Raw genomic sequence first — 137,067 nt, 5'->3', positions numbered from 1 at the left:
GAAGGAAGGAAGGAAGGAAGGAAGGAAGGAAGGAAGGAAGGAAGGAAGGAAGGAAGGAAGGAAGGAAGGAAGGAAGGAAGGAAGGAAGGAAGGAAGGAAGGAAAGATTCAGATTTTCTCCTGGTCACTTAAGATATCCCTTAACTCTCAGGGGGACATGTAAGGCTGCCAGGAGTCTTCAAAAGCCAGCTTTACTGCTCTTTATGGAAGAATGGACTGTTCCCCTCCCAAATCCATGTCCCCAGGCACAAGAAAGCTATAAACAAGGTCTGACCTTTGAGATTTTCTCCAACCTCGAAGATGACCTTGGGGATCATCTCTGAAAGCCCAGATTAGAATTGCCTTCTTGAATAGAAGGAGGGAGGTTGAGGGAAATGATCTGCCTTTCTAATTAGATTGGGGAGTGGGGTGGGGAGGAGGAAAGGGGTGGTAGAGTCAACCAGAGGAGTAAGTGGCCTCTGTGAGGGAACATCTGTAGGAAATTAGGAATTAGGCCTAGTTTCATATGGGACCTATTAGGAAGGAGGACTGAGTCCTCCCAGCTGTAGCTGCCTCTGGGAGTTTCATTCGGTCTGGGCCTCCTGGACAAGTGATTCAGCCAGAGAGGAGGGGAGGGGGAGAAGGGGGGAAGAGTTATTCCAGGGAATAAGTTTAAGGACTAATATATACATTGCCATTTGTCATCTCCTGCTGCTGGACCACATTTCAAGAGGGAGCCCTGGGTGCTCAGGCCTTCTTGGCAGCCCCGAGGCTCTCCCCCACAGTATTTCAGAGCCGACTGGTGACAGGGGGCTGTATTTTACCCATCTCCTGTTTAATTTAGTAAGCCCAGGTATGATGATGGGAATTAATTAGGGGAGGGGTGGAAGTGCAGTGAGTAATACACTTTTGATATTCACTTTCAAGGTACATTTATATCTATTGATCTATAAATACTTGCGGTAGATTTATGCAAATGTGATATACTGGCAAGGTAAGGCATTACAGACAATTTGCAAGGGTGTTATGGCGTAAATCTCCATTTAAGGCATCCAGCAGCAGCAGGAGTGAGTTAGAGCTCAGTGCTCAAATCTCTGGGCAGAAAAGCAAAGGCAAAAGCTGCGCTTGAAGGAGCAGGAGGCAGGAAGCCTGGGATCCCAGCATTTCAGGACTTCAGCACTGCCCCTGTTCAGTGGTTACATCCAACCTCCTCTTGAAGCTTTCCAGTGATGGAGAGCTCATTACCTCCTCTGAGGTAGCCTGTAACACCTGGAGATGGCTCTATTAAGAAACTTTTACTTAGATACCAAGCCAGAATAGACACAATTTTAATCCATTGCTCCTAGTTTTATCTTCTGAGACTAAGCAAAATATTTCTAATTCCCTCCTTTTCCTCCTCTGCCTTTTTTCTCTGCCTCCTCTCCATCCCCTATCCTGTGAAAAGAGTGCATGTTGAGGTAGATCTGGGAACCTAAAGTCTTGCCCTCTGCCACTTACTCTCTTCGTGACCTTTTATCTAATACCTTGTATCATCTGCAGCTTCAGAGATGTCATCTTAGAGTTAGAAGATATAGACAAATTGTAGTTTAAAAGGATTTTAATGATAACTGAGCACATGAATATACACTCTGCCCTCATTTTTACAGATAAAGAAACTGGAAGGAAAGGTGGGGTAAGAATTGTCTAAGATCATTTATATGAGCATCTAGCAAGCAAATAAAAAGCCCTCCGATAGACTATCTCAGTAGACTTGGACTAGAGATGGACACTTTGAACAACACTTTAAAATACTTGGAGATTTTAAGACAAAGTGATTCTGGGCGTAAATAATCCAGAAAACCAATTCTAAGTGTAGAATTACGTAAGGATAAAACATTTTACAGGATCAGAGACAGACTCAACATGGCAAAATGATAATGCAACTCCACCCCAAACTCCTCCAAACAAATCTAAAACATGCATCAGCCCGATGGAATTGAAGGGACTCCAAATTATCCAGTCCAATGCCAGTCATTTGTCCTAGATCAGGGCTTCTCAAGCTGTGATCTACAGACTTCTTCCTCTTCCTCCTCCTTCTCTTTCTCCTTTTCATCCTCTTCTTCCTCATCATCGAAAGGACTAGCCTTACTAATTCTAAAGAAGCTCATTATTTATAGCCTGTCCTGATCACCAGGCCATTTTACATATGAGGAAACTGAGGCAGATGGAGGTGAAATGACTTGCCCTGGCTGCCTCTCTCTCCCACATAGAACACAGCTCCTTCCTCTTACCTTAGTAGATACATCCTTAGTAGTAAGACTAATGTCAGAATCTCCCATGTTGAAAATATGGGGGAAAGAAGCTGCTCTTGGTTGAAAAGAGACGGATGAAAGGGAAACAGAAAGCCACATAGAAAGGAAGTATAGGATCAAGGATTTGGAGCTGGAAGGATCTTGGTGGTTATTTAGTCCAATCCACTCATTTTATTAATGAGGAATTCAAGATCCAAAGAAATTAAACAGCTTACTCAAGGTCATATAGTAAATATATGGCAAAGCTAAGAGTCCAACCCAGGTCCCCAATTCTGAATCCAGTGTCCATTCCATGGTGCCCTCCTGGATGAGTCCAAGCTCCAGAGATGACTGCTAATTCCATCTACCTTGGACCTTCACTAGAATCTCTTCTTTTGCTGTGTTTATTTACTTTATGTGACTTCACCACTTCAAGGATCAATGATATTATCTGACTTACTCCAGAAGAAGATGACCCTTAGAAGATGGTTCTTTAGTAATATCTGTAGCCAAAAATAAATCTATTGCCTAGTGACCAAGACCAGCAATGGATGATGAGCCTCTAGGCTGATCTTACAAATAAAGATGATGATGATGATGATGATGATGATGATGATGATGATGATGATCTTATGTTTCTATAGTTCTTTACTATTTAGAAAAGGTCTTCCTTGAAACAACCTAGTGAGGGTAGGCAGTCCAAGCATCATTCTCCCAGCTTTACTGATGAGTAAATTGAGGCTCTAAGAATTGAAGTGTCATGCCCATAATGACATAGTCAATGGGGACACAGTTCCTTACTTGCCTTGTAGTCAAAGCTACTCCAACATGGTAGGATCCACTAGCTTGTATTCCTCTGTGGAGGCTTTGAGAATCCAGGACTATCTCTATGTCATGCTGAAACCCTGAGGGAAACTATCATTAGGGGCTCATAGAATAAAACAGAAGAGAATATGCATTTATTAGACACCAACTATGTGCTAGCATATGGTAAGCACCTTATAAATATTATTTCACTTGATACTTATCCTATATTAATGCCTTGATTGTTAGTGACCTAGTCTCTAGGAGGAGACTAGGTCACCTTTCTTATACACATTTGCAGAGTGTTTCATATTTTAGGCTTCTTAATGGATAGACTATTAGAAGATCTGAGCTCTTCTACCAACTTCTTCCACCAACACTTATTAGTTGTGTGACCTTAATCAAGTCACTTGAACTCTTTCAGTTTCAATTTTATCTGCTGTTTTGAAAGTCAGATGATATAATAATACAGGTCATCTCCAGTTGTCCTGATCTATATCTTGCTACTGGACCCAGATGGCTCTGGAGAAGAAAGTAAAGGTGGTAACTACGCACAGCCCTCCCTTACTTAAATTCAATTTATTTGCATGTCATGACATCACCTCTCTGAGATCATAGTCTCTTTCCATAACAAAGGACAAACAACATATATGTAATATACTTTGCAAACCTTAAAATACTATATCAAATGCTAGCCATTATTATGTCATTTTATTCTCACATTAGCCCTGTTCCCTCTCCTAATCCACCTTCTGATCTTCTTTCCCTCCTCAAATTATCTTGTTTAGTTTCAAATGCTATATTCTCACAAAAGAATATAAGTTCCTGACTCTAATTTATAAGAAATCAAGCCATTCTCCAATTGATAAATGGTCAAAGGATATGAATAGACAATTTTCAGATGATGAAATTGAAACTATATCCACTCATATGAAAAAGTGTGCCAAATCACTACTGATCAGAGAAATGCAAATTAAGATAACTCTGAGATACCACTACACACCTGTCAGATTGGCTAAGATGATAGGAACAAATAATGATGAATGTTGGAGGGGATGTGGGAAAGCTGGGACACTGATACATTGCTGGTGGAGTTGTGAAAGAATCCAGCCATTCTGGAGAGCAATTTGGAACTATGCCCAAAAAGTTATCAAACTGTGCATACCCTTTGATCCAGCATTGCTGCTACTGGGATTATATCCCAAAGAAATACTGAGGAGGGGAAAGGGACCTGTATGTGCCAAAATGTTTGTGGCAGCTTTTTTTGTTATGGCTAGAAATTGGAAAGTGAATGGATGTCCATCAATTGGAGAATGGTTAGGTAAATTTTGGTATATGAAGGTTATAGAATATTATTGTTCTGTAAGAAATGACCAGCAGGAGGAATACAGAGAGGCTTGGAGAGACTTACATCAACTGATGCTGAGTGAAACGAGCAGGACTAGGGCATCATTATACATTTCAGCAACAATACTGTATGAGGACGTATTCTGATGGAAGTGGATATTTTCAACATAGAGAAGAGCTAATTCAGTTCCAATTGATACATGATGGACAGAAACAGCTACACCCAGAGAAGGAACACTGGGAAATGAGTGTAAACTGTTTGCATTTTTGTTTTTCTCCCCAGGTTATTTTTACTTTCTGAATCCAATTCTTTCTGGGCAACAAGAAATCCGGTTCTACACACATATGTTGTATCTAGGATATACTATAACACATTTAACATGTATGGGAATGCCTGCCATCGAGGGAAGGGGCTGGAGGGAAGGAGGGAAAATTCGGAACAGAAGTGAGTGCAAGGGATAATGTTGTAAAAAATTACCCATGCAATGTACTGTCAAAAAAAGTTATAATTATAAAATTAATTAAAAAATAAAGTATAAAAAAAACAGAATATAAGTTCCTTGAGGAAAATGGCTTTTTTCATTTCATCTTTGTTTCCCTGTTACCTTGCACATGGTACAAACTTGAAATAGCCAGAGTTATTGATATTTGAAAGATGAGGAAACTTTATAAGTAAAGTCTTATGCTACCTCATTGAAATATAAACTCCTAAAAAGGGTGATGGGTGCTCTCTTGCTTAAGAATCTTCAATACTTCCTTTTTGCCTCTACCCACTCCTTAGCCTGACATTTAAGGCCTTTTCCAGTTTAACATCAGCCTACATTTCCAGACTCATTTTGCATTACTTTACCAAAATCCCTGGCACTGTCAAACAATTCTACATATGATTTTATCAAAGGAAATGATATGAGAGAAAAGGTATTTCTATCTGTTCTGCTGCTGCACCCTAAGGACCATAGTAACTTTCTATCTGACTTGCTTCTGAAACTTTCTACATGTATTGTCTCCCACATTAGAATTCGAGTTCTTTGAGAGCAGAGAGTATTACTTTTCCATTTATATTCTCAGCTCTTAGCAGGGTGTTTTGTAAATAGTAAGTGCTTAATTAATGCTTATTCATTCATTCAGGATTTATTGATTTTGTTATGGATTGTAACTGGCCTATTTGCCTGCACCTTAATCCAGGTATTCAATCTCCTGTCTCCCTTACTTTTGCATAAACTATTCCTATGCCCAGGATTCTTTGGAGAGGGCAATCTCAAATTGCCTCAATTCTTACCTAATCTTGAACCCCTGAATGGGTGTTGCTTCAGACAAATGGAAATGTTCAGCTTAAAAAGGCCAATGTCTCCCACTGCATCTGGGCACATCCCACCCCATGTCTTGTTCCTGAACTCTGAGAGGCTCTAGAAAAGGAAGCAAAGCTGGTGACTTTGCACTCTCCTGCCTCACTTAAATCCAATTCACTTGAAAGTTAAGACCTCACCTTCCTAATGTCATTGGTCCTTTTCAAGAACAAAGGACAAACAACAATCTGCCTAGAATACTTATCATCCTGAACTCGGTCTCTTAAAGCCTTTAGTTTCCTGTTAGTGAATTATACAACCATGTTTATTTAGCTGCTTAGATGTTTATTTAATCAAGGAGATTATGGGGGCTGATAGAGAAGGGCTTGTAGAAAAGAAGGTTTCTGAGATTTACTTAACAAATATTATTTAATAAACTAGTATGGGCTCAGAGCTATCTTATTAATTAATTAAAGTTGCTTTGATTTTAATCACTTGTGAGGAAACATCAGAACATATCCTTCGCTTACTTTAGAATTGGGGAAGAGAAAAAAATATAATAAAAAATTGTCAACTGGATCAGGAAGGCCCTCCATCCTGTGGGTGGCTGGAATTAAATGAACTGAACAAAGGAAGTCAAAATCAGGAGAATTGGGACATAAATAAAAGTTTAATTTCAGAGTGGGAAAATAACATTTGCAAACAGAAGGTGCCCACCCCCAAGAAGGAAGGATTAAAATGTTGGGGTTACTTATTGTACGTAAAAGGGGTTGGCCCACAACACAATCATTCTTAGATCTTGAGATACTTCTCCTAGTCACCATTTATTGAGATAATACAGATGGTTTTTAGTCCCATGGGAACAATCTTAAGTTTTGTGGGGTTATGGCCACTTTGCAGGACACAGAAGCAGACTTCTGGGATAGGAAAAGAAGTGCAGTACAAGGAAAGGGGATAGTGAAGTGTGATGGATAGCCCTGGGAAATAAGGGGAACTAAATCCCTCAGTGCTAGTCCAAGCAAAACACTTTGCCAGAGAGTGATATTATTCTGAACGCAAAGGATTATTGTTATGCCACGCTCAGGACACAACCTGCTTGCTGGGCCTTAGCTCTGGGAAACCGGGTGTCTCCAAATATTTTGACAGAATCAAGAAGGGCTGGGGGTATTGATTGGGTTTGGCTAGTACATGTACTTAACTGTTACATAATCTATATATGGGGTGATAGCTCCAAACCTCTGTAATTTCCAGGGATTTCTAGAAAAAAAAAAGAAATTTTAATTTGGAATACAAGGTTTTTACAAGGGTGAATGTTGGAAATTATCTATGCGTATGTTTTTTTAAAAAGAATTTTTAGCTTCCTTCAAGGTTCAGTTTTGATGTCACCCACTACAGGCAACCTCTCCTGATCTTTCTTTTTTTAATGAAAGCTTTTTATTTTCAAAATATATACATGAATAATTTTCAACTTCACCTTTACAAAACCTCACGTTCTAATTTTTCCTTCCCTTTCCCCCATCCTCTCCCTTGGATGACAAATAATCCCATATATGCTAAACATGCAATTCTTCTATATATGTTTCCACAAATATCTTGCTGCACAAGAAAAGCAGATCAAAAGATGAAAAAATGAGAAAGAAAACAAAATTCAAACAAACAATAAAAAGAGTAAAAATACTATGTTATGATTCACACTCAGTTCTCACAGTCCCCTCTCTGGATGCAGATGGCTCTCTTCACTACAAGACCATTGAAACTGGCCTGAATCATCAAATTGTTGAAGAGAGTCATGTCCACAGAATTCTATTGCCATGTATAATGATCTCCTGGTTCTCCTCATTTCACTCAGCATCAGTTCATGCGAGTCTCTCCAGGCCCTTTCTGAAATCATCCTGCTGCCTGATCTCTCTTCTGATTTACCTCCCTATCTTTTTTCCTTCTCAAATTATCTTGCACTTATTTAGTTTACATACTATATTCTCACAAGAGAATATAAGAATAAAAATTTCATTTTATCTTTGTTTCCCTATTACCTTGCACAATTCCTTGCACATGATACATACTTGAAAAATGCTTATTGAATTGAACTGGATTTTCTTAGCATGTTTCTTGGTTCTAACACACTGTGGATGTTTTTTAAATCTCTGGGGACTGACTATGAATGAAGGATGAATGAATGAATGCTCCTGAAAAGGCCCGGTTTTCTATGTCCCCAGGCACCACACCCTGGACCAGCTTCCTACACAGATGAAACCAAGGGAGTAGTGGGGTGAACATTTTGCCTTTGACTGCAGGCAATGTCCAGCGAACTAGCATCCAGGCATGTACCAAGAGGTAGTCAACATGATCTATGGAAAGAGCCCTTCAATTAAAGCCACTGGAGACACCTAAAAGTGATTTTTTGCCTTTTCCAATGTGGAGGTTCAAACTATCTATTGTACCTCCCACTTGTGACCTATTGGTAGAGCTAGCAAGATGAACACTGCCTTAGTCTTGTTATAACAGCTGCTGAGGCTATTTTCCTTTTCTATAGTTATTCCCAGGGAAAGGGAATACCTTGGTAACAGCAGTACTTCTGGGGAGCAATTGAGATTGTCCAGCAATTCTTTTATCTATAGTATTTTCTTCAGTAATAGGACTGCCCCTGCCTTTGCTCTTCTACACCCACATCCCCAAACAGATCTGGCTAGTGAAACTTCCAGGGTCCTTTCTCCCAAAGAAAAACAGAGTAAGATAATAATGGAGATGATGGCTGATAGTTTAGAGGGCTTTAAGGTTTACAGAGTGGTTTACATATAAGGGTATACTCCATGGATAACTGACCAAGCCCCAGAAAGAAAAAAAATCACTGAATGAGATAGAATATAGGCTTCCCTGCTATATCCATAAACTAAATCAGCATAATGTATGTGAAGACCGAGTTAGCACCCTGGATACCTTAGAATCAGCTGGAGTCAGTATAAGCAAAAGTCCTTAGTCTTGGTCTTTAGAGGTAGAAGTGAAGGGAATGGACACAGGATCTCTTCCACCTTCCTTTTCCTCCTCTACTGCCAAAGTGAGTCTGGCTTGTCTTACTCCACCCCCTAATCCTTCCCACAATGCTCTGTATACATTAAAAGATTGAACCAGCACAGAATAGTGGGAAGGGCCATTTTCTAAGCATATGCTAATAGAGTATTGTCCAATTGGTAATTAGCCTTAAATGCTCAGTTGTCCAACCTCAGTGCATCAACTCAGAGTTTCAGCCCTTTACAAATGTATATATAACAACTTCCAATTCTAGTTCCCACATAAGTTGATATGGCTTCATATCTTCTGTCTCAGTGGAATTACAGTTGATCAGACCACAATAAGTGGATTTCATGTTGGGATGGAATTTTCTAAAAGTATTCTCCACCTTTGCATAGTATCCCGTGGTATTTCTTACCTATACTTGGTAGGTAGACTCTGGATCCTTGAAAGTATTCAATCAAAGCCCATCTTACAGTTCTTATACACAATCATCTTTCATAGATACCAATAATATACAATTTCCATTAACACAAAAAAGATCATTTTATCACCTGTAGCCTCAGAGCATCACAGAGCACAGGGATACCAGTGGCAAGGTCTTTAGAATTGTTCCTGATGAAGGGGAACAAAGTGAGCCAAGGTATTGAAAGAAAATGGGATGAGGCTGGGATTCTCATCCTGGGAGAATTTTTGGAATTGGGGAAGGGGTGAAATAATAGTCTGTGTTGTCTGAACCCTTCCCATGAGAATCCCTAAATAGGATTCCCCTCCCATGTTAAAAGTTGAAAAAGATTTTCCCAGTATCCCATTAGGATAGGAAGTGTCCCCCATGGGATTACTTTAAATTGCATAGATGAACCTCTCACCTAAGTGTCATGTGTGAGAGAAGAAAAAATCTCCTGAAGCTTTTGCACCAATCACATAAGATAAGAGAAGAGAGAGGGCTCAGGTTTTAAGGTAAAGGGTGCAACTCCAGATTAAACAAGTCACCTTGTTAGGGAAAGACCAGGACAATAACAGACTGAGAAAAGGTTTAGGAGTTAGTAGAAGAGAGAGTCCCCTTAGAGACAAACAAGAAACTGTTCCTCCAATTCCTTCTCTGATAATTTAGGGAGCCAAGTGAGTGGCATCTGTGAGGCTCCTTAGATGATGAAGAGGGAGATGAAGAAAGGAATGGAGAAAATAGAAAGAAAGAGTAAGAACAGGAGAGGCTGGGGGTACAGGGAGAAGAAAGACAAATGACAGAAAGGCTCATACTGGGCAAGACACTTCCTCTGAGTATCCTCATTTATAAAGTGGGAATCATGGTAGAATATAATCTTGGTGTTTGTGCATGGAGTGTCTAGAAGGGTTTCTGACACATAGTATGTCATACTAACAGACAAATGTTTGTTGATTGACTAGGTGATTCATAATCACTGCATCAACTCCCCTACAAATTTATTGTGAGGAGAGTGCTTTGCAAACAGAAATCTGAGCAATTCGGTGTGTATGTGAGTGTGAGTGTGAGAGTGAGTGTGTGGTGTGTGTGTGTGTGTGTGTGTATGTGTGTGTGTGTGTAAATAATAGTTATCAAAAGTTACCTTTATTGATCACATCTAATAAGGACCATCAACTCTTGAGAAAAGCAATATAAGTATCATCATCATCATTTTACAAACATGTTAACTGAATCCCTCAGAAGAGAGGGTGATTGATTTTCTTTAGGGTCACAGTTTAGAAGTTTTCCTTTGCCATCTAGATTTTTTTTGAACAATAAAGAAATTAAGGCTCAGAGAAGAGAAGTAACACACCCAGTCACAGAGAAAGTTAGTGGCAGAGCTTGAACTAGCACCCAGGGTTTCTAACTCTGGACTTCTTTCCCTAATTCAAACATTTCCCATAAAGAAAAGCATTATGTTTGTCAGAACTCTCCTTTACTTCTCCATACTCCTTATGGTCTAGTGACACCAAGTACTGGCAAGTTTTATCTTGGGTCCCCAGAACCAAGAAGTCAGGATTCTGGTAATCCAAGATGGAATGTTTGCAGAAATTCTTCAGATTTGGAGGTTCTAGCAGATGTTTTACTCACCTAAAAGCCCAACTGATGGTCAGGAAGGAAGCTAAGGCTTCTGAGAAGCCTTAAAGGATCTCATAGTTTGGACATTACATTTTGTTTTAAACAAATAAAGTTCACTTGAACCCTTTCTCTGAGACCACCAATTCTTCCTTTACACATTGTTCTAACAAGCTAGGTTATCTAAGTAGCTCACAGGAGATTAGAAGAGTTGAGACACAAGAATACCAATAGCAGAGAAGTGAAAGCTAACAGTCTAACAGCACTTAGGAAAAAAAACAGAAAGACCATGAAAAACAGGCACAAGAACATGAAAAGCATGGCAACTTGGAGTCATTTAGTGAATAGAAAGATAGCTTTATTCACCTCAACAGCACTCCAACCCATCACTGTATCACAACCCAATATAAAAAGCTCTTAGATTTGTATTTTCAGTACCTAGGACAGTGCCTGTGAGTTAATGGCATTATCAGTCATTATAAGTTAACAACATAACATTTATCAAGCACTTAGTTACTATGTGCCAGGCACTGTGTTAATTCTGGGAATATAATAAAGCAGTAAGAAAGAAAGGCTTTGCCATGAAGAAGAAGGGAGGAGGGGGAGGAGGAGAAGGAGGAGGAGGAGGAGGAGGAGGAGGAGGGGGGGGGGAGGAAGGAGGAGGGGGAGGAGGAGGAGGAGGAGTAGGGGGAAGAAAGAAGAAGAAGAAGAAGAAGAAGAAGAAGAAGAAGAAGAAGAAGAAGAAGAAGAAGAAGAAGAAGAAGAAGAAGAAGAAGAAGAAGAAGAAGAAGAAGAAGAAGAAGAAGAAGAAGAAGAAGAAGAAGAAGAAGAAGAAGAAGAAGAAGAAGAAGAAGAAGAAAAAGAAGAAGAAGAAGAAAAAGAAGAAGAAGAAGAAGAAAAAGAAGAAGAAGAAGAAGAAGAAAGAAGAAGAAGAAGAAAGAAGAAGAAGAAAAAGAAGAAGAAGAAGAAGAAGAAGAAGAAAGAAGAAGAAGAAGAAGAAGAAGAAGAAGAAGAAGAAGAAAGAAGAAGAAGAAGAAGAAGAAGAAGAAGAAGAAGAAGAAGAAGAAGAAGAAGAAGAAGAAGAAGAAGAAGAAGAAGAAGAAGAAGAAGAAGAAGAAGAAGAAGAAGAAGAAGAAAAGAAGAAGAAGCTTACACTCAAGGGGAAAGACAGACATAAAAGAAAACTGAAAGGGGAGAAAACAAAGGTATCTAGTTCACCACATGGTAGAGAAAGCCTTGAGAATCAGGAGACCCAGCTGGCCTGAAAACCTTCCTTAACTGGAGGCTCTGAGAGGAGCCTAGGGTAGTTCCAATGTATGAATTCCATGCTGGAAGGCGGCTTCAGGATGAAGAATGGGAACATGGTAGAGGAAGTCCAGAAGTACAATCTGGAAAGGAATGAAACATGGCTAGCCTTAATAAATTCTTAGTGATTGACTGGTTGACTGATTGATAAGCATAGCTGGTTGCTCATAACTATTGACCCTGGACCATCAAGAGATTAATTTATATTCAGTCTGCCTTGTTGACAGAGGAAATCTATGATAATATCAAAAAAATGTTTTTAAAGATGATTTGGAGCTTAAGGAGAATGTGGGGGGAGAGATAATCTTCAGTTATTAGGAAAACTAATCTCCTGTGTTCTAGATAGTTGAAATGCCCTCAAAATTAGTCATTTTAGATCACTTATGTTTATATAAGAATCTAGAGGTAGATGGAGGATAAGGTAAAGCTTGATAACAAATAGAACTATTCTCAACATGGGAAGTAGTAAAATTTATATTAGGATTTTCAAGTCAAGATTGGGTAGCTACTTTTAGGGATGTTGCAGAGTGGGGTGTTGCAGAGTGGGGTTCTAGTTTAATTCTGGGTTAGATCAGAAGGCTTATGGGTTCTTTTCTGACTCTTACTGGTTCTGCAATCTTACTCATTTTAGAGATTGTCTTTCCAATTCCATTCTATGGAGGAGGAAATAGGCCGAGAGTTGGAAGAAGCAATATCAGATCTGACTTTCTTGATTTCATTTTACTTGTTTCTACTATAATCCTACATCATCTCTTCTCTCCCCAGGTAACTTCCATGGGCCACACAATGAGTCTTTGCTTTTAGAATGATTGATTCTTTGCTGTATTCTAGTTTCTGTGCCTGCCAAGGACTTTCTGAAACTTGGTTTAAATAAAATAAATTCTTCCAACACATCTTCCATTCCGCCTCCCATTTCCTTCCATCTACCTTACAGATAGACCATTTCATGATGAAATAATAGTTATTGAATGTAACCTGAATTCTAATCCTGGGTCTATAAGACAAGTACTACCTCATCATCTTAGGTCATTAAACCTTATAGGATCTCTGTCTAATTTGACCTAGTTGATATTGAAAGACTAGATATATAATTGTCTACACAAAAGTTCAACCTTGTAAGCTTTCTCCCGAAGGCAATCGATATATCTTATTATCTCTATATTCACTCTCCCTCCTTCCACCATCCCATCTTGCCCCTAGTAGAAATATGACAAACATTTGTCATTGGTACGGATGAACAAGTAAAGTAGCTTTACTGTGACTAGACAAATTCAAACTCCAGGACCTTTAATTTGAGGGAGGAAGGCCAGAGTCAATGTCCTTGTCTGATATGGAACCATTTGATTGTTAGGCATTGGATAGTTCCAGGAACAAGAAGAAACAAACCGCCCTGCCCTCTAAAGACTTACAATCTTCGAAGTCTGATGAACCAGCTAGATTCTCGCTCCAGACCTTTCACTAAACTTTCTGTGTGACCTCTGAGCTTCAAGTTGACTCCCTAAATGGGAGGAGGGGAGTATATTAAAACAGTTATTCTTAACCATTTTGTGGTAGGGACCCCGTTGGCAGGCTGGGAAAGTCTACAGACCCTTCTCAAAACAATGTGGTTTAAAGAGAATAATCGAAGGAATCACCAAAATTTCAGTTAGACTTTAATGAAAATAAAGATGTATTTTCCCCCATCTTAGTTCATGAACCCCCTGAAATCTAACCTAAGGAATAAGGAAGGATAAAGGGTTGTCAAAGAGCCTCAGCCGCTGGGACACCTTAGCATCAGAACACAACACAAATTCAATAAATAAGTAACCTCAAGTTGTCACCATTGACAACTTCTGTCTGGACTTCTCACGTATTCTCCATATTCATTTTCCTCCTGGTCCTCTTCATGCGCTAGAAAACATCTCTTCTCTTTCTTTCTTATTTATAAGAGGGGGTGGGGGACGGAGAAGAGGTAACTGGTGGGCCCCTCTCCCCCTCCCAATTAAATAAAGCCTGTATGAACAGAGCTAATATTAGTTTCCTGATTTATAAAAGCCAAATGGATTAATGGATCAGCTCATTCATTGCCTGGGGGAACAAAAAGAAAATCTTCAATACCTCTGTGCACATTGAGAAGAGGAACAATGAGGGTCTTTAGAAAGCTGAAACCTAATTTGGGGGAATCAATTACTCTCTCGGTCTCTGCGTCTCTGCCTCTACGTCTCTGCTCGCCTCCTTCTGCCTCTAGCTCTGTCTCTGACTTTTGGTTCTGGCCGTTTTAAAAGAGATTGGGCGGGAGGGGGGGGCGCTAAAATTTGGAAAAGTCTGTCAGCTCACGCTAGCTCGTCCCTGTTCCACAAACTCCAAGCTGTGTTCGTGTTCGGTGCTGACAGGAGTGGAGGGGCTGGGGGGAGGGTGTAGTGGGTAGGTGCTCTTGGCTTTGGTTGGGGGGGGTTGTTAGTGGAACTATGGACTGTGCGTTAGGGGAAGGAAGAAAAGGCAACTTGTTCTGCCTTCTCAGTCTCGCCTGATTAGGACGTTGAAAACAAGACGCTTGTGTGAATTTGGGGGTATTTGGGAGTGGGTGGTAGGACCAAACTAGTGGCAGAGGCTGAAGGGAAGGACTCTCGCTCGAGACCAAACCAGGGAAGAGCAGCCCCAAAGGCGAGGTGGCGCTGTCCCCCCACACCGCGGGAGGTCTCGAAAGCCCCTCTGCTTGGGGAGGCCTGGCTCCCTCCCGTACTTCACGAATTGTTCCAAGTAGTTCTCCGCTCCCTCCCTCCCCCACCCCCGCAGCTTCCCCACTATGGCCGGCCACTGGGGTCCGAGCAGGGGGATTTTCAGGAGAGTGGTTGGGGCTTATTTCCTGAAGCACGTGTGTGTGTCAGGCGCTCCTCTCCTCCCCGCCCGCGCAGACGGCTCTGCGCTCACGCACACACACACACACACACACACACACACACACACACACACACACACACACACTCACTCTCACTGCTCTCTCTCTCTCTCTCTCTCACACACACACACACACACACACACACACACACACACACATTCTCACTCACTCACTCACTCACACACTCCGCTCCGCTTTTGTGTTTTGTCAGAATTAATGAGAAAAGTTCCCTTGCCCTAGGGGTAATTAGTGTCCTTGGAGTTAAATAAGCTAATACTTAGGCACCTCTGGCACAGGCAATTATGTTTGTGTATTGAATAATTGATTCAAAGAGGGGGGGGAAGGGCCGCTAATCAGATCTGAGCATAATGAATTGATTTAATTAACAGGGGAATCTGAGGGTCCCTGGGAAATGCGGGCGTTTATTCAGCAGCCGGAGAGGGCAGAGGCACATAAATTGCGAGCGGGCGGCGGCGGCGGCTCCGGCTCGGGCTCCGGCTCCTCCTCGATCGCTTGCTCGCTCGCTGTTCCCGGCTGCAGCCTCGCCCGGCCGCCCGCCGCCGAGTAACTGCTGCCGCCCGAAGCGAGCCGGGCTCCGGGCTCCGGGCTCCGAGCAGGCTCGCGCTCCCTTGCGTTCCCTGCCCGGCTCCCAGGCTCCCAGGCTCCCCGGCTCCCAGGCGCACGGCCCGCCCCGCGCTCTCGCCAGGCTGCCCTTTCACAAATTCATTATTAATCTCTCCCCTGCGCGCCCGCCTCCCGCTGCACAGCAGGGGCCCGGACTGGGGAGCCGGAGCCCGAGCCGAGGCAGGGGCCAGATCCAGATCGGAGAAGCAGCGCCGGCCGGGTCTAGCCCGGGCCGGGCAGAGGACGCGCTCGGAGCCGGCCGGCTCACGGCCGGCGGCCGCCTCCTCCCCAGCCGCGTACCCCGGTCCCCGTCCCCTCTGAGGCGCCCGAGAGACCGGGAAGCGGCGGCGTCTTGCCCACGCTCCCCGGGCGGACGGCGGCAGCTGCCGCGGGTGGAGGAAGAGCCGCGGCGGCGGCGGCGGCGGCGCGGGCGCAGCGCCCCGGCAGCCAGGACAATGGTGCTGGATAAGGAGGACGGTAGGTGCCCCACAGGGCCGCCCGGCCCGTGCGCCCCAGGCCTGGGAAGAGGAGGGGGGCCTGGGGCCCGGAAAGGGGGAGGGGGGCAGGTTGCGCGCGCCACCTTCCAAGTCCGTGCCCGGCAGCCCCGGGAGGTAGAAAGTGGATTTGTTGTGGTTTGGATCGGGGCCGGGATGGGGGGGGGGGAGGAGGGAGGAGGGTGCTCAGTACGCATGAACGCCGGGCCGGCCTCCCGGACCGAGCTCAGCCACAGATCCGCCGCGGTGGAAAGGCCAGACTTTTTCAAGCTAGGACTACCCCCACCCCCCAACTCTGTCCTGGGGCCCGAGGGGAGGGGAAGAGGGGAGGTGTGGTGTGCGGCGGGGCGGGACACGCTGGCTTCTCCCCTGGGATCCCGCCCCCTGACCGCTTTGCCCAAACTGACAAAGGGCGGGGGGCGGAGATTTACTTTTTAAAGGAGTTACGGACGGGAGGCCGGAGTTGACCCCAACACCCCTGCTCCTAATTCGGGGACTCTGGATCTAGAGGAAGCCAGTGGGGGAGGGTCGGGGCAGGCAGTGGTCCGGGGAGGACTAGACCTGCCCCTAGGATCTGTCCGGGAAAGAACCCGGTGGCCGCCCCCTTAAAGAGACCTGTCTACTACTAAGGGATGCTGATGAAGAGACTCCTTTCCCCCCACTTCTCCCTCTGCTCTTTTCTCCCCTTCCTCCCCGCCCCCCACCCTTCCAGGAGGCGGCGTGACTGCTCACCAACAGCTTCAGCAGTCCCAGGCAGCAACTCTTTCATGTCTCCCCCGCTCCCTGCCTCTCCACACCCCTTCCCCAAATACAGGGCCTTCAAGTGACCTTCCCACGTCGGTAGGCAGGTTTCTTTCTAGAAAAGAGGCACAGAGCTCCAGGTGCAGCTTCTAAAAACCTTCGGGCTTCGAAGTCTTTAAGACGCAGGATGAGAGGGAGCCCGGAGGAGAGGCAGGGAGAAGCCCTCAGACTCGATTCTAGTCTTTGGCCTTAGTGGTGCGGTGAGGTTCCTGCTTTCTCATGCTCCGGCCCATTAAATTGCCTTTGTTTTCCCAGACTTCCCTTGGCTAGAGCTCTTAACACGGATGGATATTCTTCCTTCTTCTATCCCAGCAGATGCCTCCTCCCCTTCCAGAACAAGTAGTCTTAAAATCCAGGAACTGATACTAGTCACTCCAGGGCTTGGTGGTGAACTTCAGAAGAAAAGTACCCGCATTTTCAATGACCCCTTTCCATCTGGGTCCAGCTTCCTGTTATATTTTGGGACTGCTGATTTCATAGAGGGATGCATGGCTGGAGAAGTCTGTGGAAATGGGCAAGTCACTGGGCCAGGAAATGGAAGGGAGCTCCTTTATTATTATTATTATTTTTACTCCTCCCCATCCTGGGGAGTCCTAAAGCATCCCAAGTGGCATCCTTCACTGTGACTTTTTGGTGGCCAGAACTGTTATATGTTTGAGGGGACATGAGGAATGTCTTGACTGCTAAGAGCCTGGGGCACTAACTAGTTGAATTGAATCACAGAGTCAGGAAATATTGTAAAATATTATGCTTTTAGGACTTGCCCTGAGGCTATGCCCTGTTGGACCTACCAAGCATAGGACTTCTTCCATGGAAGTAGGAGTAGATGCTGTTTTTCTTACTTCTGATAGTAGGGACACAGACAGACACAGTTAAGTGGTTCAAAAATTAAGGACTGTTAAATTCTATTATCCTGTTCAGGTCTGCTGACCTGTGGCTGTGAGACTAGATTAGGGTCAACACTGGGAGGGGAATGGGGCAAATAGCCAAAGGAGGGCTACTTATTGATTCTCTCAGCAGTGCAGATGTGGTCATTAAACACTAGGCCTTGCAACTAGTGTGATGGAAAGAAGATTAATTCGAAACCCCCTCCCCACCATCACCACTTTTCCTCAGTCTCAAGTAAGCTGACTGCCTGCTTGTTTGAAAGGAACAGGAGCAGTAGATGGGTGGTTCTCATCCTAGTTCCTTAGGGCCATGTTCCCTTTTGCCCTCCTGGAGGCAGCCAGGGTCAGATTGTTTTTTTGTTTTTTTGTTTTTTGTTTTTTTTTTAGTCTTGTTTTCTTGCCTCATCTGCTTTCCACATAGGACTCAAGAAACCTGAAAAGATTCTTTGTATGCTTTGACTTTCAGCTAGTTTTAAGGATCCAAATCTACTTGATTTTCCTGAAATTGAAGGAAAACAGAGTTTGGAGCATGAGAATTTCTTAGTTTTTGTCTATGTGACTCTGTGTGTGTGTGTGTGTGTGTGTGTGTGTGTGTGTGTGTGTGTGTGTGTGTGTGTGTGTACAACCAAATGTTTGCCTAATTCCACAGGGAGGTAGCCTGGCCCCTCACTCAATGACTTTACCCTGATTCATAATGGGATATGAGGTTTGAGAACAGGCATTCTGGGTGCTCCCTGTGGAACACTGAGCCTCACTGGCCCAGAACTCCTGGAATTATTTAGATTATTCACACTGTTCTCAGACTCAGGAGGACAGTTTGGGGTTGCTGACCCCAGACCATATTAATTTCCATATCATTTGATGCCAGATTATAGAATCCTAAAGGTAGAAGCAATTGAGGACTTAAAGAAATGACTTGTCTGAGATCACAAGGCAGCAAGACTTTCAACTTAAATTGCCTGATTGTATTTTCTATGTCCTTTCCACTATACCAAACTGCCTGCTTGTTCCTGAGTTACAGAATCCTGGCATCTAAGGTACTATTCTTCAGCCTCTGCCTCAGTACAGAAATCTCTGCCATAGGATCTGACAGGTGTTCATTGAGTCTATGCTTGAATGCGTCCACTGACAGGGAGCTTACCACCTCATAAGGTATCCTACACTAATCCCTTTCTTGCCTTCTTCTAAAGGCCTAGTCCATCTGCACCAAGACATGGGGGCAGAGTCCTCTATCAATGTAGTTGATCTTCAGCGCTGGATTCAAAAGTCTCCTACAAGGAACAGATTCCTCCAGATAGCAACTTGAGCATTTCACTACATTAGTGCCAGCCCACTATGGTGAACACCTCTGAACAATCTACCTTTCCTGTCCCAATCTGACAGGATTTGATATGATTTTTCTGCCTTAATAAGGAATCTGAGACGGTTGAGACCACTGCATAGTAGGCTGCTGAGATAGACACCTAAAAAGTCTGCAGGATATGTGATTTGTATGTTGTGAAATCATGTCAGGTTATATCAGCAGTGCAGGATCTTTTTGTGTCTTTGGGGATACTCAAGAGCCTTCTCTCTGCTGGAACCTGATGTGATAGCTCAAATGCAATTCCAGATCAGCAACACCAAAGCACCCACAGATACATAAACTTGGGGAAGCAAAACTGATAGTTTGTATTCCCAACTATACATCTTCATAGGACCTGAGAGGGAAGAGTTCTAGCTTTTAAAAGACAGATGAAGTTATCTAGCTTAACCCTCTCAATTTTCAAAAGAGAAACTGGGTGTCAGCAGAGTGAAGCGATTTGATCAAGGTCACATAAATGGTAGAATCATGATTTTAACCTAGGTCTTCTGATGGCACAGGGCAGACCTTCCCAATGAAGGAGGTTGATAATCTAGGTCTAGTCCCTTATGTCCTGCAGTCTCTGGGCACTGCTGCCAGTCGATAGCTCTTCCTTCCCTCCTTTCCCCAAATCCCAGCAAGTGGGATTTCAGCTCACACAGCTCCTGCCCCGGTAGCATTTAGATATTTTGTCCAGTTCTCATGGATTAATTATTGGAATTCTAGCTGTTTGACTGCTAATTAGGTGTCTTTCTTGGAGACATTAAGGAGAAATGTGATGTTGAAAATGAACTTCTTGAGTATATGTGGGAAGGTGTGAAATAAAAGAAAATAAAGAAGGCAAACAACATACCCACATACATACAAGCAAACAGAAAATCCCAGCCCAATGCTGTGGTGGGAGGGATATTCCTTCTTTACATCCTATGCACAAGGACAATGATCTTGCTGAAATGAGATGGTTTTGAGTGAATGTCTCAGATGGTGATAATGTGGGACTCTAGGCTGAATATCTGAGGGAAATAAAATAACATTCCACTCTTGATTGATCAGAGTGCCAAAACTTCTGGCCTCAGAAATGATGGGTGATTATTGATATGATCCAGGAATGTGCTTTGGTTTGGGGAGAGGGAGCTTAATGCTTAAGATTTTTTGTGATAGGAGAGACCTGGATATGTGATTCCAGCCTCTGGATTATTGTAATGCCATAGTTTTTGTTTGTTTGGGGGAGATATAAATACTGAATGGGAACTTTTTTTAATATGTGATTTGGAAGCTCCTTTTAATGGGTGAGAATCAAGTACCTCCATTTTTAAGTGTATCAATGTATCAGGGACCTTGCTCATCTCTCCAAATTGTCACCAATGGCAGGGAAAGAGTCCTGGATAAAAGCTATTCTGTGCAAAATGAGCTACTTAGCTTCAAATATATCCAAGGACTCTTTGGATTAAGCATTCAAAACGAGGGGGATGAGGGGAAAGCATCTGAGCTGTGGCTAAGGAAGCTAATTAAAAGCAGGTTGTGGAGATGCATTGGCTGAGCTTCCTATTCTTGCTTTTGAAAAGTCTCACTTCTCTGTTTGGAAAAAAGAGGGCAGGGTCCCTGAAACGGAGTTAGATGTTGTCTGAGGGGTTTTAGGGGGTGCATATGGTTTAGTGAAAAGTCCACTGATTTTGGAGTCAGAATATCTGAGTTCCGAGGACTGGCATCACTAGTTATGTGACCCTGGGTGAGACATTTCCTCTGACAGAGGCTCAGCTTCCATTTCTATCATATTGGGGATAATAATCATTGCATTGCCTGTATCAGTCTTATGAAGAAGTTTGTTAACCATATTATTAAGAGGAAGATCTACAGTTCTAGCTTTTCTTTGTGACTAAAAGAAATTCCTTCACTTGAATAGTGTTCTGTAGTTCACAAAGTGTTTTCATAACTGTATATGATTATGCACATGACCCTCATGACGACCTTATGGTGAAGACAAAACAGATATTATCCTTGCTTTACAGACAAACCCCAAAGCACTCAAGGTTTCCTTACTTCTATACCTGGGACCTTCCACTCATAACAGAAAATTTTAATATCCATTTCTCTATCAAGATGTACTCATAAAAAATGCCATCTTGGTGTGCTTGACTAAGTTGTGGGTTTAATATCATTCAAAACTGGCTTGAAGCCAATTTGGCAACAGAGGATAGGGGGCAGAGTGGTGTTCTCCCCAAAAGGTAAAAGGATAAGGAGAGAGTGGTGTTCCCCCCAAAAGGCAACAGGATATGGGTAGAGTGGTGTTCCCCCCAAAGGCAACAGGATATGGGTAGAGTGGTGTTCCCCCAAAAGGCAGAAGGGTGTTCCCCCAAAAAAGCAACAGAAGATGGGGTGGAGTAGTGTTCTCCCCAAAAGGCAAAAGGATAAGAGTAGAATGGTGTTCCCCCCAAAAGGCAACAGAGGATAGGGGTAGAGTGATGTTCCCCCCAAAAGAATAAGGGTAGAAGGGTGTTCCCCCCAAAAGGCAACAGAGGATAGGGGTAGAGTGGTATTCCCCCCAAAAGAATAAGGGTAAAGGGTGTTCTCCCCAAAAGGCTACAGAGGATGGGGTAGAGTGGTGTTCTCCCCAAAAGGCAAAAGGTTAAGTGTAGAATGGTGTTCCCCCAAAAGGCAACAGAGGATAGGGGTGGAGTGGTGTTCCCCTCAAAAGGATAAGGGTAGAAGGGTGTTTCCCCAAAAAGACAACAGAGGATAGGGAGGGGTAAAGTGGTGTACCCCCCAAATAGAAGAAGGTAGAGGAGATTTAAACCCATTTCAGAACTTTACATGGCCCACTTGGGAAAGCATAATAAGATTCGACAAACCCTAGAACCACAGAATAGCCCAAGAGAGCTGGCATCTTTCAAGCTAGAAAGGTGACCTTCAGAGCCCCGGGGAACGGCCGGCCAGCCACTGAGAGTCCAGTATTAGAAACGAGGAGAGGAGCACAGGAGAGACCACGGACCGCTCCGACCTCCAGTTGCTACTTTCTAGTTGAAAGTCAGACACCAAATCTGAAGACTTGGCACGGTGTGTTGGAAAGAGCCCCGACCCAGAAGCTGAAAGTACCAGGTTTGAACCTCAGTTCACCCGGCCTGACTGTGCGCTTGGCGGAGTCATTGTCCCCTTCAGGTCGCTTCCCTCCCCGTGTCAAACGAGAGCGGGGCATTCCCTCAGGCCCGTGTGACCAGAGAGAACGAGCTCCTGAGGCCGGCAGAAAAGACGGCCCCGTGACCCCCAGCGCACCCACGGAGCGGAGCGGGCGGGAAAGGGGCCGCAGGCTGGGCGCCCCTCTTCTTGCTGAGGGCCGCGGTGCACCTCTGCCCCTGCAACATCTGCAGAAATGATCTCGGGGAGTGAGAGAGAGGGAGAGACCTGTAGGTGGTGCTGGAGAACCAGGCAGCCTTCCACTCCCCATTAAACTCTTGGGGAGGGGGGGCAGTGTGGGAGGAGGGGGGCTGTCTCTGGGAAATGTGCGCATTTATTCAGTAGCAAGAGTGCAGACCTCATAAATTGAGAGAGAAAGGCAGCGGTAGCCAGCCTCCGATATTTCCCCTCCCATCTCTTTGAATATAATTTTAGATTTAGATTCAGATTAAATCTAAGGGGAAAGCACTTTATAAGACAGAGCTGGGTAGTTGCGAGAGCCAGGGTTATGAGCTATCAAATGCAGTTACATTAAGACAGATTATACTGGGCAAATTGAGCCATTTAGAAGGTGAGAATCAAAGAAAAACTCCGCTCCTCTTCCCTCCTACTCTCTCCCGTCTCTCCCTCTCTCTTTGGAAATTGCAGCCCCCCGGTCTCTGGCAATTCCGAGGCACAAAAAAGTAGGTGAGACCGCTTTTGTATCTGCAAAGTGCTTCACTTGTGAATGTAATTCTAGCTGAGTGCAATCTAGGTTAAGAGCTGGACAAGCGGGTAATTAGAGCTCCGCGGCTGCCAAAGGGCCGTCCGCCGCGCTAGCTCGTCCCGCTTCCCGGAGCCGAGACCTCTCCTCCCGAGCGGAGGCTGCAGCGGCCGGAGACGCAGCGCCCGCCTTCGGACACTTCTCCGTCCGCGAGATGATGGTGTTGGACAAGGAGGACGGTAGGTCGGCCGAGGGGGGCTCCGTCCCCCGCGGGCAGCCTCTTCTCGCGCCTCCCCTATCCCGCGCCGGCCGAGCCGGCCCTGCCCGGGCACGAGCGGGCACGCGAGCGTGCTCGGGGCCGGGGGCCGACCCGCCGCCTTCGCCCTTCTCCCCGGCGTTAGTGAAAAGTAGCCTAGCCCAGAAGGCGTCACTCCGCGCTCTGCTTGTCGAAGGTTGGACAGTAGGAACCATTTCTGCCCGTTTGAATCATCCAGGCTAAGGACCCAGTGACTCATTGGTCCGGGCTTTCGAGGGCTTCTTTATATAGTTAGGGTGGGCGGGAGGGTGTGGTGTGTGTGTGTGTGTGTGTGTGTGTGTGTGTGTGTGTGTGTGTGTGTGTGTGTGTGTGTGTTGGGGGTGCATTTCTCCTCAGGAACCAAAGGGCAGGCACTAAGGGGCCCCTCGGCTGCCCGGTTGCCATAATCATTTTTCCTAGTCAGTATTTTGTCTTTGCGGCTTCCCTGCCCACCACGGCCATAAACCCGGCAGCCCTAAGCTAATCTTCTCCCGAAGCACTGGGAGCAAATCGCCACCTTCCCGGAGAGGAGGGAGGAGGGACCAGTAAAAGTGCAGCCCTGAAGTGGAAAGGACTGCCCGAGGCTGCTCCCGGGCTCACCTCTGAACTTTAGCGGCCGCAGCCGGCTACAGAGGTGAAGGATGTCACCCCAGCCCAGAACTGAGAAGCAGGCTTCCCAAAGGCCGCAAGTGTGGAAGAAAACGGCTCTACTGACTTTCCCCTGGGGAAAGTCTAGGAGGCGGGCCCCCCCCTTCCATGCTCCCTTTGCCAACCTTGGTTTTTGGACTGCTTGGACGGGCTTTGCCGTGCCCTTTTCTCTGGGATATCTAGGAAGGGTGAGGGAAGTTGAGGCTGGGAGTTTTGTAATGGCATATAATCATTGCTGTGGTTTCCAAGAAGGACCTAACTGGCCCAACTCTTCTGGAAATCCCCCCTGACCCCTGACCCTGGCCAAGTGGGATTCATCCAGAAAGTTGGTGGACTTTGGAGCAAAGAGCTGGCTGGGCTTATTCAACAGAGTGGAAGCTCCTGGAGTTGGAGTCCAAAATGGAACAGAAGAATTATTAGAGATGGTTACATAGGGCCCTCTCCACTGGTTAAGGAAATTTCCTGTGTCCGACTATATAGGGAGACAGCTGTCAGAGGCAGGGATCATCCTGGCTAGGTGTGTGTTTGGGGGAGAGAACTAGAGATGCAACAAGAGGATTATGAGTGGAGAAAACAGGAGCAATGTCATGAGTGGGCAAAGCTGGGACTCCCAGTCAAGTCTTCCCAAGACTTTCATATACCCGAGAGGTACTAAGGTGCAGTGGGACATACAAGTGCTAATCTGACCACGTCCAACTCTTGCTTCTTCCCTTGCCAAAACAGCCATTTGGGAATCTCCCCCAGATAAGTCTCTGAAGTGGAGCCGAAATGGGCCACCTCCGCACAATTGTGACAGCTTTAGTGGGAGAACCCCCCCAATCCCATCTCTTACCTTCTGTAACTAGGATCCCTTCTTAACCCCTCTCCATGAGCTAGCAGACAAGAGAAGTCCTCAGTTAGGCAGCCTCTGTGGGCCCAGTTGCAAAAAAGGGGGGTTATTTCCTCTGAGAGTTCTAAATGTGGAATCAGAAAACCTGCATGTAGGTTCGGCTACTTAATATTTGCAGATCTTGAACAAGTTTTCTCTTTTCAGATCTCCAAATCTTCATCTATAAAATACAAGGTTGGACTAGGTGGGGTCTAAGGTCCCTGCCAGCTCTGAATCCCATGAAGTGGGAAGGCTAAAACATCTCAGTCATAACCATTCCCAAAGCTAAGGTAGTCAGGCCCAGGACAACTGCATACCTGTATGTTTGAACCCCTACATCAACAGTGTAAGTGATGTCTTTTAATGGCATTTTGTCCCTCTTGCAGACTGTAGCAATGATTATATGTCATTACAAAACTCCCAGCCTCATTCTGTTTCCTCATCTGTAAAATGATATTATAGATGAGTCCAGCAGAAGTTAATTTATTTGTCCAGCTAGTAAATGTCTTGAGACGACAAATTCAGATTTTCTTGACTCCACGTCCAACATTCTATCCACTGTACCACCTTAAAAGTCAGAGTATCCAGGTGGGCTTCTGCCTGCCAGTCACAGACTTCTTCTCACCTTGAGATGAGGTCCTGGGTCCTCAGGCTACTTGGCCCAGGGGCTTGCCAGCAAACCCACTGTAAGCCATCCAAGCTTAGTTCTATGGCTTTCTAGGAACTGTGCTTCCTCCACCCTGAGCTTGAACCCTGTCTTTCTTGTCCAACCCACTCCCATATCCATCATCACCACAGGATCAGTTTTAACTCAGCCAGGATGCTTCATCTCCTGCCTTGAGCATCAGTGAAGGACCGTATTCTGAACTATATCCCTGGATACTATGGAGATTTGTGTTCTATGAGTCCCGTGGGTGACAGTGACAGTGGGTGAACACAGAATTTCAGGGACTTGCCCCATGGCACACATCAAGCCAGGGATGGAACTGGGAACTGGGCTCTCTCTCAGCTTGAAGGAAAACAGGGGCCTGTCTCTTCATTTCCATATGATATCCCAATGTCACTCTTCTTGCATGCTCTAGTCAATTCAATTTAAATAGGATAGGAGCAGCAATTGGACCCATGGTTTCATTGGTGTAGGGAACTATCCCTATCGATGCAGATCCACACCTTATCTACAAATGAAAGTCTTAGAGGGCTGCTTTGATCAAAATTTGTGTCAAATTCAAATAGAAACTGATCCCAGTAGGGCTATATTGACATAGACAAACAAAAATTAACATTACTTATGTTATATTATATTTTAATTATTACTTTTGGTTATATTTTTGTTAAAAATTTCCCAATGACATTTTCATTTCATTTGGGCTGTATTACATGTGACCTAAGAGCTGAGGGAATTTGACTCTTTTGGCCTACAGTGCTGAAAATGTAAATGGCTTGCCCAAGGTCACCCAGCCAGCATGTCTCAGAGAGGCCAAACTGGAATCCAGGTCTCTATCACCTCTCAATTTAAAAATGATTATTATGTTTCTTTTTGTTGTTTTTGTTTTCTTTACATTTATATACTTAATTATATTTTATTTTTTCCAATTACATGTAAAGATAGTTTTCAACATTCATTTTTGTAAGAGATCGCTTTTTTATAAGATGGAGCTGAGACATGAGATCACCACAACAGACACAGAGCCCACAAATGGGGGGGGTGTATCTGTGTGTCTGTCTGTGTCTGTGTCTAGAAGATACTAAATATATGGGACAGGTGAGAGAATTCATAGAAGGAAGAGATCAATACATTTGGGTTTGATTGTCTATAGAACAGATCTTTCCTTACAATTTTTGCCATTCACTAACCCCACTGTCTGAAAACCATAAGTTTGTATTTAAGAGCTGGTAGGATTCTGTCTGATAAGTTTGTAAGCAGCAGAGATGTGACTAAATCTGATGGTTCTGTCCAGCTGGCCTGATCCTAATAGCAAGTAGAGTTGAGACAGCTGCCAACATGCTAGAAAGATCATAAGTTGGACCACCATAAAGGTCATCCAAGTCCAACCTTCTCCCTAAAAGAAGTGGGAAAACTGAGGCTGTAAATTGGTTTGCCTAAGTTGAAACAGGGATTAAGTAGCAGAGTTTTTATATTCAATTTAGGACCCAAAATTGGCTCTAAAAACAACTTTTTCCACTGAACTTTGAGGTCAGGAGAATGGAAGGGCTGGTAGTTAAATGCCCAGTATTACATAGCAGTCATCAGGAAGAAGTCATGGGGGGGGGGAACTAGTTCTGCCCTTCTGCAGCAGTGAAATGATCACATATGTTTTACCTAACGTGAAGGCTCTTGAAATGATCAGAAGAGCCCAGGGCTCCTGGATGGCCCCCTAATGAAGCAAGCAAGACTAGGCTGGCAGCAAGAACCTACAGAATTCAACCTGGTTTTGCTCAAGAACACCATGGCCTAGAGCCTCCCTGATCCTCTCCTAAGGGCTATGAGAGCAAATAATGAAATCCCAGTTTTGGTATAGAAAGAATCAATTGTCTCCTCAGCAGTTCTTTCTGAGAAACACAAGCTCTTATGTTCTTTCAAGATGCTATGAGATTTTTTCCTTCAGGTTTAAGGCTTGCTAAAGTTAACCCTAGCACTAAGAATCCTGCAGTGTCATCCAAGGTTCTTTCTCTTCTATCCAAATTCTTTTGGAGAGGTAGACTCCACAACAATTGTTCTATCTCAACCCCCATCCCGTATTGTCTCCTTACTGCTGTGGACAGGCAACAAGTAGTCAACAAAGTTATAATAAACATTTACCATGTGACAGGCACTGTAAGAATATTGGGCATACAAGGAAAAGCAAGAGAGAGAGAGACAGAGACAGAAACAAAGAGTCAGACAGAGGAAGAGAAAAGAGAAAGAGAGACAGAGACAGGAGAGAGAGAGAACAGAGAGAGATGAGAGACAAAAGACAGGGAGAGAGAGAGAGAGACAGACAGAGAGAGAGAGAGAAAGAGAGAGAGAGAGACAGAGAGAGAGAGACAGACAGAGAGACAGAGAGAGAGAGACAGAGAGAGAGAGAGACAGAGAGAGACAGAGAGAGACAGAGAGAGAGAGACAGAGAGAGACAGAGAGAGACAGAGAGAGACAGAGAGATAGAGAGAGAGAGAGAGAGAGAGAGAGAGAGATAGAGAGAGAGAGAGAGAGAGAGAGAGAGAGAGAGAGAGAGAGAGAGAGAGAGAGAGAGAGAGAGAGACATCCCCTGCTTTCAAAAAGCTTACATTCTGATGGAGGAAGAAAACACATTAAAGGGAGTTGAATGAGGAGGGGGAGAGGAAGATCCTTCCACAGGGGCATTATGGCAAAGTTCCAGAGAGTCAGAAGCACAGCCAAGGGAGGAATGAAGTCACAACCCATTCCCAATTAGAGGACCCCAGAAGGAATTCATCACTGAGAAAAAAGGGCTAAGATGGGATATTCCATGAGAAGACAGCTTAGTTATGGTTGCAAAGTTATGGAAGGGTAGGATTAAAAAACACAAGGGAATGAAGCCCTATAAACAGGTCCCCCAACCACAATATGGATTTCCAACTAAATTGATGCCAAATTCATTATGGCAAGCCTTTAGAAATCAGCTTGGTGATCCCACTGGAGTCCTCTGAAGATCATATTCCTAATAAGGAGCATGAAGGATGGGGGCTCCAAACTGGCCATCCTTCTTTTGATTTCATACAAAAATATCTGTTGAGACAAAACATTTACTTTTCTTTTAAATGGATCTTTAAAATGTTTTTCCTTTAAAAATATAACTTTACCTTACTAGAGTCTTCTTCCATTGCCTAATTGTGGCAAGTTAATTTAATCCTAGGTTCCTGAAGCTTTGTCATAACTCCTAAGTTTTAGAATCGAAAGCATCCTTGTAGGTCTTCTGGTGCAAACCTCTCACTTTCCAGATGAAAATTCTTGCTTATACCTCACAGCTAATAACAGGATTAAAATCTCATTCCCATGATTTCCCAGTTCAGCATTCTTTCTTCTTTCTTAAATGAAATATTTTATATAAAGCAAATCTACCTTCGCTCCTTTCTGCTCTATCCCTCATGAAAAAAAAAAGAAAAAAAAATCTAACAACTATTTATAGTCAAGCAAAACAAATTCCAGCATTAGCTACGTTCCAAAAAAAAATCTCAATTTAAATCCTGAGTCTATCAACTCTCTGTTAGGAGATGCGAAGCATTATTTCATTATATGTCCTTTGGAATTTGTGGTCAGACAGTGCATTGATCAGAGTTTCTTCTCAGCCTTTCAAAATTGTTTCTCTTTACAAAGTTATCATATAAATTCTCCTGGTTCTGCTTCCTTTACCTGTATCAGTTCAGACAAGTTTTCCCAGGTTTCTCTGAAGCCATCCCTTCCTTTTATTATTTTTACAGCACAATTCCATCACATTCATAATCCATAAAATGAACACTTTCCAGTTCTTTAATACCACTTAGTAATAATAACAGCAGCTAACATTTACATAGCACTATATATCAGGTAATGTACTTTCCGATGATCTCATTTGATTCTCACAACAATATTGAGAGGTAGATACTATTATTACCCCCATTTTATAGATGAGGAAACTGGGGCTAGCCCATTACATGATTTGCCAAAAGTCCCACAGATACTAAGTGTCTTTATTGAACTCCAGACCCAATGCTCTATCAGTTGTACACCTAGATACCTTCACTTCAGCATTCTTTCTGGCGTTCCATGATGATTCCTCCGATGTCATTACCCCATGACTTCCAAGCTGGAAAGGTTTCATTATAGACTGTGCATCCTTGGCCAGCCAGTCTAGCTCAGGCTGGTGCACTTCTCACAAGCTCAGTCACAGGGGATGTACTTCTTACCCATAAACCATGACAAATCTAAAGAGGATGCAATGATCTGCATTGATAGAGAGCATATCTACACAAAGCAAACAGAATCCTTAACATTTATCTTCCTGAGTAGTCGAGTTTTGCTGAGATCATTGGTCTTTGGTCCAACCCTTTTTATAAAGGACAGGGTTATTCCTGATCTTTAGGGCTAGAGACACGGCTGAATCTCTCACTCCTGTTCTCCCCTGCCTCTACTCCAAAGGAGTTCTTACCTTCCTGGGGCAAAAAGTGTCCTCCAAGATCTCCCCATCTTTCCAAGTAATAGCTTGGGGGGGGGGAGGACAGTGATACTCTCTGTTCTCCCTTCCTTCATTGTGCTGTATAATTGGTTTTGTTTTGATGTTGCAAAGAAATTAGGGGATCTGTAGGGTAGCCCACAAGTATGTGGGTTTAAAGCCACATATTTCCTCCCCCCTTCACTTGAAAAGCTTGAAAATCTTAATCTCGTCTCTCCAATCTGAGTAGCAGGCTCTTGGAAGAAGCTTTTGCTCCAGTTTGTTTCGGAGTGGGTCTGCAAGAGACTCGGGACTGTGAAAGACCAAAGCAGTAGCAGTGATGCTGCGGTGGTGCTTGGCTTTCATGTTTCACTTCTGAGAGATAATAAAATATCAATCGGGTTTTGCCGTAGCAACGGTTTTTAAGAGACTTTCTGAAGTATTGAATTGTCAGATTTTTTTTTTTTTTTTTTTTGCTTTTAAAACACAGTGCATTATTAATAAAGTAATCCATTAGGTTGAACGGTGAGGGTCACCACAGAGATGGGCAGTGAGTTCAGCTTCTCAAATGGTTAAACTTAGGATTTCCAGATTAATTGCTTTTATTTGGGAAGTGGTTCTTGGCCTTCTAGGCCCAGGTTTACAGGAAGCTCCAGCACGATGCGTTAGTGAGTCTTCACCATCCATTCCAAGGCTGAGTTCAGTGCAGCCGATGTCATGCAGGTGACCCCACCCCGGTTCTAATGTAAGAGCGGGGCCCTCAGGTCAGGAATCCCAGCTCTGCCCCCCAGCAAGCCATGTGACCTTAAAGTCTCTTCATTCCAGACTGCATTGCAGCCCAGATGAGGAAAGGAGTTATGAGTGGGCAGCAGCTCGAGGTGATTTGGTGATGACTGGTGAGTAGGGAAGGAAAGGAGATCAAGAAGGTGTTTGATTCTCAGTTGGCCTGGAGTTCCAGAAGGAAAATATAGACATGGGGAGCTAAGCTACGTGTTTACCTCTACCCACTACCACATGGTATCTCTTTACCTCCTGAAAAGTGAGGGCAAAAGGATGACCCTCCATTAAAAAAATCAAGATATAACAATATAGTATAGTGGTGGGAAAAGAAAAAACAGTATTTGGGATCTGAGATCCTGGCTTCTAATCAAAGCCTACCTAATTACCATTTGTGTCACCTGGGACAGGTCTTTTCGCCCTCCCAAGGTCTGTTTTCTCATTTGTAAAATTAGAGAGCTGTACTAATTCATCTATGGATGCTTCCAACTGCAGTCCCCATGTTTCTGTCTTTTTAACAATAAGGAATCTAATACGAACAGCCTCTTATTTTCACAGCATTTGAAAGTTTACAAAGTACTGTTCTCCCAACAACAGTTTGAGGCAGGTGGTGGAAGTATTCCTATTCTCATTTTTTTAGATAAAGAAATAGAAGTCCAAAGGATGGGAATGATGTCACGTGGCTAATAAGGGGAAGAAGCATCGAACTGGGGTCTCTTTCTTACCCCTGAACCCAGGGTTGTCATTTCTAGTGTGATCTAATGTAGTCCACCATGACTAGTCCCTCAAATCCTAGCCAGTAACACTATGAGCAGATTAATCTTCTTTCATTGTGGACTGGAAGGGTAAAAAAAACATTCTAGGGCATTTTTTTTTAATTTTTAAAATATGCAAAGAGATAATGAAACTAGGAAAAACAAAACTGGATATGGTTAAGCATTGACTTTTTAAAATTGAATTTCTTTTTTTTTCACTATTTTCTTCTCACTTTCTACCCCACCCTCAATTGGGAGCTTGTAACAAATATTAAGCTATAAATTGTTCATGTCATTGGCCCCGAACCAATCACAGTTGTTTTGAGTTTGGGACCCTTTCACCATGGGTGCCATTCTGGACTTGTCCTGTGGCACTGAAACTGCTCCTCAATGGGCTACCAGAGAGATGAGTTAGAGGCAAAAGGAAGCAAGGGTGGGCTTTATCAAAGGCTGGGCAGCGCAGCATACATGTTGCCTCGGGTGCTAGCTTTATACAGAGCCCTCTGATTGCTCACCACTGGAGGAGACATAAAAGTTTAAATAAGTTATGGTCCTTGACCTCAGGAGACTTACAATCTGGGAGAGAGAAGCTATAAATACAGATCATTAGAATGTGCATTCTTGCATGATTTAAACAAATATAAAGCAATGTTTTGTGAGGTCATGAGGGCAGAGAATAAAGTGTGGCGACTGTATAGATTGGGGAAGATTTCATAGAAGAGATTAGGTTTAAAAGGATGACTAGGGATTCTAATAGGAGAAAGGCAAAAGGAACAGCATGAGCAAAGGCTCCGAGGTGGGAGAGCTGATCGGCACAGGTGGAAAGCAAGTGCATCCCAGCTGAGATGGGGAGGCAGCTTGTGCTTAGACCCAGAGATGACAGCTAGAAAGCTAATGAACTGATAGAGCTAGAATGCAGAGTGCACCAAATGGAACAGTAATGTGAAATGTGGGCCAGAGCCAGGCTGCTGGGCAGGACTTTCAGTCCCAACCTGAAGAGTTTGCTAGAGACAGAGAGCTTGGAAATGATGTTGTGAGCCCCTGTGCCCCCATGTATGGAGAGCAATATGATGGTATGGGCTCTATCCTGAAGCCCAGGTCAGTAAAATACGTCCTGGGTCAGACTGACTCATGTATGGTGCCTTAGGACATGAGACCCTACACACACACACACACACACACAACTAGCACCCATCTCCTTATCTCCAAGGCCACAGATGGGTAAAACATCTGGTGTGCTAACTCTCCAGCTAGATAATGGATCGCCTCGCTATCTGATGGGTGAGAGTGACATGCAGAATCTCTTAGGGTTCCAAGACCCCGGGGGCAATGGATGACAACTTTGAGTGATTAGGTTCCCTGAAGCCAGAGTAGACTCCTATTTTTGGTAGCTGCAAGTCCTCTTCAGTGCAGGGCTTTAAGCACCATCTGACTCCATGAGGAGGGGGCAGAGAGCTGCCGGGACCCAGCACCCTTATGCCAAGCAGCCTCCACATCAGTGCCGTCCCTCCCACCCCAGCCTCTGGCTCAGTGGACGGGAGGCCCTGTTTGGAGCACTGCCCATCCCCAATTTTAGATAAGAGACCAGCTCCTGTGGTGACTAGAGGAGGGACTTTGCCAGGTGGCCCCGGAGGACTGGCTGCATTTAATGTTCCAGACACCAGGCACCTGGACCCCCACAGAGCAGTCAGATTGCTGGGTTATAATAAATACCCAGCAGTAATTACATGCTTTTTCCCTTCCTCTTTCCCACTTCTCCCCACCCCCCAGCCTTCGCCCACGGAGATCCAGCGATGCACACACTCACTCTGAGGTCAGCTTGATGCGCATGTGGGCCTCCAGCCCACCAGGCCCTGGTGCCAGATGGGAATTGGCTTTGGGAAAGGAGGGGCTCCTGTCTTTTTCCTTTGTGATCTCTCAGTTATTTGCCTACGCATGGCAATAAAGGGTAAAACGCAAGTAACATAAATTGGTCTGTCTTCCTGAATCCATGTCTCGCTAATGTACCCAGATTAACTCAACTGTAAATTGTCTCCTTTGGATGCTGGTGTCTTGCTAAAAGTTTCCTCTATGATTCATGATTTGGATTGCTTTTAACAGCTATTGGCTAAGCAATATGGTAAGGGTACAAGGTGATGCAATTGGCATTAGTGGGAGGGTGCACAGGAGCATATAATGCAGTCAATACTACATTAACTACTGCTGCCCAATTACAGAAACGGGGAGAGTGGCTTTTAGGAGCATTAGGACTCGTGGAAGCGCTGAGATCACCTGCTGCTGCATCCCTAAAAGCTTCACCCTTTGTGTGCCGGATTGGTGCTCGCACTCCCCCAGTAAGTGAGTCTGTCTTAGAGGGGGGGAACCTCCCTTCCTTTTCTCCCCTCACTCCCCCCACCCTTGTAGAGCCAATCACCCCGAAGATGCTTTTAAAACAAAGAAATGGAAATCTTCCTGTACTGGGAGCTGGCCTCTCCTGTCCTAGTCTCCTGGAGCAAGGCAGGCACTGGGTTGAAATGCTAAATCACCTTTGGGTGGCCAGGCTCCCCCCACCTGACTAAGATTTCCATTTAATTCAGGAGGCCTCTTTAGAGTGATGATGTTTGGGTATCCTATCCGTGGGCCCTGCAGAATGGAATTCTATTTTAATTCTTTACCCTTTATCTAGTCAGCATATGATTGTTTATGAGAGAAAGCCTATCAGCTCTGAGAGCTACCCATAGAACAGGATATTTGAGAGGCTGGCCTCTGTGTAGTCTGTACATATGGCACCCACCATTGGTGGAGCCCATAAAAACCAAAAGCAATCATTTGAGATGTGGAGAGATCCTTGTACTTCCACAGGATGAGTTAGGTTTGTTTTTCCTGAATGAAGTATGTCTTAGTGGGCTCTGTCTAACCCTTTGGGTCTGTCCTGGTCTGACCCCAACCTACTTTCCAGCCTTAAATCACATTCTTTCACTTCATATCATCAGCCTCCCTGCCAGACAGGATCATCCCCCATCCCCTGTATATGTCTTGCTTGCCCTCTCTTGTTCCCCCACACTTCCAGAAAGCCAGGCTTACTTTAGCTAGCGAAAATCCTTTAAGAGTTAAGAAGATCTCTGGTGGGGTTCAGCTTAGATAAGCCCAGTGCAGCTTAGCAGAAAGAAGACCTTCCTTAACAGAACTATAAAAGGAATATTGTCTCCCTTATTGTATCCAGGGCCACCTTCAGTTGTCCTGATCTAAGTTGTCTTGATCTTGTTTCTATGCTTTTGCTCATGGCAACTGGAATGGATTTCCCTCCAACTTTATCTCTTACCAATCTCTCCTTGTGTAAAATTTTCCCCATTCCATGAAACATGACCCCAATTCTCTTGAACCCCTCTCCCAGTGAAAATGACCTCTCCCTCCTTTTTTTTTACTTAAAATTTCCTTTTTTTTTAACTATGAATTTAACAAACAGCAAAACAATTCTTAACAGAAAAAGATTCTGTATGAAACTAAATTTCTATTATGCATTTTCTGAAAGAAAATGTGTATAAAATTTAACAAGCTAGTAACAAAACTGCCCCGTTCTATGGGATTTTATAGAGTTAGTCTCATTCTCCCTGGCATCGGTTATTTATGGACTTGCTATATCTGTATCCTTCCCATCAAGATCATGGATCTAATAATAGCAAGCATTTATATAGGGCTTCAAGGTTTACAAAGTGCTTTACATATGTTATCTCAATTGGTTCTCATAACAACTTTGTGAAGTAGGTGCTATAATTAGCTCCATTTGACAGATGAGGAAATGAGGTTATGGGATTTGCTGGTATCACGCAGCTTGGTGGTGTCGGGCAGGATTCAAATTCAGGTCTTCCTGAAATCAAGGCAGCACACTATTCAATAATGTATCATCTTACTGCCTCAAGAATTGGAAGGGACCTCTGAAACCATCAGTCCATCATTCTTATTTTATAGATGGACAAACTGAGAGCCAATTCAAAGTGACAGATATAAGCAAAAGAATAAAATTTGAAATCAGGTTCCCTGTTTCTGGAGACAGTTCTTTCTCTTGTACCTTGCATTAGACTGTGAGTTCCTTAAGAATATGTATTGTCATACACACACAGGTCAAGAGAAAATCAGTCTTTGGTATTAAGCACAAAATTCATGCTTAATGTTCTTGTTCAATGAATGGATGCATGAATAAATGCACGTATACATGAAGGAATGAATGATTCCAAACCCTGTGTTTCTGGCCGAATAGGTGTTCCCACAGTTATGTCCAGTTGCTTCACCAGGGCACACTCAGAAAAGAAAGCCCCTGACTAGAAGGAAAACCTCTCCCAAACTGTGAATTTAAGGAGCAAGAGTTCACACAGGAAGTTATTAGTACAACAATGACCTGAACACTGGTGTCCAACACTGCTGTGGCCTCTGACCACGCCCCAGAATGTGATAATTTAGCTCAGAAACCTGGGTTCTTCCTCATTATTCTGTTGGATTAGACTCCAGTATGAATATTCCTAGTCTGAGATTCTGTCTGACTTGTTTTCACCGACTTTGAACTCGGCAGACTTCGGGGTGGAAAGGAAGAATCTCCCCATATCTCCAGAAAGCCAGGCTTACTTTAATTGGCCAAAATCTTTTAAGAGGTAGGGAGCTCTTTTGGTGGGGTTCAGCTTAGCTAAGCCCTGTGCAGCTTAGTAGAAAGATCTTCCTTAACAGAACTATCAAAGGAGTATTGTCTTCCACTGTATTCACGATCATCTCCAGGTGTCTTGATCTGTATCTTGCCAGTGGACCCAGATGGTTCTGGAGGAGAAAGTGCAGCTGGTAACCTTGCACAGCCCTCCCTCACTTAAATCCAAAATCACTTGCCTGTCATGGGATCACCTCCCTGAAGCCATAGTCCTCTTTGAGAATGAAGGACAACCACATGAGGTCACCCGGAGCTCTCCTTGGTGCTGGAACCAGCCCTGTGTTAGGCTGCCTTGTCTGGCTGAGGTTGCTTTTGGTACTTTCAGATTTTGTGCAGAGACCTGGCCAGCCTGCCTGATCCAGGATCTGGCTGAGTCCTATGCTGCTACGGTGGCCCACATGTCCTCCTGGAGACAAATGGTTTGCCCAGGAAGTAGTGAGTCCTTTCCCCATTTAAATCAAGTAAAAACTGAATGCCCAGCAGTTGGGGATTATTGAAACAAATGTCTGCTAAGGTCTCTTCCATCTCTGTGATTCTGGCAAGTCTTTCCATCCCTGCCATGTTTTAGAAGTCCACAAGAACATAAGCTGCACTGATTTTTCCCTTGACCATTTTGTCTTGTGTTTTTTCCTTGCCTGGAAACCTTCTCTCTTGCCTCTCTCCCTAGTCCCACTCCCCTTTCCAGATTCTTTCCACATTCAAGGGACAACTCAAACTCTGCTTCCTCTAGGGAGCCTTCTCCCTCCACCTGTTCTGAACTATGCTGCTCATTCTCACTCTGGAATCCTGCTTCTTACCCTCAATTCATCACCCACTGGTTCAGGGCAGGAGATTCCCATTTTTCAGACCTGATACCTTTTGGTTTTTGGTAATAAATTCCAGTACCCTTTATTCAATATGAAAGGAAGAAAATTACATAAGAAATAACACAAACTGAGACAAGGTCTGAGATTCCTGATTTGGGGAGATAAATTGTTATATAAATGGAACTAACATCTTTTAGGATAGTTCAGTGTCATAATATAGATTTGACAAATAGGTTCTCTACCTTATTGAAAAGTTTTTTATGCCACCTAGAAATAGAAATACCCCAGGTTAGAAAGTTCTAATGTTTAAATGTTCTCCGATTACTTAATATGAGCAGAATATAAAATGGCAGAGCTCAGTGACATGTTAGAACATAGAGTGCAGACTATCAGGGCTGGGAGCAATAGTAGCATATAATATGTTAGAGTTAGGAGGAACCTCAGAAATCACCAGAGTAGAAGTTTTAAATGTAGGTATCATGCAGCCCTATGAAACTGTTGCCTTCTTAAAGTAATGTTTTTAAATGCAAAGAGTAACAAAGGAAATCAATCATGTTGAAAAGTATTTATCAGTTCACAAGACCCCTGATCTAATTCAACACTTGCAATCTGAGGCTGAGGTCGAGCAGGAAAAGAAATGTTCTTGAAGCCACACAGAATATTAGTAACAGAGGCAAAAAGAAAATCCAGGTCTTCTGACAGTCCAAAGATTGTGCCAAACTATCATGCTTTCACCTTAAAAAAAACTTTTCAAATAGCTATTGCTCTTTGACAGGGAAATGTATCAGTCTTATCTATCAGCTAGAATGAAAACTCTGTGTAGGCAAGCATTTCACCTGCCCACTGAGCCAATCAGAGGATTATGTGCAAAAGAGAAGATGCTGGCCAAGTTGGTAAAGCCCAGTGGCACTGAATGCCTGATTGTGGGGAAGGAGAGAATAAAGGTCAGCCTCCAGAGGCAGAAGGCAAACATTTTGGAGCTAGAGAGCTAGAGAGTCTTCAAGATTGGGACCATGACAGAGAACAGAGTCCATCCCCTCTCCATAGTCCGTGGATTAAACCTCTCCATCTACCCATTTGCCTCCCTCCTCCCATCCCAACTACCACCAAGGAGACCGGCAAGATTATTACTGACCCCCTGTTCAGGGGGAACAGTTTTTCTCAGAATCTCTAGTTCTCACCAAGAAGGATTACATAACCCCATTATTCTAGTGGAACTCCAGCCCCTGGGAAGCCCTGGAGGATTCCTAGAGATCTGGGAGCGTATCTCAGTCTCCTCTCAAAGGCCTGTTGCTAGCAGAAGAGTATTTTCCCCAGCTAGACTTGACTGAAGCCATATTAAACTTCATACTAGACCATTAATATGCAACTTTTCCCTTCTTTCCCCAAATCCCAGAATCACAAAATGTCAGAACTAGAAGGGACCTTCAGGATAATAATCATAATCATAATAGCTGACATTTATATAGCACTTTATATTCAGAAAGCACTTTATACCCATTTATCTTATTTGAGAATGTATGAGATCCAAGAGTGTAAACTAGACAGGTCTCAGAAACATTTTCATTCTACCAAGAAGGAAACTGAGGCCCACAGGTATTAAATGTACTGCCCAAGGTCACACAGACATTCACCAACAGAATAAAGAGCAGAATCTGAGTTCTCTAATTCCCATCCCCACACACCCCCTGCCCCATTTCTCTAGCACAGCTCCCCCCTCACAAGAAATAAATCCTAATTTAGAGAAAGTGAAACGGCTACGTTACCAGGACTGACTCAAAACACATGAAAATATGTAGATGGCTCTGTGTAATCAATTCACTGGTTAGCCTTTCCTGGTTTAAATGCACACCCTTTAAGTGGGCTGCTTCGGGAAATTTGTACATTCATAGAATAGCTGATTGAAAAGCAATATTTCAGATAAATACACGCCGGCGATCTATCAGTGGCTGTAATAAAACCTAGGCTTCAGGCTGTGATTTTATTTTGAAATAATAAGAATTGGTTTATTCTTTTTACTTGAGTTACCATGGTAATTCTGTCGTGGAGCAGTGTTATATTGATTTAGAAAGTGGACAGTAATATTTCTTTTGTGTTATTCTGTTTCTCGAGGTTGATTTCTAATTTCCACTTGGAGATTACTTTTATAAATTTCTTAAGTCCTTCTACTTTTTTTTTTCCTCACGCGGTGTAATTTTCCTCCCTCACACTGCCATTTTCTGAGCTTATTGGTTTGCTCTTATTTTAAATTAAACTTGCTGGTTTCAAATATTGAAATGACATCTTTGTCTGTGTCTGTACCTCGGTTTAGCAAAATATTACAGTCTGATGTCTTATGCTTAATAATTTAAGGGAGATGCTATGTCTGCTATCATGGGTGCTAGTAACTTATGACTGAACCAACATGGGGCTTAAACTCCTGACATTTTAATATTGTGTGGCTGGAGCTTCCGCCCCCTTGCTCTGCTCCTTACAGGAGAAAAATCTACTTGGTCACTCAGAATATGAGTTTTAATAATTAAACTTGCAGGGTGGGCACCGGCTTCTCTAGGAAGAGAAGGGGAGTAGTGAACTGGTGTATATAGGAGACCCCTCCAGGGCCCTGATATTAGCACCTCTCTCACTCTTTTGAATGTAGATATTCACCCCATCATTATCTGGTTTTATTTTTTTCAATCCTTCTCTTTCCTTTCCTTCTATTCTATATTCATTCCCACTTAAATCTTTGAAAACTTTCTAAAAAGGCTCTGAAAAGGCATCTGGTCTGATTAGTATCTCAGGAGGACTGCTTTGGTACAACTCCCCAACAAATGGTCACCCAGCCTCTGCTTGAAGACCCCCCAGTGACAAAGAACTCATTAGCTCATCCCACTTTTGAGTAACTATGAGTAACTGATATTAAAGAGTTTTTCTCTTATATGAAGATGAAACTTACCTCCTATCACCTCAACTTTGAAAGGAATGTTCCCCTTAATTAGAATGGTTTCCCTTCTCCCTTCTACTTCTTGGGAGTCCCTGGCTGCCTTCAAGACTCAGAGCCAAGAAGCCTTTTCTGATCTCTACTCTTCCTGCTCCACAGCCACAGATGTTAGTTCCTCCCCCTCTCAAGATCACCCTCTGTCTACTTTTTACGTACCCATTTTGAACTTATGTACGTAAATGTTGTTCCATTTCAGTCTTTGTTCACTCTATGCTTAGGATAGTGCCTACACATAGAAGGAGCTTCGGGATTGCTTCAGATGGATCTCTTTCCTTTCATTGGGCCTAGTCTTGAACCAAATTCCACAAAATAGGCCTTCAGATACTCATTCACCATATACACATACATGCATGCCAGGCTAAATATCCCAAATTGATTTATTTAAGGACAAAGCTATATGTGGTATATGTAACAGAATGAATTCTAAAGATCTGTATTTTAAACTGACTTCACCACTAACTTGCCATGTTGGTCTTGAGTGAGTGGACCAGTCTTTCCAGACTTGAGTTTCCTCATTTGTGAAAAAAGAATTGGACTGGATGATCACCCAGGTCCTTCCTTCATTGATATTTTATTTCTTATGATTCTAAGTTAGATAATCCTCATCCTGCTGTCATGCCTTGTTGTGTGACTTTAGACAGATCAGATCAACTCTCTGAAACTCATCCTCCTTATATGTAGGTTGAGAAACTTAATATCCCCTACTCCATAGGAATTCTGTGAGGGTCAAACTAGATAATGCTCATGTAATCTGGATGAATGGCTTCACGTTTCTAAGTCTCAATTTCCTTTTCTTTAAAATGGATCCATATTGCATGCCTCAACAGGATTTTTAGGAGGAAAATCCTTTGTCATCTTTAAAGCTCCCCAGCAATTTGAGTGGTTAACATAAGATGCTTCGAAGAACGGCAAGTGTCATAGAAACACTGGTGAGGATTCTTCAAGGCCAATGTAAAAGGGATTCAGTTGTTGTTACCTGGTAATAATAGAGTTAGCAATTGTATGGTTCTTTACACGCCTTCTTTCCTTTTGTCCTCCTAGCAACTCCCCCATTTTACCAATAAGGAATCGAGGCTCAGAGATATAAGGATTCAGCATCATGGAGCTTGAGCTAGAAGGAACCACTAAGGTCATGTGGTCCAGGGCTTCTTATACTGAGAAATTTCTACAAGATCCAGGCATACATATATATGTGTGTGTGTGTGTGTGTGTGTGTGTGTGTGTGTGTATACACATAAATACATATAAAACATATGTACATATCAAACATTTACTAATAATAAATCATACAAAATTATTTTAAAGTAATTCTTTGGTAAGCATATAATTTTATGATTTATTAAAGATGAAAGTAAATTTGCATACTAATGAGATGGATGTGCTTGTTTATTTTTACATCAAGCACTAAATCCTGGCAGAATATTGGATACCTTTTATGCTGCCAGATTTTTCTAGACTCCCACATTCAATTGCATGACCCCATATGGGGTTGCAACCCACAGTTTAAGAAGATTTGATTTAGTCTTAAACTGGAGTTTAAGTGACTTGACCAGGATCACAAGGCTAGTAAATAGCAAGACTGAAATTGGAAGCCAGGTTTTTTAGTAAAATCTAACACTTCCTTCCACAGAAGCATGGCTGCCTCCTCCAGATGGTTAGATCTAGATATTTTTCCTTCTGATAGAAGTCAAATGAAGAGGGCTGTGTGTGCTTCTCCTGGAGCAAGCATTCTGCCCTTGAAGACCAGAAAAATCAGTGCAGTTTGGGAGACATCATTCATTTAAATGTAGTATCCACTGTACAACCTTACCCAGTAAGGGCTTGCTTAATGATGTATTGTACTGAGTAGAAACTAGTCTGTCTACTTCTGAAGCAGGATTCCTTCAAACACACCCCCAGCTTCTACTGGAATACCTCCACTGACAAGAACCTCACTACTTTCCAAAAGACCCCTTCATTTGCTTATTAGACAATTCTGATTCTTAAGATATTTTTCCTTCTATTTTGCTAAAATCTGCCTCTCTTTGAAGCAGGATTCCTTCAAACACACACCCCTGCTTCTACTGGAATACCTCCACTGACAAGAGCCTCACTATTTTCCAAAAGACCCTGTCATTTCCTTATTGAACATTTATGATTTTTAAGATAATTTCCCTTCAACTTTGATAAAATCTGCCTCTCTCTGAAGCAGGATTCCTTCAAACACAACCCAGCTTCTACTATAATACCTCCACTGACAAGAGCCTCACTACTTTCCAGAAGGCCTCCTCATTTCCTTATTGGACATTTCAGATATTTAAGATATTTTCCTTTCTACTTGGCTAAAATCTGCCTCTCTCTGCCACTTTGCCCCACTGCTTTCTGGGACCAAATCCTCTTTACACACGATAGCCCTTCAGATAGCTGAAAACCGTTATCACGGCTTCTTCCTGTGATTCTCTCATTCTGTTCTTTCTCAAATGGAATGCTCAGAACTGAACACAATAATCCGGACATGTTCCTAGTTCCCCAAATGTTGACTCATCTGGACAAAGGACCTTAAGACTCTCTGCTTTTTTAAAAATGTAAACTAATTATAATTATACTACTCTTTCAACACTACAATGCAATATACATTTGTTAAGTATCAATATGGCTTTTTTTTTCTATTTTTGTTCCTCTACAGATCTCTTTATCTTCATAAGAAGAGTTTTGTGGTGGGGACCCAGCAATAGGGTTATTATTATCCCCTTCTTGCAGGCCCAGAGAAGGAATGCAACTTCTGTCAAGATTGCAAAGCATTTTCGGGACCAACAAAGAGGAACTGGGGGTCCTCTGACTCCCCAGTCCAGCGTTCTTTCCCCTAGACCAACCATGCTGATTCATAAGCAGAAAAGCCAGTCTGTTGTTTTTTGGGTTTTTTTCTTTAAGAGGAGGGAAACCATTGTGAATACTATAGGCTTTCCTGGAGAATCTGCTCCCTTTTTGCTCGAAAAAGGTCAAGAGGTTAACAGAGCTTTGTGAAAAGAATTAGATTAAAAGCTCATTCAAATGCAACCCAATTGTCCAAGCATTGATTGGCTGCCCTTCTGGATAGCATCAGGGATGGCCAGCCACGGTCTGGAGAGCATTTGGTTCACAGGCAGTGCAGTACAGTGGATAGGCCCTGGCTTGGGCTAATGAGACTTGGGCGGTAGCCCCTTTGCTCTGCCATGAACCCTTCAGTAAGATAGTCCCTTCTCTTCTCTGGGCCTCAGCCTTCCCATCTGTAAAATGAGGGGGTTGGATTTAGATCACAGAACGAGAAATAGAAGGAATCTCAGAGATAGTCCAGCCTCCAACTTACAGAGAAGGAAACTGAGGCCCAGGGAGTTTACATGACCTATGCAGAATGGTAGCATCAGAAGCAGCAGTTGAACTGCGGTCCCTTGGCACAGTCAGTGGGCTTTCTGCCCCGATATCACTCTTAATATGCCGGTAGTTAGGGAAACAGCCAGTGGGTTGGAGCCTGGCAGAGTAATACAGGCTCTCCATCAATATGGTCCAGACTGGGATTTGATCCCTCTTAGTCTGGGCCCCTCTAAGAAATTGTTCTGATCAGGATAACATCTAGAACTAATTTTTGACAATCCCTGGAGGGTGTGGAGAAGGGGTGGATCAGACCAAAGAAGGGGAAATTTTTGATGACCACATTCCCAGGAAAGCCTCATTTTTGCCCCCAAGGCCCTCCTTTGCCCAGAGATGCCCATGGGTCTGAGCTCTCAAGCTGGGGCAGAAGGAGCTGGTCAATAGGAATACTTTTCCCCTCTTGCCTGTTCTCATTTCCCTGGAATCTAAAGTAAAGCAACTGAATATTGGCTCATTTTGAGAAAGTACGAAGAGCTCTGGGCTGGGGAGTCAGGAGGCTCGATTTGCTACCAGCTCTCTGGACACCCTCAGATAACTCTGTCCTCTCCCCAAGCCTTGAGTTCCTCTCCTTAGACTCCTTCTGAGTTGGACGCCATCAGCTCCCTGTGCTCGCCTGCCCTTCCCTTCTGTGTGGTCCTGCCCACCTCCAGACTTCATTTTATTGTTACTGTTTAAAGATTTAGGATGGAAGAAAGGGGGGAGGAGAAGGCAGCGCCTGAGACCAGATGGTGTCAGCTAGGAGAATGGGTAAGAAATGGACTCCTAACTCCCTCCGCCTGAGCATCCCATTCATGGCACTCAGCAGCTCAGGGGGAGAACTTCTTGTGTCACTTGCAGAAGAGGTCGGGGCACTGGGAGATCCATCTATGGCTTAAGTACAGCAGGCCCCACGGATGATAAGCCTGGTAACCCAGCCGTTGGCAGAATGGGGGTCTTGGGACCCACAATAAACCAGGCATTGGGGACTAATGGAAAAAAAAAAACATTTTACAGCTCAAATAAATCAAGCATAGACTCAGTATGAAGTGTGTGAGTAGTAGGTTTCCAGTAGGAAGTGTTTGAGAGGTATCTGAGCCTTGTGGGATGAGAGCAAAAGGGTGAAAACTTTTAGAGGCTCCCTATTATTTACCAAATGAAGGATACACTCTACCTGACAAGTCTTCTCCTCTCTAATTTTAAAATCATAAGATGTTAGAGCTGGTAAGGGCCTTAGCTGTTATCTAGCAGTTTCATTTTTCACATGAAGAAACTGAGTCCCAGATGGGTGAGGTCATTTGCCAAGACCTAGAGCCCACTCGCTGCCTTCCTACTGTCTTTGCTCTTGCTCTTACCTATTCCTGGAATGTTTCTCTCTTCCTATACACACAAATCCTATCTATCCTGAAGTCTCAGCTCTCCTCCTCCAGGAAGCCTTCCCAGACCAACCCAAACAGAAATGGTCTCTTCTTCCAGAATTTCATGCCTTTTATGGTTTGATTTATAGTTATCCACAAATGGGTATTAACCCCCTCCCTGTGGTCAGGAACAGTTTCACGGCTCTGGATCCCACATGAAGTGTGTCTTGCTGCTTCTTATAACTCCTGCAACCTCACAATTTGTAGAGCCACTGAGAGCATGTGTTTTGTATAAACACTTCTTCCATTAGCATGTAACCTCTGGGAGAGCAGAATTTTTGCTTTTGTCTTTGGACCTCCCATACCTCCCAGCACAGTGACTGATACAGAGTAAATCTTTAATAAACGCCTGGTGATTGATTGATTGATTGATGCTCCCATGTTCTATATGGCACTTATTGGGATCAGAATGGAATTTCTGGGAAAGGAATATGGGAGCCAATGTTCTCTACATGGCAGACCCACTGAGCTGATGATCCATTGAAATTTATTTTTAGTTCCTTTTCAATTAAAGACTCTACCTAAAGGTCACTGAAATTCTCAGACCTGGATTCGAGTCTTAATCCAAACATTTACTAGATGTATAACCACGAGCAAATCATTTTTACCTTTCTTGCCTCAGTTTACCCAATACATAGCATATATTGAGTGGGCACCTGTCTAGGTATACTAAGTAATAGATGGAGAGGCAGTCTCTGTATCAATTTCAAGCATCCTCCCTCTACATGTACTGGCTGTGTGACCTGTCTGAGGCTGTTTCCTCATCTGTAAAACTGGGGGGAAGGGGAAAGAGAACTGGACTAGATAGCCTCTAAGGTCTCTCCCAGATCTAGAAGGCAGGACAGATTCAGCATCTACTTTAGTTGAGACAATTTCCTCGATGGAAAATCAAAGGGCTAGACCAGCAACCAAATCAATCTTAGAGGCACTGTGATGCATCCTGGAGACATGGAGATGTAAATGAAAGTCTCTGCCCTTGGGGGCCTTATGAATGCCATGTGTGTTGATGGCATAAATACAAGATAATTTGAGCAGGAAAAGCATATTAAAAGCCTAGGAGAATCTGGGAAAACTTTCTGTAGGAGTTGGCAGCTGAGCTGAACAGGAAAGAAAGCCCAAAATTCTAAGAAATGCTGGTGGAGGGAGGGGAATTCATTCCAGGCCTGGGAGATGGCCGTACAAAGGTCAGATTCAGAGACCGGTTCCTCAGCCAGTTGGCTAAAATATTTGCTATGTAAAGAGAAATGATGTCAGATTTGTCTGGAGAGATGAGAGTAAATAAATCTGAAGAGTTCATATCTATTCTAGGAGAACTAGGTAGCCACAGATGCTTCTTGAGAAGGAACTATGTTTTAGGAAGAATATTCTGCTAACTATATGACAAAGGGATTGAAAAGAGGGAGGGACTAAAAGCCAAATAATCAATTTGGAGACTGTTACAATACTCCAAGTACAAGGCAATGTAAACCTGCCTGAATTGAACTGTTGGATAGTAATGGAGAGAAGGGGATACAGGGGAAAGACAATGTGAAGGAAGAACTGACAAGAATTGGCAACTGATTCGATATGGGAAGAGATTGAAAGCTGAAAGGATGGGAAAATCACAGATCTCATTCTGGAAGGGACATGAGGGACTATCTGTCCCAAGTTCCTTGCTTGGCAGATGAGAAAACATGAAACAACTCAAGTAAGAGAAGAAATGAAGCAAGATTTGAACTCAGGCCTTGAGACTCCAAAGTTAGTATTTTCCCCACTATATATACATGCTATCTCCAAGGCCATAATCTAGATGATAGGATCTCAATAGAAATAGGAGAGTTTGTTTGGGGTGGGGAGCTGCAAGGGATCATGGCAAAGTCCATTTGGACATCCTGGCTTTCCACTTGTTGAGGGGCCATAGGGCTACTTCCTGAAATTGTGAGGGGCCCCTGGTGTGCTTTATAACCTGGAAGGCAAGTGTTGCAGAGAGCAGTGATTACTGGGAAGGGCACCAGGCCCTGGGAGAGCAGATTGAATGGGGGTTGGGGAAGAAAGGGGGGGGTTCCTGTCCTCTGCCTCCGGTAAACAGCTGGAGATATTAACTGCTGGCAGCTTCCACTGAGAAGCCAAGACAGCCCCTTAAGAGCAGTGGGTTTCCAGTGTCTTCCCTTGCTGGGGCGCCAGCCAGCAGTTCCTCAGACTCCCTGGCTCTGTCTCCTCTGGACCCCACATGCTGCCGCTTTTCGGAAGCCACGGGCCCTCTGTGGCCCAAAGATGGTCACTGCCACCCGCCCCGTGGCCTGGTTGTTCATTCCCTTCCCCACCCCCAGTTCCCTAAATGAGGTTAGAACTAGAGACAGGCTAGGCCAACCTCCTATTAGCCCAGAGCTCCCACTCAACCTGCAGAGGTTACCAAACCACAAGATGCAGGAAGTGCCGTAGTCAGAGCATTCCCATTTTAAGAAGGGAAACTGAGGCTCAGGTGGATGTCACCTTTTAGATGATAAAGTGGGAGGTAATTAATTTGTTAAGATCATACAGTTGAATTTGAACTCATGTCCTTTATCTCCAAATCCAGCCTTCCTGGATAATATTTGTAAAGCCTTTAGTTAGCCCAGTGCCTAGCACACAGTAGGTACCATATAAATGCTAGCTGTTATTATCATCATCATCATCATCATTTCCCACTGCTGCTTCCCAAAACTTAAATGGGTTGATGTTTTGCAGACATTAAAGGGCTATGTAAATATCCATTACTATTCCTATTATCATCTCCATCTCTACATTGTCCCTTTCTATTCCTTCCCATTCAATTCAATCCAAATATGCATTTATTAGATATCTGCTTATACAAAAGCATTATGCTTAGACATGGGGGTACAGAGGCAGAAATATCATAAACACACAAGAAGGGCCAGCCTCCATGTACAGGAAATGGCTCAGGGGATAGAGAGTAGAGCCCGGAGTCAAGAAGACTCATCGCCCTGAGTTCAAGTGGCCTCAGACACTTACTAGCTGTGTCATCCTGGGCAAGGCACTTCACCCTGTTTGCCTCAGTTTCCCCATCTGTAAAATGAGTTGAGAAGGAAATAACAAACCAATCTAGAATCTTTGCCAAGAAAATGCCAAATGGGGTCACAGAGAGCTGGAAGTGACTGAAAATAACAAGACAACCAAAGAAATTAGGAGTTGAAGTCTAGACTATGTGACATTGGTCATTTTACTCCTCTGGAGTTAATTTCTTCATTTCTCCAAGTGATGATAACACTTGCACAGCTTCCTTTACAAGGAAGATCAAGAGAGACACTATGTGTGGAGATGTGTGGCGTCCTTTATAATGATCCAGGGATCAAGCCTGGATAAAAGAGGTGTTTCTAGCTAGGAATGGGGAATTTTTATGAGGTTGGCACGAGTGTCTCCCCTTCAGCCGAGAGTCAAGGGGTTTATGGGGAGAGAGTAAGATTTAATAGGGGGCCTCTCAGTTGGACTTTTAGGGATGGTCCTGCTGAGTTTAATTCAATTAAGCAAACATTCTAATTCCTGTCTCCAAGTTCCTGATCTGGACAAGGTGCTGAGAGAGAGGAGATAGTCTCAAAGAATTCAGTCCCATTGATGCACTGGGCTGCCGCCCCCTCCCCAAACCCTAGGACAAATGTTGGCTGATGCTTACATGGATGGTGTTTGACAAGACAAGAGCTTTGGTTCCAATTCCCAGAAATCACTCAGCTATCTGGAGCCTCGGTTACCCTGCTACCAAAGATCCCAGTTCACTGGGCAAGGGGCTTATTACCTGCCCCAGAGCCTTCTTATGGGGGAGGTGTATACACACACACACACACACACACACACACACACATATACACCTATATATATATATATATATATATATATATATATATATATATATATATATATATGATGAGAGAGAGAAAGAAAGACAGACAGACAGAGAGACAGAGAGATAGAGAGAAAGAGAGAGACAGAGAGACAGAAAGAAACAGAGACAGACAGAAAGATGGACAGAGAGCTAGAGATGCCTTCTGAAGCAAGTCAACACAAGATCTCATGGTAGGGTTCCTGTGCCCCCCAACCAGCTTACTACAGGGCTTCATGTCAGGACATTCATGGCCTTAAATCACCCCTAAAAGGCATTAAAATATAAGTCAGAGGACTGGAGTTCTAAACCAGGTTTCCAACCTAAGGCACTTCCCTTCCCCAAGGGACAGCACAGTCTTCAGAGTTTAAAGATCTGGATTTTCAAATCACACTGGTCTCTACCTCAGTGACACTTTCTTCCCTGTAAAATGAAAGAATTAGATGACTTAATTCTTGCCATCAGGGCCTCAGGTCCCTGAGCCTAAATCTCTCCCAGACTTCAGACAAAGGTATCCTTGCCCCTCATTAGAGCAGTCATTTCCCTAGTTTTGTCCCCCAAGAATCGAGAAGCAGAAGATGGAATCAGGGAAATTTAGGTTTAAGCTTTCTTAGATGCTGATTGACTGGATTATCTTGGGCCTCAGCTTCAGTTTGTTTGCTTTTTTTGTATATAAAATATGTAAAATGTAAAATGACCTCTGAGGACCCTTCCCATTCCAAATTCATAATCCAATGAAGGGTGACATGGCAGAGGGATTTCCTAGAGAGCTTGCCGCCACCCAGCCACTCATTGATTACGCCCTCCCCCTAATACCAGACACAAGCCAGGGGGTGAGGCTGAGCTTACCATGGACCTCATCTCTTAGCATCATTATTTCCAGTCTTCCCGTTGGAGCAAGCCCATTTCTGAGCGGGCCAAAGGGAGGCCTTCAGTCTTGGCTCCCCGGTCCACCCCACCCCCAGTCTCCAAAGGATGACCAGACAGCAAGGCGGCCCAGCTTGGCAGAAAGCTTGCGGTCTTTAGCTCTTGGTCCGGCTCTCTGGACAGATATAGATAGAAACAGTCCTTCCCCATCAGCACCCCCCCAGTTACCCCAGAGCCTCGGCCTCCAGCTATTCCCAACCCTGCATCTGGTTCAGCCTAATGGGTGTTTGCATGAACGCTTTAGTTAGCCAGTAGTAATAAAACACTTTAAATTTATTGTGACATTTGGATTTAATTAAAAAGTACACACTTAGGGAAGTAAAACATAATGGGAATAGAGGCAAGGGGTGGCAGTCCTCCTTTTTTCTTCCCCAAACTAATTAGAGTTGTATTTTAAATTGTTTATGTGCCGCTAATCATGGTAATAAATCATTTATACTGGAAAAGACACACTCGAATGTGCCCGTGTAACTGTTCCCGCTTTCAAGTTTCTATCATGGACAAATTGATCTGGAAGTGAATTTATTAACCACGAGGGAAGAAATCATTAGTGCTTTCTCCAAATATTCCCCAGGTGTGTTTTCATTGTGGCGGTTTCCTGCCTTAACTAAAAGTAGCTTCACGCAGCCTCGCTGGTAATTATGATACAAATTGACTTTCCATCACTTCAAAGAGGAGGCTGCCTTCTCACCCTGCTCAGATTGGTCTCCTCCTACCCCAGCTGGCGGATCCAGGGCACCGTGGCCCCGATGGCTGGGCCCTGGAAGCTCTGGGAGGCCCAAAGAGAGGATTCTCCCTGTCCCTGCTCACAAGCGACTAATCACCCCAAAGATAACTGGTCCCATTTCTAAAGATTTTCCCAGGCGGCAGATCATTTTCCCACAGTAACTCTGCCAGGAAAAAATAGAGCTCCTGTTTTATTATTGCTTTTTTCTTTTTTTACAGAAAAGGAAACTGAGGCAAAGAGAGAGGGGGGAATAGCTTGTTCTGCAATCTCACAGTTAATGAATGGCAGAGGAAAAACTGGAAGCTAGAACTCTGGGCTCTAGGGTTCTTTCCAAGGCATGCTTCTTACCATCTTCTGGATAAAAATTTCTGAATTCTGCCTCTGTCATCCAATGTACAGGAAGAAGGAACAGTGCCAGTCCCTAGAATCAATCCAAAGCAAAGATTTCTGGGAAGCCTTAATTTCTTTCATTGTTTTTGAGCAGGAATAGGACTATCCAGGCTGGCTGGCTAGCTGTGCTTTCCCTGGAATGGAGTTTAGGGGGAAGAGGAAGAAAATTATGGACCCATGAGTGCACAGTTTCTTTTGTTTGATTGAATATAACAGATTGGGATAGAGATGTGTGTGTATGTATACAGAAACACACAGAGAATTATGAAAGGCTTCCTCTTTTTTCTAACCCCTTGTCTCCCACCCTCCCTCCACCCCACCACTAGGACCACCACAAGGAAGGGCTCCTCCCCAGGAGCCCAGTCACCAGGAGCACGTACTAGCTGTGTAATCATGGACAAACTATTCCTCTACTTTGAACCTCAGTTTCTTCTTCTATTAAATGAGACTGGGAAGCATGGAGAGTGGGGAGGGCGTTACTAGAGAACCTCTAAATTCCCTTCCAGCTCTAAAATTCACAATTTTGTGAAATCTTTGATTTATTTTGTGGCCAAACTTGTTTTCTACCCTCCAGAACGGGTCATGTCTCTTCTGTGTAGGATGTACAAAAATATGAAAGGGTCTAACACGTTGACCCAAATCCAACGATACAAACTTCAATAAGGATAAATATAAAATCTCATGCTTGGGTTAAAAAAATCAATTTCACCAGATTTGGACAGCAGTTTTTGCTTTTGGTTTTCTGAAAAAGATCTAGGGGTTTTCACGGCCTGCAAGCTCAGTGTGAATCAATAATAGGACCTGAAAGTCAGAACAACATTCGATTTGGGAGATAGCGGGAGTCTCGAATGTCTCTAATGATGTAGTTGGGTGACTACTGGTCAGATTTGTTGTGGAGGACTTTTTTTCAGATATAAAGTGAGACTGGATTCTCACTGAAGTCCCTTCCAATTCTGAAATGCTATGATAGCGATACTCAAGGACTATGTATAAATTGTAAGCAATGGCTACCGATGAACCAGTGCCAGTTTGAGATTTGACTATCAAATGTGACTAGAAAAGTCACAGAGGTTCCCAATATCTCAAGCAACCTACGTAGATCATCAAAGAGCTTGTTACTCCTCCCAGCATTCTTCCTTTTTACCCTCTTCACTTTTCTACTGCATATTTATAAAGGGTCCCTGGGTTTCTGGGTCTCTAACCACTTTGGATTTGCCCAGGCCAGATCCCGCTGGGACCGGGAATGAGGGGAATCTCCCAGAGGGGTTGTAGAAGAACTTGATGCTTCCAGCTATTTTTTCCAATTCTGCAGATGGCATCCTCCCAAACATCAAGGCATTGAATGTGACTCTTCTCTCATTCACCAGCCCCCAAACAAGTTTGCCAAATCCTATTGATTCTTCCTTCCTATCTCCCTACACATCGCCCAGTCTCCAAAGTTCCAGGCTAGTCTAGAACCTCTTTTCTGTTGAGATTGGCAGAGTGATTAACACACCTGATCTCATTTGGGCCTCACATTCTCTCCAAGAGGTGAGTGCTGTGACTACCCCATGGAGATAAGTATCTTGCCTGGGATCACACAGACTGCCTGACGTATGACCCAAACACACATGTTCTTGATTCCAAATCTAGTGCTGTGCCAGACTTACACATGTCATCGTGTCTAGATAGACTATTCTGGTAGCCCCTAAGTGAGCTTTCTGCCTCTAGCTTCTCTCTTCTCTGACCCATCCTCCACATGCTACCAAAGTTATCTCCTTCAACAGAGGCTGAACAAGGTCACTCTTCTGCTCAAAAACATTCAATGGCTCCTGTTTGCTCATAGGACAAAAAAAACCCCACTAACCTGTAGCCCTCTCTGATCTGGTTCTACCCTACCTATCCCTGTTTATTTTGCTCTTTCTCCTTTCATGTATCCACCATTTTACCCAAACTAGGTTACTTATTGATCTCTAATCTTATCCTACCACTTCTTCCCATCTCACATTTGCTTTTATTTTTCAAAACATATGCATGGACAATTCTTCAACATTAGCCCTTGCAAAACCCTGTATTCCAATTTCCCTCCCTTCCCCCACGCCCTCCCCTAGATGGCAAGTAATCCGATATATGTTAAACATGGCAGAAATATAATAAATTCAATATATGTATACATCTTTATACAATTATTGTGCCACATTAGAAAAAAAGAGAAGTAAAATAAAATGCAAGCAAATGACAATGAGAAGAGTGAAAATGCTGTGTTGTGAACCAGGATCAGTCCTCTCTCTGGGTGTAGATGGCTCCCTTCATCACTGAACAAGTAGAACTGGTTTGAATCATAATTAATCATCTTATAATCTTGTTGTTGCCGTGTATAATAAAGATCCTTCTTTTCCTTCAAGCCCTGCCTCCATGAAGCTTCCCTGATGCCCCTCAACTGAAAGTGATTTTTCTTCTCAAATGTTCAGAGTCTATTTTCTGGATCTTCTTTTTATCCCAGTCTCCATTGATTTCATTATATTTATCTGCATATGTGTCATCCTACTCAAGAGATTGAGAGCTTCTTGAAGGCAAGATCTGTATTTTTTTTCACTTCTGAATATAGTACGGCCTCAATGGCCATATCTTAAAGTGTCTCTTTCTAAGCCTTGAGTGCATCACCTCTCTGTCTGCAGGGGTATCATGCTTCATCTGCAATTGTGGTTTTGGTGTTATATAAACGAATTCCGAAGGTCCTTCCGAAGTGTTTTCTCTCTATAATGCCGTCCAGCTTCTGTTAAGCTCCTCTCCATATTGTCCCAGGTGTTTCTGAAACCACACCCTACTCAGAGTTGTCAGGTTCACTGTGGAGCCTGGGCAGCCTGCAAAACTCCCACACGTACCCTGAGTTAGATTAAAATGCTGAACAAGATAAATACAATACGACCTAGATAATGTCCATTTGTGGTTCTCTAAGTGAATATGAGACCTGCAGGGAGCCATCTCTTTTTGAGTTTGACATCATTTTCTAATAGTATTCAATTATATTCAGATGTCACTTTTTATTTAGCACTTCCCCAATCAGCGGATTCCCCCAGAGTCAAAGGTCAGCTTTGCATGGTCAGTCAAACCTTTAATGTCTTTCCATTAAAGTTCCCTTTCTGGGCCTCAGGGAACATTTAACCCAAATCCCTCACTTTACGGGTAGAGAAACGGAGGGAAGACCTTACCTAAGATCACACATGCAGTTAGGGGCAGAGCCAATTGAAGCTTTGATCCACTGCTTCTAGTTCCCTTTTGGACCTATGTTCTCTAGATGCCACTGAACTCATTCAATTTGTGAACCACATTATTCTAGATGGACCCAGGGCTCTCAAAAGTGCTCTTTTCCCATCCCTCCAGTGCCTGGAGTTCCCACCTGGCTCAGCAGGGAAGGGGTTCTTCAGCGAGCTGCTCCGGACTCGTTCTGGAGATTGTCAATCAGGAAGGCCCGTGGGTGGGCAGGAGGGCTTCGGAAAGAGTCTGCATCTGGGCCGCACTCGGCTTCCCGCCACCGGGCAGCTGGGGGGGGGACCCCCTTCCGGATGTGTTTCCTGCTGGGAGGGGGAGGGACGGGAGAGGAGGCCCCTGAGCGAGGTCCAAGCGTCCCTCGGGCGGGCGGGCTTAGCCGGGGCTCCCTCTTCCGAGGGGGGCTGCCTGGGGGGGGAGGGCAGCAGCCTCGAGTCCTCGAGCTCTCCCCGAGGGGAAGCTCCCGGCCGTCTTTGGGGGAGCGCGTTTAGAAGGTGGAATTTCAAATGGATTCTGAAGGGCTCTCATCTGCAACCCCCCCATGCGGGCCGCGCCTCCCACTCCTGCTGCACTCGTTTTCCGGCTCGCTGCTTTGGCACACACTTCCCTGACGCTGTGAAATGGAGCCTCGTGGGGAGAGGAGAGTTTTTTTTGAAGAGCTTGCAGGACACTTAAGACCCTGATTTCATTAGGCCAGCCGGGAGTCCCCCCGCGTGTCCCAGGAGCCCCGGAGCTCCCCGGCAAGAGCACGCTCACGTGCCGGGAGAGCTCTCAGAATGCAGATCGGGGAGCATCACCGCTTGGGAACACCTCAGAGCAGAGGCCGCCACAGCCCGGAGGGCCCTAGAACGTAGAACAGAGAATGGCCAAGTCGGCGGGGACATTAGAACGTCAGTGTAGGGAGAGAACTTAGAACCGCTAACACAATGTCCAAGCCGGCAGGGACGTTTGTACAGAGAACATCAGAACTGGGAGGGACCCTACAAAGGAGAGAATCGCAGCTGGGAAGGACCTTAGAACAGACAATATGAAAGGTGGCAGGGATAGTAAAACACGGGTCAGTCCTGGAAGGGACCTAGAACATAGATCGTCACAGCCGGGAAAGAGCCTAGAGCACAAAAGAGAGATTGTTAGTGTTGGGAGATGGCTTAGAACCGATATCAGAGGATGCCCAAGCCGGCAGGGATGTTTGAACAGAGAACATCAAGCTGGGAGGGACCCTACAAAGGAAATAATCACAGCTGGGAGGGACCTTAGAACATAGACCGTCACAGCTGGGAGAGAGCCTAGAGCGCAAAAAGAAAGAATGTTAGTGATGGGAGATAACTTAGAGCCAATAATAGCGAATGCCCAAGCTGGGAGGAACATTTGAACAGAGAACATCAGAGCTGTGGGCAAGGAGCTTGGAACAGAGAATGTCACAGCTGGGAGAGACTTGGGAATATAAAATATAAAGTCCAAAACTAGAAGGGAATTTAGGATACAGAACATATCCTATCAGAACTACTCAGCACTTTAGATAGAGAATGTTTCAGCTGGGAGGTTTATTAGTACATAGAACATACAGCTGGGAGAATGCTCAGAACAAAGAACACAAATGTTCTAGTGGGAGGATCCTGGGAAGGTCAGAAGAGCTTGGAAATTTTACCCAAGGGGCTGACTAGCTGAACTCTGAGTCCTTCCCACATTTTGCAAAATGAAGAAACTGAGGCTCATCTTAAATGATTTTCACAAAGCTCAAGAGTCTTTGAGGATTCTTGCTGATTTCCTGGTTCTCAGATGATTCTCAAAACCTAAATTGAATCAAATTGGTCTTTGTCTCCATGCTTTGGCTCTTTCCCCATTCCCAAGTAGGCTCTGGAGGCTCTGCAACTGGTGTCTCTGCTTTTGATTTTATTTCCAAATGGAAAGGGGATAACTGTGGAAATGTGATGGCCAGATCCATGGGTAAGAAAGAGTATTTCAGCAGCAATCTGAAGGATAAATCTGAAGAAGACCATGGAGGTGGGCAGACTTGTTAGGAGACCCTCATCTAGCTCAGATAATGGCTGAAGAAGGCCTGCACTTGGGTGGTGGCAGAACAATGGAGAAGGTGTGGGCTCTAAAGGGGTTGCTAAGGCCCTCAGCACTGATGACCTTGTCTGGCTCATTTGTCATTGTTACAGCTGAGAGATCTTTGTGGAGAGTGGGAGAAATAGGGCACAGGCAGAGAGCATGTGAAGCTCGTGTTGGGCACTTGTGAATGCTTTGTGGCCACTCATAGCAGGGCGAGGTCTGGGGCAGCTGGGGCTGCTCGGCGTTCTCTCCTGGACTGTTGGATGCACGAGCCCCAACTGCCCATCTAAAATTCCTTTGGGGGAATATCCCGGAACATGGAGGATTTGTCCCTCGCGACTCCTTCTTCAGTGTGTGTTGTTGGGTTGTTCCAGAAGTACGCCATTAATCTCATCACGGGAGAAGGCTCGGTTTAGATCAGCTGGTCTGACTGTACCAGCTATGACCACTTTCCTGTCTTTCAGAGGCATTCTCCTGCAGGGGGCACTAGGATGTGACACACAGCCAGTTACCTGAGCTTGAAAGGAACTTGTCCTGAAACCATAACATTAACATGTTTGTGGCACTTTGGACATGTCATCTTAGACCTTTGGAAGCATATTATCACCCCTGTCTTGCAAATGTGGAAACTGAGGCCCAGAGAGGGACAATGCTCTGCTTAAAAGTCACAGGGAGCTGGGATTTGAACTTGGGTGTCCAAATCCAAACTCGGTCTCTTTTCTGTTATATCACAGCTACTTTCATCTAGTCAGAAAATTATATTTGGAAGGGACTTTATGGTTTTCTAGCCCAAATCTGTGCACCAGTGTTAGAATCCTCCCTACAGCATCCCTGACTACCAGCCTTCCACTTGGACACTTCTAGTTATGGGAACACTACTTCTCAAGGAGGTTTAGTCTAATTCTATTTGCTTATTTGCTTAAATCTAGTCTAATCTAGTTTTAGATAGTTCTCATCTTCTTTCTTGGCTGTCAGAGGAGTTTCTCTTTAAATTATGGGAAGGAAGAAAAATGATGTAGTTGGACTTTGGCAAAGCCTCTTTCTTCATCCTGGAGGTGAGCCCCAAGCTGCTCATTATGAGCCCAGTACCACCAGTACCAAGGCCTGAGAAGGTCCAGTCTTACATACTCATGAACTTGGTGATGCAACTGCCCTAGGAACAGCATTCACTGGCAGCCCAGTCCAGTCCATGGCCAACAGTCTCCATTTCAGTTCACCCCCGAGGATCCATGGCTAGATTTCAGGGGGCTCGTGAATTGGATTTTTAAAAAATTATTTTAATAACTGTCTTTTTGACAACTGTTTTTGTAACTGGTTAACTTTATAATTCTGTGTATTTATTTAAAAACTTGATTTTAAGAGGCAGCTAGGTGGCAAAGTAGATAGAGCACCTGCCCTGAGTTCAAATCTAGCCTCGGACATTTACTAACTGAGCAAGTCTGTTTGTCTCAATTTCTTCATTTGTAAAATGGTAATACTAATAGCTCCTACCTCAGAGCTGTTATAAGGATCAGATGAGATAAAAAAGGATTATATAAATGTCAGCTATCACAGTTATTAAGAAAGGGTCCATAGGCTTAATCACATTACTGAAGGGGTTCATCTCTCGTCTCTTTATCTATTATCTCTCTGTTTCTGTCTCTCTGTCTGCATGTTTCTCTATTATTATTATTGTTTCTATTTGTCTCTATCTCTGTCTATATCTTCCTATCTCTGTGTCTATCAGTCTCTTTGTCTCTGTTTCTGTCTCTGTCTATCTCTGTCTCTCTTTGTCTCTGCCTCTATTTCTCTGTCAGTCTTTCTGTCTCTGTCTCTCTCTTTACCAAAGGGAGTTTGGGAGTTTTCTTGGCAGAGATAGTTAAGTGACTGGCTATTTCCTTCAAGCTCATTTTTACAGATGAGGAAATTGAGGCAAACAGGGTAGAATGACTTGCCCAGGGTCGCATAGCTATTAAGTACCTGAGGCTGGATTTGAACTCAGGAAGATAAGTCTTACTAATTCCAAGCCTGTGCTCTATCTCCTGTATCTGCCCCTACTTAGGGGCACTAAGTTAGAAAGTATCTGAGGCTACATTTGAACTCAGATCTTCTTTACTCCAGGTCCAGTATTCCATCCACTGGGTCTCCTGCCTGTCTCTGTGAAAATCTGAGATTCAGAGTGATTCTGAACCATACATTCCAAGAAAAGGCTAGAGAGGCTCTCCAACTGACCTCCATCACCTCCCTCAGTCTAATTTGCAGCCTGGGTTTAGGTTAGACATTAGGAAGGACTTCCTGAACGTTAGATTTGGGTAAACCTATGGGTAGATCTCTGACAGAAATGGAGATGTGGTGGCTTGGAGTCGGACCTTTCTGGATAGAGAAGAGTGGCTAAGAGCTCCGGGATTCAAGCCAGGAAGATCTGAGTTCAAATTTAACCCCAGATACTTCCTAGCTATATGATGAGCCCATTGATTAATAACAGTAATGTTAGTTTTAAGAACATGCTGGGGGGTTTTCTAGCCAGTAAATTACAGAAATGGAAAATTACTTGTACTGTCGATCAAAACCATGCTTTTTGGAGGAGAATCTCTTGGAAAAGGGGACATTTTATGTAGCTAGAGAAGTGTTTGTCATTTCCAAAGAAAATGTATAATTAATTAAAGAAAAAAAAAAAGAAAATGAAAAAGGTTGTACCAACTGATCTTGAAAATCTCTTCTTCTGATTATTCAAAAAAAATGATCATCCAATTGAGTTCCCCAGTTCACTCCTAAAGTTGACAGAAGATACCCCTTTCTTCGGCATGTACCAGACACAGGAGCAGGAGTGTGTGTGTGTGTGTGTGTGTGTGTGTGTGTGTGTGTGTGTGTGTTTTCCAGGGCAGGTGGTAATTACTGGGTAGAGGTTGAAATTGTTTCCTGAAGGAGAAAAGCTGTTCTCTGAAGTCAGGAGCACATTAAAAGGTTTACAGGGCAGGTTTGATTTTTAGATAACCCTAAAGTGGATCCCAAATGGACCTAGGAACAGGTTCGCTATCTCTGTAATGAAGGGAGCCAGCCAGGGCTGCCAGCCCAGCTGCTCTGCGGAGAATCCTGTGTCTAGACAGGTCTGTGGCTTTGGGGCCCAACCCCCACTCTGGGCCTGGGAAGCTGGGGAGAGTCTGAGGGGACAGAAGAGCAGGAAATGACTGTCCTTCCGCCCTCCCCGCTGCTCAGATCTAGGCCCAGATAATGGTAGAGATCATACGGTGTACTGGACGGCTTACTTCAGCTAGAGCTAGATGATTTCCTCAGCCTCAGTTTCCTCATCCATAAAATGGGAATAGCACCTACCTCAGAAGGCTGTTATGACAATCAAAGGAAGGAATTAATTATTTCTAGAGCATCAATCAACATACATTTATTATGGGCCTCCTGTACTGCATGCTAGGTAATGCACTAGGGCCTGGATAAAGCTCTCTGTTAATATAAGGCTCTCCTTATTATTGGGAAGGTCTTGTGGTATATAAGAAAGGAACCATTCAATCACAAAAGAAGAAGCATTTAAGTCTTTACTATGTGGCTAAATTGTGTATAAATTTGGATGACTCACTTCCCAAGAGTCTTTACCTCTTCCATCAGTTGTCTGGACTAGTTGAATCCTTCCCGGGGGCTCCTTCCAACCCTAACAATCTCTAAGTCTTAGATCCATCATTTCCATGAATTTGAGAAAGCCACGTTCTCTCCCTAAGACTCAGTTTCCCCATCTAAAAAGTGAGGGATCGGTCCAGGTGACTTCCGACTTCAACAACCATCCCATGACCTTGGATGGGCCGCTTTCTCTATCCCAGCCTCAGGCTCCTGACCTGTAAAATGAGGCTATGATTCCAGACTTCTCTGTCTGATTCTGCTTCTCTGTCACAGGGGTGCTATGAGGTGCAAAGGAAAGAAAAAAAGATAAAGTCTTTTATAAATCACAAAATGTGGTTATAAATAGAGAATGTCCAAGCTGAGAGGGACATCAGAGCTGAGATATCCACTGGTCCATCCCCCTCGTTTGAAAAATGGGAACATATACTAGACAAGAAAGGGGCTCATCCAAAGTCACCTGGAAAGCAGAGCCACCATTATTGGGACTCAAGTTATCTGACACTCAGCCTGAGTTTCTTTTCCATCACTCCATGCTGCTTTCAAAATCCTCATGAGAAGTCATAGAATCTCAGGGTGGGAAGAACCTCAGAAGCCAACTTTCCAATCCATTCCTAAACCAGAGTCCTTTATAAATCTAGACTTTCTGCTTCTAACCCTCCTAAGTGCTAAGGATGCTTCCCATTGGGGTACCCCATCAAATAACAACAGCCATCCCATCCATTCTAATCCAAGCCTTTTATTCCCCTGGCTAAAAATCCTCAGGAGCTTCAACCAACCTCCCATGGCCCCTTCATCTTCTCTGGATACCCTCCAGCTTTTTAGATAGCCAGATAGGTTTATTAAATGTGGGGCTCAAAATCAAATACAATGATGGAGTCTAAACAGAACAGCGTAAAGAAAGTCTTATCATTGTTACTTCTCTTTATGTAAGCTTGAAAAGGGGGAGATTTTTTTGGCTACCATATCATTCTGTTAACTCCCATCAAATGTACCATCCACTAAATTCCCTAAATCTTTTTTCCCCAGAAAAACTGATGTCTTGCTATGACTCCTCCATCTTCCATATAGAAAGCCAAATTTCTGAATCCAACTGCAAGATGATAGAGATAGAACATATATATATATATACACATCTCACAGATTAATAGGGAAGACAACATAGAAACATCATTTGTTATTGATCCCTTTGAGTCATCTCAAAACTGATGAATATGATTTTATCAAAATGGGAATATTCAATAGAAAAAATGCTCAGGGCTCTCCACTGGAGACTTCCTTTCAAGTACAATTCATGTAACTCTACTATAATCTAGGCCAAAGATTCTTAAACTGTGGGTCAGGACCCCATATGGGGGAGTCATATAATTAAATGTAGGAGTCATAAAATTATGATTTATTATCAGCAAATGTTAGATTTGTATACCAATTTTATATACCTGTATACCCAAGATCACATAAAAATTTCTCGGGCCCAAAGGAGCCCTGATCTAGCCCATATCTTTGTCTTGTCCCCAAAGAATAGCCCAAGAGATTTTGGAAAAGGCCCTTTCAAAGGCTAAATAAAATTATATCTACACTCCTTCGCTTAACAATTTAACTAATTCTTCAGTGATCTATGATATTCTGACACCTGTTGGAACTACCTCCACCAACACAAATTGCCACCCCACTCTAATTTAGTAGATACTTAGAAGGTTGCCTATGAATCGTAGAATTTAAAGGAGAACCCATCCTTTTCAGCTCTAAATTCTACAGTGCTCTTCTACGTCCGTTTGCCTCCATAGCTCCCTTCTCCAATTGGTGAGTTCTTCCATTTTGAGAAAGGACTCAGTTCACCCACTGGATTTCACCACCACCCATCCTCACAGGTATCTCTTCCTCCTCATTTCCCTTTTGAGTGTTATATTCCCCAGTTGGAATGAGTTCCTTAAAGAGTTTCTTTGCTTGTATCCCTAGCACATAGCACTTAAGAAATTCTAGTTGACTGAGGACATGCAGGAAACCCCAGCCTGTGACTACCCACAAGTCCTGGAGATTATGTTCAATTTCTCTCTCAAAGACCTTAAACTGTTCTTGGAGATAGGGAGTGAGCAATAAGATCATTACTTAGTAATTGTCACTGCCATTGTGGTGTTTTCATCAGAGCAGACTGAAGCACCCAGGAGATTTGTCTGTTTATAAAATCACTAATGTGCCCTTTTTATCCAAACTGACTAAAATCGCATCACCTGTTGCAGAAATGCAATACCTTCATCCCCCTTTGGAATGAATGTATCACAGCTATAAGTAAGCATCAAATTGTTATTGACAAGCATCCATCCAGGGTCTGTTCTGCTGGGCCCACTAGGAGCCCCCAGGTGAGGAGCACTGTGGAGAGCACTAAATTGTGAGTAAGAAGGTCTGGGTTCAAATCCTTGTTCTAATTTTCAGTAAACAGACCATCTTGGTTGAATCATTTCCAGTTGCCACTATTGTTTCTCTTGCTTCATCTGAGAGTTCATAAAGTCAAAGGTTTAGTGCTGGGATGGACATCAAGCCCGACTCTCCCTTTTTACAGATAAGGAAATTGTACTTACTCAAGATCACATATTTAATACATAGCAGAGGCAAAATTTAAACCAAATTCTTTGTATTTAAATCTGTATGTTTTTCTCTGAATCTGTTTCCTTCCCCATTAAATGAGGAGAACCTATGCTGCAAAGGCATAGCAGGCCTGAAGTCAGGAGTTCAAATCCAACATCAGATCCTTACTAGCTGTGATCTTGGGCAACTTAGGCTCTTCCTGCCTCTGTTTCCTTGTCTATAAAATGGGATAACAACAGCCCTTACCTCCAAGGTTGTTGTGAGGATCAAGCAAAATATTTGCAAAGTGCCAGACACATAGTAGGCACTTAATAAATGCTTGTCCCCTTTTCTTCCACTCCGGCTTTGTATGTGGGAGGAACATTTCTCAAGCTGCTGGTCTTGGTCTGTCCTAGAGAAAAGTGGATTATCTCCAGCTTCCAGTATATCTGGGAAAATAAAATATCCTCACAGGAAGCATTTAATAAACAAGAGGCAATGAAGGGTAGTGGAAAGAATGCTGTGAGTCAGAAGATCTAAGTCAAAGGTGTTGAAAGTCAGAAGAACTAAGTCGAAGGTGTGATGTTGGCTGCTTATGTGACCTTGAATAAAGCAGGTAGTTTCTAAGGATGTCCCCTCTCCATAATGCTCACCTGGTCCAGCAAAGGGCTTTGAAAGCCTTATTATCACTGTAAATGTGAGCTGTTGTTAATAGCAAATGTCCTGTCTATGTACGAGTGATGGTCCAGATAAGGAGTTCAGGGAAGAGAGACAGACTGCCAGATCTAGGATTATTTATCATTTGGGCTGTTCCATCACTCAACTGATTAACAGTCACTAATTGGAAGTAGAGTTTGACCAGAAAGTAGCTTGAATCCTGACTCAACCATTCCTTTCTAACTGTCTGACCTCAGCTAAATCCCTCATTAGTAAGATTCGGATGAGGGATACGTCACATTTGTGTAGCATCCCCCCCAAAATTCTATGCTTTTTTTTTCAAATTAGTTTTGATTATGAACTTAATACAAACACTTCCAGAGACAAAGAAAAAGAAAGAAGAGCATGGTAAGAAACTCTGACCTATTCTATATGTCATTTTTTCAAGAAATATGAGTGTGCTGCATTCAACAAGGTAGTAACAAAATTACTCTGTGGTTCTGCATTTTTCTGGGCATTTAAAAATGTTTTATTTGTTCTTTTTTAAAGTGTCTATTGCTACTCACATTCAACCACATTTCTCAGCTTACAGCACTCTTGTGCAATACTTGTGCAAGTATTGTCCCCGTTTAATTAATTTAATTTATTTTATTTTTAGTAGCTTTTCATTTTACCAAATGTATGCAAAGATAGTTTTCAATATTCAACTTTGCAAAACCTCGTATTACAATTTTTTCTTCCTCCCTGCCCCTAACTCCCTCCTATAGATAGCAAGCAATCCAATATAGGTTACACATGTACGATTCTTTTAAATATCTTTCCACATTCATCATGCTGTGCAAGAAAAAATTTTAGATCAATGATTTTTCTTGTGCAGCAAGATAATTGTATAAATATGTATACATATAGTGGATTTAACATATATTTTAACTGTTTAACATATATTGAATTACTTGTCATCTAGGAGATGGGGTGGGGGGAAGGAGGGGAAATTTAGAACACAAAGCTTTGCAGGGGTCAATGTTGAAAAATTATCTATGCATATATTTTGAAAATAAAAAGCTTTAATAAAAAAAGATAAAGATCTTCTGGAGAAAAAAAAAAGGAAAACCAGATCAAAAGTTGAAAGAAAAAAAACATGAAAAAAAATAAGCAAACAAACAAACAACAAAATAAAGTGAAACTACTATGCATTTATCCATATTCAGTCTCCATAGTTCTCTCTTTGGATATAGATGACACTTTTGATCACAGTCCCCATTTAATTGATAAGCTAACTGAGACCCAGAGAAGTAGCTAAGACATTTCAAACCCAAGTCTGCTGACTCTAAACTGAGCCCTTTCCCCACTGCACCAGGTTGTATGAAACTAGGCAGAGAACATAGCAGGCCCTTTCCCACCCAAGAGTCCTAAGGGGTCAGAGCACCCTGGAGATCCCACTGGAAAGTGGCCCCAGTGAGGAACTGATAAAGAGTTAAAGGTGCGTGCAAGTGTAGAAACGCCAGCCATGGAGGGAAAATAAGCCAATTACCCGGGCTTCACATGAGGCTTGGGACTGACCTTTGTGTATAATTAGTCCTTTTATTTAAAGCAAAGATTTTTTTTAGTAGAATAACTAATTAGCTGTCATAAATGGCAAATGGGAAATTTGGGCCTGTTCTGTCCAGTAGGGAGGAGGGGGGAGGGGAGCCTGCCCCTTCTCCCATCTTCTCAGCTCCTGGTACAGCGGGCAGCCACAGCCACCCCCAAGGCTGGCAGGCTCTTCCCTCATTAGGGCCTGTCTCCAGGCCTTCGGCTGGAGTAATGAGCAGAGGGAGAGAGCAGTGGCCACCCTTAACAGATCCCCTTTAGCAAGGCATGAAATGCAAGTGGAACCAAGCCACCTTCGGCGCCAGCTCCTCACCCCTCCAATGCGTGGACCTGGGTGGCTGGGGAAGGGGCGGCCAGCAAGTGGTTGGGCATCTCTGCTGAGTGCTGTGCCCTCAGCTGGCTTGTATAAAGCAGGAGTCGGGGGAGCCTGGAGGCAGATATCATTAGCCAGCATTACTCTTTCAGACCAATTAACCTTTAGAGCTGCATTAAAGAAATTAGATAGTGAGCATCCCTGCTTTCAGATGGGCCCTGGGGGTGGGCTGGGGGAGTGGAAGAAGAAAGAGGAGAGGAGAAGAGAGGGAGAAAGAGAGAGAGAGAAGAGACAGACAGACAGAGACAGAGCGGAAAGAAACAAAGAAAGCTAGAAGAGACAAAGAGAGAGAAAGAGAGACAGAGACAAAGAGAGAGAGAGAGAGAAGAATAACAGACAGAGACAGGTAGACAGAAATCAAGAGAGAAAGAGAGAAAAATGAAGAGGGGAGATGAGGAAAGGGGAGGGGAGAGGACTGTCATTGTGGGTCCTGTATCTTAAGAAGATCTTTTGGTTGTTGTGGAGAGAATGGCTTGGAAGGAGATCAGTTAGGACATTGTGCAAAAGAAAGCTAAGGACCATCTTCTCAAGTGATGGAGCTAGGAGGAGAGCACAGATGTGAGAGGCACCCTGGAAGGAGAGTGGTCAGATAAGGGACCCAGTGGCTCAAGAGCCTTGAAGGGTGAAGAGGGCTGACTGCAGGGTTTCCCGCTTGGTGAGAGGGAGGCTGCTGGGGCCATCTCCAGGAGTCAGATAGTCGTGCACATGGCAGGTTCAGGGCAGGAGATAACTAGTTTTATTTGAGACAAGTTGAGCTGAAGAGGCCAGTGGAGCAGAGGCTGGAGATTTCAGGAGGACTTGGAGCTCCAAGCTCATTTTCCCCTCCCATCCTCACACACAGATTCCCCTAGATGTGCTGATCTTTAAATTGTTCCAACTCCCGGCCCCTCTGCCCAAACAGTGAGGCTCCAAGCTGTCCCCTGCATAATGGAGCATCTCTGCTCTGAGATGAGGTCCAGCTTTGGGCTCTTAGCCAGGGATCCTGGGTTTCCATTCCCCCCTAAACGTCCCCAAGAGTTAAAATCCTGAATTAGTTGGACCTAACAATTGAAACAACTGATGTGGGCAGCCAGGGGTAGCTGCCACCCTCTCTTTTCTTTCTAATAATTTCTCCTTGCTCCCCTAACTCTGAATCTCTCTCCTCTCTGACTCTATCTTGCCTCTCTCTGTCTTTCTCTACTTATGTGCCCTTATCAATCCACAAGCATTTATCAAGCCCCTACTATGTGCCAGGCACTGGGTTAGGATTTGGAAATATAAAAATGCAATAGGGATGTTGTTCTTTCCCTCATGGAGCTTACATTCTCTTTGGGGGGAAAGAAACATATTCCCAGCTAAATAATACTGAGTGAGTAAGAAATAAAAACATAGTGAGGGGGGAATGGGGAAACTCTCTGCAGGGGGAGGCAGGGATCTTGAAAAGGAAATAGCACTTCAGCTGAGTCTAGAAGGGAGTTAATAGAGGTAGAAGACAAGAGGAAGGGCATTCCAGGTGTGAAGAAAAACCAAGACAAAGGCACAGAATCAAGAAATGAAGTTAACGTACTTGGAACAACAAGTACGCCGGTTTGGCTGGAGTTATGAGTTCTTTCTTTGTCTGCCTCAGTCCTCTCTATCAGTGTCTCAGTATCTCTGTTTAAGTCTATTGTCTTTTTTTTTTCCTTCTCTGTCTCTGCTTCTCCTTTATGTGCACATATCTCTCTTTGTTCTCCTCCCATTCCTGCCATCTCTCTCTTCTCTTTTCACATCCCTCTCCCCCATTTCTCCCAGACTCTTAGTTCCCTCAGCAGTTAAATAAGGGGGATGGTTTTAGATGGTCACTGAGGGTTGTCCCGGCTCTACATACACAATTTCTTCTTTTTTCTCTGATTACAATCCTCTAACTTTCAAACTTTTGTTCTCTCAGTATCTTTACAGTATTAAAAACTCATTGAGGGTCTGTCCAAAGAATTTTTGTTTATGTGGGTTGTTTGTAGATATTTACCATATTAGAAATAAAAACTAATTTTGAATTTGTAGACCCTCCTGAAAGGTTCCAGAGACCCTCAGAATTCTCTGTGCCATACTCTGAGAACCACCACTCTAATTCTTCCTTATTGTTGCTATTTTCTCAGCCTCTCTGGAGACAGAAAGAGTTGGAAAGGGGTGGGATAAAAGGGCAGGATCTGATGACTGGCAGAAATGAGGTTGGGACAGTTTCCCCTAGACACCAGGGACTGCAGGTCACCAGATTTGGGGGGAAGAGGTACATAAAGAAGCCAATCTCAGGCCCCTTCTCTCTTGGCCCTCGCCCAGCCCATCTCCAGCACAGCCCAGATCTCTTGTCCTAACAGTGTAAAGCATAGATCTAAAAGAATAAAGGATGGGTGGAAAAATAAATGGTTCAACACTAGTGGAACAAAGCCTCGGGGCCCTTCTTTGAGGTCTCAGCTACTTCTTCCTCCAGTGGGGAGTGATTAGAGCAGCAATAATATGAGGGCCAAGAGCTCCAACTGCTTCCCCACCCCCCTGCAGGGAGGAAGTAAAGGCCTGACCTGGTCCGACACAACCGAGGGGTCCAGAGGCCGGCAGCCGGGAGACTGAGGAAGCTCATTCTGCTTGGCCCCAGAGGGCAGAACCAGCACGAATGAATGGAAGTGGAATCGAGGCAGATTGGGGCTCCATGTAAAGAAAATCTTCCTAACAATCAGCTGTCCTCAATATGGAATCGACTGCCTCCGAAGGTAGTGAGCGCTCCTTCCCTGGAGATCTTGGTGGACAAACATGACCGCTTTTGTTGAGTTTTCACTTTTTTTCCCCCATTTTGTTTTGTTTTTTTCAATTAATTAGCATGTGTTTTCTCTCAAATGAGACATTCATAAAGCACTTGGTACAATGCCCAGCACATAGTAAGCACTTTAAAATGATTTTCCATTCTATTTCATACACCCTCTATTTAAAAGAAAACCAATCAAAATCTTTACAATAAATATGCATAGCCAAGCAGAACAAATTGCCAATTTGTCCACATCCAAAAATGTATCTCCCATTCTGCACTCCAAGACCATTACCTTTCTCTCAGGAAAAGCATATGATGGAGAATGTTTTGGACTTCCACCTTGCCCACCCTTCCAGAGAAATAAATTCCCAATTCATCTGGACCTTATGATGTTATAAAAGGGAATTGGACTAATGCTCCCCAAAGTCCCTTTCACTTCTGAAATCCCTCAAATCCATGAGATTCCTCATTTGAAGGAAGTGTGACTGTCTGGTCTAAAGAACAGAGTGGACCTGATTAAAAGTTGTATCATGAATCAAAAAGATAGAAATCAAAACTACTTGAGATGCCATTTTAAATTCATAAAACAGGAAAAAAAAACATTCAAAGCAATAAAATTCAATGTTTATAAAACAGAAATTTAAAAAAAAGTTGTATCATGGAAGAATGGGCTGCCTTACGAGGTAGTGAGTTCCCCATCACTAAAAGTCTTCTAGCAGAGGCTGGATGGCCCCTTGTTGAGAATGTCAAATAAGAAGATCAGGGGAGAGAGCTCTGAGCTTAGAATGAGAAAAACACATTCAAATACAGCCTCAGACACTAGCGGTTTAACAGTAGCTAAGTGACCAAATCACTTAACCTCTGTTTGCCTCAGTTTCCTCATTTGTAAAATTGGGATAATAGTAATAATACCTACCTCACAGGGTTGTTGTGAGGATCCAATGATGCAAGCACTTTGCAAACCTTAAAACAATAGATAGTAGTAGTGTAGTTGTAGTAGTCGTGATTCATGGTTGAGTTGCATTGGGTCCCTATGAAATCTCTTCCATATCTAAGATTTTATGACTACAAAGTGATACTGTAGCAAAAGTCAGAGAACCGGACACCTCAAAAAGTGTGATTTGGGGAAGGAAAGGGAAATAAACATTTATATAACGCCTCCTATGTGCCAGGTACTGTGCTAAGCAATTTACAAATATTTTCTCATTAGACATGTTTCTCCCGCCCCCTCCCCCAACATCTCTAAGAGGTAGGTATTATTAAGCTCCCCATTTTATATTAAATTATTGAGAGAGAAGTTCAGAGGTCATACAGCTTATTTATGAAACCGAAGATGAATTCAAGAACTCAGGACTTTCGATCCCCAGTCTAGCTGGCCCTTTCCCACTGTGCTACCAGATGCCTCAATTTTCTCATCTGCGTAATGAAGATAGTAACAGTCAACCACTTGTCTTTCACTTTTGTCATGGGATAAATGGTTTGCGAATCTTGAGGGAACCCCGTAATTCAAGCAATAATACAGAGGCCAGCTTGGGAACTGAGCCTGTACTGTAGATCTGTCCTCCCCAAGTCAACTCAGTTTCCAATTTTCCCCTACAGTCCAGGTTTCCCTCACAGGTTCTTCCAAGTCATTCGTGTAATCTCAAGTCCACTGTGAGTTGTGGACTGTAGTGCCCACTTTCCATGGACCAGGAGCTACCATCAGATTACTTTAGTTTCAAAACCTCAAGTACCCACAAACAGATCGGGGGAGTCAGGTTTAGACAACCGAACCTCAGAGTTGTAAGAAACCTCAGTGGAAGGGCCTTGTGAAAGAGAGCCCGAGATTTTAGTGGGCTGAGCCAACTATATGATGTGGCAGCTAAAAAAAATCCTGCACAATCTTAGGTTATATTAATAAAATTATAGTATGCAGTATAGAGGGAACTAAGGGACTGATTCTCCCCCTAACCTACTCAGAACACACTTAGAGTACTGTGTTTGGTTCTGGGCATTAGTTTTTAGGAAATATATTGACAAATCTGAGTAGGGCAACCAAAGTGATATAATAATAATAAAAATGATGATTTACAAAGCACTCTTTCTCCATGTTTGTATATATTATTGTTCATATTGCATATTATATGTGTACACACACATGCATATCTCGACACATGTGTATATACATGTGTGTTTATATGTATGTTGTATATTCATATATGTGTACATATACACAAACATATGTGTATAAAGAAAATATAAATAAACAAAGCTATGTGGATATATACATATAAATAAATATAATATATAAAAATAAAATTTTTGAATAATGTATGAATAAAAAATTATATACATATATATATGTATATTTCCATTTGATTCTCACAACAATCCTAGGAGGTAGATGCTATTATTATCCCCATTTTACAGATGAGGAAATTAAGGCTGAAAAAAGGTTAAGTGACTTACCAAGAGTCCTTCTGACTTCATGTTTATTTACAATTGTTTCTAAGACTAGAGATCATGTTATACAAAGATTATTTGAAGGGAATGGGGAAGTTTGGCCCAAAAAGCAGAAGACTTGGGGGATATGGAGGAGGTGGCGGAGCAGCATCAGAGCTCCCTTTTCAGAATGTGAAAGGTTGTCTTGTTCCTTAGCACAGCAAAGGGCAAAATTAGAAGCAATGGGTGTAAGGGACAGATTTCAGTTCACTATAGTAAGAAAGTTCTTGATAATTTGAAGTATCCAAGGGGTAGTGCAACATCATGGAAAAACCAATGGATTTGGGATTCAGAGACCGAAGTCATGATTAATAAATGTTGCTCACTCCTTATTCACTTAACCTTTCTGGATCTCGATGTTCTTGTCTCTAAGATGAGGGCAGTAATCCCCAAGGCTTCCTCTTCCATGAGCCATGGGATGTCCTATATCTGTAGATGGGATTCTTACATTACAAGGGAACTTGGACTAGAAAGGCTCCTTTTTCTCCTGAGATTCTGGAATTCCACCATTCCCCCACAGCCATCTCACATTAGGGCTCATGTGGGACTTTCTAGGAAAACCATAACCAAAAAAGACATTTTGGTCTAGGCCAGGAGATAGAAGAAAAGTATCTTGTCAGGCTCTTGCCCCATCTGGGGGCCGGGGAATAAGCAGGAAGGCAAAGGTCACAATGATAACCATCCTATGCATTGGGTCTATCCCTGCCTCTGCCCACAGGTGTGCCCATGCTGTCTGTCCACCCTAAGGGGAAACAGAAAGGCTGTGCTGGCTGTAACCGGAAGATCAAGGACCGCTATCTCCTGAAGGCCCTAGACAAGTACTGGCATGAAGACTGTCTGAAGTGCGCCTGCTGCGACTGCCGGCTGGGAGAGGTGGGCTCCACGCTCTACACCAAGGCCAACCTCATTCTGTGCCGTCGGGACTACCTGAGGTAGGGAGGGACTGGGGCAGGGAGAGGAGGGCCACCAGGGGTGGGAGGGCAGCTGGACTCCGCAGGACCAGAAGGTTTCTGATTTCTCTCTAACTGTCCACCTGGCTATAGAGTTAAGGCCGGTGACCACTAATAGCAGAAGTGTGGGGCAGAAGGAGGAGAAGCACAGAAATCACCCACCTACAGCTAATTCTCCCGAGGCGTGTTGGTCAGTCATTCAGTCAATGAGCATTTATCAAGCACCTACTATGCGCCAGGGACCAGACACACAAAAGAGGCAAAAAAAATCCTTGTTCTCAAGCTCACCTTCTAGTGGAGAAAACAACATACACACAACTATAACTTGGAAGTAATTTCTGACATTCACTGAATTACCAGCAAACCCTATCATAATACCATCCAATCATAATATAAGCTAACATATAACACTTACTATGTCCTGTGCACCATGCGAACTGCTTTATAATTATCTCATTGATCCATACGGACATGATATTGTAATCTGTTTTATTTTTACAGATGAGAAAACTAAGGCAGAGGTGAAGTGACTTGTCCAGGTTCACACTGCTTGGAAGTATCTGGGGCCAAAACATAACCTTCCCCCATCAATTTATGAACCCCTCACACTCTAATATCACAGCTCCCCCCTGCCTTTTGTGAGTAGCACAAGCCTCTCACTGCCCATCACAAACTTTACTTGTCATGGGGGAAGAGTATTGAGCTCAAATCCCAGTTCTCCCAATTACCTATGTGAAAATGTGCACGTAATCCTTCTGGGCTCCCTTTTCTCGTCTGTAAAATGAGACAACTGAACTAGACAACTTCATAGGACCCTCCCAGTTAAAATCCATGATCCATGAACTCTTGCTGTGACATTCTATGGCTATGATCCTCATATGTCACAGTTTCCAATCCTCTCTCTCTAGGTCACACACTCATGCTAAAATTCCACACTCTAGAAGTAATGATTCAATCAATAAGCATTTATTAGCATCCAGCTACATTCCACTGGAGGCAGACAGAACATAAAAGTAACCTGGAAATGGTGGGGGACAAAGGTACCCAGTGCTGGGACGTGTCTGCGAGCGCAGCGTGGGTAAGAATGGGGTCAGAAGATGGTAAGACTTTTCATCATTGTGGACACTTGTTGTTCAATCGTGTCCAACTTTTTGTGACCCTATTTGGAGTTTTATTGGCAAAGATACAGGAGTGGTTCGCCATTTCCTTCCCCAGCCCGTTTTACAAATGAGGAAACTGAAGCAAAAAGAGTTAAGTGACTTGCCCCACATACGGCTAATAGATGTCTGAGGCCAGATTTGAACTCAAGAAAATACCTTCCATCTCCAGGCCCGGTGCTCCGTACACTAGCTGCCCTCGTGGCCAATGTACCTCTCTAAAGGGAGCCTGAGATCACTCCAGCTTTTCCCGCTGCCCCATGGGTCCTGCTTGGCTTGCATTCCACTGTGTCCACGTCACACCAACGATTGTGTAACCATGTTTCTTCTCTTCTTGCATTGTTGATTTCTTGCACCACAGTGTAGGACTTTACATTTATCCTCTATTACATTGTATCTTATAATGTTGAGTTACACTGTATCTTGTCATCAGCCCGTCATTGGAGAATGAGCCATCCACCTCTCCAGTCCCGGTTTCTCACCCCCCCCCCCAGCCCAGAACTCAGCTGAGTAGAGGTCCTTCTTGATTAAGTGGGCTAATTGCTTCTCTCCTTCCCGGCCTCCCCCGCCGCCCCATCCTCACCTCAGCGCTCGGAGCCGAAGCCACGTTGGGGGCTGCTGTCTCTCCTCCGCTTTAATTTGGGCCACTCCTGACATCACCAGCCCGGTGGAGCCAGACCAGCTGAATTTTAGTGTGTCTATAAACCAAGGAAAATTGTCCTTGGCTCAGCTCCTGCATTTAGATTGGCTGCCGACAATGGGGATGGTGAAATTCAGGGGAAGAACCATTAACCGTAATTACCACCACAGGCTAAGGGTTTAATTGTGCTCCATTTTCAATCTTGGGGCCGCTGCCGCCACCTTATTTACAAGCTGCTTCTCTCCGGGAGCTCCATAAGGAGAGAAGATTTACACGGGTATGCTGGGCTTTTAAGTTCCCGTCCCTTTGGGGGAGGAGGTGGCCAGGGAAAGAAAGGTGGGGGAAGGCTTAACTGAGTGAAAAAATTAGCCTCTGACTCACTCTTCCTGGCCCCCAAAAAAGGGTCACCAAGGGCAGAAAGGGCTGGAGACATCTCGCACCTCTAGGGGAGGTTTTGCCCTACTCGCTGAGCACAAACATTTCTTTGTCATAGAATGTCAGAGCTGGGAGGGACCTTAGAACATAGAATGTCAGAGCTGGGAGGGACCTTAGAACATGGAATGTCAGAGCTGGGGAAGATCTTAGAACCTAATATGTCAGAGCCAAAAGGGATCTTAGAGCATAATATGTCAGAGCTGGGAGGTTTCTCAGGACATGGTATTTCAGAATTGAATGAGATCCTAGGACTTGGAATATAAGGCCTAGGAAGGATCTTAGGACAACAAATGCATGATTCCACAGATCCTTAAAAAACAGAACATAGGTTCTCAAAAATGAATGATATCAAAACATCAAAGCTGGGAGGGATCTCATATAATGTCAGAAGGGAAAGAACCTTAGAACACAGAATTTAGCATCAATGTCATCAAATCCCAGAGTTCTGAAGCTAAGGCCTATGGAAGGTTTGTTTTGTTTTTTGTTTTGTTTTGTTTTGTTTTTAATAATTGCATTTCAATATAATTGTTTTGCTTTAATTAATTTTATTTTATGGATTTTAAAATCTTATTCTACAAAGGGGTCCATAAGCCACGATATCAAAATGATCAAGAACCCCTGATCTAAACTCTTTGCTTTTACAGATAAGGAAATTGAGGCTCAGGGAGTTCCCTTCAGAGCTAGGACATGAGCCCAGAACCCCTGACTCCCAGACCAGTGCTTTCACTCTAGAAGGCTCTCTTCGCACACACTCCTCCACAATGAAGGCAGACTGAGGGGTCCAGAGGCCCAATGAGTTTGATGTCTCAGGGGGCTGGGGTTAGGCTGGAGCCGCCAATTGGACCCCCTGCATGGGCCCAGCCTTAAGCCTAAGCCAGGAATCTTATGCAAACCCCCCGACCATTTGCCATGGGGTTTTCTCTCAGACCGTGACAGGGGGACAGGTGACCGGCGGGCTGAATGGGGTGGGGGAGGGGGAGCACCCACCCTGCCGCTTAAGCTGCCTGTTTAGTTAAGTGAACATCTGTCCCAGCTTCCCCGGCTCTCATTTGAAGACTCCCCGGGTTTGGAAAGGGAAGAAAGGGCCTGTTTGGACACGCAGATGCCGTTGGGGCCCTTTGTCCTGGCTAATCTGGAGAGCAGGCCCCAGCACCAGGCCCTGATGAATAATGGATCCAAACAGGCAACGGCCTGGCATTGAGGGGGACAAATCCGGGATTAAGCACCCGCTGTAAGGCCAGCCCGGCCTCTATGAGCAGGCTTCGGGGCTCAGCTCAGATTTGGAGAAAGGAGCCAAGAGAAATCTTTGCTCCTTTCACCCACAGAGATGGTGGGAGCAGCCCGGAGCCGGTGCACCCACAGCACCCTAAGCTCAGCTCGGCACTTAGCCCAGCACAGAGCATGGATGGAGAGAGGTGAGCCATCCCTGGAGGGGGCCCCTGGCAAAGTCTCAAGTCCTCACAGGTACAGGTTCCTGCTGGCCCCTTAAGCTGGAAGTGACCCAGGCTGATTGTAAATGCAAGATTGAAGGGTTCTAGGTCTAGATATTTCTTCCAAAATTTACTAGCTGTGTGATCTTTTGCCTCAGTTTCCTCATCTGTCTAATGGGGATTATAATTACTGTGATACCTACTTACCTACCAGGGGCTGCTAGGGGCACCAGTCCTGGAGTCAGAAGGAAATGGTCTCAGACACTTACTATCTGGGTGATCTTGGGCAACTCTGTTTGCCTCAGTTTCCTCATTGTAAAAGGGCAAACAATTCAGTATCTTTGTCAAGAAAACTCCTAGTGGAACTAAACAATAACAACATTATGCCCCTAGGTTTCTAAATCACTTTACCACTACCACCCACAGCGAGGTGGGCAGTATCTCTGGGTTTCTATCCCCATTTTAGAGAAAGGGAAAAGTGATAGGTTAGCTGGGGGTGGAGACAGGATTTGAACCCAAGACTCCAAGTCCAGCCTTCCCTCTATGGTATGTTCCCTCTGTCTGCACAACCTTTTAAGCCTTGCTCCTCTTCTCTGGAGCTGGGTCCACATTAGACTGAAAAGACTCCTCAAAGGCACCATTAGCTCTATTTGGGGACTGTCCCTCATGCTCTTCTCCAGATCAAAGGACCATTTGTGATGAGACGGATAGAAAAAAACACACAAGGTTATCCTCATGCTGGGAGATCCAGGTCGGCCATATGGCTGACCAAGGTCTAGCTTTGCCCACAGCACCCGAGGTCTGACCATAGTAGCTCAGGAAATATTCAATGGCAGAGCTGGGAGGGACCTTAGAACATCAACCCTATAGCAAAGAAGCCAGTGAATACAGAATGTGAGACATCATCTAACTGACCCCATCCTTTTACAGACAGGGAAACTGAGGCTCGGAGAGGTGACTTCCACATGCAGGTCTCCTGCCTCCCGGGTCAGGTTCTTCTTTCTATCAAAGTTAGCCTGAGTAGGGTCTGGATTACATCTGGAACACATAGTTGCCCCGACCCTTACTGTACATATGAACCTGCCAGCAGCTGACCTTTCCCATGGGGTGAGGTAGCTCCAAGCTGGGGCAGGAGGGAGTGAGAAGAGGTGGGAAAGGGAGGCTCTCCTCTCCCCCCAGCTGGCCCACTGACAGCTTTGGGCCCGTGATTCAGGCACAGGCCTGTCCCTCACAGCCCCAGGCTGCCTCAGAGAGCCGCTGGCCTGGCCCAGGGTCAGGTGACCCAAAGCGGGGAACCAGCATGGCGGAGGAGAAGGCACACAGTCCCCTTTAATTTAGACACCAAGAGATGTCGTCTCCCTTGTCTAGGTCTCCCAGATAAAATGGAATGAGGCAATTGGTCTAGAATACATACATATTTTTGATAACATTGGCAATATAATCAGGTTCCTTTGAAATCCCATTTTATTTTATGCATTTAAAAACATTGTTCTGTGAAGGAGTCACCCACGACTTCACCAAAGGGATCACCCATGACTTCACCGAGATATCAGAAGGGTCACCAGAGTGCTCAGAAAGGTCACCAGAGTGCCAAAGGGTCACCAGGGGCCAAAGGGTCCATCAGAAAGATTAAGAAGCCTTGACCCAGAGCTCTTTAGGGCTTCCCAGCCCTAGCATCTCTTGCTTCTCTAAGACTTTTGGGTGCAACCTCCCCCTGGCTGGCAGAAAGAAGGACACAGAGAAGAGCAGACTAAGATGGCGCCTGTCCATCCCCGGCCTCTCCTGGGGCCCCCCATCCCACCACCCTGCAGCGGTCAGCAAGATGGAGGCTGGGCTGCCTGAGCCTGGTGCAGTGCTGGAGTTGATACTGCTAATTATACTTAATTAGCCCTTCCTCCATTTAATTAAAATGGCTCCTAATGAATGTGCTTTCTTGGCAGGCTCTTTGGCACCACGGGGAATTGTGCCGCCTGTAGCAAGCTGATCCCAGCCTTCGAGATGGTGATGCGAGCCCGGGACAACGTCTACCATTTGGACTGCTTCGCCTGCCAGCTCTGCAACCAGAGGTGAGGATGGGCCCGGGCCCCGCTGGGGAGCGCCCCTCAAGTCCCCTCCCTGGGCGAGCCCCGGAGCGGGCCTTAGAATTGCGGGACCTACCAGGGCAGCCCAGCCCCCATTCCATGGGGGAGGAGGAGGAAGCTTCAGGAAGGCTGCCTGCCCAGGTAGCATAGAGAGCCTGGCCAAGTTTGGGGCCTCACTTCAAGAAGGCTCCGTCCCTCACCCTGCTCAGTCACCCCCTCCCCTGGCCAGGGGGCCTGCCAAGCAATGAGACGGACAGACAGAAAGATGGAGGCAGCTTTTATTATGCCGTAGCCATCCGCCAGGTTTTGTGCTGAGCACTGGGGAGGCTGGAAAGCAGGGAGAGGGAGGATTCCTCCTGAGGGGCTGGAGAAAGGGACTGGGGGATGAGGGGCTCCCAGCAAGAGAGAGCCAGGGGCTCCCTGTCAGGCCTGGGAGAGGGCCTGAACGGGCCGCTGGTGAGATGAGGAACTTCTTCCCTCCGTGTTTTCTCTGTAGCTCAGAAGGAAATATAAGGGTCGGGTTCAGGGCTGGAATGAGACCTTAGAGATCTTGTCCATCTCCCTTCTTGTACAGGAGAGGAAACTGAGTCCCAGGGGGGTTTAACAAAGGCCACTCAGGCAGGATTCTTTTCTCGCTCACCTTGCCTTGGAAATGCTTTGTTAAAGTCCCAAGGGTGCTCAGAGATGACCCGACCCAAGCCCTTCCTCCCCACGTCCATTTGCATCCATCTTTAACAGGTAAAAAGTGAGAACCTCAGAGAGGGAAAGGGAGTTTTCTGAGGTCACACAGCAAGTTAAGGACAGAGGGGGCACCGGACCTCCAACTTCCTGCTTCCCAAATCTGGGCTTTTAGAGAAAGGGCGATGGAAGACAGTGGACCCCCCTCTCCCAGCATCTAGAGAGAGGGAAGAACCAGTGGCTGGTTTAATAAATGGGGAGGGGGCCCTAGAGTGTACCCAGTCTTAGGGAAAGCTCACTGGCCGGCTGGCCACTCAGGTGAGGTTGTCGCGCCATCTAGCGGCCAGCCAGGGAGCAAGCCCAGATAATTCCCAGCAGGAGGCTCAGGAGACCCAGACTTTCCCCCAGGGAGATTGGGGGGTGGGGGGGAGGCCAGGCTCCGTCTGCATCCCTGCAGGCCAAACAAAGGGGGGCTGGGGCATAGAAGGGCACATCCTGAAATTCCCTGAGTATTCCATTAAGCTCTTCAGAAAAAAGGGGGTACCTCTTATGTGGCAAAGGAAAGGGGGAGTTGTTCAGAGCAATAGAAAGAGCCATGAATTTGGAGTAAGGGGCACTGGACACTCATAGAGCAACTCTTCTACTTACCAGCCATACGAAGGCTAGTCCTAGTCCTAGTCCCCATATGCAAGGGGATGCAGCGGAAGAAAGGTAGCTGAGTCTAGACCAGGAGCTGGGTTCAAATTCTGCTTTGGATGCTATCTGTAGGTCAAGTTCAAGCGCTCAGTCTGTGCAAGGCTCAGTGCTGTTTCCTTGCCTCTAACAAGAGAGAGTCACCCTAGACAGCCTCCGGGGTCCCTTCCAGCACTAAGCCCATGATGCTGTGACAAATCGGTAAAGTCTCAAGAGCCTCAGTTTCCCCATCATGAAGGGGATCAGGTTGTGCAATTTCTGTAGTCCAGCCACAGCTCCCTAGTCTCCATTTGTCCGCTCTCTCCTGACTCTGAATTGGAGCAGAGGGAATCAGCAGGACTGCAGAGCCTCCATCCTGGACCACAAGTATCTTCGTGTCTAAGGAAGAGCCCGCTTCCTGGGCAGCTGTTTCACTCCCTCTGACCCAGCACAGACTCAGCCAGATCACTGGGAGGAGGGATTCGGAGAGGACTGGGGCCAGCCCCGTCTCCCACTCCAGAACCTTCTAAAGAAGTGACTTATTGCTATTTCTTTTCACCATCCTGGGGTCTGCACACATCCAGTAAATAAATATCTCTGGGTTTTCTGTGTGACAAAAATATGTTCCACATTGAAATGCTAAAGTAAGCCCCAGAAGAAAGTGGCCCAGATGAAGGGATCATAAAATAGAATCAAAGAAAGTCCAACCAGAAGAAGGTGAGATTGGGGAGAAGAGGAGAGAGATAATAGTCATATGAAGGGCTGCCCTGTATAGGAAACTCTGGCCCCTGATGGGGATGGAACCAAGTGCAATGAGTGGAAGTTACAGAGAGGTACATTTTTAAGGCACCAGTTAGAGCTGCCCCCAAATGCCATGGGCTGCCCCAAAATTCTAAAAAGACTAAGTCTCTCAGCAGAGGCTGGATAGTCATTCATGGGGGTATTATAGAAGGGAGTACTGGCCAATCAGGGCCCTTACTGCATGACCTCTGACGGCCCTTCCTGAGATTCTGTGACCATCTCACTGCCAGAGAAGAAAACTCTCTCCATCTGAGGCCATCCCTGCATCTGAAAAACAAAGATGAGAATTATTAGCTAAAGTGTGGTTCGAGAAAGACACCATTATCAATATTCATGTTTAATCTCTTTTATCTGAACTGCGCTTTTTAGAAAATAGTTTACAAAGCACTTTTTCATCTCTCTTATTTGATCTTCCCAGCAGTGCCCAAAGCTAGACTGAGCAAGGGCTATTTTATCCATTGGACAGGAGAAAAATGACGTCCAGATTGGAGAAATGAGCTACCAAATTGGTAGCGAATTGGTGGCAGAGCCAAACTTGAACCCAAGACTCTGGAAGTTTAGAGCAAAAGGGGATGAAATTCTGAAAGAATTCGTAAAACTTTAATTCTTGACTTGGAAATAAAATTTTAATAAGAGAGCCCCAGGTTGCCTTTAATAGTTCAGGTCACCAGGTCTTGGGGAACCTATATTCCAGGGCAGCAAGATGTGAATGCTGACTCTGTGGTCTTTTAAAGATTGTGGAGGATGGGAGGAATGCTGTGGGGCTGGAGGAAAGCACATACCCTGATTTTCTAAAAGGGAATGGACAGAAGTCTGCCAAGAACGGGCTGATGGAGGTTAACTCAATTCCGGGCAAAAATCTGAGAGCTATTAAAGAGATGTTTTGTGACTATCTGGAAAATGAAATGGTCATTACAAAGAAACCAATATGGCTCCATCAGGAGAAGGTCATTCCAGACCAAACTAATTCCTCTTTTGACTTTTTAGTAGATCAAGGGACTGCCCTGAATACCACCGATCTAGATTTTAGAAAAAGCACGACAGTCTTTCACATTATCCTTGAGATCAAATCAATGAAAACTAGATGATGGTACAGTTTCATGGATCCAGAACCAGTTGAATGGTTATCCCCAATGAGTGATCATTCAATTGCTTTATGTCACCTTGGAAGTGGGACTTGAATGGAATACCCCAGAGGTAGTCAATTAAATTAAATATTAATCAGGATTTAAAATTATTTCAAAAGGTTGGAACATTAAATGAAATATAATATAAAATTGAGTAGAGGTAAATGCGATGCATTACACTCATACTCAAAATTCTCATGAGTGGATGGTGATGGAAGTATGGTTCTACAGAACTTCCTTTGAAAAAGATCTGGAGTTTTCAGTGGACCACGAATTTAATTTGAGCCAATATCATGCTATGTGGGGTGGTGAGAAAGGCAATGGGATTTTAGGTGGTATTAAGCATAGCGCCTATAAGCCAAAGGAGGTGATAGTCATCTTCAGCCTTATTAGATCATATGGTGTTCAATTGTTGGTACTCCTACTTTGGGAAGAACATCGAAGAGCCGGAGTGCTTCCCACTCAGAGGGAGGTGAAAGGTATGAAAAAGGGAATAGAGGTCCTTTCTTGTAAATATTGGTCAAAGGAAATGAGGATATTTATCTTGAAGAAGAAAAGTTGGCAAGGGAAGGAAGCGGGAGGGGGGGAAATCATGTTTTCTGTCTTCAAGTATTTGTAGAAAAGGGATTAGGGTTTGTTTTTTTCATTTTGACCTCGGAGGGATGACTGAAGAGCAATGGGTAAAATTTAGTCAAAAGGCATATTTAAGCCGACGTAAGTAAAAATGCTCTAATATTTGAGCTATCCAAAAAAGATAGCCATATTCCTGTCCTTTCCTTGGGCTAGAATCACCGGGGCAGATGGCAGTCATATGATTCTAAAAACATTGTATGTAAATCCTTTGGAAATATAATATATAAGGGGCCCTGGCTATTGAGCCAACTACTCTAGCCTAAACACTCACACACTCCTTTTGCATATGGGTAAACTGAGGCACAAAGAGGGAAGATGGCTTCTTCAAGGTCACACAAAGAGTTGGGGCAGAGTTGGGATTAGAATCCAGAGTTTCTGCCTCCCAGCCAAGTAGTCAGCCATTCCCTGATTTCTTTCTTCATCTCACACACTCTTTTTTTTTTCTCTCTCTCTCTCTCTTTCTCTCTCTCTTTTTCTTGGCTCTTCCAGATTTTGCGTGGGAGATAAATTTTTCCTGAAAAACAACATGATCTTGTGTCAGATGGACTATGAGGAGGGGCAGCTGAATGGAAGTTTTGAATCACAGGTTCAGTAACTCCATCCCTTCACCTGTCTGGGGGCCCTGGGCTACACCCCGATGGGCAGCTCAACAGCCTGCTCCGGCTGCAGCAAGGGGGCCGGCCATTGGCCTGGCTTGGCCTGCCCATGATCTTTTTAAAATTCTCCATCCACAGAGGGACACCCCCCCTCCATGGTCCCTTGCCGTCCCCGCCCGGCACCAAGCCGTTACAGGTATAGATGTGCGGTTGCACCCGTGTTCCTGAGCACTGCCTTGCCTTTCCCCACCTCACCTACCTAGTCTTGTGTGTGAGTCTCTGGGGGCCAGGCAGGGCCTGTACAGCCTGTCTTCTGTATATAAACTGGAACATTTATTTTATGAGAAATGTAATGCAATTTTATTACTGGTGTGAATTAAAAAAGTATGAATGTTTCCTGGGGAGCCTCCCTGTGGTTTATTTGGGGATGAAGATAAAGACCAGCCCATCTAAAAATACTCTCCTAAACACTTAATAATAATAATAACAATAACTCATACTTACACAGTGCTCTACAGTTTACAAGACACGTTCCTGTAATATTTCCTATCTGGTCCAGCCTTGACCAGTCTGACTCCTATTCCTATTTTATAGAAATTGAAACCTAGAAAACTAAGTGACTGATAATAATTAACATTAACTATTAATTCATTTGATCCTCACTACACCCCTGGGAGATAGATGCTATTATATTTTTATTTATATTATTTGTAGATTATATAATTTATACACATACACACACACACACACACACACACACACACATATATATAAAATGTCTGAGGGAGAATTTGAATTCATTTCTTTCAAATTTCAAATCCAGTGCTCTATCCACCCTGTCCCGTGGCTGCCTCTGATCCAAAATTGATCCAAGTTCTCAGGGGGAATTCAGTTCAATTTAACTCAACCAACATTTATGTACCCTCTTGACACTAAGGAAAACACAAAATTTACCTGTGACCTCATCCCATGCTCTGACAGAGCAGTCTAGTAGTAAGATAATATACATAAATTGATAAATCTATGGTTTTAGCCCATTACTGTAAGATATGCAGGGAAAAGTTACAATCAACTGAGAGAAAGCAAGGCAGGCTTCCCAGAGGAGGCGGTATTAGAGTTTAAGGGATGGGTGAATTCAAAGGCAAAGGGTGGGAGGAAGGTAATAGCAAAATTGCAGTTTCAGTGGGATCTTCTTGCTTTCCTCTCCCCTAAAGAAGAAGGCCATAAAAACAGACTCACAAATCAACACAAAGATAGACCCAGATACGCACCAGCGCCATAAGACAGTTTGTAAAGAGCAAAACACTTTATCAAGATGAGTTAGTAGAAACAACAGAAATAGTGTTAAAGAGAATAAATCTCAAGTCTCTCAGAAATGGGAGGCAGCAATGACCAGAATCTCTTTTTGAATGAGTCTCCGTTAAGGCATTCACAACAGAAGATCATCTAGTCTCCACTTCAAGACTTACAGTGATGGAGAACTCACTACCCTTTGAGATAGCCCACATCTTTGTTTTCTTTCTTCCAAGGTTCAGAGAGAAGTTTGCCCAGAAAGACAAAAATAGAGTCTCAATATATATATATGAAGATGTTAGGACTGAGAGAGGACAACATAAGAACACAGATACCCAGACTGACAAAAATATCCAGCACAAAAAGGACCTATGTAGATGCACAGATTCCCATAAACCATAGGATATAAAACTACAAAGGACTTTTATTGATCATTTAGTCCAAGACTCACTCTAGTTCACATAGATAAATTAACATAAAGTCAAGGTCATTATATTTGTTATAATATTCTTGTTATAAATAATACATATTTGTTATGAGTTTTACTTTTCTTATTTTTCTCAATAAAGGAGAGAAGTGAAAAGGAGAGAAATTAGATTTTTGTTTTTTTTTTAAACTTTAATTATGAAAATAATTGGTGGGAAAATATTATTTAAAATAAAATAAAGTCAAAATCACACATTTATTTGCACCTTCCCATTCCTTAAAGCATTCTCCTTCCATGGGGGAGAAGGGAGGGATAATCCAGGTGAGAAACCTTCCGATTATGTGGGGTTGGGGGGGAGGAGGGTCTTCCTTCTATACAGACAGCCGGACACATATTACAGACTCACAGAGCTCGGGAGGAGCTATCCAACTTATGATGTTAGCGGCCAACAAAGTGGAAGAGCTGGGAGGAAGCTCACTCACAAAAAGAAGGCAATTAGCCAGCAAGAGATGGAGTTGGGAAGGACTGGGGAAGGACCAGGGAATGGGGCCAGTCATTTGAATTATGGGACAAAAGCTGCCCCTAAATAAAGTTTGTTGGATTTTACTGTAATCATTCACTCCAGTGTAGAGGGATCCCTGAATGTAGCAAGGCCCCATGTGTGGCTGTTTGAACTATCTCTACCTTCTTTCTTCTCTTCCATGGAAGACTTTCCTTTGAGACAGGAGGTGAAGTAAGAAATTGGGGCTGCCCTGCTCAGAGAAAGGAGGATCTAGCTGCAATGATACAGATAAAGATAGATTTCTGATATAAAGATTTATGTATGTATGTGTGTCTATACATATATATGTCTATATGTATTATATATATATATATACATATATATATATATATATATATAGAGAGAGAGAGAGAGAGAGAGAGAGAGAGAGAGAGAAAGAGACAGAGACAGATAAATGTGTGTGTACTTCCTTAAATATTGTTAGTCTAGAGAATATGACCAGGTTCACTCTAACTTCTAATTGCTGTCTCTTATTATGGAGGGAGAGGGAAGCACCAAGCTCTCTATCTAAGGCTTGATACCTTGTCCATCAAATACTAGTTCCACCATGAACACAAATAGCAAACTCATTTCCAAATCATAGCAAAACAGAAATCAGAGAAGGCATAGATAAGGGACTCTAGGAGCCAGTACAGAGTAAAGGATCTCTCTCACTGGGAGCAAAATAAATCAGTTCAACCAAGAGAGAGAGTCCCAGATCTCAAGAAACTCCCCAAGATGGATAGATACAGGTTGGCTCTTCCCCAGTCTTCCTGGAGTCTTTTCCTTCAGTAACATGATTCGGGATTGGCTTCTTCCATTTTCTCTCTCTCTTGAAACTGGATGCCAGCAGCACTGGAAGCACCATGATCCTTGAAGACTGAAGCCTGAACACTCTTACTCTCACCAACTGGACCCCGTCTCTGATGCAGGAAAGGACATTCATCTCCCCCAGTGAGGAGAGGGTCTCCTACCAATAGGCTTTAGGGTAGGGGTTGCACCAGGAAGGAAGAAGATGTCTTTCCCCTGCCTTACCCTTTCAGGGGCAGCCCCCTACCCTCTCAGATGGGAAAGAGACCTAAGGACCTCACACAAGCTTCCTCTAGCTACTCCCCCTTCTCCCCTGGCCAGCTAGCAAATGGTTTCCCTTGACAGACCTTTTCCAGTCCTGCCCTGAGCCTCCTTCCGACCCATTTCCCTCACAGGAATACTTCCCAAAACCCCCCAGTCCAATCCAACAGGGAGAGCAGAATTCAGACAGATAAGCAAGTGTATAAAGAAAAAAGAGAAATGAGGTCTGGCCTAAAAGACCCCTTAGGATGTTCAAGGTCCCTTGAGTCCCAGCTCCAATATAGACCCCTTTCTGCTAGTTCTCTGAGGATTAAGGAAGGGCCCCTGGGGAGTGGGAAGGGTTAGGAATGGGCAGGGCAATAATCATCATGGCTTCTCTAGAGACCATCCCAGGGACTGAAACACAGAGAAGGGGAGAATCTAAAGCTGGGTTTTCTAGCTTTGTTTTTGCCTTCTCTCAATCTGTCCAGCATAGCCCCAGATGGGGCCCCAGTGCCTAAGGGAAAGGAACTGGATTGGAACAGGCTGGGCTCACATTCACAAGCCTCCATCACTCTATAAAGGAGACTCTGCTCCCCCATTTTGAGATGGGGGTGAGAAAAGCCAGATGGATGCGGAGGATGCTATTCTATGGTCTGTAGGACCACAAGAGGCCTCTGTATATAGATGTGTCAGTGATGGGGATTGAGATCTATCAAGAAGAGCACTAGACTTGGAGTAGGGGAGCCCGGTGCTTGGATTTTTGAATCTGACCCGAATTATTTGAGAAACTGAGCAATTCACTGAACCTCTGAATATCTCATCAGTATAGAATATAGATAGCAAAGTTGCAGACCCACGACAACTAGTTGAGTCCAGGTTAAATTACAAAAACAGGCATTGTTCTCCCCATTTAATGGATGAGGTGACAGGAAGATGGGATTCAATTTTGTTTCAGACTCCTACTAGCCATGTGACTCTAAGGAAGTCATGACACCTCTGAGATCCTCCTCATTTTCCTCTTCTGCTAGATGGATAATAATAGTAGCCACCTAGATGGTGTTGGAAGAGGTTTTAGAAGGGTCAAATGAGATCATGTATGCATACAAAGGGCTTTGCAAGACTTAGAGTGACATGCGATTATATTCTAATCAAATATTGCTATTTTTATTGTGTTTTATGTTTGGGTACCCATATTTATATTTGTATAAATAAGTGAATCACAAAATATCAGAATTAGAAAGGATTCCAGGAAGCATCATAGGCAACCTCCTCTTGTTACAAGTAATAAGAGTACATCTAATACTATAACATATTTAACATATATAAGACTGCTTGCCACCTAGGGGAGGGGGTGGAGGGAGGGAAGGGAAAAGTTGGAACAAAAGTGAGTGCAAGGGATAATGTTGTAAAAAATTACCCAGGCATGTGTTCTGTCAATAAAAAGTTATAATAATAAAAAAGAATACATCTGTTTGTCTAGGTATCAGGTAAGTCAGTGTCTGCCCTCAAGCAGTTCCCAAGGTAGCTGGGAGATGACACATAACAATATTTAGTGATCTTGGATCATTTTCTTTTTTTGCAGTTTTTTTTAATTACAGCTTTTTATTTACAAAACATACACATGAGTAATTTTTCAACATTGACGCTTGCAAAACCTTCTTTTCCAAATTTTCCCTTCTTCCCCCAATCTCTTCCCCTAGATGGCAAGTAGTCCAACACATGCTAAATGTGTTAAAAATACATGTTAAATCCAATATTTATAGTTTATTTATAATTATTTTCTGCATGAGAAAAATCAGATCAAGAAAGAAGAAAAAAGCTGAGAAAGAAAACAAAATGCAAGCAAACAACAACAAAAAGAGTGAAAATGCTATGTTGTGTTCCACACTCTGTTCCCACAGTTCATTCTCTGGGTGTAGATGGCTCTCTTCATCACTGCCCAAGTGGAACTGATTTGGTTCATCTTATTGTTGAAGAGGGCCACAATCCATTAGAATTGATCATCATATAGTATTGTTGTTGAAGTATATAATGATGTGCTGGTTCTGCTCATTTCACTCAGCATCAGTTCCTGTAAGTCTCTCCAGGCCTTTCTGAAATCATCCTGCTGGTCGTTTCCTACAGAACAATAATAGTCCATAACATCCATACACTCCCCCTTCAGTTTCCAGTTTCTCGCCACTACAAAAAGAGCTGCCACAAACATCTTTGCACATATGGGTCCCTTTCCTCCTTTAGATATTGGATAATTTCTTAACCTCCTGGATCGTCTTTCTCATTTACAGAATGAGCAGGTTGTGCTAAGTAGCCTCTGAGATCCTAGGAAAGTACTGATATCCCTTCAATCTTTTGAAGATTTATGATTTCCTGCATGGAGGTACTCTTCATGGATGTCATGGATGGACCTATCCATGCATGCTTTAGTAGCTGGCTCTCCAACTTATCCATACATGAATCACTTGTTTAATCGATAGGATGCCAACCTATCCATGGCTGGCTTAGTAGATAGGGAACCAACCCACTGAAGCATGAGAAGATGATTTTATAAGGAATTTCCCCTCTCCCCACAAAAAGTAATAAACAACCCAAATCATCATCCGGGGACCTCAGCTGTCTGGGGATAGCCTCCCCTGGCTTAGATGACAGAGTCACAGCCTCCCACAATGGATGCTTGTCAACGAAGCCTTCCCATCTCAGTTGGACCAACTAGTATTGCCTTCGAGGACACAGACTGATGACTGTGCTATGATTCTCTGGAGGAAAATAATGGGAAGACTAACCATGCCAGACATGTAGGAAAAATATCAAATATTCTATGACAAGCAAGGGGACTTCTTGTCATCAAGTTTGCAAAACACTTTGCTTGTTAGATCCCCTCAATAATCCTATGAGGGTGTACTAACTTTTTTTCCTAAATTGGATAAGCATTTCCTGGTGCAGAAACTGCTTCCACCAGTGCAGAATAGCAACTATTCTACAAATTATGTTTTTAAGGAGTTGCTTGGGGGCATTAAGATGCTAAGTGATTTGCCCATAGTCACCCAACCAGAACATGTCAAAGGAGGGGCTTGAGTCCAGGTTAAATTACAAAAACAGGCATTGTTCTCCCCATTTAATGGATGAGGAAACTGAGGTTTGGAGAGATAGAGAGGGATTTAGAGAGAGACTCATCCAAGGCCACCTAGGTAATCAGTATCAGGAGTGAGATTTGAACTGAAGTCTTTCTTCCTCCCAATCCAATGGTCTTTTCACTACCACGTTCTGAATCTTGCCATTAAAAAACCATTTTCCCCCAGTACACTGTGGTGTATGCTTATACCGACCTCTCTCTTTGCCCCAAGAACAGTCTTTTTTGTGTCTTCGGGATCCCCTTTCCTCTCTTTCCCCCCTCCCCAAACTTGGGGGCTCGTGGCAGATAAAGTCGTCACCCACGTTAATTACATGGTTATCGAGAGATAGCAGGGCCCCAGAATATGCCATTTCTGGGCAATTACGATTGTTTCCAACAGAGTTACCATATTGTAGTCCATGAAATAACATGTCATTTTGCAGTAATTATGTAATTAACTTGTCTCACCACTCTAGGATGCACAACAATTAATTCCCTCACAACGAGAGAGACTAAGAGTCAGCCTCCCAGACTCAGAAACCCTGAAAAAAAGCAGAGGAGGGCCCTCAGGAAAGGAGGAGGACAGCGACAGCCTCGAGAACCCTGGCCCTGGCCAGGAATTGGGAGGAGTCTTCCAGCTTCCCTTCTGCCTTTTTTGGTAGGCCTTCAGGGCCCACTGACCTCTGGTTTGTGACAAGGACCCTGAAGGCCCTAAGGAAGTCCACCCTGCAATCCTGCAGGGGGAAGATGGGTGGGATGGAGTGAGCTAGCTTTCTGATGGAAGAACTGATCTGCTCATTCAGCAACTCTTTTTTAATTAGCAACTTTTTATACCTACCCAATGGCCAGTTCAGAGGGAAAACCATGGAACAAAAGGACATATCCTTGGAAATTACCCTCTAGAAAGAGGAATATTTGTCCACATGTAATACTTCACATTTATCTCTATGGCATTTATCTTACTAAATTCAGCCCAACATCCTAGCCCGTCATGTATCCAACCCTGACTACAATATTCAATATATTATCCAGAGCGTGCTGTCTCTGCTTTTATCCAACTCATTAACAAAACACATTACATATCCCAAGACCAAGCACAGATCTCCAGGGCCCTGTGCTAGAGACAACCTTCAAAGCTGCCATCAAACCACTGGAGACAAGCCACTCAAAGAGCCTAAATCCTGCTTACCATTATCATTGTCCAAACCACAGCTCTCCCTCTCCTTTTTTCTGAGGCATTTGGGATTAAGTGACTTGCCCAGGGTCACACAGCCAGGACGTGTTAAGTGTCTGAGTCCAGATTTGAACTCAGGTCTTCCTGACTACAGGGCTGGTGCTCTATCTTCTGCACCGCCTAGCTGCCCCTCTCTTTGGGTCTCTTGGAGTCAGTCTCTTGGAGACTGACCATGGATTTTAACCCTTTTTTATTGTTTACTTGCTTTTTGTTTTCTTTCTCATTTTTCCCTCTTTGATCTGATTTTTCTTGTGCAACATGATAATTGTGGAAATATATATAGAATTGTACATGTTTAAAATATACTGGATTACTCACTGTCTAGAGGAGGAATGGGGGGGAAGGGATGGAGGGAGAAAAAATATGGAACCCAAGGTTTTGCAAGAATGAATGCTGAAAACATATATTGCATATATTTTGAAAATAAAAAGCTGTTTTTAAATTTTTATTTAAAAAAAACCAAGGCATTTTCGGAGAGAAAACAGTAGAATTTGAGAAGGAAGAAGGAAAAACTTTCTTAGATGCATGACCTGTGTCTTGAGGAAAGAGAAAGAATCTGTAAAGTAAAGATGAGGGAGTGCATTCCAGGCACAGAAAAGTTAGCCAGTGTAAAGATCCTGAGAATGGAGATGGAAAGTTATATGAGAACAGAGAAGACATTTTGGATTGATCACAGAGCACAGAAGGAAATAATTTCCAGTGAGGCTGGAAAGATAAGATGAGAGCTAATTATAAAGAGTTTTTAAATAAATGACAATGCAGAGAGCATTAGATCTGAAGTCAGGAAGACCTGAGTTCAAATTCCACCTTAGATGCTATTTAAATGGCTCTGGGCAATTTAGCCCATCATCTAGTCACTATCTGTTTCAATTTCTTCATCTGTAAAATGGGGACAAAAATAGCACCTACCTCCCAGAGTTGTTGGGAGAATAAAATGAGATAATATCTGTAAAGTGCTCTATAAACCACAAAGCATCATATAAGTGCTAGCAATTGTTATTATTAATTATTATCATCATGGAGGTAATAGAAAGCCATTTGAGTTTATTAAGTAGGTGAGTGATATGGCTAGTTCTGCTTTTAAAGAAAATCACTTTGGCATCAGTGTGAAGAATGGACTGTAGTGGGGAGACAGTTGAGGCAAGAAGATCAGTTAGGAGGTTGTTTCTATAATCTAGGTTTGAGAAGATGAGAGCTTGACCTAAAGTAGTGAATACGTGAGCAGAAAGAAGGGGTCAGATGTGAGAGATGGTGTGGAGGAAACAGATTTGGAAGCTGATTATGTATGTAGGATGAGTAAAAGTGAATCACAGAGGACAACATCAAGGTTACAAGTCTGGGAAACTAGAAAAAATGGTAATGTCTTTGACAGAAATAGGGAAGCTTGGAAGAAGGGTGAGTTTGTGGGAAAAGATGATGAGTTCTGTTTTGGACATATTGAATTATCTTTCAGATATCTACTTTGAAATGTCCAGTAGGCAGTGACTTAAGACAGTGATTTGAGATATGCAGAGAAGAGACTTAGGCTGGATATATATATATAATTTGTGAGTCATCTGCATAGAGATGAAAATTAAATGCATAGGAGCTGAAGAGGTCATGGAGAGACAAAGTGTAGAGAAAAATAACAGGGGATCTCAGAGAGCCCTTGGGAAAAACACACAATTAGAAGGTTTAGTATGGATGATGAAATAGTACAAGAGACTGAGAAGGAATAGTTAGATAGGTGGGAAGAGGACCAGAAGAACAGAAAGAAGTAGAAAAAATAAGGTTTGGAAAAGTTAGTGTAGAAAGCTGGATAGGGAATCAATTAATGAGGAATAAAAAGATTGCCTGGCAGCAGTGAGGGCCCAAATGAAATTGGACAACATGAATTTATAACGTACCTAGTTAGTATGCTTGCGTGATTTCCTCCAGCTTTGAATAGGAGCAAAGGATAATGGGAATAATACAGGGCTAAAGTTTAAAAAGACATTAATATCAATAGTACAAGAGGATCAGTGATTCAGAAATAAAGGACAATAAACAGTTGAAGGAACAAGGTTGGAGAGGAAGGAGAGGGAAGTCAGAGGCAGGTAATGCCTGAGAAAGACCCTGTGAGAAGGAGGGATTGGGGATGAATAAAGGTGAAGAAGAATAATGGATGAGGTATAGGAAGAAATGAACTGAAAAGAGGTTGTCATCAGAGAGAAGGAAGTGGAACAAACGGGTAATGGTAATATCTAGTGCTTGACTATCTCTCTGTGTAGCTGAGATTGAACAAAGTAAAAAATCATGGGATTGAAAGAGACTGAGGAATGAGAGATTAGGGAGCAATAAAATGGATTTTGAAATATCCCAGTATTGAGGACAGGAATTAGAGAGGAGAGGGAACCAGTGGGCCAAGGACCAAGCTTTTTGAAAAATGAGGGGGAGTGATTTGAGAGCTAGTATACAATAGTCCTCATAGTTTGAATTGAGTACAACATTTTAATTAAGTGAACTTCAAAGGAGGAAAAGTTGCTAAGTGATGGTGGGAAGTCTGGGGGACGCTTAGTGGAAAAAAAAATAAATCTAGGTAAGCCAGTCTAACTAATAACTGCCAAAAAGGAAATGAGGTTAGGCTGACATGACCTGTTCTTGATTAAGTCATGCTGGCTCTTTGTGATCACTTTTCCCCTTTTCTTGATACCCATTAACCATTTCTTTAACAATATGTTCTAGAATTTTGCCATCAATCAAAGTCAAGGTCAGTGATCTCTAGTTTGAAGATACCATCCTCTTCCTTAATTTGAAAATGCAAGTAACATTTGACTTCCTTTGGTCCTGTGGCAGTTTCTCCCTTCTCTATGATCTTTCAGAAATCACTGATGTTATTTCTGCAATCGTTATCTTCCAGTTCTTTCTATACCTTTAGATGTAGTTCATTTTTCTGGGCCAAACGCCTTAAAATCGGCAAAGATCCCTAGGTTCTCTCTTGCTATATCTCTGCTTATTTTCAATATCCATTCCCTATGAAGTCATTTTAAATTCTCTGCTTTTATAGTAATCAGGGAAGGTCTTGTGGGTCCAGCTTGTGATGCACCAGACTTTCTCTAGATATATCCCCTTTCTCTAACCTGGCACCTCATTCCTTTTCTGTAATCCTCTATGTTCAGAAACTTCCAACTTCTAGACAATTAAACAATCTTCCTTCCCCTCCAAGGCCCTGACAAGCTGCCCCAATGTATGGAATAATAGTGGACCCAGGAGTCTTATTCAACAAATCAAAGAGATGGAACACGAGGTGGGCGTAACAACATGCTAAATGCATGATGAAGAGTCTCACACAGGACTATCACCTAATCCTTCCTTCATCCATAGCCTGCAGACCATTATGCCTGAAGATCTAGCAACATAATTTGCATGCCTGGGAGATGTTGGATGCTGCCCTATTTGAGGGATGAGTGCTTTTCTAACATGCCTTCTTTGTTCCCATTCTGGGATGTCTCTTTTTAAGGCACACAGCTATTCTTAGGTGAGTTAAAAATGCCAATTAGAAGCCTACCGCTTCAGTCCCTGGCCAGACTAATTCTTATACCCCCTTTGGGACCCAGGAAAATTACAATGTATTAAGACATCTTGTCAGAGCAAATGAAAATAAAGGAGAATTTGGCATTTCACCTCTCCATCATCTAGGATCATTATCCTATCAATTCAGAGGATTTTCTGAGTCCTTCTTTAATCTTCCTATTTTTCTGATATAGGTTTTATTTTAAAAAAAAACTACTCATATTTTTATTCAAAGATTGTATGGCTTAGTGGAAAATGAGCCAAGCTTTGAGTCAGAAAGTCCTAGATTCAAATCTTTTCTCTAATGCATACTAACCTGGCAACACTTTCTGGGTCTCAGTTTCCTGACCTGTAAAATGGGGAGAGAGGAGTGCTCAATAATCTTTGCTAGTTCAAGACCTATGATTCTAAGTCATTTAATGTCTATGTGTCTCAAGGAAATTTTTTGATTTACTTTGGTAGAAGTAAATGCTGATGAAATAACGTATCATAGAATTTGAGCTTTACAGATTCAAGGCCACCTAATTTAACCTATTAAAGATTGAGGAGAGGAGTTCCAGAGACGTTAAGGTTTTGTTTAAAGTCACTCAAGCAACAAGTGGAGAAGCCAGGATTAAAATCTAGGTCATCTGAATATGGATCCTTTGGGATGTTCACATTATCACTGATAGATTTCTTTGGCTAGTCTCTGCTCATTCTGAACCTTAATACTCCTTCTGTTACTCTTCCAATATTGTGTCTTGCTTCCATATTCATCTTTCATTATCTGCTCCTGATTGTATCTTCTATAGGCATCTTTTTTTAAAATCTAGGTTGGTCAAAGACTTTCTCAAATATCAACTAGTATGTTTAAACAACTAATTGAAGCTGTTTCTCTTAACAACTTCCTATTCCTTTTGGAATGCTCTCCTCTGTTCGTGGCTTTCTAATTATGATGTCATCTGTAAAAAGTAATAATTTTGTTTTCTCTTTGCTGATGCTTCTTCTCCTGCTTTCTTCTTTTATCTTATTGCTACACCTAACATTTCCAGAACTATATCAAATAATATTGGTGAATAATGGACCTCTTTGCTTTACCCCTGACCTTACTGGAAAAGTATCTAGCACTACTTCATTGCAGATAATGATAGCTCTTGGTTTTAAATAAATATGATTCATCATATTAAGAAAGGGTCCATTTATTCCTATACTTTTAAATGTTTTAATAAAAATGGATATTGTGTTTTGTCAAAAGATTTTTCTGCATTATTTATATAATTGTGTGATTTGGGGGTTTGGGTTATTAGGGTCTATTATGTTTATAATTTTTCTAATATTAAACCAATCTGCAATCCTGATATAAATCCAATTTGGTCATAATGTGGGTTTACCAAATTCAAAAAGGACAGAATAGATAAAATGAAAGAGGTGAGGAAAGAGTAAGCACACTGTATATTAAGAAAATACACTCCTGTGAGGAAAATCAAGAACCAGAGTGGGATGGGGTCATATGAAAGCATTTGAACTAACATCAATGACAACAGAAGAAATACTCAATTCCAAATATACTATAAACTCCCTAGAAGAAAGAAATGGGTGAAAAGTTCTGGAAACAGATCACAAGTCTGGTACAGGGTCATGAGTTGGTAATAGTAATAACAGACCTCAAGATATGCAGACATAGGTTGCATTTTTTTTCTGCCCAAAGTGGAAGAGTTAATAATTGCTTGACTTGATTTTTTTTCTTCAAAAGGTGGTGACTCCAATAATGGAAATTCTTATTCTGGATCTACTTCCCATCAATAAGGAGGAACTGTTGTTGGCTGAAGTGACAATTATGGCACTCTTGAGAGGAAATGACCATTCCATATTAAAATCTGTGATAGAAGAGGGGAAAGCTGGGGATATTCTGACATAGCTCCTAGATTCAGGCAAGCTTATTCAAATGGTTTAAACTATGGCCAGATAGAGAGGGGTCCATTGATTGGAACTAAATTGAATTGAATTGAATTGAGTGTATAGTGGTCATTTATTAATCATGCATTAACCTTCTATATCCAGCCTGGGCTCACATTAGAGAATTATTAATCCTTCAACGAGGCTCTATGCTGATTGAGATGCAAAATATTTGTTCAATAACCTATTGATACCTTAGCCTGGACTATTAGCCAGTGACCATTCACTTCAGGCTCTCAATAATTCACCAGTAACAGTCCAGATTAATGGATGGATTTCCCAATATTGGCCATTTCTGCTGATTTAGATCACTTGGAGAAGCAGATTTGGAGGTCCACAATTGGTCAGTAAAGGAAAAGATTGACTGGAGGGATATGAATGCTTGGGACTGGAAAGAAGACAGCCTGATTAATAAACTTCCTTAATAAAGACTTTCTTTGGAAGTCCTAAAAAACTTTCCTACACTTTTGGCCCATGAGACTACTTGAGAAAAGGATAGTTTTTGTTCTTCCTTTTTGTATCCTTAGCCTCTGACTGTGGCGCATCACATTTAATAGATCATTAATAAATCATTTGGTCATTAATTAATTAATTGATAGGCCTGGCTGTGGTTAGGTACTCTTACTCTGTTGTTTTTTAGGAGAGATTCAGGGGTGCTAGGAAATTTGTAAACGTTTCTGATTTCTTCTTGCTTGCTACATTAATAACCTCATTATCATCCCCAACAAATCCATAAAATCACAAAATCTTACAGCTAAATGGAACTTCCCCGGGGCATTTAACTGAAATCCTACTTGCAGAGAAATTCTCTCTCTCCAACATTTCTGAGGATGCAGCCTCAGTTTGAAGAATATGATGAGGAACCATCAAAGCAAACTGCTCTTGGACAGCTTTCACACACACACATACACACACACACTGGTCTTTACAGCTTCTTCCCTCAATTCCTGAGCCTGTCTTCTGGAGTTAAAGAAGCTTACTATATTGTGACCTTGGATAAGTCATTTAATCTTATGAGGTGTCAGTTTTTTTATCTGTAAGCCAAGATGGAATCTGAGGTCCCTTCCAGCTCTAGCTGTAGAGTCCTATGCTGTATAGTATGATAACATAGTAACTTTAATCACTCTTCCCCATCACAATCTTCAGATACTTAGCCAGACATCATGTCCCCTCAAGATTTTCTCTTATTCCTGATATCTTTACCCATATCCTTGTACAACACGGTCTTACTCTCTTCCCGAAACTGATTCTCTTCCTCTAACCATGGTCCTTCTTAAGATTTGGGCTGAGCAGGAGAGAAAATACGGGCACTATTCCTTTAGATATTCTGTAGATTTTAGACACCATGCCTCCATCAACGCAGCCTAATATTGTACATGGAGGGTAAGAGGTGATGGGGCAGGCTGGCTTCCATATGCACTCTGTCCACTTCTTACTGTCCGAGGCTCTCTTCTGCTTCCTTTCCAGAAATTTTGTCTGAGAGGTCAGCAGATAGTGACTTCCTGGCCACAGGCTGGGGGCCTAGACATTTGGGTCCTTTCTGAAAACTCAATGGAGAAAAGAAAGACAGTGAGACACAACCAGCAGAGACCTGAACTTCAGGCCAGAGAACTGAACTGAGTTCCTACAGCTAAGATACTCTGTGCCCTGCACAAGTTCCTTCTCTTTCTCTCTCAAGGCTCTAATTTCTTCTGTAAAATGAGGACATTCCCTACTTAAATGATGTCCAAAGTTCCTTCATGTCTATGGTGTTTAGGGGGTGTGTGTGTGTGCGTGTGTGTGTGTGTGTGTGTGTGTGTGTGTTTGTGTGTGTGTAGGGAGATGAACAGAGAGAGGAACTCATGAGGACTCAAGAGTTCTGGTTCCCCAACAAATTCCACTTTCTAGAGGAGTGCCATAGAGGAAAATGTGGAGAGAGGGAAAGGTGAAAAGGGGAAGCCCCTTGGGTAGTTAGGTAATCACTCAGGCTCAGTTACATACTTTAGGTCATGGTGTCTTTTTTATCTCTCTTTTTTTCTATCTGTCTCTATCTGTCTCTGCTTCCCCTACCTAAACACTTACATTTCAGCTTGGGACTTAGATTGATTATAACTTCCTGGGTTTATTTAGTGATTTTTCACTGTATCTCTCTTCTCTGACTGAGTCACTATCTTTTAATCTGTCTCTTAGTCTGTCTCTTTTTTCTCTGTCTCTGTTTCTGTGTGTATATGTCTCTCTGCCTTTCTGTGTCTCCGTTTGTCTGTGTCTTTTCCCCTATATCTCTATGTGTCTTTCTCAGTCTCTGTTTCTCTCCCTTTGTGTCTGTCTCTTTTTCTCTGTCTTTGTCTCTGTTTCTCTCTGCCTGTCTTTCTGCCTGTGTATGTTTCTATGTATGTCTCTGTCTCTTTCTATCTGTCTGTCTGCCTATCTACCTGTCTGTCATTCTTTATATCCCTCTGTCTCTCTGCCTCTGTGTCTTTGTCTGTCTTTCTCTCTCCCCCTTTCTCTCCCTTTTACCCACACCTTTCCCCCTTTCTCTCTCTCCCTCCCTCCCCCATATACCTTCTTGTATTTGTTAGACCATGACTTCTTGGTTCTTGATAACTGACATTGTTCTCTACATCTCTGTCCCCTCCCCACTTACTTGTAGCTCATGTTGACCATGTCTGTGACCCATGTTGACAGGAATGATCTGGCCCCTCTAATGGATCCCCTCCTTTGCTTCTAATTCTGTTTCTTTGTCATCGCCTTCCTTGATTCTATCTCTCTGCCTCTGTCTCTTTCCGTCTCCCTCTCTCTGTCTCTCTCTCCCCGCCCCACTCACCTGCATTTCTGTTTATGAACATATTGGAAGTAATTCCCTGGGCACTGCTAAGTGACCCCCTCCTCCCATCTCTTGCTTACATTAGAGACAAGAGAGCTAATTATTCAGTCTCTCTCCCCCGTGCTGCTGCAGGGCCATTTCAGAGCTGGTGCAACCCTTTAAAATGATTTTAAAAATCCATTTTCCCTCTGCAGGCGGGAGCAGATCGTGCTGCTGCTTCCTCCTCATTAATGCTAATTAGTGCACAATTCATGTTTGAGCACGGAGGGGACCGTGTTGGCCCTTCTCCTCCTGGCCTCCAGCATCTGGATCCTGAATCCCAGCAACTGTGGCCTCTGCATGGACTGTACTTGGGCTGGTCAAAAATCATCCCTGAATGGCGAGAAACCAGGGAGCAAGCACGACTGAGAGGGAAAAGTCTCGGGTAGAGAGTGAGTATTCCTTAAATTACCAAAAAGATAAATAAACATGGGATTGTTCAGAAACATGAATCTTTTATGCTGCAGGCAAAGATGGGTATCTGGAGAAAGAATACATATTGGACTCTTACTATACAGCATTGAATGTCAGCATTTGGATAAACATCACAGAAGATCTAATTCAAGCACTTCATTTTACAGATGAGGAAACTGAGGCTCAGGAGAAGTGGCAGACTTAAATCCACATTTTTCTGAAACCAAATATAGAATTATAAAGCTCCAAGAGACTTTCAAGACCATCTAATCTACTCTGTTTGTTATGCAGATAAAAATAAAACTAAGAATGATAGAACGGTCACTTATTCAGTGTCACATGGAGAATTTATAGCTGATATAAAAATCAGGTCTACTGCCTACTAGTCTAGTGTTTCTTCTGCTGGATATCAAGAGATCTGTGTTCTAATTCTGACTCCATGCCTAACTCATGGTGAGATCTTGGCAAGTCTTTTCCCCCTGTTAGTTCCATCTTCCCCTGTTTCTGTGAAATGATGAAGTTAGAGAATTGGATCTCTCATGTTTTGTTCCATTCTGACAGTCCGTGATTCTAATTGTCCATTAGCAGGGCATTAAGGATAAGGAAAGAGACAGAAAGTCAACCAGTCCAGACATGAAGAGCTCTAAAGCACTTAGGACACATGTATCATAGAATTTCAGAGCTGGAAGGGCCCATCTAACTTATAAAGGGACATCCATATTGATGCTCCCTCAACTATCCTAACCTCCCATGGCCACAATATCTTTGAATCCCAGAAGGCAGTAGGCAAAATGAAAAGAAAAATGACTCTGAAGTCAGATGACCTGAGTTCAAATTTTGCATCTGATGCGTGATACTCTGTGACTTTGGGAAAATTATTTAAACTCCTTAGACCTCAGTTTCCTCCTCCTTTGCAAAATGACTGGTTTCTGGGATCCCTGGCCCTTCTAAGTATATTATCCAATGGCCTACTCCTCTACATCACCTCAATCATACACAGGGATGACCACATCCTCAATCTCACCATCATCCATTTCCATAATCAAAAACTCTGACATTCTTCCATTGGTCCAAACCAATTTCAGTCCATTTCTCTATACCCTAACCATCCTGAACCTATTCCTCATCCCCATAGTGACCTTCAATACTTGCTCCTCTCCCTTGCTCCTCATTACCTTTTCTCTGACTCCCCAATCTCAACCCTATTCTTAACCAATCTACTCTTGAACCCCTTGCCCACTTTTTCTACTTTTCCTCATCCCTTGCGAGCCCTAAATCATCCTAACATTTCTTTCCTCCAATCTTACCTGCAGGTTGCTGCACAAAGCTGGTGTAAGTTGTAGACAGGGTACATTATACATTTGCTATCAAATCTCAACTGAGCTCTTAATGCAGCAGAGCAATCCTATTACTCCTCCCAATTTATTCTACTTACAGAAACTGATCTGACCTACTCTTCTCTTCTCAAACATCCCAAATCTTCCCAAACCTTCTTTCAGCTGAAGATTTTTCCTCTTACTTTACTGAGAAAATTGAGGCCATTTGCCATGAGCTTTCTCTTCTCCCCCATTCTTTATCTCAAATCCCCTTAACTTTGCCCCACCCCACTCTTTCCTCCTTCCTACTAGTCTCTAACAATGGTGTGGTCCTTCTCCATGCCAAACCTAAGTCCCTTTTATGTGCCTTTCATCCTATACTGGTTTTATATTCTTCAGCACGTTGCAATCTCAATTATTCTCTCTCCTTTCCTCCTCCTCCTCCTCCTCCTTCTCTCTCCTTCTCCCCCCCTCCATCTCTGTCTCTCTGTCTGTCTCTGTCTGTCTCTGTCTCTGTCTCTGTCTCTGTCTCTCTGTCTCTGTCTCTCTCTCTCTCTCTGTCTCTCTCTCTCTCTCTGTCTCCTCTCTCTCTCTCTCTCTCTCTCTCTCTCTCTCTCTCTCTCTCTCTCTCTCTCTCACACACACACACACACACACACACACACACACACACACACACACATATTCAACCTTTTGCTATGCACTGATTCCTTTCCTACTGCCCTCACACATACCCAGGTCTCTATACTACTTCGAAAACTTTCAATGGATCTTACTATCTCTCAAACTATTATCTTACAGCTTCCCTTCCCTTCTCAGCCAAAAAAAGAGCTATCTATACTTGTTCCCACTTCTTCACTTTTTATTCCCTCATAGCTTTGCAACCTGGCTTCTGATTTCATTGCTCAAATGAAACTGTTCTCTTTCAAGTTACCAAAGATTCCTTAACTGTGACATTTGTGGGTCTTTTTTTCAGTCCTCTTTCTTCTTGACGACTCTGTAGCATTTGATATTGATAACTGTTGTCTTCTCTAGAACACTCTTTCCTCTTTCAGTGTTTGTGGCACTACCCTTTCTGGCTCTCCTTCTACCTTCACACACTACACTTACTAATCAGAATATGTGACTCTAGTCAAGACACAGCTTCCCAGAGCCATCAGGTAATGCTCCAAGACCATAAATTGTGAACAGTTGTCTACCTGCACTGGTAGAAAGATATTTCTTTCCAGGAGTTTTCTATAGCAAAGAAATTACAGGTCTGAACCACCCCCCAAATTACACTATTGATAAATATCAAGCATATAATTCATAAAAACTCCTACATAAAAGGGTTGCTTTTATAGAACCTTTACCTCATCCCTAAAATGTATTCTGTCCACACCTTTGGGCTAATTTCATTAACAAAGGGGATATGGGGAGATGAAAATGCTGAAGAAACAGAAAATAACATTAGCCCTAATGAGTCTGGTCCAGTTTTTGACCCTGCAGGCCTTTCTGAAGACATGGAGTACTTCAGACAAATCCACTTTCAGGCTATGAGATATGATCTTATCTTTGTACTTGGCTATTAGAGGCTTCTAAGTATGTGGAGAAGTTTCTCTTCCTTCAGCACACAATGAGGTTTGGGGAAGAGATAATCTACTACCATTGTGATTTTGAGGAATCATGAAACCTTTGAGTTGGGAGGATTTTCAGAGATCTGTAGCCTTGCCCTGAGCAGATATTTCCCTCTACAATGTCCCTAATAGAGAAGACTCTGAAGAAGACGCCAGTCAATGGGCTGCCTTCAAAAGGTAGCCCATTCTGGTATTAAATATCCCCTATTAGAAGCAATTTTTTCTTTACAAAGACCCCAAATATACTTCTCTATAACTTCTATCCATTTCTCCTAATTCTGTCCTCAAGGACAAGAAGATCAAGTAGAATCCCTCTTCCTTTTGAAAGTCCTTCAAATACTTGAAGGTTTCTCTTCTCCAGATTAAACCTTCTACTCCTATGCCAAGGTTCTGAGTTCTCTCACCATCCTGATCATCCTCCTGTAAACATGGAACAGCTTGTCAATGCACTGGAATTCCAGGGTTAGACCCGTCGTCTACTAGCTGCTTGTGGAAGCTCTCAACATTCTGCCAGACTACTCTTGGGGAGCTCTCCAAAGTCCTGACCTAAGGACTCTGCAACTGGCCTTCAACCCTTCAAGTTGTTGGAGACAACTTCTGTCTTCTTAGAACCTCACCAAACTTCATTTGCATGACCAAATACCTGCCGACCAACTTGAACCATAGAGGCTCTTAAAATGACAAAATCCCAAAGTTGAATGGGAGCCAAAATCTTCTCCATAAGTTTCTCTTGAGAGTGGATGACCACTTATTGGATTACCTGTAGAGAAGATTTTTATTTAGGGGTAGGGTAGATTGACCGAGATTGTGAGAGCCTGTGATTCTCCTTTTAGTTCTGCCTCTTGGGGCTAAACAACTCTAATCCTTTATTTTTTTAATATTCAATAGCATATTATTTTCCAAATACATGTAAAGATAGTTTTTAATATTTGTTTTGGTAAGACTTTGTGTTCAAATTTTTCTCCCTCCTTCCCTTCCTTGCCTCCCTTCTCCCCAAAACAGTAAGTAATCTGATATAGGTTAAATATGTGCAATTCCTTAAAATCTATTTCCATATTTGTCATGTTGTACAAGAAAAATCAGACCAAAGGGAAAAAGAGAGACAACTCTACCAACAATGCATCTAATCCCCTTTAACAAAGCAGCTCTTTTTATATTTAAAGACAGCTCTTGTTTCCCTCTAGGTCTTCCCTTCTTTAGTCTAAATACCTCCAGTTCTTTCAAATAATCCTCAAATAATTTGATCTTGAAGTCCTCCACCCTCCTGTTCTCCCTTCTCTGGATATATGCCTGATTGTCAATGTTCCCCCTAAAATGTAGAGCCTAGAAATAAGTACAATATTCCTGAGATGGATAAAAACCAGTGATAATTTTGACTGGCCTGAATTTGTCCCTTCCCACAGACTTCTCAGAACTTTGGCAAGTATGCTATGTTCCTCAGTCATGGATGTTACAGGGAAAAGAAAGATGGGTTTGTGACAAAAACCCAGAGTTCAACTCCTTGCTCTATCATTGACTAATTGTGTGATGTCAGATGATTTCCTTAACTTCTTTAAGTCTCATATTCCTCACCTATAAAATTAAGTGATTGGGTTAAATGATCTTTGATGCTCTTTCCAGCTCTACATATATAACTTTTCAATTCAATAGATATCTTTTCTCCCTCCATTCAACATCCAATGCTTTAGTCAGGATCCTGGATCTACAAATATGTGGTAGTTAGGGGATACTTCTTCATTCACTTGTCTCACAAACATTTCCTGTCTTGTACTAATTAACATTTTTATCATCAACTTGGATGAAGGTAAAGATAGCATACTTGTCAAATTTGCAGATGATACAAAGCCAGAAGAGAAAGCTAACAAGGTGGATAACAGAATCAGATTCCAAAAGAATCTAGACAGGGTAGAACACGGTGCCAAATCAAATTAAATGAAATTTAATGAAGATAAATATAAAGTCTGACATTCTAGTTTTTAATCCCTCCACAAGTACAAAATGGGGAAATCTTGGTTAGATAACAAATGATTATTTGTTGAATTAGATCTAGGCTACAAGTTCAAAATGAGTCATCAGTGAAACATGGAGGCCAAAAACACTATGAGGATCTTGAGTTGCATGCTAGCAAAACATATAGGACTGGAAAGGTGACAGTCTTATATACTTTGTCCTGATCAAACTACATCTAGAATATTATGTTCAATTCTAAGTACCATTTCTTAGGAAAATTGTTTTTTTCCTTATTTATTTTTATTTTCCACAGTTACATGTTAATAAATGTACATTCATTTAAAAAATATATTTCCTTATGAATTATGTTGAGAGAGAAAAATAGAACAAAAGGGAAAAACCATAAGAAGAAAAAAACAGGAAAAAAGGGAACATAGCATGTGTTGATTTACATTCAGTCTCCATAGTTCTCTCTCTAGATGTGGATGGGATTTTCCATCCAAAGTTTATTGGGATTGTCTTGAATCACTGAACTACTGAGAAGAACCAAGTCTTTCATAGTTGATCATCACACAATCTTGCTATTGCTGTGTCAATGTCTTCCTGGTTCTACTTGTTTCACTCAGCATCAGTTCATGTGAATCTTTCTGGCCTTTTTAAAATCAGCCTGAGTATCATTTTTAATAGAACAATAATATTCAATTACTTTCATATACCACATCTTGTTCAGCCATTCCCCAACTGCTGGGCATCTCTTCATTTTCCAGCTCCTTGCCACCACAACAAGAACTGCTACAAACATTTTTTACCCGTGAGTGCTTTTCCCTCCTTTAAGATTTCTTTCGGATACAGGCCCAGTAGAGACTCTGCTGGATCAAAGGCTATGCAGAGTTTCATAGCCCTTTGGGCTTAGTTCCGGACTGCTCTCCAGAATGATTGGATCTCTTAGGAACATTGTTAATGTCCAGAGGAAGATGATCAGCATGGTGAAGCATGAGACTATGAAATACAAAAAAACATTTGGAAGACTTGGAAATAATTGTTTTGCAAAAGACTCAGAGCAGCTTTCAAGTATTTGAAGGGATGTCTCATGGAAGAGGGATGAGCCTTGCTCTACTTAGTCCTAGAGGACAATGGAAAGAAGTTGCAAAGAGGCAGATTAATAAATTGAGGCACCTACGTGATACAGTGGATAGAGTACTGGACTGAAGTAAAGAAGGTCTGAGTTCAAATTTGGCCTCAAATATATACTAGCTGTGTGGGGCAAGTCACTTAACCACAGGCTGCCTCAGTTTCCTCAATGATAAAATAAGATTAATAATAGCACCTACCTTGCAAAGTTAGTGTGAAGGTCAAATGAGATATTTGGAAAAGTGCTTAGCACATAGTAGGTGCTATATACATGCTTATTCCCTTCCTCTCCACCAATTAAAGCCATTCCAAAGTAGAATAGTCTGCCTTAGAAGAGAATGCATTCCCTCTAATTTGAAGTGCTCCTTTTTTAGGGATTGGTGTAGAGAGGGTTCTTATGGCCTCTAAAGTTCCATCTGATTGTTTTTTTAATTATCTTGTGCCAGGTTATGCTATGTAGTCTGTGAGGGGAGAGTGAAATTAGTCAAAAGCATTTATTAAGTATCTACTAGATCCCTGGCATTGTGCTTAGAGCTGGATAGAAAATGAACTATATCTGGGTCAGTCCCTGACCTCTGGGAGCTCAGGGAGCTGAAGAGGTAATCAATAATAATACCTCATAACTTGAGAGCAGTTTATGCTTTCCCATCTAATCTGGGCTAAGAAGAGCGTCACCTCTATAGTTAGAGAGGTAGTACAGGGAAGGAGAAAGGGACTTGGCCTGGGAAGCAGGAGCCCTATAATTGAGTCCTCGCTGTCACTGACTCATTTTGTGAACTAGGCCAAATTACTTGCCAAATCTCAGTCGCCTCATCTGTAAAATGGGAACAATTCACTTTTGTTCTATATCTATACTTCCCTAAAGACAAGAGCTTGTCCCAGATTATCTGAGATCCCTTTTAGAACTATGATCTATAATTTGATAATGAGATACTTCAATAGATCTTGATTTCATTGGTTGGGATGCCCCCTTCCCTCTGATGGTGCAAATTGCTCTTCCTCCCTTCCACTCCTATGAATCCTCTCATCTACAAAGTCTCATCCATGTCTATCTATAATCCTCCATAGAGAATTTTTCTTTAATCATCCCAGGGAGAGCCAATGGAGTCCTCAAACTGTCCGTCTGCTACCCCACATTCTTGATTCAAGAACAGCCCCCCCCACCTTTTGTTATATACGGATGTCTGTTCATCATTCCTCATGCACACCCATCCTTGCTGGTATAATTCTGGGAGCTGTTTACATTCACCATCTGGCTTTCAGAGACAAGGAGGCAGCACAGAGTAGTAGCAAGAGCTCTGGAAATGGCATGAAATGACTTCCATTCAAATCCCACCTGTGGTAAGAGCAATATCTACTCTAATCTCATTAAGATCTATGCCAGTAAGAATGGAAGGTCCCTGCCTCAGAGATGAGTTTTTCCCTAAAGAGACCATGAAGTCATGCTCAAGACTTAATTGTTCCAGGAGATTAGGGGTCAAACTCTTGACAAAACTGCTCCATTGCTGAAGGCAGAAAAGCGCAGGAAACAAGTGGTAAGTGCTCCTCAAACTTCACAAATTTAGTCAACACAGCCTGCAATGGAACCCACTTTCAAGAAAAAGGCAGAGTGGAGGGGAGCTGCATACAAATGGAACAATGTGACAGTTTTGCTAAAAATCCTTTCCATGGTTTTAGTAAGTAAACTCCCTTTTGTTAAAGGTTAAATGGTCCACAGTCATTTTTGTTTTAATCCTCGAACCAATGAATTCGCCTAAGTCAAACCTGACTCAGAACTCACACTTTTGATTCTTGCTATCTGTGTGATTTGGGGAAGTCTTCCTGAGACTCAGTTTCCTCATGTGTAAAATGAGGGAGTTGGACTAGATGACTTTCATGTTTTCCAGTTCTAGAGCTATGAGCTTAAGATCTAAAGGAAGAAACTCTTTCATCTCCACTCCCATATGAATAAAAGAGACGAGCTTCAGGAATAGAGATATCTTCTGAGTTCCCTTCATTTCTTATTAATAGATGTTAGGATAGCCTTAGTCAAACACAGCTTGTTGGGCAACACTCTCTGTTCCTGTCTGTCTCTTCTCTCCTCTTTCTCCTTTGTCATTCTTTAATCTCTTCTGACTTTCTTTTTTTCTCACTGTATCTGTCTCTGTCTCTTTTTTCTATTTATTTCTCTCAATCTCTGTTTCTCTGTGTTTCTGTCAGTCTCTCTGTGTTTCTGTCTCTATTTCTCTCAGTCTCTGTCTCTGTTTCTCTGTGTCTCTGTCTCTGTTTCTATCTTTGAATTTCTATCTCTGTCTCTGTCTCTGACTCTGTCTCTCTATCTCTTTCTCTGTCCTTTAAGTCATTATACAATGATTCTAGTTATTACTAGAATCCAAGTGTCCAAGGCTGAAGTCTAGACTGCCCTTGGAATGACATCCATATTGATCCAGGCCCAAATGTTATTATTCTACTTCTGCTTCACCCCCTTCTGGAAAAGCCAAACACCTCAAATGGCCCCCAAAGAGAGCACTATGATGAACAGCAGGCATTCTGGGTTTGAAAATAAGTCACGGAGCTCTGACCAAGGTACTAAAGATTGAAAGAAGAGGGTTGATGTGAGCTATCCATCAGGGAGAATAGGGAGACAAATTCTCTGGGAGGCTGTGTTAAGGGGAGACACGGCTGGCTTTCCTCTATTTCCATCCAAAGTTAGTATGATGCAGTGAAAAGAAAGCTTGCTTAAAATCAAAGGCCTAAATTCAAATTTCAACCTTGGCTCTAGGTGTCTGGGTCCCCATGAGCAACATTCTGGGCCTAGGTTTTCTAATCTGTAAAATGATGGGAGTTTAATTATGAGATTTCAAGGTCCCTTCTAGCTCAAAATCATGTGATCTATGATCACCAGAGGTGATCACTAGGGTTCTAGGGATGAGGACTAGAAGAGAAGAGGAAAGGTGTGGAATAGCGGGATCTACTGAGTATCTCTTATTCTCAGTCTATCATCCTTGGACCTTGAACCCAGACTCAAGCAAGAAGCAAAGAGAAATCTCAGAAGGCCTTCACAGGATTATAGATTTGTAGATTGGAAAGACTTCTAGATCTCAAAGGATCTTAGAGATTATCTCTCTATTCCAGACTCCTCGATTTTGCAAACGTAGGCTGAAGTTGACTGAGTTGGGTACTGTCGCCCAGAGTGTAATCCTCAGAGGCAGGATTAAAATCCAAGGCCTTTGACACCATTCATAGTTTCCACTGCACCAACAGAATACAGTTGTTGCCTCTGGCAGAGTCCACATTGTCCTGTCCTTGGATGATCCTTGTGTCCCAGACATGAGACAAGTCTTTGCAGATTAATGCAGCAACACCTGGGGAGCACACATACTCTGTTTGAGGGATCAGTGTCAGCCTGGAGGGAGGTCTCTTATCAAGTACCCAAGTGACCTGTTTTTGGTCCTGTGTCAAATCATCAGTGACTTAGATGAAGGCAGAGATGGCATATTTATTAAATTTGCAGTTGATCCAAGACTGAGAGGAATAGCTAATGCATTGGATAACTGAGTCAGAATTCAAACAATCACAGCAGGCTTGAATTATGGGCTGAATGCAATAAAATGAACTTTGACAAGGATAAAGCCTATTTACACTGCACTACACAAATATAAAATCCCTTTCAGTGAACAAAAACAACTAACTATACAATTACTGTATAAGAAAAACATGATTATGGAAGAACTATTGGTAGGGGAAAAAAGATCTGGGGGTCTTAGTGGGCTGTAGGTTTAATATGAGTGATCTGGGTGAGCTGCTAACCAGAAAAGCTAACATTTTCTTAGATTTCATTAACAAAAGCAATGTTTAGAATGATATAGGCGATCATGTCACTTTACTCTTTCCTTATTTTGTTCCATTTGGGATGCCACATTTTAGAAAAGATATTGATAAACTAGATATTGTGCAGAAAAGGATTAATCCCCTTGAGACCCTTCTGGCTCAGAGATTCTAGATTCAATGATTCTATGAATCTTTTCCAAGATGAACGGGGAGATTGTTGGAGTTTATTGGTCTTCCCAACCCCATGGACAACTGAGGCTCTCAAGTCGGAATTATTTGATGAAGGCTAGAGCAATCAGCTAAGATAACTCACACTGAAGGTACTGTCACAAAACAGGGTCCCATTTCCCAAGTGCACTGGCCACAGAACCTGGCCCATGACCTTATCCTCAAAGCCAATAGATAGAGTACTGACCACCGACTTTTCCAAATAGAGGAAAGTTTAAAAGTCATATAGTCCAGCTCCCTCATTTTAAAGGAAACTGGGGCGGAAGTGGGGGGAGGGTAGAGCAAGGAAACAACTTATACAAGATCAAAAAGTGGATCAGTCAACAACAGAACTAGTATTTGAACTAGTCAGCTAATCCTAATGATTCGAGTGAAACTACAAGTTGATACATAACCCTGATGGCAATGAATGAAAGCTTCTTTTTGGGGAGTACACTAAATTGTGGAGTCTATATAATTCGCTGAAATGATGGGGGGGGGGCTTTCCTATGGGGCAAGACAGAAGAACTGTGTCAACTTCACACAGATATTATATTACAGTATCTAATTCTTCCTCATGATATAAATAAAACTATTGTTTTCAAGCCTTGTGAATCTGGGTCTTGAAAAGGAACCTAGTGGCTATCACTAGAAAAGGGGGGAAGGGTGGACCTAGCTAGTCTCCCTATCCTGGGCTTTTTCCATTACTACTTCTTATTGTTGAATCAGGGAGTCAGGTGAACAGAGGCCTGAGAAAATGAAGATTGACCAAGGGTAAATTAGTTTTTCACTAGTTGTAGTATTATAGTTGTAGACTATATTTCTGGTGGATTAGACCAGGACACTATGGGGTCCCTGAAGCAACCAGGAGTTGGGGGAAAAATTAAGTCCCATGGACAGGAGAAGGCTCATCAGGCCTGTCCCAGGACTAGTTATCAGACTGACTCCCAATAACATCTCTCCTCCTTCACACTTTGTCAGCCCCATCTCCCCAAGGTAGATTCTCACAGGCCATGGTCCAAATTGAAGCGGAACATTTCTATGCATCCCTAGTTCCAGGCAGTGTCATGTCCAGGGACCCTGGGGGGAGATTTCGGGGCAGAGAGGGATTTCCCAGCTATTTATGGGAACCAGGCCTCCCCAAAGGGTCTCATTTGTTCCCTCTCATTGGCCAAGAATGGGTCCGGAAGAGATTAGAGGCAGGATGGACACTTGATGATGCAGAACAGGGTTAGCAGCTGACATTCCCTTTCCCAAGGCAGGCAAATAGTAATACCCAACCTTTCCATCAATCCAGAGACCTTCACTTCATTTTTAATTCCGTTTGAAATGTTCTAAAAACCCACAACTTGATATTTCCATTTCTCTTCCCATGGCCAAACCTTAGGTGAACTTGCATCCCCAGCACTTTCTCCCAATTTCATCCGCCTGGCCTGCTGTGCCCTGCTGTGGAAATGGCTGGGCATAGGCTCATACAGGCCAGCAGCAGGAAAGGGAGGGTAGGAGAAGAGGAGGTATTTACAGAACAGCCTTAAACACTTGGCACAGGGACACGTTGGGGTCATGCAATGAGAGCTGCAGGGTTCCTGGAGATTATCCAGCTCCAGCCCTCCCTCCTCATTTGACAGAGGGGGAAACTGAGGCCCAAAATGGAGATAAGGGACTTGTTCAGTATCACACAGCACATAATTTGGAATTTGAACCCACGTCTTTGGATTCCAATGGCCATTTTTTCATTTTTTTACCTGATGACCTGGAGCTATCAAGCCTTTATCATGTCATGGGACAAGTTCTTTGTCTCTTCCTCGTAGCCAGTGGCAAGCTCTACCTTGGCTGTATCCTGAGACCACCAACTCCGGTGCTGACTGCTCCCTTACACACTCAGCTTTTTCCATATTAAAAAGGAAAAAGCCGACCCCTCAGCACACAGAGGAGTCCTCCCTGTGTGCCCGAGGACAGGGGGAAGCAAACAGAGCATCTCGGAGAAAGAATTTTGAAATTCCCCCCTTGGATCTTTCTAGTGACTCGTTAATGTTATTTGTGGGGGGCAGGAGGGAGCGGCTTTAATAAGAAAAATCCCAATAATGCAGGTAGGCCCTTGGAGGATGCCAGAGCCCATTCTTGGGTACAATCTTCTCTCAGACCCCTCGGGAGCTCGGGGTAATATCTTTGAGTCCTCCCGATGGCCAGAACGGCTTCATTAGTGATTCTGAAAGGGTGAAGAGGTCTGATTTGGCTCCAACACCTCCACTGGCAATATTGCTAGCCACCATCAGGGCCTTTATTAGGGGGGCTGGGTCACCCGCCCCTCCCCCAGCCCGCTTCTCCAGACACAAACAGACTGCTTAGGAAAAGACTTGATTCAATCAAGCAGTGCCCAGCAGAAGGGCCCGGGTCAGCTTATTACAGGCAGGTGCTCACTTGGGGGAGCTGGGGAGCCTTCCGAATGGAATATGGAACAGAGACTTATTAAAGAGTAGCCTTGGAAAAGGGCGAGGCTAAGACCTGAGGGACCCCCTGCTCCCTCTCCCTCCCCTGGAGAAACTCCATGATGGGGAGTGGGAAAAGCGTGAGGTTTAAAGTTGGGTTCGAATTCCGGTTCCCGCTTATACCAATAAGCCCTCCCCTCCCCCCTCCTTTCTGGGCCTAAATCTGCTCCTCTGTGAAATAAGGGGGTCGGACTCAAAGCCCCCTCCAGCGCTAACATTCTACAGCACCTCTACGGGTCTAAATACAGGATTTTAGAATTAAAAGCAACGTTAGAGATCGAGTCCATTTCTCATTTTAATAACTGTGGAAACTGAGGCAGAGGCTGACTTGTCCACAGTTAGTTACTTCAGTTCTGTTGGACACCAGGGCCCAGCGCTCCAGCCCCTGGGCCACGTACGTTGTCGGAGAAGATACCGGAAGGGGAACCCGAGCCAGCGTTAGTGAAGTGTCTAGAGTCGCGGGGCGGATTCGAACTCGGGACGTTTCTGACTTCCGGCCCAGCTCTGTTCCAGGACACTGATCTAACCGTCTAGTGTAGGAAGGGCTGGCGGGAGGGGCGGGGGACGGGGTCCACGGCTAAAAATTCCCTAAATCCGGGGTAGTGGGGAAGGCCAAATGAGATCATTTATATACAGCGCCTGCAAAGCTTCTCTAAAGCGCGGCTAAGTGCGCGCCATCGGGGTCCGCCCTTGAAAAAGCAGAGCCCGGCTTCCCGAGGCGCGTCACGCGGGGAGAGGAAAAAGCCCTCGCGCCAGTTTCAAGTTCGCTCACGGGGGGTACGAGAAGGGGCCTGTGAAACGGAGCCCCCCCCCCCCATTACAGCAGCGGGAGTGGGCCGAGGGGGAAAGGGCGCAAACATTTGTTCCGCGCGAGAAGAAAGACGCCGGAGCACGCTCCCGCCCGCAGCCGCGGCCCCCCCCCCCTTTTTTTTTTTTTTTTTTTTTTTGCCAAATCAGGCAGAAGACGCTGGCAGCTGCAAATATTCAATTATGCACAATGAGAAAAATAATTTACCAAAAGAATGGCACTTGGAGAGAGCGAGAGGAAAGCCTCGTCCTCTCCAGAACCGGCGTGGAACAATAAATCCCTTAATTAGCTAATTAATATTCAATTGGGGTCAGCGGGCTTCAGAGAACCTTTTCCCGGGCCCCGAGAAATTCCGGCGCGCCGCCGCCGAGGCTGCCCACGCTCATTATCGCGCCCGCGCAGGCCGCCTTATCGCGCCGCCAGTTGTCTGCGAACAATGGCGACGCGTTATCGGGCCCCGGCAGCGGCGCGGCCCGCCCCGCCCCCGCCCCCCGCCGGGGCCGCCGCCGCCCGGGAAGGAGGGAGGCTTCGCGGCGGAGCGTAATTGATCTATGGCTCCGCCGCATTGTTGGCGCGGTTTGTTTGCTCTTCGGCTATTTAAGGAGCTCGAGCGCCGGCCCCCCCCCCCGTTTTCATTGGCTGACGGCCCCCTCCTCCCACCTGTCAATGACAAGCTGTCAATGTCGCCCGCGGACCAATGGGAGCCGGAGAGCGCGCGCCGCCCAGCGATTGGCTTATCGCGGCGAAAGGCGGAGGCGGTGCCTCTCCTTCGAAATTCGAAGCGCAGGAACGTGGAGACCGTTAGGCCTTGGCCGCTGAGACAGGCTGTGTGGCCTTGGGCGAAGCCCTTTCCCTCTCTGAACTTGTTACCCATCTGTAAAAAGGAGGAGATGTACTAAATGCGTTTCCCAGGGCTGGGAGCTAGGGCTCCCCCGCTGAAAGCCCGAGACAAAGTTAGGGAGCCCGTCTCCGGGTCCGTCAAGCTGCGGAGGTCATCTCATAGAATAGTGTTCTAAAAAAAGTCCGCCACTCTGAAACATCCTGTACCGTTATGGAGCACATTAGGTCTGCAAAGCGCTTTACACATGCGTCATTTTATCCTCAGCCTCCAGAGACGGAGCCCCCATTTTACAGCTCAGAAAACGGAGGCACTTTCCCAGGATCACGGTTGGAAAGTGTCTGAGGCGGGATTTGAACTCAGGGCCTCATGACCCCGCCCTATCCGCCGTGCCATCTAACTCCCTACAAAATATACTTAATAAATCTATCTAGCATACTGCAGGAGGGGATCATGTATTAATATAATTTCACATAATAGTATTTATTATGCTTTAAGACTGGCAAAGTGCGTGTTATCTCCTTGGAGCGTCATAACAGCTCTGGTCAGAGGGACTATAATCATCCCCATTTTACAGATGAGGCTAAGGAAAGTTGAGCTAAAGAGAGTCTGAGGTAAGTTCCAAATTCTCAGGCTCCATGCCGTTGAGGCAGCTAGCTGTTACACCCAGAGAAGGAACACTGGGAAACGAGTGTGTTTGCATTTTTGTTTTTCTCCCCAGGGTATTTTTACCTTCTGAATCCAATTCTCCCTGTGCAACAAGAAACTCAGTTCTGCACAGATACATTGTATCTAGGATATACTGCAACACATGTAACATGTATGGGACTGCCTGCCACCTAGGGGAGGGGGTGGAGGGAGGGAAGGAAAACTCGGAACAGACGGGAGAGCAAGGGATAATGTTGTAAAAAATTACCCAGGCATGTGTGCTGTCAATAAAAAAGTTATAATAATAAAATTAATAAATAAAAAAAGACATCTAGCTGTTGTTGAGGTAAGAATTTGAAGGTCTTCAGGTAGATCAATGTCTGGGAGCTTCACATCACCCACCAAACAGTAGGATCCGTGCTCTTCTGGGATTGCAGGTGAGACTCCCTTTGCCTTGGATCAGTGCCCAGGTAGTGACCAGGAAACAAACAAAGGTAGGGTGGCCACAAATTAAATACCCTATGGGAAGAAACCCTCCGGGAGCCGTCTCAGGTAACACAGGAATTGGGTCCATTTATGTCCTCAGAAAAGGAAACTGAGGCCGGCAGGGAGACATACATGTTTAGCATCTCACCCCCGTCATCTCATGCATTTATCTGTGGAATGGGGATATGAGGGATGCAATTGGTATGGTACGGCCAAAAGAGCACTGCAACGAAATGCAAATGCCTCCTCTGACAGCTACCGCCTGTGTGCTGCAGGTAAGTCATTCCCAGGGCCTTCTCTTCCATGATGGTTAATTAACTAAATGAACTAAATTAAATGAACTAAATGGCTTCCATTGTCCCTCTCAGCAGCAGATCCTTGCTTCCATCACTTCGATGGCTCTTTCCATGAGTCCTTCCATGACGCCCAGTTGGAAATGCCTGATTCTCTATCAGTGGAAATCATTATACGTGTATTACCTCAGAATTATTTTTAAATTTTAAAAACCCTCATAGAAATATGATTTTATTAGGTCAGGGGGTTCCTTGAGCACCAAGTGTGGTCTAAGCTTGCTTCAGGACCCCTATATCTCACCTGCTCCTCACTCTGCTTTTAAGGGACCCTTGTCCCAGCGGTGAGTTCTTCCCAGAACCCCCGTTTGGGAGAATGGCCCACTCCAGATACAGCCATTCCCCTTCTGTGGTACCTCCTTTCTCTCCCTACCCCCAATTCTCCCTTTACATATTTTCTTCTCCCATTGAAACATAAGATCTCCTAAGATCAGGCGGCTTTGCTTGTGTTTGTGTCATCAGCTCTTAGTGATACCTGATGTAATAGGTGTTTAACAAATGTTTATTGACTGCAACTAAAGGGGAGAAGCAGCATCTTGATGGATCTTTCTCTTTCCTGGGAATTCTCACCCAAAAACTAGTCTAGCCCTGAGAGGACGCTGTCAATTCTCAACTGTGACAGCTGCTGTCAGTAACTCAAATGGCCTGGGACCTCCTGACCCCCCTGACACACACTCTGAGAATATCGAAGACCCCATTTCCTTTGGAGCAGCCTTGAGGTAACTCCCTAGAAAATGAAATCCTATTATAGAGCAGGGTTTTCTGTTGACCAGACCCCACAAGTGCAGGGATTCTAGAGTATAAAGTCTCAGGCAATGAATATGGAAGGGGCAGGCAGAAGCCCCTTGGGGTTGCTTTATGAGGCTCAGACCTACATCCCAAGGCAGCTGCTAATCTGCAGGTGGTACCCAGCTGTGCCCCACCTGTGACTGGGACATCTGTCTTAGCCATACTCCTTGGCGATGGCCAATCCCTGGGAGCTAAAGACACACACCCCCACTGCCCCTTCCCCAAACAGTGTCATCCTGGTATCTTTTAGGATTCCATCCCTTTTGCACCCACATTCAGGAGGAGGCAGAAACAGAAGAAATATCGAGCTAGAAGCCTCAGAGCAATGCTGCCGCTCTCCAGGGTGGTGGTGGGGAGACTGCTGCTTTATGGGGTGCTAGCACATTTTAGAAAATAGTTGTGATCAGAATTAGATTTTGTGTTTAGTTGGTAGTAAATTTCCTAGGTTAGTTTGGAGAGGCCATTTAGGCCCCAGCTGTCTGACACAGCCACTCTAAATCACTGCCTGGGATCCCTGACATGTAATATACTCTCCTGATGATTAGATTGTAAATGAAAAATATAGTCAGCATTAACACCACAGAAAATGAACTCTCATTGCCCTGCGTGCACCTAGATGCCTCCCGACCTCTTCGGCTCAATGTGATAAATGGAAAATCATACAGATGTCCCGTGGGTGTGGTGGGGGGAAGAGGGCACGGTCAGTGTACAGAAACTTGCCCATTTGCAGAGAAGCATGTCTGCCTGCAGATGTCTAAATAGGCCCTGACCAAGGGCAGCAAATTAATTAAAGGCAATCTCTCTATCCAGAGCTAGGCGTTCGAGCCACTGCCCAAGTGAGAAATAGTTTTGCTGCTTTTCAAAATATCCCCTGATGAGTTCACGGGTCCATCGATTTTGAGCTGAAAGGGACCTTAGAAGGCACCTATTCCAATTCCTTCATGTTACAATTGAGAACATTTAAGCTCTGAGGTAGGAAAGTGACTTGTCCAAGATCACTTGTTTTCCAAGCCTGAAAGTCAACCAAGTCCAAAGAGCTCAGTCTTTGATTTAATTTGTCTAGGTGGATTCAGCGAGTTGATGAGTTTTACAGGGAAGTCACAGGGAGTCAGACTTTGCTCAGCACAAGAAAAAGCTTCCTTACACTCAGAACTATCCAATGATTTCATGGATAACCTTGGGAAGTAGTGAGCTTCCTGTCACAGAAGGTCTGCAAATGAAGGCTAGATGATCACTTATCAGGAACATTGTGGTGAAGATTCCTGCTGTAAGAGAATGTTGCTGTTCGAAAGGTGTGCTATGGAGTCAGGGAACCTTTAAGATCACTGATAACACTGTTATTTCCCAAATGCAATGCAGCTCACTCTCCACCTCATATTCAGTTCTGGGATCACTCACTGTCAGCAGTAATGTCTACCCAAGGTATATTTTATCTGCTGGGTTAAGTCAATGGACTGCCCATCTAATGGCCAATACATAGTCTTCATCCATTTGGCTTTTCTTGTGTGAATTGTTAAATTGATGTGTTTTTGTTTTTGTTTTTTTGCATGATCATGGAGCTCAAAAAATGCTGTAGCATTTCTAAATTGAAAGCAATCAAAATAATGTCATCTGCAAACAGGAGTGTCTGAAGGACCTCACCACCTGTCTAAAATTCCCCTACCATTTGGACTCTGTAAAAGACATGCACCATGACAACGATGAACATCTCACTCTGTTTTATACCTCATTTAACACTGATAATCAAAGGATGGCTTAACAAAGCCGGGCCTGTATGTGCAACTATCAAGAAATCTGAGGGAAATCTTCACATATTCATGGAAGGGAGGAAGGAAGGGAGGAAGGAAGGAAGGAAGGAAGGAAGGAAGGAAGGAAGGAAGGAAGGAAGGAAGGAAGGAAGGAAGGAAGGAAGGAAGGAAGGGAGGAAGGGAGGAAGGGAGGAAGGGAGGAAGGGAGGAAGGGAGGAAGGGAGGAAGGGAGGAAGGGAGGAAGGGAGGAAGGGAGGAAGGGAGGAAGGGAGGAAGGGAGGGAGGGAGGGAGGGAGGGAAGGAGGAAGGAAGGGAGGGAGGGAGGGAGAGAAGGAGGAAGGAAGGGAGGGAGGGAGGGAGGGAAGGAGGAAGGAAGAAAGGGAGGGAGGGAGGGAGGAAAAAGATGGGAGGGAAAATTGGAGAAAAGGAAAAGAAAGAAAGAGAGGAGAGATAAAGGAAGGCAAAGAAACTGAAAGCTTTGAAAAGAGATAGAAAAATGAAAAATGAAGTTGTATAGATTTATATGTGTTTGAAAGAGAGCCATGTCAGACGGGGAAGTGGATTATTCAAAATAGTCTGGCACCAGCAGGAGAAGGCCCTGTGTCTTGAAATAAAATAAGTCTTCATCCAGGGAGAATCCCTATCTACCAGGAACTGAGCCTTATGGGTCAAACCCCAAAGGGTGGAAAGGATGCTAAATACAGCCAGTCCCTGTAATCTACCAGCTTTTTGCTCTTCCATTATGTTGTTTCTGAATCTAAAAGAGAAATTAATGTTTTTCCTAAGTGAAAATGGACTGAGGTTAGCCTGGACCATGACAATCACTTAGCATTCAAATCTTATATAGTAAAAAGAGTCTCCAGATCCAAAGAGATCATCCATTCATCCTCTTCATTTTACAGATGAGAACACTTAGACTGAAGTGCCCTGTTGAAGGTCACTCAATTCAATTCTAAAAGAATTTAATGATTAGTGTCTGCTCTAAACTAGGTACTGTATCAGAGGAAGCAGACCAAAATCAAAACAGTCTGCCCTCAAGAAGCTTACAAAATGTACTGGGGAAAACAATATGAACACAGATAAATATAAATAAAATAAGCTAGTTTAGGAGTGGGAGGAAGCACTATTAATTGGTGGGGGAGGGCATATAAGAGATTGCATTTCTAGCTCTGAAGGCAGCTTCTCTTGAGCATAGAAGAGAAGGGACTGCCCTCCAGGCAAGGGAGAGTCCCCCATGCAGAGGCTGGGAGGCTCATGGACTGGGAACAGAAAGGGGGCCGGGTTGGCTGGCAGTAGAGGGTTTGAAAAAAAGAAAAATGAAGGCTCAGTCTGGAAAGACAGGTTGGAGCCAGATTATAAAGGGCTTTAAATGCCAGACAGAGAAGTTAGTTTTTCATCCTGGCAGCAATACAGGCCTGCCCAGGTAGTAAGCTGCAGAGCCTGAATTCAGACAGAATTCTGGCTCCTCGAAATAATCCTCTGAGAAGGATGGTGTATTATTACTCCCATTTTATAGATGAGGAAGCAGATTCAGAAGGGAAATCATTTGCCCAAATCCCTGCCGCTGCTGACCCGCAGAACCAAAAGTCGGTTGTGAGTCTGAAGAGGGACTACCTTTTGCCTTGGTCCGCTCCCCTGCCCCACCCCCCATGACTGGTACAGCACCTGCCACATTATAGCTCCTAAATAAACGATTATTGACGGGTGGATCAGGACCCAGCACCAAGCTGCTGCCCTACATGCTCAGATCTGCTTGGCTTCCACCCAGAATTTTGCTGTAATAACAATCACTTAGGTTACCATAAAATTTAAAGCTTTCTGAGTACTTCTCTCAGATGTACATCCAGTTTTTGGACTCCCTTCTTACAGATGAGGAAACTGAGGCTCGAGGGGCACAAGCCTTGCCTGAGATCCCCCAAAATTCCAGATGCTAAAAATTCCATCTCAGTGGGGAGGGGAGTGGGCAACACCAGGCCCTGAGCTTCTGGGAAAAAGAAAGTTGCTCTGGCCCATTGGCCCAGCCTGAAAAGAGGCTTCCGGCCCTGGGAGACCCAAAGGGATTGTGCTGCCTGGAGATCCTTCAACTTAATGACTAATTACTGCAGAGCAGTGGGCGGGATTTTGGCTAGAAATCAGCCCTGCCACTCCATGAATAATTTGCATACAAAATGCTTGAATTTGGCAATCTATTAAAGAGTGGCCCAGTGCTGGGGGCTTATCGCAGGCACGCAGCAACTGGGAGCCTTGGCTATCTCCGGAAGTTCTGTTGATGCAGAACAATTTGAAGCCCGGCCCAAGCTGGTATGACATTTAAAGATGCCTTCACTTAATTATGTTACACAAATATTGGGTTGTTTATCCTGGGGAATAAAGTCTTTGGGAAGTCAAAGTTGGCGCGGGCAGAAAGGAGGACGTTCTAACTGATTCTTCAAGAGGGAGCCTCGGAGATCCGACAGAGAAGCCGGGTGGGAGAAGTGGGAGCAGCAGGGGGTGGGGTGGGGGGAAATGGGGGGGGTCTATTTCCTGGAGAACGCCCAAAGAGAAAAACCATGAGTGAAGAGCAGAATGTCAGGTTGGTTTGGTCTCTTCTTCTTTGGACTGGCCTATCCAAGCAAAGGATCATGGATGCACCAGCTGAAAGGGACCTCCGGGGCCATCTCCTCCACCCCTTCCTTTTACAGATGAATAAACTGAGACTCTGGACAGATTGACACTTGTCCAAAGTCATACAAGGTCAGAGGCTGGGAACCCAGTCATAAAAGCTGGCTGAGCAAAGGAGGAAGCCTTTTGAACTTAATCATATTCATTCCTTTCTCTATGTCTGTTACCTTTTCCTAAAAAATGAAGGAACATACATATACATATATATATATATATATATATATATATATATATATATATATATATATATATATTGAGGGGACATTGGATTTATATTATGTATTTTAAGATTCCTTCCATTTTAATATTCTGTGTTTTATGTTCAAAGGCCCTTCCTTGCTCTGATATCCTAATGCCCTATTAAAAAGCCCCCAACATGCTGTATTCTACAAGAGCAACACACGCTTTTATGCTTTCTTTGCCATCTGCCCCACTATAGGAAAAAGACATTCACTTTTTGGGAAAATGTTATTGTTGTTGTTGTTTTTTAATTTTTGTTGATTTCTTTTGATTCATAGCACTTTCATTTCTAAAAACTATATATTCCTTGGTTCTCCCCTATCCAAGAGTTATCCCTTATACCAAAGAATTAAAAAAAAAAAAAAAAGAGGGGTAATAGTTCAGCAAAACTAATCAACTGTCTGCCAGTTATATGTAATGTTAGTCCCCCACTTCTACAAAAAAAGGAGAGATTTGAGATCTCTCTCTCGATGTTCCTCTCACTTTCCCTCCCACCCTCCTTCATCCCCTTTACTCCCTTATCTCCTTCCCTTTCTTCCTCTCCCTCTTTCTCTCTGTCTCTGTCTCTCTCTCTGTCTCTCTCTCTGTCTCTCTCTCTCTCTCTCTCTCTCTCTCTTTCTCTCTCTCTCTCTGTCTCTCTCTCTCTCTCTCTCTCTCTCTCTCTCTCTCTCTCTCTCTCTCTCTCTCTCTCTCTCTCCTTTACCTTCTTCTCTCCCTCTCCCTCTTTTTCCCTCTCTGTCTCTCTGTGTCTGTCTGATTGTCTGTCTCTCTACTTTCCCCTTCTCTTTTTGCCTGCCTTCTTCTCTCTCTCTTTCTCTGGCTCTCTGTCTCTCTCTGTCTCTTTCTCTCTGTGTGTGTATGTGTGTGTGTGTGTGTGTGTGTGTGTGTATGTGTGTGTCTCTCCCCCTCTCTCCTCCCCTTTCCCTTCTCAGTATTATACAAGCTTAAAGACCACTCTTTTTTATGACAAACGGACCCTTTAATTTTGCATAGCCTTACCATTATAAAAGCAGCTGAAAAGATGAAAGTGACTGGCTTAAGGTCACACATCCAATAAGTCAGAGCTAAGATTTATAGCCCTAATCAATCAAAATCTAGATCTATTTCTATTGCAATGAACTCAGAATTCATCAAAGATAACTTCTGAGACTAAAAAGAAATGAGTGGAGGAGACAAGGTGGAGATAGAAAGAAGGATGATTTGCACTGAGAATAAAAACAAACCAAAGGTTTTTCTGGACTTAAGTCCAGAAGCAGATGATTTTTTCCAGCATGGCTATATGTGCATATAAATCCTAATGGTGGGAACCTTCAAAACTCAGGGCAAAGGAGCAAGGGTTCCAACACACCCAAAGGGAAATAAAGAGCTCAGGGACAAGGCAATTGGAAAAGTCTATTCTGAGGAGAGTTAAGTTTGACCAATTTGTAGAACATCAGTGACAAGGGATGCTCCTATGCCCATAAGGCTTTGAAGGTAAAACAGACGTACTAGCACCCAACATGTGCCTGCACCCCTGGCACTCTTGCAGTTAGATTTATGACACTCAGAATGGTGTTAGTCTCTGGGGTGGTTTGCTAGCCCCCTGTTCCAGCACAGGGATTACAAGCAAGCACAGTTAAGGTCCAGATCATGGAGAGCGCCATGTCCCAGAATCCAGAGCCAGCACCCTGCTCTCCTGCTTTTTCATGTAACATGGATGTTTCCCCAGTATCTTCTTAACTAGTCCCAAATTAACCGCATATATCCTCTCTTTCGTGAGCAAGAGAATGGGATGGGATCCAGGCTGGAACGAGTAACCATCTTGGGTGGGGTCGTGTCCAGGGATCAAAAGAAATGCACGATCAATGTTATATGTGAGTAATTTGATTAGCTTTTATTTAATCCAATTAAATTATTGATTGAGTTGATGACATCTTGGACAGAGGTTTTTGATTGACAGTTGTGAATTGAAAAAAACGGAGTAGCCGAGTAATGGAGGTCAAGCCAAGATATTTGATTAGTGGACACAGACATATATATTCCTAGGCACTGGAACCTTGGGTAGTCTAACACACAAGTGAAGTCAGGAGTTAAGTGACAATGAGCTGCCAGGAGGCTTCTGACTGAGAGAAGCAGGCAGCTTGGCTCATATCCACTGCACCCCCTGGTGGCTAAACTATGGAACTATTACAAGTGGTGACAATTCCAATCCAATTCAGCAAGCATTGATTAAGGTTATGTGAATGTGGTTATTGGGCATCAGCCCCTGATGGTGCATATTCCTCCCATTATACCTTATTCCCCTTCCAATCAGACCGGTCTATCTGAGACTTAATCCTCTTTATCTGTTCTGTGCCCTGGACATCCTATGCCTGGAATGAACTCCCTCTTCAACTCCATCTCTTAGAATTCCTTATGGGACATCTTTCCTGATTCCCCTTCTCCTTCTGCTAGTTCCTTCCCCTCAAAAATTACTTTGAATTTCCCTTCTTCTCCTCTCTAGAATCTTCTAAAGGGATCTCTAGTGTCTCCCTGATGGACTATGAGATTCTTTAACTACAGGGTTAAACACTGGAGCTAGAAAGGTGGAAAAGAACACAGACTCTGACCTTAAGGAGATTCCAGGCTGTTAGACGGGATCTAACACTCATTCCAATGCATGCAAACAGATCCTGACAAGCTGAGCCGAGAGCTGAAGGAAAAGGCAGCTTTTAACATAACGGTGATTTGCACTGAGTGCGTGCAACAAAGGGGATGTCATGTTCAAACACACAGAGATAGAAGAGGGATGGACAATTATGGGGGGCAACATCCTATCGTCAATTTTGAATCGAAAATGAAGGGAATGCACTATGTCTGGAGGGCGGAGCCACAGTCAGATTGTGAAAGACCTCCAATGTCAAGGTAAGAAATGAGTACTTTGTTCAGTATGTGGTGAAGAGTCAGCAAACATTTTTGAACAGGAAAATGACTCGGTCGGATCTGTGCTGCAGGAAGATTAGGTTGGCAGCTGTGTAAAGGATGGAATGGAAGGGGGAAGGGGGAAACTGAGGCAAAGAGGCTATAGGTTAAAAGAGGAGAGGTGAGGAAGGGCTGGATGAAAGTGATGGTAGGATCCAGAAGCCAGAATCAACAGGAAATTGCAGAGCCCTGTTACTGATTCCTACTTATCCATAAACAGAAAAACTAGTCTTTGAGATACAAACATGACTGCTATATGGCACCACCTCCTTCAAAGAACTAAAGATGAACACCATATAGGAACAGTGGACAGTATGAGGCAGGCAACATAAAATAATAGTAATAACAACAACAATAGCATTTATATAGCATTTAAAATTTACAAAGTGTTTCACAAATATCTCACTGGATAATGGGATTTAGATTGAGACTTAAAGAAATCCAGGGAAGTTCAAAGGCAGAAATGAGGAGAAAGCTCATATCCCAAGCACAGAGAATAGCCAATGAAAATACTTGAAATTAGGAAGTAGAATGTATGAGGAAGAGAATATATGAGGAGGGTGAAGATACAAGAAGCCTGGAAAGTCAGGAGAGTGACAAATTATAAAGGACCTTAAAATCCCACAGAGGATTTTGTATTTTATCCTGAAAGTAATAGGGAGCTGATGGAGTTTGTTGAATGAGAGATAGGAGCTGAACTTTTTAAAGATCAATTTGACAGCTGAGTGGAAGATCTTTAGGAATGGGGAGAGACTTGAGGCAGGGAAACTAACCACAAGCTATTGAAATAGTCTAGGTATGAGGTAAGGAAAACCCACATTAGAGTAGTGAGAGCAATGTCAGAGGAGAGAAAGGCGTTAATACAAGAGATATTTGTTGTTGTTCAATCATGTTCAACTCTTCATAACTGTTTGGGATTTTCTTGACAAAGATACTAGAGTAGTTTGCCATTTCTTTCTCTAGTTAATTTTACAGATGACGAAACTGAGGCAAATAATGTTAAGGACCACATAACTACCAAGTGTCTGAGGCCAGATCTGAACTCAGAAAGATGAGTTTCCTGACTCTAGGTCTAGCACTCTCTCCACTTCACCATCTGCTACAAAGGTAGAAGTGACAGGCCTTGACCATTGATTACACAGAGGGAATAAGAAATTAAGAATGACACCTTAATTGTAAGCCAGAGTGACTGAGAGGTGATGGTACAGTAATAGGGAAGTAAGGAAAAGGAGAAGATTTAAGGGGAAAGAAAATTAGTTCCAAGTTGGACATGCTGAGTTTAAGATGCCCATATTTAAACATTCAATTCAAGATGTCTAGTAAGGAGTTAGAAATGGAAGACTAAAGGGAGAAACAGAGAAACAGAGAAAGAGACAGAGACAGAGAAAAAAGACAAACAGACAGATAGAGACAGAGGGAGGGAAGGAGGGAGGGAGAGGTGAGGACTGGACAAATATATTTGGGAGTCATCTGCATATAAGTAATAATTGAAACCATGGGAATTAATATAATCATCAAGTAAAATAGTATAAGATAAGAGGGTCTAAGACAGAGCTTTGGGGAAGACTTACATGAACTGATGCTGAGTGAAATGAGCAGGACCAGGAGATCATTATATACTTCAACAACAATATTATATGAAGATCAATTCTGATAGATGTTGCTCTCTTCAACATTGAGATGATTCAGGCCGTTTTCAATGATCCTGTGATGAGAAGAGTCATCTGCACCTAGAGAGAAGATGTGGGGACTGAATGTGGATCACAACATAGTATTTTCACTCCATTGTTATTTGCTTGCGTTTTATTTTCTTTCTCATTTTTTTCCTTTTTGATCTGATTTTTCTTGTGTAGTAAGATAATTGTAGAAATATGTATGGAAGAATTGCACATGTTTAACATCCATTGGATTACTTGCTATTACTTGGAGGAGGTGGGGGGAAAGGAGGGAAAAATTGGGAACACAAAGTTTTGCAAGGGTGGATGTAGACAATTATCCATGCATATGTTTTGAAAATAAAAAAGTTTTAATTAAAAATAAATAAATAAATGGTATTGAGAGAAGAGAATTGGGTGGAGTCAAACTGGTTCACCCAGGAGTCAAGATAAAGAAGAAAGGAGAATATAGCCAGTGTGATACTGGTTGTGCTCCCTTTAAGAGACTAATCCTTTCAGATGGATTTATTCCTTTCTGGGGAATCCCAATCCCTCCTAGCTGATGCATTATCAATTCAAGAAACTAAGACCTTTGATTCACACATCCTGGTCAAAAGCACCATTTTGAATTCGAATAAGAGATCCCGGCCTGTCCCAGCCCCCATGGGATCTGAGCCAACTTGGTACTCTACCCACAGGCCCCTTTAGCTAAATCTCTCATTACAAAAGAGCCAAGCTGGAGTCCTCCCTTTGCAGAGGTTCCTAACATGGCAGCCTTATGGCTGGCATGTCAAGGATCTCTACCCACTGGAATCCTGTTTCCAGTACCCTCTTCTCTTTACCTAACACCTTTTACTAACTAGACTTTAACCTTGTTTCCAAACCTCATAATAAACCTCTTTTATCAATCTAGGTTTTTGGGTCTGTAAATTCCTTTACAGAGGACTCTTGCACTGCTAGGACCTCATTTAACTCTGTATTCTTGCGCTGAATCCAAAGGGGTTGCAGGGGAGCTCTATTTGACTCCCTGTATCCCAAATCTGCCCCTTGACCTCAATTAAACCCTAATTTCATTTAGGTACCCCAATTCTAGACCTCATCAAGTGCAAGACTAGGAAGGGGATGATTGTTTGGGAAAGAATTAAGGAAGATTAGATGTTTCAATGAAGATGAACATAGGGTTTGGAGTTGAAAGAGGGGGAGGTGAAATGATAACAAATATGGCCACATAAAGGAATTTCAGATTTCCTAAACAAATGTGGAACATTTCTGGGTGATGGAAAGATCAAGAGATTGCCATCTCTGTGTATATCTACAGAGGCAAAGAGGTGCAAGTCATAGGAAATCCAGAAGTTGAGGAATATGGAAGTTAAAGGTTATTTTTGAAGGAGTATTGATTTGAACATCAAAATCCACTAGTATGAAGTCAGGAGTTGAGAGGAAAAAAATACTGTAAGAATCACTTTGTTTGGCAGGAGGAATAAAAAAATAAAATTGAAAATATTTCATTCTTACAAGGGGACAGATATAACATTCAAATAGCTAAATAAATCCAATATAACTGAGGAGGGAGAGAGCATATGCAAGTTAGGACATTGAGAAGGATAGTACAATCCATACATTTGGCTAAACTTTTGCAAAAGAAAGTAGAATATCTGAGTCAGAAAAGAGCAAAGAAGTCAGTTTAACTGGAACAGAAAATGAAGGGAGAAATAGAGAACCAGTTTAAGAAAGTAGACAACAACAAGACTCCAAGGGACTTCTCATTTTAACCAAAAGACAAGGGAAACTACTAAAGTTTCTTGAATAAAGAGATGGCATTTTGCTTTGGTAGATTATTTTAGCCAGTGTCTGAAGGCTATATTGGAGAGGAGATGAGCTTGAAATCAGGCAGTTCAATTAAGAGATTGTTACAGTAGGCTAAACAAGAAGAAATGAGAGACTAAACTGAAGAGATGAGACTAAACTGAGGAGAAGGTCATTATGCAGTGGAAAAGGTTGCAAGGGTCAAAGATTTGAGGTTAAACAATGTAGGTAAATTAAATCACTCTCAACAAAAACAAAGAAATTTAGAGGTGAGATAGGTTTAAGGAGGAAGATATTGATATCCATCTTGAAGATCTTGAATTTGAAATGTCTACTAGTAAGTCAAGTGAAGATGTCCAGCTGATAGTTGGTGGATGGGACTAGAGCTCAAGAGGAGTGGATATATAGATTCGGATGCCATGTGCATTGAGATGATAATTGAAACTGATGAGATTGCCAAGATAAGATCTATCATAAGAAAAGAAGACCCAAAACAAAGTTTTAAGGATACCTAGAGTTAGCACATTCATGGTCATCCAGTATAAAAAACAGAAAAATCAGTCAAGCCTGAGGAGGAAAAGCAGGATAGAGCATTATCACAAAAGCCAAGGGAGGAGAGAGTATGAAAGAGAAGTGGGGTGGGTCAACAGTGTTAAAAGCTCTATAGGGGTCAAGAAGGATGACCACTGGGAAAAGGCTGTCAGATTTATCCATTAAGACATCAGTGGTGACTTGGTGGAGAATAATTTGAACTGAATAGTGGGGTCAGAAGCCAGGTTGATAGGGGTTGAGAAGTAAGTGGGAAGTGAAAGCCTCTATTGTACATAGCTTCTTCTAGTACTTTGGCCATGAAAATGAGCAGTCTAGAATGATAGCTGAAAGGGATAGAGAGGTCAAGTGAGATTTATTTTTTAAGACTGGGGAAAACCTGAGCATACTTAGAGAGGAAAGAGAAGGAGTCTGTAGGAAAAAAAAAAAAAAAGATTGTCAAATGCCATAAAATATAGAAAAACTAAAAGAAGGGAAGGTTTGAGGAAGAAGATAATGAGTTCAGATGAAAAAAAAAAACTTGGGAGAAAAATCAGGCTACAAGGGAATCTAAACTTTATAGGAACACCTAGAACCATGATGACATACCTAGTACACTCAATGGGTTTTAGCTGATATTTTTATGAAAGTCATTATAATGGATGCTGAACCACTAGCCTCAGGTAATTTAGAAAAGTTTCAAAGAGTTCAACTGTGTGGGAGTTGCAAAGAGGCAGATTTCAGCTTAACATAAAGAGAAATTTTCTGATAATCAGAGCTGTCCAAAATTGGGAGGGAAATATATATAGCTGAGCTTTGCTGTTCTCCAGTTGTATGGGTACTAGTTGAAATCATGTCATAGAAATGTGGAATTTTAGAGGTTTCTTTCTAGCTAAAAAATAAGTAACAGCTCCCAAGAGCCTGCAGAACCAAGTTTAAACTCTTTTACTTGGCATTTCATATTGTTCACTTGGGGGCTGATGCCAGTTTTTCCAGTCATTTGAACGCACACACACACACACACACACACACACACACGTTATACCTTTAATCATGCTGCTCCTAAGCCTAGAATTACATGCCTTCTCATTTCTATCAGCAAACCCCCTCCCCAGCCTTTGAAGTCTCCTACCCTCCAATGTGATCATGAAGAGTTGAGTCAGACAAGACTGAAATGACTGAACAAATAAGTTCGAATCTCCTTGAGGATAGGGAAGTGCCCCCATTTATGAAAAGAGGAACATATCTCTTCTCCTCTCTGAGTCCTCCTTTATAGTACAATACAATATAGAGAAGGCGTCTAGTCCATGGTTGCCAAACCAGAAGGCCCTGATCAAACACCATCTCTTGTACAAAGCCTTCCTTGCCCTCCCCGCATTACCCTCAGCTAGAAGCAATGTGTCTAATACCAACTGGTCTCATGGCTTTTTGTACGTCTTCTATGGCATTTCATCTGTGTCTCTGTCCTATTTCTTTCACTTGACCATGAACTCCCTCATCTTTATATATTTCATTGCACTGGAAAAAGTGCTTGGTACAATATAAAACCATGAAACTGGGAGTCAGAGACCCAAAGAACTTCAGCCTTTGATCCTTATTTCTTGCCCTATCTTGGATAGCCCCAATTTCTTTTTCTGTAAGAAGGCAATCATAATACTTGCATAGGTTACCCCACAGTGTTACCATTGGAGAAAACCTCTTTGAAAATCTTTAAGAAATATAGATATGAGGGGGCAGCTACGTGGCACAGTGGATAGAGCACCAGCCTTGAATTCAGGAGGACCCGAGTTCAAATCTGATCTCAGACACTTAACACTTCCTAGCTGTGTGACCCTGGGCAAATTCCTTAACCCCAGCCTCAAAAAAAAAAAAAAAAAGAAAAAGAAAAAGAAAAAAAAAGAAATATAGATATGTGAACTATTATTATTAATTTTTTTTTTTTAATCTGAGGCAATTGGAGTTAAATGACTTGCTCAGAGTCACGTAGCTGGGAAGTGTTACGTGTCTGAGACTAGATTGGAACTCAGGTCCTCCTGACTTCAGGGCTAGTGCTTTTATCCACTTTGCCACCTAGCTGCCCCATGTGAGCTATTATTAATAACGAATATGTAATGAATTATTCAATTCATTCATTTCTCCATTCACTCAATAGATGGAAAATGCCTATTGTCCAAATTATGACACGCAGTAGGGTAGCCAACCCATTGGAATGGACTATGCTGATGGTTAGTGAGTTGGCTCCAGAAATAAATAAGAGAATGGGAAGCATAATATTAGGGAAATTTCTTCAGGTAAATCATTTTACATATCTAGACCTCAGTATCCAATTCTGAAAAATAAAGATACTAATACCCGTATGACCTACTACAGGGCTATGATTGTCCTTGAGATCATTAAAGCCTCTGCTAAGCAAGTTCTCTAAGCCTCGGCTTGGGATGTGCCCTGTTAGCAGTCTCCCCATTTATCCCAATAAGCTATTTCAGAGCTACCAGAGTAGATTGTAATTTATATATTTACCAAATTTTTGTCAAACCTAAGAAATTTAGGACCATAAAATTATAGACTGGTAGAAAATAATTACATCAGCCACTTTTAATCGCTTCCAGTGACAAAAAAATTAATGTCATTACAATAATTGTTGCTCTCAATTTTGCAGTAAGTGGTTTCCCCCCCAAAAGAGCCATTAATTAGCCAATGCTGATGTGGCATATTCTCCAATCTTTTATTAGCCACCCACATATTGCACACTGGGGATAATTTAAAGGGCACTGGGGATCACGCTCACATTCCTTGGATAAGTCAGGACTCCCAAATGACACCCCTTCATAGCACCCTCTTTTCTCTGGGATCCATGAGCCTTTCTTTAGAGCAATAAATACAGAATCAGAAGCAGAAAGCCTGCTGAGACACAGTTAGGGTCAAATCAAATCAACAAGTATTTATTAAATGCCTACTATGAGCAGAAGCAGAAATTCTGCTGTGACACAGGGACAAATCAAATCAACAAGCATTTATTAAGCCCCTACTATGTGCCGAAGCAAAAAAAATTGCTGTGGCACAGTTAGGGTCAAATCAAATCAACAAACATGTATTAAGCACCTACTATGTGCAGAAGCAGACAAACTGCTGTGGCACAGTTAGGGTCAAATCAAATCAATAATGATTTATTAAATGCCTATTGAGTGCCAAGCATGATGTTATAAAGAAAAGGGGGTAAGCCAGTGTTAGGGTTACATTGTGCTGTTGTCCATGTGATAGGATTAAACACTTCCCCCTCTTTGCCATATGCCTTTGCAGTCATCATATCTGAAATTGTGGGGGGCCCCTCCTCATTGTGCCTTCTCCAGGAAATATGTGCATTTTAACTAAATTGGTTGAAGGATAAGTGTAAAATCCTGTTCTCAGATTCAACAAATGAGCTGCTTAAGTAGAGCATTAGTGGGACTGAGGGAGGCACAGAAGGAAAGAACATGGATAGACAGCAGTTCATTTTTTAAATAAGAGCTAGTATAGTTTCAGTTGACCACAAGCTCAAAATGAACCAGGAATATATCATAGCAATCAAAAAAGATATTCTGATAATATCCTAAAGACAAGACTTAGGGTCTCTGATCACACCTACCACAATTCCAGGGGATTGATGGGAAATTACTATCTACATCCTGCTGGAAAAATCAAGGACTCAGTGAAGATTGCAATATATTGTCTTTTTTCTTTTTTTTGGATGGGGATTTGTTTTTCTTGATTATGCATATTTGTAACAAGTTTGTTTTTCTTGCTTCCTCAGTGGGGAGGAGGAGGTAGGAGGTAGAACTGAAAATAAAATAAAGCTGAATTTAAAACAAAACAACAGAAGATATTGGGATCTTAGACTGCATTAAAAGAGAGCATCATGTCCAGAGGTGAGAGTTCGATTCTCTAGCCTGAACAGCTGACATCTGGAGCAATATGTTCAGTGTCTTAAAAGGGACCCAAGCAAAGTGTAATGTGGACAAAGAATGGCAACTAGTCTGTTTGAGGGGATTGGAGACCTTTTTATATGACAAACAGTTCAAGGATTTGAGGATGTTTGGCCCGGAGACTGGAAAAAAGCAAGGCAACATTATTACTGCTTTTGAATATCTGAAGGATTGCCTGGTGAAAGAGAGATGAGACTTTCTCAACTTGGCACCAGAGAGAAGATCTAGGGGGCGCTACGGGTACGGCACTGTGGTAGGAAGAGACAGTATAGTATGGCTTGAGAGTCTGAGACTCAGCTCTACTATTTAATCGTGTGATCTTGGACAAGTCATTTTCTCCTCTATAAAATGAAGAAGTTATACTGGGTTTCTTCCAGCTCTAAATGCTATGGTTCTATAAAGTGAGACTTCTTAAATTTTTTCTACTCAAGACCCCTTTTTGCTGAAAGAAATTTTATGTAATCCCAGGTATGTAACTATATAAAATGGGTATATAAGTCAAACAATTTAATAGTAATAAACCATAATTTCATCACCCCCACACTCAATTATGCAATTCCATATGTTTACACATATATTTTCACAGTTTAAGAAGATTTATATAAGGTTCAGCTAAGTAGGGGAAAGACAGGAGAAAGCATTAGACTTCTGCTTTGAGCCTCAGTTTCCTCATTTGCAGTACGGAAACACCAATCACCTAGCAGAGTTGTAAGTGAAGTTGTTTATGAATCTCAAAGCACCATGGTTATATGATGCAGGTTAGAGAGGAGTGAGCTCTCTGTCACTGCAGGTAACCAAGTAAATCCTAGGGTGAATGCACTGGGGATTCCTGCAGAGAAGCAAGGAACTAAACTAGTTACTCTCTAGGGGCCAAGCCTGTTGTGGGATGGCATGAAGCTTAAAGCATTATGGTTATATAATACAAGTTAGAGAGGAGTGAGCTCTCTGTCACTGCAGGTATCCAAATAAGTCCTAGTTTGGGGGCACTGGGGATTCCTGTGGAGAGGCAGGGGATTGACCCGGTGATTCTCAAGGGCCTGCAGTGGGACGACACGAATCTGTATGGATAGCAGGGACAATGCCTCCTTGGCAAGAAGCCTTCTGCGCAGGATAGATGGCTGCCGGGAGCTAGACATTGTGTCCCTTTTCCATTCCAATGAATTACTGCTGGGCTGTCAGTAGTTAGGGATGGCTCACTCCCCCTAAGTTGTAATGAGGGCGATGGGTATTAATCTCCACAGATATCGAACCATAATTATCTGATCATCGGGCCTCTTTAAAAAAATTAAAGCCGCCCATCCATCCTTTCCTGGGCTGCCACATTGTAAAACAATGAGCACTAATGGCCGGTGAGCCCTGGGGGCTGGCCAAGCGTTTCTATCCGAACACTGCCACCTTATGGAGAACAGCTGGAATGGTTTCGGAAGCCAGGGACCAGGGACCAGGCTCTCAGAGTGTGTCCACTTGGGGGCCTGGGCACAGGGGTCAAACACCTCCATAGCTGAGGGCTGATGCCTATTGTTAAGGGGACTGTCTTAGGCTTGGGAATCCATAGGAGCAGTGGGACTAGACAACCCTTAAAACGGTCCCTTCTCAGCCACTCTTTTGGTGGGCATCTTTCTGGCCACACTAAGTCCTCCCCATCATGCCTTGCTCCAGTTTGGCTACTAATAATCACCCAGGGGGCATTTTTAAAGTGCCTACTATGAGCAACACACAAAAAGCTAGGTCTTGAGGACAGATACCAAAAAAGAAAAAAAGGAACCCGGATACAACGGATGCAACAAATAAATACATATGGATACATAGTAATTTGGAGGAATAATTGGATAAGAGCTGAAGGTACTGCCGCATTCTTGGGACAGTTACATTTTAACAAAGGCTTCTTGGAGACAGAAATAAAACAAAGCTGGACCTAAAAAACTGGGCAAAAGAATTATCTTGGGTAGCCAAGTCCCACCTGTCTCTAGTCTGGTACTAACTTGCTATGAGATCGGGGGAAGATACATCCACTCTCTAGACTTCAATTTTCTCCTCTATAAAAAGAGGGCATTGGGTTAGAGGGCTTCTACAATCTTTTCCAACTTTAATATCCTATGTCCTGTGTTCTGTGAGCTCTCACATCCCTGACCTTCCATGTGGCTGGGCAGAGATCATAATATTTGGGGCTAAAAGGAACATCAGAGATTACATGGTCTTCCCCGAACCAAAGATCTCTTCTCCACTGAAATGTACAACTGAAATCTACAACATGAAATGAACAAGACTTTATTCAGCATCTTTTTGAAAACATCCAGTGAGGGGGAAATCTGCTATGTCTCAAAGCAAGTAGATCTACTTTGGGATACTTCTAGTCATGGATTATTAGGGGCAACTAGATGTGGCAATCCACTGCACTGGCCTTGGAGTCGGATGGACCCAAGTTCAAATCCTGCCTCTGACACTTAGTAGCTGTAAGATCCTAGGCAAGTCACTCTTAACCCAGCTTGCCTCAGTTTCCTCATCTGTAAAATAAGTTGGAGAAGGAAATGGCAAACCACTCCAGTATCTCTACCAAGAAAAATGGGGTTAAGAAGAACTAGACATGAGCAAAACAACTCGATGATAACAACTTTTTTTCCCCAGTAAGCCAAAATCTGCTTCTCTTCAACTCTCACCCATTACTTCTTAAATCTGCTCTCTGAAGTCAAGCTGACTAAGCCTAGTTCTCATTCTATACACAGTCCTTCAAATTGTGAAAGTCAGCATAGTGGAGCCAAAAAGTGCATTGGATTTGGAGTTAGGAGATCATGAATTCAAATGCTAACTATGACATTCATGGCCGTACAACCCACTTAAACCTCCATGTGATCCAGTTTCCTCACCGGTAAGTATTATCATGAGGTTCAAATGAGATAATGAATGTACAGGACTTTAAAGACCTTAAAGTACTATATAAATGTCAGCTAGTGTTCCCCATCTCTTCAAGACAGCCATTATATATAGATCCCAAATTTCTTTTTTCCTGAGCAAAATCTCCACCTCATTTTGTTGATTCTCATAAGACCTTGACTTCAGTCCCCCTCAACATGCTGGTGTCTCTTTTGTGAATATGCCTTCAGTTTGTCAATGTTCCCTCTAAAATACAGCCCTTAGTTTAAAAAAAAAATACAATATTCTAAATGTATCTGACAATCACTTCCAAAATCCTGCACACCATGCCTAGGGAAGGTAATAAGCATTTATGTAGTGTCTACTATGTTTTCTCATTTGATCTTCACAACAATCCTAGAAGATAAGCTAGACTGTGTCTGAAACTATATTTCAACTCAAGACTTCCTGACTTCAGGCCCAACTGTGCTTCCAGCTGCCTCTAATAAAGTCTAAGATCCAATTAACATTCTTGGCTGCCATATCATATTGTTGACTCATATTGATCTTGTAGTTCATTTGGGAAATTGATATTTTGAATACAAGTTTAGGAATTTACATTTATACTTATTAAATTTCATCTTATTAGTTTCAATCTAATATGGTAGCTTGTCAATGCCTTTTGGGATCCCAACTGTCATCTATTGTCCTTTCTAGCTTCGCATCAACTGCAGATTTGATAAATGTGTCAGTAAGGCCTTGCTCTAAATCACTGGGTTTTAAAAAAAATATTAAACAGCATAGGACCAACCAAACACAGATCCCTGGGGCCCTCCATTAGAGACTTCTTTCCCAGGCAATAGCTAATCATGGCCATATGACTCACTTAAACTTCTGTGTGATCTAATTTCCTCATTGGTAAAAGTCAGCCAGTTCTGAATCCATTTCTTATATTATCATCTAGTCCATCTCATCCATGGGGTTTCTGTGGCTTGGACAATTTAGCAAATGTCTTACTAAAACTTAGCTGTTTTATGCAGTACTATAACCACAACATTCCCCTGATATAGCAGTCCAGGTACTCCATCCAAAAAAAATAAAAAGGAAATGAGGTAAGTCTGACATGACCTGTTTCCCTTTTAAACTGCTTACAAACCATCCTTTTAATAATGTATTCTAGGATTTTGCTAGGAATTAAAGTCAGTCTCGATGACTTTGAGTTTACAGACTCCTACTTTTTCCTCTTCCTTTTTTTAAAAATTGAGATTTTTGTCTTTCTTCTTACAAATTCTTTCCTGTTATCCTTGATCTCTGAAAAATCACTGATGTGGCTCACCAGTTACATCAATCTTTCTTTTCAGTACCTTAGCTCATTCAGGTCTGGTGACTTGAACTCATGTTGGGCAACTGGGTGGGTCTCTTGACAATTCTTCCCTTCTCTTAAACATCAGCTTTAAGTATGGTCAGTGATCAGAAGCTGAAAGGGACTCCAGAGATTATCTGATTTAAACCCTTAATTTTACAGATGAGGAAACTGTGGTAAATAGGATTAAGTGACTTACCCATGGGTGTTCAGGGAAGACTAGCACCACTGATATGAGGGCTTACCAAGCCTTTTTCAGGAAAGCTCATCCAACTTTAGTGTCTGTCATCCGACTTTCCCTTGTGGCTCTGAGAAGCTGGCCACACCCAATAATTCACTTTTAAAAATTATATGTATATACATATATATATACATGTATATATATTATAATAATAGCTTTTTATTTTTTAAAATATAAGCAAAGTTAGTTTTCAGTATTCACCCTTATAAAACCTCATGTTCCAAATTTTTCTACCTCCTTTCCCCTCCTCTCCTAGATGGCAAGTAATACAACATAGATTAAACATGTGCAATTCTTCTATACATATTTCCACATTTATAATGCTGTGCAAGAAAAATCAGATCAAAAGAGGAAAAAATGAGAAAGAAAAAAAAAACAAGCAAACAAATGACAACAACAACAAAAAGTGAAAATACTATGCTGTGATCCATATTCTGTCTCCATAGTCCTCTCTCTGGATGTGGGTGGCTCGTTCCATCACAAGTCTATTGGACCAATAATTCATTTTAGCAGATAGGCTAAATCAGGTTAAAGATAACTGATAGACCTCAAAGTCATTGGTGAGTTAGAGGGATGTCTACCCCAAGTGAAGACTTCCCTCAGTGGAATAGGTGGATGAGAACAAATTGTTCCAATGGAAGTTGAAGCAGGCATTGTGGAGCACCTAGAGCTTGGTCAGACATTGAACACACCAAGTGGACTGTTGCTTTCTGGATCACACCAATTTTCCAGACTTTTGTCTTACCACTGAACTTTGATGACTCTGGAAGAGAAAATGAGGCTGATGCAAATTGCCTCACTTAAAGCCAATTGACTTGCAAATCAAAACTTCATCTTGTGATGATATTTGTTCTCTTCTAAAATGAAGAGCATGAAGTTACTTGCCAAGGGTCATACAATTTGAGATGGAATTTGAACAAGAGTCTTCCCAATGCCTTAATAATCTTGTTTTATCCTCTGGAGATTTATAACTAAAGATAGAGAAAACAGCAACAAAATAAGAATTGAGCCATTCAGTCCTCTCACTGCCAGCTATTATCATCATCTTATCCATTCTGGGGAATGATTTTAGTGTTTTGGTTTTTTTTAATCTTTTTGGTGCCCCAGCATGGTTCAGCTCCTACTTCTCTGAAGAACTTTTCCACTCTTGCCTTCTCTCCTTCTGATAGGAACCCTTTGGAACCTCCCACACCAGCCCTGATCACTTCTAAACTGGCTCTGCTCCTGATTCTCCAGAATACTCTGTCCACCATGTCCCTCCTCTAAGAAGGTAAATTTCTTGAGGGTAGCTAAGTGACATAATGGACAGAGTGCTGTTTCTGTGGTCAGAAAGACCTGAATTCAATTCAAGTCTCATTCATTTAACTTCTATCTGCCTCAGTTTCTTCAACTGTATAATGGATTGTATTGATAACACCCAGAATTCATGTGATGATCTAATGAGGTAATATTTATAAAGGCTTGCCATCTAGTAGGTGCTTAATAAATGCTTATTTCCTTCCCTCACTTTTGCTCAAATTTATATTTCCAGATTTAATCCAGTAACTGGCATGTAATAAGCCTTAATGAATATTTTACTTAAAATAATGCAATTTTAAAAGGTTATTTTGTTATGCTTAGAATTCATCAACAGCCTCAGTTCATTCCCATAGAAAGAGAAAATAACCTCATCAAGGGCACATATCTAGTAAGTAGATGAGCAAAGTGAAATCCAAAAGGGGTAATTAACTTATTCACAATCACAGAGACAGCAAGTAGCCAAACTGGGATTAAAACTCAGCTCCTTTGACTCCAAATCTGACTCTATGACCCAATGCCTCTCTAGGACATCTGCCTTGGGTAATGTGCTAGGAAGGATCTGAAAAGGAGGTGTAATGTCTCCCATGTCAAGGACTCTGGGATCTTCCTTTCTGCTGTTCTTTGTGCTGATCTGCTTTATTCTTAGCCTGTTACATGATCATCTTTTATTCATTTACATCCTGCTGTTATATACTATCTAGATTATAAATCATACATATTTCCACACTGCCCTATTAAAAAAAAAATGCCAAAGAAGAGCAATTACATTAAGAGGCATAGAAACATGCTAGAATAGTACTCTCTGAATCTCTGTCTTGAGTTTTGTAATTAATTCCCTGTGTGAATTTGGGGGCAAGTCATTTCTCTCAGCCTCAATTTCCCCTCAATAAAATAAGGAGATTGCACTAGATTTCATTCATCTATTTGTTGAACTAGGTCCAAATTCCACTGTTGAAGATTTCTTGAGGTTAAGTAGTATAACTTTTCTGTGTGATTTTGGACGAGCAATTTAACCATCCTGGGCCTCAGTTCTCATCAGATCATCTCATCTCATCAACATCTGTAAAAGGAAGGGGTTGGACTAGATGGTCTCTTAAGTCCTTTCTAGTTCTTGATCTGTGATCTTATGACTCGAATATTCAATTAGTATTTAATGAGCATCTATTTTGGGTAATAGACACTGGGAGCTGATAGATATTCACAAATAAAGAAGATGCAGTCCCTGCTCTTTCCAGAACTTTTAATACTTAGGCACGTGAAATGTATGTACTCAAAAAAAAGAAAAGAAAAGAAAAAACAATGCAAAATGGTTTCCATTAAATACCTTATATATGTTGTTGAGAATTAGGGTCCTATGATGTTTGACTGCCATTTTTCCCAGCCCAAGAGAATGACCAAGGACTCAAAAGTTGTCGAGAACACAATTTCTACTAACCTAATTACAGAGTCATAATCTCCTAGACCATTTGGATTTTCTGATCCCAAGACCCCAGAGAGCATTTGGCACAGTCTGGAATAAAAATCTTCACCATGGACACACAATGTAGGGATATGCAAACACTGACACATACAAAAAAAGGCACTCAACAGCAAATCCATGCAGCTGCTACTCTGAGACCAAGAGGTCTTCTCTGGTGCTCAATTTTTCCTTCTTTTCAATCCACTCAGTTTTGCAACAACATAATAAGCCAGCCTGATCCAGAGGCTGTGGCTCTCCCTTCTTTTGCCTACTATATCCCTGTTTATAATAGCACACAAATAAAAGTTATATGAATCAAATTGCCTATCATCTCTGATAGGAAAAAGAGAGGAGAGGGAGGGAGGAGAGAAGACTTTGGAACACAAATTCTTGTAAAAATGAGTGTT

The 137,067-nt window shown here is 43.1% G+C and overlaps 1 protein-coding gene across 4 annotated transcripts; it reads left to right on the top strand.

The window, feature by feature from the left end:
• The first annotated feature begins 15,450 nt into the window (after positions 1–15,450).
• On the top strand, positions 15,451–81,490 carry LMO1 (LIM domain only 1). 4 transcript variants are annotated; one of them, XM_074272713.1, is made up of 5 exons: positions 15,956–16,037; positions 67,170–67,378; positions 70,613–70,826; positions 76,447–76,572; positions 80,988–81,490. In XM_074272713.1, exons 2-5 carry the CDS (start codon positions 67,357–67,359, stop codon positions 81,091–81,093), a joined length of 468 nt encoding a protein of 155 aa, XP_074128814.1. In that variant the 5' UTR covers positions 15,956–16,037; positions 67,170–67,356; the 3' UTR covers positions 81,094–81,490. The 4 variants fall into 4 exon arrangements, with proteins under 4 accessions (XP_074128812.1, XP_074128814.1, XP_074128813.1 ...); XM_074272711.1 differs by lacking the exon at positions 67,170–67,378 and having other exon boundaries at positions 15,451–16,037; XM_074272712.1 differs by lacking the exons at positions 15,956–16,037; positions 67,170–67,378 and adding an exon at positions 22,444–23,194.
• The last annotated feature ends 55,577 nt before the right edge of the window (positions 81,491–137,067 follow it).

The sequence above is a fragment of the Sminthopsis crassicaudata genome, chromosome 6 (genome assembly GCF_048593235.1).
Source record: "Sminthopsis crassicaudata isolate SCR6 chromosome 6, ASM4859323v1, whole genome shotgun sequence".
NCBI lineage: Eukaryota > Metazoa > Chordata > Mammalia > Dasyuromorphia > Dasyuridae > Sminthopsis > Sminthopsis crassicaudata.
Note: the sequence above shows the minus strand (reverse complement) of the source record. Positions and strands in the feature narration are given on the sequence as shown.

What these genes read in the sequence shown, in the direction of transcription:
- LMO1 (XM_074272712.1), top strand. Translation starts at nt 23,170, where the DNA reads ATGATGGTGTTGGACAAGGAGGACG. An exon ending in GGTGTTGGACAAGGAGGACG is followed by an intron (nt 23,195 to 70,612) that starts GTAGGTCGGCCG and finishes CTCTGCCCACAG; the next exon opens with GTGTGCCCATGCTGTCTGTC. An exon ending in TGCCGTCGGGACTACCTGAG is followed by an intron (nt 70,827 to 76,446) that starts GTAGGGAGGGAC and finishes CTTTCTTGGCAG; the next exon opens with GCTCTTTGGCACCACGGGGA.